General features: G+C 40.0%; 5 protein-coding genes, 1 long non-coding RNA gene and 3 other non-coding genes across 12 annotated transcripts; 5 read left to right on the top strand and 4 right to left on the bottom strand.

Moving 5' to 3' along the window:
* Positions 1–58,346: 58,346 nt before the first annotated feature.
* Positions 58,347–96,774, bottom strand: banp (BTG3 associated nuclear protein). The gene is made up of 13 exons (XM_072385568.1): positions 96,510–96,774; positions 93,945–94,023; positions 93,567–93,676; positions 93,263–93,462; positions 93,027–93,116; positions 92,672–92,844; positions 91,287–91,526; positions 89,023–89,181; positions 86,631–86,752; positions 85,865–85,936; positions 84,078–84,122; positions 70,008–70,148; positions 58,347–59,930 (listed from the first exon to the last, which is right to left on the bottom strand). The coding sequence occupies exons 2-13, from the start codon at positions 94,012–94,014 to the stop codon at positions 59,814–59,816; spliced, it is 1,539 nt and encodes a 512-aa protein (XP_072241669.1). The 5' UTR covers positions 94,015–94,023; positions 96,510–96,774; the 3' UTR covers positions 58,347–59,813.
* A 964-nt stretch (positions 96,775–97,738) lies between these two features.
* On the top strand, positions 97,739–97,811 carry trnar-acg (transfer RNA arginine (anticodon ACG)). The gene has a single exon. It is a non-coding gene; the product is annotated as a tRNA-Arg (tRNA).
* A 555-nt stretch (positions 97,812–98,366) lies between these two features.
* On the top strand, positions 98,367–104,236 carry fbxo31 (F-box protein 31). Of its 3 annotated transcripts, XM_072385567.1 has the most exons (10): positions 98,367–98,899; positions 100,445–100,516; positions 100,986–101,072; positions 101,458–101,534; positions 101,673–101,840; positions 101,994–102,068; positions 102,193–102,302; positions 102,440–102,593; positions 102,722–103,086; positions 103,426–104,236. In XM_072385567.1, exons 1-10 carry the CDS (start codon positions 98,479–98,481, stop codon positions 103,646–103,648), a joined length of 1,752 nt encoding a protein of 583 aa, XP_072241668.1. In that variant the 5' UTR covers positions 98,367–98,478; the 3' UTR covers positions 103,649–104,236. The 3 variants fall into 3 exon arrangements, with proteins under 3 accessions (XP_072241668.1, XP_072241667.1, XP_072241666.1); XM_072385565.1 differs by lacking the exon at positions 100,986–101,072 and having other exon boundaries at positions 98,369–98,899; XM_072385566.1 differs by lacking the exons at positions 100,445–100,516; positions 100,986–101,072 and having other exon boundaries at positions 98,368–98,899.
* A 927-nt stretch (positions 104,237–105,163) lies between these two features.
* Positions 105,164–109,812, bottom strand: ces2b (carboxylesterase 2b). The gene is made up of 13 exons (XM_072385564.1): positions 109,708–109,812; positions 108,416–108,608; positions 108,193–108,331; positions 107,825–107,958; positions 107,529–107,682; positions 107,331–107,435; positions 107,137–107,235; positions 106,881–107,024; positions 106,655–106,732; positions 106,421–106,568; positions 106,185–106,334; positions 106,021–106,093; positions 105,164–105,942 (listed from the first exon to the last, which is right to left on the bottom strand). The coding sequence occupies exons 1-13, from the start codon at positions 109,778–109,780 to the stop codon at positions 105,756–105,758; spliced, it is 1,677 nt and encodes a 558-aa protein (XP_072241665.1). The 5' UTR covers positions 109,781–109,812; the 3' UTR covers positions 105,164–105,755.
* A 2,700-nt stretch (positions 109,813–112,512) lies between these two features.
* On the bottom strand, positions 112,513–112,585 carry trnar-acg (transfer RNA arginine (anticodon ACG)). Its single transcript has one exon. It is a non-coding gene; the product is annotated as a tRNA-Arg (tRNA).
* Positions 112,586–113,274: 689 nt separating this feature from the next.
* Positions 113,275–123,327, top strand: fanci (FA complementation group I). Of its 2 annotated transcripts, XM_072385562.1 has the most exons (37): positions 113,275–113,367; positions 113,486–113,558; positions 113,739–113,869; positions 114,034–114,187; positions 114,309–114,366; positions 114,464–114,505; positions 114,691–114,814; positions 114,908–114,993; positions 115,080–115,212; positions 115,294–115,371; positions 115,459–115,595; positions 115,782–115,962; positions 116,074–116,161; positions 116,261–116,391; positions 116,472–116,542; positions 116,692–116,806; positions 116,939–117,061; positions 117,287–117,355; positions 117,435–117,536; positions 117,621–117,806; positions 118,175–118,296; positions 118,387–118,548; positions 118,840–119,019; positions 119,126–119,292; positions 119,373–119,443; positions 119,552–119,668; positions 119,756–119,807; positions 119,889–120,016; positions 120,671–120,736; positions 120,834–120,930; positions 121,026–121,210; positions 121,300–121,356; positions 121,445–121,504; positions 121,607–121,681; positions 121,868–121,963; positions 122,130–122,231; positions 122,462–123,327. In XM_072385562.1, the coding sequence occupies exons 1-37, from the start codon at positions 113,275–113,277 to the stop codon at positions 122,522–122,524; spliced, it is 3,975 nt and encodes a 1,324-aa protein (XP_072241663.1). In that variant the 3' UTR covers positions 122,525–123,327. The 2 variants fall into 2 exon arrangements, with proteins under 2 accessions (XP_072241663.1, XP_072241662.1); XM_072385561.1 differs by lacking the exon at positions 122,462–123,327 and having other exon boundaries at positions 122,130–122,388.
* Positions 121,741–130,761, bottom strand: polg (polymerase (DNA directed), gamma). Its single transcript, XM_072385563.1, has 23 exons — positions 130,490–130,761; positions 129,499–130,096; positions 129,150–129,345; positions 128,867–129,034; positions 128,610–128,756; positions 128,391–128,470; positions 128,078–128,260; positions 127,825–127,967; positions 127,594–127,717; positions 127,259–127,483; positions 126,734–126,851; positions 126,263–126,340; positions 126,027–126,140; positions 125,761–125,921; positions 125,605–125,658; positions 125,387–125,504; positions 125,128–125,263; positions 124,787–125,033; positions 124,560–124,682; positions 124,299–124,467; positions 123,660–123,868; positions 123,410–123,570; positions 121,741–122,702 (listed from the first exon to the last, which is right to left on the bottom strand). Exons 2-23 carry the CDS (start codon positions 130,071–130,073, stop codon positions 122,638–122,640), a joined length of 3,594 nt encoding a protein of 1,197 aa, XP_072241664.1. The 5' UTR covers positions 130,074–130,096; positions 130,490–130,761; the 3' UTR covers positions 121,741–122,637.
* Positions 130,762–131,006: 245 nt separating this feature from the next.
* trnar-ucg (transfer RNA arginine (anticodon UCG)) lies at positions 131,007–131,079 on the top strand. Its single transcript has one exon. It is a non-coding gene; the product is annotated as a tRNA-Arg (tRNA).
* A 2,437-nt stretch (positions 131,080–133,516) lies between these two features.
* On the top strand, positions 133,517–143,146 carry LOC140306923 (uncharacterized). Its single transcript, XR_011915790.1, has 4 exons — positions 133,517–133,666; positions 135,120–135,317; positions 136,998–137,289; positions 142,793–143,146. It is a non-coding gene; the product is annotated as an uncharacterized lncRNA (long non-coding RNA).
* Positions 143,147–144,179: the final 1,033 nt, after the last annotated feature.

The following is a 144,179-nucleotide window of genomic DNA, read 5'->3' as shown; positions in this document are numbered from 1 at the left end:
TACTACAATAACATCTGAGGAAGACTTGGAGAAAGAAACTGGGCGGTTTTGCTATGGTGGTGGATGATGTACTGAAATGCTGACAAGTGTCGATAGAATCCAGACAAAAAGGGGAACCATCTCTGTTTTTGACATTCTTCAAACAAAAGAAAAACAGGAACAAATATGATGACCAAACACTGCAGAGAAGCTAAGAAACACAATGGCTATCAGCCCAAACTGAGGGAAGACTATGTTCCATCCAGCAGAACAGAAAAAAGACAATATGAACAAAGTACCACTGTAGATCAGAGCTGTGTCCTTATCTACCCCAAACACTAGGCACTTGGTTCTTAAGATAACAGCAGATGTGCTTAAACGAATATGTGCACAACATACAGCTTCAGTTTTTGTACCATGTCATAGGCCAGTGACGTATTGATAGCAAAACATGTTCCACTGAGTCACTTTCCTCTTAGGAGTCCAGTATGATAAATCCACTGTGACCAATGAGCAATGACATAATTCAGAAATACAGAATTTAATTTGATGAACAGTTTGAAAAATGCCTGGTTTCCCAGATTCGAAGATTCTCTCCAAGTGCCATAAAATAGTATCTAAAAAATCATGCACCTAATAAACCAGAAGAGTGACACATACATCATTTCACAGCAGAAACTGTTTGGGTGAATGTGATGTTCCATCAGAAGGAATCACTAAAACCTACACAACCTTCCAGTGTTGGCAACCAGAAGAATTTGTATGTAGCAGAATGAATGGTGCACACTTACAGTAGGAATCATACAGCATGACATAAGTAAGATGCCAAGATGACTTTAAGGAATAGTCATGTTCAATTCAACTCAAGTCATGCTGAAGGGACACTCTGGGCAAAGAATGCATAATTATACCATGAAGGTAAGTCAGCTTGGGATAATATGAACATTGTTTTAGCAAGTATGTGTCAGAAAGCATGCCAAATTGGATTTTTATTGTATTTCGAGCATTTTTGTCACAAACATGAGAAGTTTTAGTTGGTCAGAGAAACTCTACTGTGACTAATTATAGATAATTGTTACAAAAGATGCCTCATACAGTACAGAATTGTGAGTTCAGTGTCGGACCACGTGCAGCACAGCATGCCTTGTTGCCAGACGTGTAGCCAGACTACCTCACTCACCAACAGCACAAACTAGTAATGTTTGCTTTTCATTTCTATAGGATGTCAGTCAATAAAGCAGCGGAGAAAGGGGGGAAAGCACTGCCATGTAGGATGAAACTTAAAAAATAAATCCCTTTTGGTGAGTCACCGGTTGACAGTTCCAGTCATATTAATGTCAAAATCAAGATGTAATGTAGGAAATGAATAACATGGTAAAACTAACTGATGTTCAAATCAAAGGACTGATTTTTTGTATGGTTTCAGCTTGAATGCAGTTCAGCATACAGCTGTTAAATGCTTTTGGGTGTTCTAGAGTTTTAAGATAAATATAAATTTGTGTTTAACTACATCTTAATAATGGTGGTTTTGCTACGGTAGATTAGGCATTTCATTGCTCAAAGTACGACCAAATATTTTGCTCTTGTATACCTGGCAGAATGTTAAAGGCTGGTAGTGTAATCTACATCCAAATATCAATCAAACAAGCCACAGATTGATCAAACTAAATTGAAAACACCCTCAGAAAAGAGCAATAAAGCAGGTGTGGGTTTATGAGCTGTTTTAATCACGTATGTAATTTTTTGTTGACAGCAATAGATTTTAGCAACATTTTTCTTTTTCCACTGTACGATTGACATTATAGTAGCAACTATAATGATTAATTGCTTCACCGTTAGAGGTGCAGTTTGTCTTTGTATTTCTTTTTAATGGCCTGTTTGATAGATGGCTCAGTCCTCTTTAAATATTTGCCACAAAAACTGAGGAGCAGAGGGTGGAGAAAAGGATCATAAAGAGATGAGTAGGAAGTAAACCCAGATGGAAGAAAACAAAATGAAGACAAGAAGAGGAAGCAGATATGGAAAAGTAACAGTAAAAAGTAATGGACAGCTGGAAAAGTGAGCTCCATTTCAAAGTGGATGCCACCAGTGTCAGCATGGTGGCACACGGCAGTCTGACCTGTTCCAACTGAGGGGAATACAGTCCAGAGTCAGAGGGGTCAGTCCAGGGGGGTAAATAGGGCTGCAAGAGTTCTCTCTAAACTCAGACTCAAATAAATAAAACACAAATAAGCCATTCATTTTTCTTCTGCTCCTCCAATGCTCTGGCCCACAGCCATTCAGTCAAGGAAATATTCAGTGACTGCTGTTTAAAGTGAAAATAGACATAGAACCAGTGTTGTACAATGTAGTGACCAAAGTGGTTGTCTTTAGGCAAAGGTCAGTTCAGTCAGTTGGGCGTAAGGCGGGGTTCAGTCCATCACAGGGCCACATAGAGACAAACAGCCACACACGCTCACACTCACTCCTAAGGAGGATTTAGAGTCACCAATTAACCTAACATGCATGTTTTTGGATGGTGGGAGGAAGCCGGAGTACCTGGAGAGAACCCACGCATACACGGGGAGAACATGCAAACTCCACACAGAGAGGCCCCAGGCAGGGATTGAATCTGGAATCCTCTTGCTGTGAGGTGAAGGTGCTAACCACCACACCTATGCACCATGCAGCCCCTTAAACCAACATCAATTAAGTATAATTAATTGCCACAACTAAAACACTGAACCTTTGTTTTACTGCAGCCTACTCCTGTATTTAATATTTTATGTCAGATGGTAAGTAAATTTTAATGATGGTAAATCATTTAAATTTCAATTCAGTTTACAATCTGGGATTAGTATTACACCCTCCTCATACATCCCAGATGCCAGAGAGACTTCCACAAAGGTTATACCGATGTATCCTTGTGTTTTTGCACCTCTGGCAAGCTTTCTCTTTTCCTGATACTTCTTTCTCTCTGTATGTTTTAGATATCCTTCAAAATATTTGGCAGTAAGCAATTTCTGGATCCGAGGCAGGCGGAGGAGATGAGGAGGCTGAAAGAGACTTGAGCTGGGGCAGAGGAAGGAAAACAGACACAAGTCATTCTGGGAGGACAATCGCAACAATAGAAAGCACACAGGAGCTGTGAGGAGTAAAAAATAGCGAACTATGAACTATATGAACTATACATGATCAAGGGATTAGGACCATACCTCACAATGTACAAACTTATCTAACTGAGGTGTCACTGTGTGCGATGCATTTCTTTTTTGTATCATTGTTGTGAGAAAGGTCATTTCCACTTAAGTTTCCCATACAGGAAGTCAGAAAATAACCATTCCAATTTTGATCTTCTTTAGTCTGGCTTACAAGCCTTCCACTCCACATACACATGAAGTGGTTATAAACCACACAGTGTACAGACAGTCATTTCACAAGTGTTAAGTGATGCTTGATATAGAATCCCCTAAAAAAACAGCCAAATTGACTTTTTTTAAGGGTACTGTGGTAACTTCAAGATTCTTATGGGCATAATCATAATTGATAAGTTAGACCATTTTCCAAAACCAAATCCTCATTTTCCGTAACTAAGCTACTTCTTCATACTTATCCACATTAGTATCATTTATGAATATGAATGAAAGCTTGTCAAAAAAATTCCATTTCACTCCATTTTCCGCACTGATTGTTGCTGCTGAAGCATTCCAGACGAGTGCATGTCATTATGTCTGCCTAATCCCACATTAGTCTCCATTACCGAGACATAGCTTAACAACACTACTATCTCCACAAGTTAGGCTACCGCTGTTTCTCTTTGTTTCTCTTGCACATGCACAGCAAACAAACTCACACATAATCACATGCATGTTCTGTTCTACCTCTCTCTTTAAGAACCCCCTCCCAAGACATTTAATGCTTGAGGGACTTTGCCTTGCCAGGAACGTATGGCTTACGATGCATGACTTAAAACAACAGCTACATGTGAGACACATTTCATTGGGTGATTTACTGGTTTACTGTTCCTGCTAAAGCTCATCTAGCATAAAAAGAAGGAATAAAATCTAAACATAAATCAGCTCATGGGGTCATTATGTAAGGCAAGACCCAAGTTAAGGGAATTGAGACTGTGCACCCTCATACAACAGCACACACACCCACCAAAAATACAATAAATATATCTCTGCTGTGATGAAGTATGAATATGCTGAAGAAAAGACGTGTCTTACCAGATATATTTTGGCTTTTACTACCGTTGCCCTTTACTTTTATGCACACAATATATCACTCAGCTGCCTCTCAGCTCACTGCACTACTAATCTAGAGCACCAGTGAACCACTGTCATGGTGAAAGTCCTGGATGTCATTGGAGGAGGGATCAACAGTCAGGGCAAAAAGAGTGCTGGATTTCAACTACAAAACTTTCTGAATGCTGCCTCAATATATGTGAGTGCAGAAAAATGCATACACAGTACTGCTTCAAGGACAACCAAATCTGATGCATGCCGAGTACCAAATACATCAAGAGCTGAGTATCCTTTTTGCATCAACTTCTAGGACTCCAACGAACAATTACCTTTGCTATAAATTTATCTTACCTTTGACTGATCAATTAATTATGTTTGGCCAGATTTCAAGGCTGGGCAAATTAAAGCAAGGCTTAAATCCATATAGATGGGAGTGACCAGCTTTGCAAGTCATCTGCTGAGAACCCATTGATCTTTGAACACGAATGCAGCCGGTTTATTTCAGCACCGGCTAATACAATCTAAAACAACAACAAAACAAGTAGACCTAATAGTAATTATGCAGTAGTAATCTACTAACAGCACAACATCGATTTTTAGATGTGCTTCATGCGACCGAATAACAAGCAGTAAGCACGAGGATGACTGTGCGGACTATATCTTAAGTTGTTAAAAAATATTTGACTGCTTAGTTCTGATCAAAAAATACCATTTATCTAGTTGTCTTCATTAAACAAACATTGTTACACAGGTCTAATGAGACATCAGCCTAAAGACTAATGAGCTTCAAGGTTCTAGATTATGAACAGTGCATGAAATTGAATGATAATTAAATCATCAATTCAGTGATTATTTAGCTATCAAAATCTTGCATTATGGATAAAAAGATTAAGAAATTCATTTTAAACCTACCCACAAGCCAAGAATCACTGCTACCTCAATTATTCCTTGCTGAAAAAGACCTGTTGCTCCAGAATGTAGTCATAGGAACATTTGGGAAACCTGTCATGACCTGAAAGTCTTTCCTGACTTTTTGGAAAGCCTCCTGGATATTTAGGAATGTTGTATACTTTCCTTTTCCAGGACAAGTGACAACACAGATGAAAATAGAGACTGTGAAATCCCATCAACAGAAGCCGCAGTACATGAAGAATAACCAGAAAACAAGAAAAGAGATGATGATGTTTTGGTGAAGCAGAATTTCCTTCTTTTCTGGATTCTCTCATTTGATCTTGTTTTATTTTTTTTCTGTTTCTTCAGCTTTCTATACAGCCCTGTCAGAGTTTTAAGATCATGATTATTGTTTGAAAAATGCGTTCATTTGTAAGTTGTATGGAGGCATTTTCCAAAGTCATAAAAGACTGGTGTGGTCCACATCATGTTAGTTAAAGTCATAGATATCAAACTACTGTATGGGGTTAATTTGCTGTGAACAAGAAGTTTTCAAGGCTTTGTAATGGCAGCAGCTGAATTCTGTCAGGTTACATTAAAATTGTGCATACTGACATACAGAAGAGCTCAGCAGTTACAGCTTTGAATAGAACCTGCCTTCTGTCCTCCAGTCACATCAGTATTTTAGATTGTTAGCTCATGAGATTAAGATTTGAATTAAAATGCTTTTAAGTACAACCCTTGAACCATCAGTCTCTTACTGCAAAATCCCAGTGAAAGATGGTCTAACTGCAACACATCTTCAACAGTGAAAGAATTTCTCTACTAAACTTGTCTGTAAACGCATTCTTGCAGGTGATAATAGTCAAACATCTGTTTAACAGAGAAAAGGTACCAGCATCAAACTGTTTTCTTCCCCACATTCCATAAGTTTGATAAACAAATAAGTATTATTAATATTAAATGTTTATACTAGTAAATAACCAGTACATTAAATATTTATACTAGTAAATAGATAACAAAATAGTCTAAACTGCCTAAATTTGGATTGAAATCAGAAAAAGAATCGAAGAGTAAGTAAACGACATCACAAAAATGACAGATGTCAGTTTTTTGTAGCTGCAGTATGCTGACAAATCAGACACATTTGGATCAGTACCAATAGGTACCCAGCCCAACATAAAACTTTACCAGTGCAGAACGTGAGTCTATAAATATACACATACGCATTAACACCACATTAACACCACTATAGCTCGTGCTCTGCAGCATATTTGGTCTCTCCACTGCAATACATAAAACAGATGTAAGCTCTTTATGCATGACAAAACCAGTTTAAATTCACATAGACCACAACACTAATTTATGTATTTGGACCAAGCAGGCATTACAACGCTGGTGAATGTTTGGAGACTCAGTGGCACATCCAGAGGGACAGCAGCTGACTGATCCCCAAAGGAAACTCGAGTCATTCAGCTAAGCAAATAGCTTAGTCTGGAGCTTCTGTGAGGATGAGCTCTGAGGTAACACATGCTATAACACTGTACAGGAGGCCAGGAATTTTCAACTAGTCAGAAAATCCCTAAATAATGACAAACATTGCATGTGCCACAATACAGTTTAACATCTAATGAAACAAACATGTGTAGTTGTTGGAAATTTACGATGTTAAGAGCAAGTAAGTAAAGGTTTCTAAAAAAAACATACCAGCACATGGAGAATCCGGAATGATGTATTTTAGTTGGAAAATTTAGACTTTGTCTAAAGAAAATAACCAATTCTCGCAATTGTTTTACTGTTATAGTTGAAATATACCTTTCTAAAGAAAAATGTTCTGGAGAAGTCAAGATGCGAAAAGACATGATGGTATTAGAAAATATATCATACCATCCCACTGAAAATTTCTTTTCCACAAACTTGCGCAACCCAGTTGCTTTCAGATATAAACTCTTTACAAACACAAAATCGTTCCTGTTGTTATCAGCATATATTGACTTAAATAACATGGTGTTAGCTACACACCACACAAAACTAACAAACTCATTTATTGTGTCACTGCAGTCTTATTTTGACTAGTTTGGCTGTTCTGGCATAAGTTAGACTGATGTCGGAGCTGGACCTTCCTCCTGTTGCTGCAAGGCAAAGTGGATTAGCTATAATTAAAAACATCATACTTTCCAGCTGAGAATTTAGTCACGGCCAAACACACGACACACTAAAATATGCTAAAACACTGTTCAATATCTGTGACACTGCTTCATAAAACACTATCCACTTATGAAAGTTCTGTCAACGCAACAGCTCCACTGAGCTTATGATGATTGCAGCTCTGCTCCCAAGCATCAGAATGGTGGTTCAGAGAACAATGGGCCATCAGTGACTTATTTGTGTGTGTCTGTGTGTGTGTGTGGGTGTGTTTACCATTGCTACTAGCATATAAATATCTGCTATGCCAAGTGGAATATCTAAATTGAACGGTGGAATGTTTTCCTTATTTAGTGAAAAATAATCCCACAAGGCTGTATGAGAAACAAAATCACTTGTTAGGGAGAGGTGTTTTTTGCAGTGTGGGCAGCCTTGATGGTAAAGTGAAAACAGCTGAGAAATGCCACAAGAAAATGATCACCAGGGCTGATCAGCAGGGAAAATCAGTCTAGAACTGTGATTTACAATTTAATATGGCCTTGTGGAAGGTTTGACTCTTACTGGAGAGGAGATATATGTTTTTATCCAATCAAAGACATTTCTTAAAGGTTTAAAGATTTAAGACAGGGCAGATTATTACAATTATAGGTTTACAATCAAAGACTGGAGGCTTTAGGCACGTAGAGTAGTGATGAAACCTCTGCTTAGAGATAAATTATGCCAGACACAAGAAAAGGGAAGAGAGCAGACTTAGTCCCGTAAGAAGTTTCAGAATCTCCAAGGTAGCAAATAAGCCATAAAATGTAGCAGCAAAAATCTCTGGCATTTGCTTTTCAAAAGGGCCATAGAGGAGTCTTGACTTTTTCTTAGTTACATAAACAATGGAGCTTTAAAGTCCAAATGCCTTTAACAGTAGAGCTACTGCTTGGTCGGTAAGACCGTTTCCTTTTCCTCTCTCTGAGCAACTCTAAAATAAAGGCTATGTTGACTGATTAAACCAGACAAAAGCATCAAGAACCAGAATCCCAAAAGGGTTTGTAGATACATGGTCAATAAATATTTTCATTATTAATTATGAACAATTATACGGTGTTGAATTTGTAATAACAAGCTCTGAAAAGGCTGCAAGAATCACTAAATTGCAAGAGAGGACAATTAAGGATACAAACAGACTTAATGCAAACAGAAAAAGCTAAATACGGATTTACAAGAAAATCAAATACAAAAGCAATCAAGGCAATAAGAGAGGAAGGACATTGTCATGCTCCTTTGAACATTCCCAGCATGAGAAAAGACAACACCAGCTCTCGTTAAATTTTGTTTACATCTTTCAAGCAATTTGTTGTTTTTAACGAGGCCAAGAACTTTGTCAAAAGCAGAAAAAATAAGCTTTGTATTTTTATGTGAGAGCAAAAGGGAATTTGAGCATTTCCCTCGATGTGAGCCAACAAGTATTTTATTCAAAGTGATAGTACATGTGTCTGTTTGTGTGTGGGTATGTGCGTGGGTGGGAGAGTGCCTGAGCGCGCGTGTGCATGTGAGTGTTTACACAGCTGGAAGTAAGGAGCGGAATCACTTCACCTGGCGGTGGTTCCTGGGCTGTCTGCTGTGATCCCATTAAAGGGCAGACAGGCTTTGGCACCCTTTCCAGCAAACAAGAGGACTTCACTTAGCAAAATACCCCTGCACTAGAGCCCAAAAAGCTGGCCAAATCCCTACAAACCCCTACTGAATTTACTTAGGGAGGCAAATGGCTCCCTCTCTAAACTCCTGATAGATTATTTCTCTGGCAGGGCTCAGGTGGATCTGCTGAGTGGCTTCCAGCCCAGTTTCCAATCCATTCAAGTTTCCACTCAGACCCAGACTTGTCTCCACACCTCCCTATCATCTCTCTTGCTCTCCCTTCACATCCTCCTCCTCATGCTCAGAGCCTAACGGCATTGACACTAATGCCAGATTTAGGGCTGCCTCCACAGGGGTTTAACCCCACTATCTGTTCACTGCTCTCTTTCCTGTGCTCCTCCCTTTCTCCTTCACACCGTCAACTTGTACCATGGCTGCCCCTGCTTGACATGACTCATTGATGAGGAGCTATAACTCTGAGCACAGTTGTGGTGGAGATCAAACCAAATTCAACAACCTCACTCCTTGGTTTATCCATCTCATTAATAGCTCTTCTGAGTCATGGACTGAGTTACGGGACAGAGAAGTCAAGCATTACACTATCAATCTACAGCCCACCTCAGCAGCACTACACTCCGCCTGCCTTTATGACTGTCTGTTTCCAAGAAAACAGAGGTCTTAACGGCCCCGCTGTGATACCAAGTGTTGGAGATTGACAAGCATCCAGGACTCACTCATTTTTTCTTTTTGTTTTCTTTGTCAAAAAAGGTTTTTTCACATTGCACACATTATTTGGCATAAATGCACACCTTTGGTCACGCAAAGCATAGAAACATTCACTGGTCCCTAAACTTCTGGTTATTGTTCTGCACTCTGTTGCAAAAAGCAGGCATAAAGTGGAAAGATGACCATAGGAATTAGCTGTGAGGGTGCAAATGGGGAGGCACTGATGAGACATCCTGTGCCCCAGTAGGGTCTGTAATGTGGGTCAGAGCAGAAAAAAGCATCATTAGTCTGCTGTTGGCTGCCTGCACCGAAAGCTGATTGCTTATCAATTGTGCATCATACAGACCAATAAAACACTGATCTATTAGCCATAGGTTCCTGCAGGGAGAAATAGCAGTGTGGCTCAAAGAGTAAAACAATCTTGCATGTAACTGGATAAAAAAGCTAAGCAATTAAAATGACAGCTTTCAAATCACAAAGTCAAGGAGGAAGATTATGGATTGAAATGATATCAATAACTGACAGCCAGACAGTCAGAGTGAGTTTTCCACGTCAGTTCATACCTGATTGGCCTTTGGTTTGGCAAATTAGCCGAGTCGAGGGTCAGAGCGTGGGCTGGGGAAACAAAAAGAGAATATGTTACACAGCTATAACCAGACATTATCAACGAGCCACTGTATGTTATTCTAAATCCATTTGCAGAAATCTACCGCAGTGATTTACAGCAGCTGTAAAATGAATTTTATGTCACCCCTTGGTAAAGTAAATGCAACATGAGTTGAAATCGAAATGTAGTTACAGTCACTTTGCCTTATGATTTGCAGAATGTGAATACCGGTCTCAGCAGTAGACTGCTCATTCTTTTATTTACAATGAGAACCATTAGTCCCCCTTCATTTCTTGCCCTTTTGCAACACAAGCACAGCAGAAAGTTTCATAATAACCAAGTATAAACATTTAACTGAACTTTGGAGCAGAGACAAAAATATTTAAAGAAGGCTTTCTTTATGTGTAAACTATGATGATTTAGTCGTTTTCTGTTCATATGGGCCGCTTGCTTTGACGTAGTAGTTGTAGACACACTAAATAAACAAAAAAATCAGCAGTGAACAAGTTCGATACCACTGGCGTGATATCATTAACATGATAGAAGTGAAGAGGCTTTCACAAATATCTTTTGTTTTAAGTGACAGTTCATTTCGAACATATTGTATTTTGAAAAATGTGTTCTCATTTTGACTTTGATGGAGACAGTTGGTTAAATAAAGCTGGGACATAACTTTCTTTTCCACTGTGTTTCATCACCTGAGAACACTTAACACTGCCAGTATTTGGGAACTGAGGAGACCAACTGCTTTACTTGTGACAGTGAAAGCTAAGATATAAAATCTTAGCTGATCAACAGCTCCAAGACCCCTTTGTCATATCAGGTCTGGACTGAGGACGGTTTTCTATCCAGACTCTCTCACAACAGATTTATGTTGTTGTAATACTGTATATGCAGAATGTGGTTTGGTATCATCATGCTGGAACAAGACATGGTCTGAAAAATACACTTAATAGATGGCAGCACACATTTATATGGTACAGCATTATAGCATTAGTGATGCTCTCACACGTGGAAGTTACACATGTCATGTGCACTAATGCGCTCCTACGCTATCAAGGAAGCCGTTTTGAGCTGCCGTTTACTTTTTCAGCCCTTTTTCTCAACTACAGAACATCCATGTAGCATCATGGTCTGCAATCCATTCCATTATCGTCCAGGCAACAAGATAATTTGGCATCAAGGACCATGTCACGTGGATCCAGTCCATCTACGTGCTGTAAAAATCCACTACACACAATTCTTGACTCATAATAACATTTTTGAAGTTTCAGTTGGCGAAAAGTTCATTGTTGTCATTAACTTGTATTTCTCTCTCTCGGCAGGTATCCCTGGTCTAGTGTTATGGTGTTTGTTGTCCCCTTTTTCCTGTCCTCTAAAACCCTAGCTGGTCGAGGCAGATGACCATCCTCCCTGAGTCTTGTTCTGTTAGAGGTTTCGTCCTGTTAAAAGAGAGTTTTTTCTTTCAGCAGTCACCTCGAGCATGCTAAGGATGGGAGTCTGGATCAAAGTGACATTTCCTTAGCTAGGCTACTTTTTTTAAATTGGCTCTGTATGTATGAATTGGACTAATTTGGAATCTAATTAATTGGATTATGATTGGATTACAATGAATTGAACTCTTATTGGCTCATTGGATAACTGCCAAATAATCTGAAGAGATTTGGTGAGAGCATTTATATCTGTTGCATCTGTGTATGCCCCTTTAGAGTACATTTGCAAATATGTGAGCAATAAATGAATGCTGTAGATCAGTGATCAATAATTTCAACTAATTTGCGATATTACACTGAAGTTAAGCTGATGTGCAAGATATGGCTCAAGCCACCTAATGTCACCACTTGTTGCTTCATTAGGTGATAGGTGTGTTGAAGTGAGTCAATGTGTAACTGACCCTTTTAGCTGCACTTAGAATACTCCACACCTGTTTTCTTTAATTTCCCCTTTGGAAGGGAAAAAACTCTTTCTATTTTCAATATTGAGCTCAAAAGTTTTCTTTCATTTTTTTTCATTTTCTTTTCATTCCCTAGTTAAAACAATAAAACCCTAAAGCATAAGTTATCCTGCTACTGAGCTACTTTGGAACTGCGTTTATTTCTGTTTGTTGCTGTGCTGACAAATAAATACTGGACAGTTTTGATGTTCTTTTGTCTTTCTTTCTGTCTATGTCCCTGTCTGCCAATGTCCTTTTCCCTTCCCTTCACTTCAAAGTGAAGGCAGATGGCTGTCCTCCCTGAGTTGGTTCTTCCTGTAGAGTTTTCCTTCCGACTGCCGCCAAGTGCTTGCTCAGATGGAATTGTTGGGTTTCTTTATGTAACAGGACTCCAGAGTACAACCAAAATTCTGTGGAGTGTAACTAAATTGTATCCTTGGTAGCACTGGTGCGCCTCACAATCTATGTGTTTGTGTGTGTGGTTTGGTTTTTTCCACTCTTTTTTTTCCGCATTTCAGTCCCACTCTCTGTGTTTTTTCCCCTAAACTGACAGTCATTGAAGAAGAATTTCCTGGTCAGAGCCAATCAAAGGCAGTCTTCACCTCTGACTGGCTCTTATCTAGAGATTCCTCTATGCTGATGCTACGCTATGCAACACTGGAAAAAATTAAAACAAGTGCTAGTTGCTGGTAAAATGTAACCACAAGCTAGCCACCGGTAATAATACAAGTTACTTAGAAAGAAGAGAGGTACTAGCAGATTTTTTTGGTAAAAATAATTGCATGCTACACATATCCCCGATCCTGGTTCTGACAGTTACTACCAAAACCTTTCGGTATCAGTGAAAGTAACTGTTAAACTCTGTTACTACTCATGGGTCCAAAGCATGATTATTAACAGTGCTTTTGCTGCTGTGTCAAAATTCAGTTAAAAGGCCAAACACCTGTGCTCCTTCCATTTCAACATGGTTTACGTAAAGTGTTTACAATACAGCACTGCACTGTAGAAATGGCAAACATGGCACGGGCCTAAATCTATGTTCAGCCAAATAGCACACATATACACTATACAGATAGATCAACAACATGAGCACATACACTGTTCAGACAGACCTTGTGCAGGCCTGTTTTGATACGCAAGGGGTTGAGTGTTGGAGGTGAGGCTTTGTGTGAAAGATTGGGCCCACTCAGAAGCTCCTATGCATGAAGCCTTGGAGCGCACACATGGAACATGTAATTGAATGAGAAACAGTCTCTTGCAGGATCAAGACATTTTTTTGGCACGGCAATAAAAATACAAGGTCGGTATAGGCTTTCATTTTTGCTGCCTTCATTCTGTTTGCAGAACTTTTATTTGGTTAGTCCCTTGAAGTGTTCACACTGCTTCCTCTCTGTGCCAAACCATGTACACTGTCATGAACCTGTGTTGTTCAATACTTCACAAGACATATAAATCAGTTTTAATAAAGAGTGGAAAAGACCTGTTTCCAGGACTGAGAGAGACAGAGAGATTGGCAGAAAAGTTGGCAGTGCTGCTGCTGCTGTTGCTAGTCTCCCTCTCCAGTGCCACAAGTCTCCTGCCAAGTTGGGAAAGTATTGTGATCCTGGTTTTAGAAGATTATCACAACTATACATCCACACACAGCCAGTCTTCTCTCTGCTTGGCTGCATAGCCAACACCCAGATGGCACTGCTACCATTTACTCTAACATAAACCAAAAAGGCAGGTATGAACACAGAGTCAGTGGCATGCTGGTATGTATCCCAATAATAATAGTACGAAAGCATAAATGAATTCTAATGCGTATACCAGACAAGGAATGACAAAGTCTGTGATTTACACTCCATGGCCACAGAGATAAAAACCACAAGTGTCAACAGGATACCAGTTTTACTTTTCACAAGCAGGCTGCCACAATCAACAGATCATATCTCATTTTACTGACTCACTGGGAAAGTTTTAATTATCTCTACAAGGAACCAATAGTTCATTTCTTAATATGTAAGGAGCTAATGTATTATGGAAGAGACAACTACCCTCTGATCTTTAATTGCATTTCACACTTTTTATGTTATTTGTTTAACTGGAAGGTCTGGAATTTGAATATCTTTGGTTCTTTGGTTGTTTATGTAGCAAGCACAATGGGGGAAGTTGGAAAATGTTTAGATATGATCTCTGATGTTTGATGAAGCCATTTAAAATGACATAATGACTGCAAAAGGATATATCACAGTCATAAACTTGTGTATATTGCACAAAAAAAGTAAAAATTACAAATGTCACTAAACTTGCAATTAAATTGAGAAAATAGTTTTAAAAAAACATACACATACAAAGACGTTCAATGTAGCTGTGCTATACACAAAACCAGCACTTTGTCACAAATAACTACAGTACTTAGACCTACCAACATCTTGCAGGTACATGTTTTTGTTTATATGTTTATATATGCAAAATGAACATGTAATTGGCTTAAAATTAGGGGTGTGACGAGATTAAACTCAAATCTGTCTCGCAAGATTTGTGAGCTATCCAAACTTCTATTTGTGACCTGTGGGGGCAGTAATGCACCTTTGCTAAGTCTAGCCTGCCAGAACCTAAAGAAGGAAAAGGAAAATAAGAAGAGGAGGAGTAGGAGGGGAAGCAGCAAGCAGCCAGATGACGTCAGAAAATGTCAGTATTACCATTGAAGATGCCCCTGCCACTTTCAAATCTTTTGTTTGGCAGCATTTTGGGTACCCGGCGGAAATGATAAATGGCAGTAGAGTGACTGATAAGACATGGACAATATGCAAGCATTGTATGAAAATAATGCCGTACACACTATACATGTAAAGAGTTATAATAAAACATTTCAAAATGCATGTGCAATTCGGTTAAATAAAAGTATTTTACCAGTCATGGTAGTTTTTTTAAAATCTCGTCTCATTTCGCCTCGTGAGCTGCTTGTATCGTCACACCCCTACTTAAAATCATTTGAAATCATTTACTTATTCTTAGTTATATAACATATCTTAAGGAAATGTGGTATTCTTTTCACATTGGCATCCAGTTCCCTATAAACTATATATAATGTGTTTATGAAATTAACTTTTGTTGTTTACTTATAGTTTCACTGTCTTTGCTGCTGATAATCTTTACCAGAAGGTTAATGATAGAAATCATGTGAAGTAGTTGTGGATCTTAAGACAAAAACTGGGATGTTTTCTGTGATGTCATTTTCCATTGCAAACTATGAGGACTGCAAATATGGAGATGTTTTTGATCTGGTTATGAGATGTCTAGGCAGACAAAGCTCACTTGCGTTGTAAAGAAATATTAGTTGTTCTAGCTTTTTTGGCAACAAACGTCCTACAACAACTACCTCTAAATCTAGTTCTTTTTAAAGCCTTTTGCAATCCCTCAAAACCAGGTCATTCAATTGCAGTCTGTCTTCCTTTATTTGTCTAAAGGAACTGCCAGGCTTTTTCTAGTTACATCACAGCCTTAGACGTTGAGTAGGGAGTTTTTGCACAGCTTGTGGAGCCACGTGTTGTTTGTATGGAAGATGTTTCCAGTCCATCTTAACTTGCAAATTCTCTGGCATTATGTGAACAGACCACACTGCTCCACATGGCGAAAATGTCAGTATTAGGAGTATTTCTAGATGGCTGCTGTTCTCAGTGCCAGTGGAGAACAACCAAGAATCTATTGATAACTTTAAAAAAGCAAAAACTAACTCTGGGAAAAAAATGTTGTATGAAGCTATGCATTACTGTTATGAGAAACTATTAGTCAATACAAGAATAGAGTGATATATTCCACAGTCATGATATTTTTTTTTTAATTTAAAGGTCCTACGTATCAGAGCATAATAAAAACTCATCTAGTCCTCAACAGGTCTTAAATCTAGGGAAGTACAATCCCCGCAGAACGACACATGACGTATAACACTGTGTCATTATCAATTTAACAAAAACTACACCAAAATATCAAAACGGTGTGTGAAAAATTACATAACTGGTCAAGTATACACATTAACCTATCCAAATTAGGTGTTACGGAATATATATCCAATTTATTTCATCTCATTAAAGCAAATGTGATACTATTGCGTTGCTGTACTGTAGGTCAGCCTTAATATGAGAGGTCTGCTCTGGATTTAAACAGCCTTTGGCTTCTCAGACAAAGACATAGTCCCAAAACATGAATTAATGTTAATGTGTTTCATAACCTAAGACCATACTCTGTATGAAAATAATTAATATTTGCTGGAGAGGAGATGGTTGGGATGGAGTTGACTGACATTATTTTTTTAACTAATGGTTTTGGCTTTGCATCTTAAAGCAGAAGAACCTAGACATTAATATGATTGTGGATTTAAGTCACAGCTTCATATAAAAACAAAGCAAGGTGATTGGACAGAGGGCAAAAAAAGCAGACCCTGGATAAACAAAAAAGTGCCGTTTTGTTTGCCACACCCAGATATCTTTACTACTGTTGCTGTCCCTTTCATGTACACACACATATTTGGCCTTTACACTCACATAAAATCCATCTAACAACAGCTTTTGAAACAATTATTACAGCTGGAATGACAAATACACTGGTAGTGTGTGAGTTTAAAATATCTTGCACTGTGGGCATAGCCTGAAACACTGTCTACACATCAGAGGCATTCAGTGGGTGGGTTTCAGCTTTGGGCACTATGAATCACTGTGGCAAGTACTTGTGAGGAGTGTCGGAGAGTCATGTGTAAATCAAATCTTCTTAAAGCGATTCTTTAGGTTGGACCTGTCAGTGACGGAGGTGTGGTAGGGAAGACCCAGATGCAGAACTCACAAAGCAAACAAGATTTATTTCAGGAAAAAAGGCAAAACAAAATAAGACTCAAAACGTGTCGTGACAGGACCAAGATGTAACCAGATAATTCAAGTCCTTTAACTTGCTTAAACTATGACTAAATTGGTACGACTTACTCCTGTTTCTTATTAATTCAAAATCCATCTTTTTCATCATAATTAATCTGAGTAACAAACCCTACAACCTGCACTAAGAACAATTGTTCCTCGCCCTGGTAGTGACCCACACATGTATAAAACTGCTTCATTGCACAACTAACCCTAAAATATGTATTTAAAGCGTACAAATATAATTGTAAACACATTGAAAACTCTGACTATGTAGACTCTGAAGTTTCCAATCGATAAGAAACAAACAAGCCCATTATATGTGCAAATGACAGTTTCACCTTGGGGTACAGGAAATTTCCACAAATATAATTCTGTCTGTGCTTTGCTACGGTATTGTCAAACCATTAGTGATCTGTCTCCCAGGCCAGGAGGCTATTTCACATGATTTGACATGGCTTATTAAACACTGCCTCTTCGGGATACAATTCTGATTTAAAGTTATGTGAAAACATGATTATCATCAGCCTATAGATAAACATCATGAGTAATTTTAGCCACAGAGGGAAGAAATACATGTAACACATATAATTGCAGTCTTAGTCTTCCCACACAGAGCTTCAAGGCATATGTATCTGATACTCAGTCCTTCAAGTACAGTCAGATTTATAAATCAAAGATGTATGTTAAAATATTTATCCAAATTTTAGATAAGAGATAGAAGTTTCAATAAAAGAAAACAGCATTGTCATGTACTGTTTATGTGTACAGTAAAACTGCAGGAAGCACCAGCATCTTGAATCAAGATCATGCTGTAATCTAAACCAATGTCCCACGTGCATGAAACCGGTAGTCTTGACAGCATAAGGTCAAATCATACTTAACCAAGAGCAAAAGTATTGCATAAGTCAGCACAGAAACACAAACACTGTCACTAACCACATCACAACCTGTCCTTCCACTGCTGGAACTAAAGAGCCCAGGCATATACATTAAATCACCGGGCCCTTGGCCAAATGAACGAGAGTACAGACACATACAACACTATTGTTAATACCCTCAGTACTACTACTAGTTGTGATTTTGTTGAGTTAAGGACATTCCAAACTAAAATACTCAGGAGCAATAATATAAACAAATAAATCACTTAGTTGTGATATAACAAAATGAGTCTCTCTTGTGGTCCAACTCAGCGATTTCATTGATTTATAGCTAGAAGAGCAGTATCATATTCTTATTAAACCACAACGATCTTTGGAAACAGAGATCACCGTTCAACCCACAGCAGCATGCACCCACGCACCCGACATCTCATACTAACCCCCTCCGCCCTCATCCTGGCTACTGGATATTACTTACCCCCACAAGTCAGAACTGCAGAAACTGCTTGTCAGGCACTGGAACATTATTTTTAGTTGCAACTGGTTCTGCCAAGAAATTAAATTTATGAGAGGGCTTGTCTACAATAACACATTAAAGCCATATGAGATGGGAATACCCATTTTCATTCTGCTTACAGGAGTAGTGAAAAGTAAAAGAGAGGAGTTGTTCTCATTGAAGTCAAATTGCACTGCAAATGTAGTCAAATGGGTATTTACAGTTGGAAGACCATGTCCTAGAACTGGACAAAAGCATAGACTGCATCTCCGAGAGCACAGAAGGCATTTGGTATAGTGGTCATGTTGGATCCAGAGCCAATGTGAAGAGTACGCTTCATTTATCAGACAATGCTTTTGAGTTAAAGCACATTGTTTGAGGTTAGGGCATGTGGCTAGCACACAGTGTGAACGCTACTGTCTATGCATCTCACGTTGGATCTCTTCACTCTCAAAAAAAAATAGCGGACCTGGTTTAAAGGTTAGAGAAGTGGCTTGGTTCCAGAAAGTCACCAGTTTGTTTCCCTGACAGGCTGGGAAGTGTGGATGGGACAGTGAATGTGAATGACAAAGAACACTCCTGCCTCACTTTTCAGGTGGCCTTGAGTAAGGCACCTACTTCCAACTATTACCCAGGCACTGCTCTGGGTTGTGTGTGTGTTCACTGTCTCAAAGGTGTGTTTGAATTATTCATTGCTCTCAGAGTGTGTTCATGACTTGCAGATTTCTTAAATGCAGAAGCCAAAAAAAAAAAGATGTTCTATGCTTGGGCACATTAGTTCTCAGTTTAAATCTTTAATGTGATTGACCCTGTGTTTTCTGATGAGGACGTAGGTATTATTTTAACTGCAGACACTCTGTGCTCTCTGATCACTTTTTTTAAATGGGTTGGTTTGTTCCCTTTATGAGCCTGCAACAAGACTGGTTGTGTTGTTACGGAGCTTTTTTAAGAGAGCAGTCTGTTCAAATTGTGCTTTTTATTACACTGTGATTAACTGCAACACATTGCTGGATATTACATCAAATGTATTTTTGTTTCATGCCATATGAAAGCCCAATGTGCATTCAGTACGGCAAGTACATACTGTATCGGTGTCTCATGGCCATGTATAATCAAGATATGGCAACATTTTAGTTAACACTTTCCCACACACAACCATGATTAGTGGCCATGGCTTATTCATGTCATTTTCATGCATCAGAAACCTGTGGCTAAAATACCTAATTCCCCTACCTTAGTATCTTGTGGCTATGCAACAGATTATTTTCTACAGATTTGACCAGATGAGCTCCCTTGTTGATCTGTTGGTCACAGATGTCAAAACAAAAAAATATGAAGTTGACATAGTTAACTATTGGATCATTAGTTTTGTTTATGTGCCATATAAAGCTCCCTCCAGCACTGAGGCAATTTTTTGTATGCAGGGACTCTGCATAGTAACCTTGATTAAAAATTGGGCAATAGCTACAATTTTCTCCCACAGTTCTCTACTATAATACAGTTCTGTCATGCTACTGATGACGTTTCCACTCCTGTCATGGTGTCACAACGTTGATGGTCAAAATGTTATGATGTCAACAGAGATATCAACGATGTTCCCTGCATTCCACGACCAAATTCAGGTAAAAAATCGAGTGCAGGTTAACCATTAAATTAGTAACGCTAAATGAATAGCCATGTTATGAGACTTGTGGGCTTCAGAGGCTAATTATCCGTATGTAACATTCAGTATGTGCAGCACTGAGGTGGGTCACACACACAGATACTGAAAAGATGCATCTTTCTATATATAAGACAGCTATCTGTTTTTTTAAAGAAATTAATAAAAGTTCATTCAAACTGATTTCACCGTCTATATCTATCAATGAAAGAGTAGCAATGTCCTGTTATTCAATTCAATTAAATTCAATTTTATTTATATAGCGCCAGATTACAACAATTGTCATCTCAAGGCACTTAAGTAATATAGTCCAATTTAAGATTCAATGTTCAATCAATTCAATGTAAGACATTTGGATTGCATTAAATCGAATACTTTGTTAATCCCATAGGGAAATTCCATTGTTGCTGTGTTAAAAATCTATAATTTACAAGAAGAAAAAGTTAAAAAAAATAATCTACTGTACAAACAAATAATAAGGCAGATCATGCATTTCATTTAAAAGGAGTCCCACCTCAACATTATAACCATCATAACAGGAGGAAATCAAAACGCATAATTAGATGCACAGCATTAAGTGGTGAATAGTAACTGTAGTAAATGTTCAAAAATTAATTGTTAGTGTTAGAAAACTACACATTGTCAGTTACTACATAGTTTAATACTCACCGCTTGCAGTTCTGTCATTTGATGCGATGTTGCCCTACACAATATAAACTACTACTAAAAAGCTTTCTTCTTATTCTAATTCTAATTCTGAAACTACTGTCTACTGGATATATCAGACAACACTTGATCATCATCTTATGAACCACTAAGGAGAAAAAGATGGATGTACCATAATAACTGCAAAATAATAGACCAACTGTACATTGCCTTGGATTTTAAAAAGCATGCGTTTTATGTTTGGTCTGAAGTGCAAAGACAAAATAAAGCTATCTGAAAGGTTAAACTGACCACCGAAGAATGTCAAATATATAACATGGGGACATGATGTATTGACGAGCTGTAGGCCAGAATCATGAGCTATCACAGCACATTACCAGTCGAGTGACATCACAACATTGTGAGCACCAACACGAGAGAGCCAGGAGAAACCAAAAAAAAGCTACTGTGTAGTAGAGTATAGTACTTAAATTGTTGCTGAGGCATACTGGTCATTCTTGATTCTGAGAGGATTAGTTAAATGCCACCTGTTTGGAAAAACAGTTCTGTCAAAGAAGTGTCATAAATCTAGAGAAACTGCATAATAAAATGTCAATTTTCAGCTTCAGTGGCAATTATGAGCCTCCACACAGGCATCGCCTGCAGTGAGGTTGGGGGCTTAGTGAAAGAAACTAGCAAAACAACATTTTCCAGTTATGCTAATTCGCATACTTTCACATCGCCTGGAATGCCACCTCTATCCCCAGAGGGGGCCTTCATCCTGCAGGCGTTTACTGGGTCAGGGGACCTTGATATGGATAAAAGCAAGGTAAGAGTGGCTTCTTTATGAATATACTTAGAGGGGGATGGTCTCTCACTCTTGGACACACATGTGGTATTTGGGTATGTTGGGGGATGCTGATATTTCTAGCAACGGCCTTTTGAGTCATTGGAGGTTGAAGGAGACTTTGGCTAAAATTTCTGTCATTTAGGGGCCTCTGCTGTCAGATAGCTGTCACGCCTCATGCACAGCGGGGGTCTATGGGGCAGGGGGACTGGTAGGGGAGTGAAGTAGGTTTGGGACAAAGTGGAGCCCTGTCTCTGCAGGGATGTTCATAGGGGCATGGGATTGATGGGGTGGTGTTGAAAGATGAAGATGTCAGGGAACAGACATCCATTGAGAGTGGGACCAGTAAGAGAGGCCTACTGGGGAACTTGGAGGCCCATCATTGCCTCCACCTTGGCCTAGGCTAAGGAGGAGAGACTGGGGGAGGGAAGAGTACAGAAAAAGGGGGGACTGTCTAGTAGGTTTCACACACTTCAAAACACTATGGGTTTATTATTCTAGAGTGTGACCTGAGCTAGCTGCCCCAGCATCTATAGAACCTACAGTATGCGTCCATGCAAGATGCTGTGTATTAGATTCTTCTCTGTGGTACCAAGAAAAAAAAGAAATCACATCCCAGCCTGCGTATGTATGTCATGCTGGTGGGTTGTTCAAAAAAATAACAAACCTTGCTGGTTTCCCTGTTTGAAAGGCATGACATTTTGGGTCATGGCTCCATTGCTTGGCCTCACAAGTATTTCTGAGACACAGAAATATGAGACTGATAAGAATCAGTCCACTAAGGTCATGCTAGGTTCCCCAAAAGGAGAATGTTTCCCTCATAATTCCAGTAGTTCAACTCACAGTATCTTCTGACACTAATTAGAAACTCAGTGCCAGTAGGCAATCGTTACTGCATTTAAAATCTGCTTATCTCACTGCAGGCAACTAACTGGAATCAATTTTATTTATTTTGCCTTTACTGACCGCAGAATATTGAAAGATAACAGGAAATTAGGACAGAGAGATAAGGGATGCATCAAACCAAGGTCCTCTGCAAACCATGGACCGTGTAGTTCATGGGTAGAGCTTTAAACTCTGGACCACAAGGGAACCCAATCATTTTGGTGCTTTTGATTTGTTTTGGTTTTTTTGCTCAGCCTTCATTCATCAACAAAGTCAATGCTGTCTCCAGTATTCATTTTGGCAAATCAGATCTATGATCTTTGATGTAAGGCTAAGGGTATAATATACCTCCACAAGTGGAAATTAATCGTTTAAACAATATTTTCTAAATAACTATTAATTAAGTTTCAAGTATTCATCTCTTTGTTATTCTAGTCATTCAATCCTAATTTTGCATGTAAGGCAATAAAGCAGTGTATATCTTTCCTTGAAAATATTATCATTAGAGGAGGGTTTTTCATTCCTCTCTCTGTCTGTTTCAACATACAGACAGTGAGATGTATGAATTGACTATTGTTTAGGGTACATGTGGCACATATGTCAAGGGACAGAGTAACCAGAGACAGACCCTCTCCACATCCCCCTGTGGGGAGCTGAGCCAGAGAAACTCTAGTCACGATCAAATAAATTCTTTCCTGTCCAAATTGACACCCTTCCGTTGCCATAGTGTGGCTTTGGTTCAGTTTACAGTAATCTGGAGTCTAGGTGGCACAGGAATGTGGCGAGGGACAGAGGCTTGTGGTGCACTTAAGATTACTAACATACTAAAAAGTGGTGGAATTCCGGCTCTTATCACTTTTCACATATACAGAAGACTAACCTGATTCGGGGAGGAATTCTTTAAACTGGTTAGATATAAAACAATAACAAAGCTAAATTCTTGCACTGCAGAAGATTAAATCCCTCTCAAAATTTAATTTTGACTTATGCCTTATGTTTCATATTTCTCTATGAATATCAACAGTCTGTGTTGGTTAAAAAAAAGCCTGAGGATGACTGTTTTATTCCTTTTCTTCTCTGACATCTTATATGGTACTACTGGACAAAGGAGATATGAAACTTTAAGGTTGGGTTAAGTGTAGGTGCAAACCCTAATGTTTAACATCCTACTTTGTGTCCAAAATCAAACAGATTCTATCTGAAGTTGCCCCGAAGCTCAGCCAAACCCAGTCATAGCCAATACATCTGCTGCTCATAAAACAGATAATCAACCTAACCTAACCAGAAACATTCAGCAGGGTATGTATAGTTTGTATCAGGTATATTGTAGACTGACTCACAGCTGGAGTGAAATTTCACATGCTTGAGAATGGTAATACTGGTAGACTCAGTTCTGCTCAATTTCAAACAATGATAGACCTACGTGTGGTGCAGTCTTCATTTTCAACAGGCATGATTTAATAAAAGTTCCTCATGTACGCAGGGAAGACAGACACATGGTGTTCATAAGTGAAATAAAGCTCTCCCGGCTGAAAGGTACTGGAATTCCCAAAGCACAAAAAAATTAAAAACACACACATGGAGCTATGCATCCACAGCCAGACAACCACTCTCTCACACTCACTGTCTCTGATACCCTGTCTTTTCTACACTCTTCACCTTTGATATCCTCATAATCTGAACTGTCAGCACTCTCTCTAAATTCCTGTCTTGATCTTAAGAGTTGCATTTGAATGAGAAAGAAGACCGGTCTGAAACAGAACTTTTTTTTACTCAGCATACATATGTCCCACGTGGATATTGACAGGAAAAGTAAGGATTAGCAGCATAGTATCCCTGCAAATTATATCCATACTCTCCATTATATACAGAGACAGACAGAAAGGTCTTATTAGAGGAAATAAGAAAAACGTTTGCCCTTCAGTAAGCTAAACAAATTCAAAACATTAACCAAGTCTTCCATTTGCTTTACCCAAACTGACAACTCATCTTTCATCTGTTACATGCCTTTACTCCATCTATAGTTGCAAACAGTACAAATCACAGTTTGCCAAATGGTATGCTGGGGAGATTGTGTCTGAATCTCACCAGAAATTGATAACTTTGAAACGATGTATAATTCATGGAGGAAAAAGGAGTGGTTGTACAGTCTTTCTGTGGTACTTTGACCAAAGCAGGTCCAAAACATTCATTAAGACCTCAGGAAAGAAAAGAGATTGCTGTAATCTGTCCCTCTTAAAATAATCATTATGGATGGGGCTGTTTTAAGTGTTTTAGTTATGCAATTCCAGGTTCATATTTTGCACATCACCCCTAGCTGCAAAAGCCCAATATGGCAATAGCTGAGTACTAAATCTGAGGCTTCAAAATGGTAGTCCACAAACCAGGGGGTACTGTCAGTTTTTGGAACTCAGCTCAGAAGCTGTTAGAAAAACACAAACCCCAGAAGTACAGAAGAGATATTATACTCTAAGCATTGGTATTTATAGTTGCCTAATGAAACCAGTTTTGTAGTACCATGTAGTCGTATGCTTTGCAATGCCATACAGAATTAAGGAGTCTGAGTGAGGTGTATGTTTCAACAGAACAAGTAAATGCCAACTCTCTCATTCTCCCATTAAACCCAAACCATTTCCAGACAGGCAAACTTTCAGTGGAACAGTGGTAATCTAGAGAACTTCAAGTCTACAGCTATCCTGCATCTCCAGCCACTGGAGTTACAATCATTTAATGATGGACTCAATGATATATCAGTGCTCATAAAGGAGGCCTATTATCAATTTTTCAATGTTATATTTCTATGTGTAACTGCCCTGGCCATGACCGTCTTCAACTTGATCACTACAATAAATTTCTACAGAAAAAATAAGCAGAGCAGTTAGCTTCTTTATTGCCACTGGTCCTTTTTCCAAGGCTGATCACCACAACGTAGAAAACATCAAATGTGCTGTGAATGCAAGGCCAGGACAGTTAATCTATATTTGAACTACAGAAAAACATCTCAATAAAGTCCCAGTCAATAAAACACTAAAATAATGAAGTGTAGAGTTCACAGGCTGCCAGTGGAACAATCTGGCTAAGCAGTATGGGACAACAAGGCCTGGTTAGGTCCATAACAGTTAACGTTGCTGATGGTGCATGAAGCAACGCTGGGTAATTCTAATATATGCCAGCAGAAAGAAATACAGAGTGCTGACTGGCTGCAGGGAGATGGAGTGTTGGAGGAACCAGGCTGTTGTTTTTGTGATGACAGTATTGAGGCAAACGAAGGGTATGTTCCAAACATGTGGAAACTTGCTGTAATATTTCACTCTTCTTCAGCGTCCTACTTACACAGCTTAATGTAAGCTGCATATCCAGGTGGAGACACACTGAAATTCCAAGATAGCGCCCTTAAATCAACTGTCAAGACATACATATCCATGAGGTGTTAAAAGTTCAAGTGAGAGAAAACTTCTGTTATGGTTTGTGTTACAAAGCTTGGTGGAAAACAAATAAAAGAACCTTCTATTTTATAATGCCTTTGATTAAATCCTAAAACTGAAACAAAAGCTTCCTTCCTTTGGTATCCATTCATTGGTATCCATCCCAGTCTTGGATTAGTGATTTTTTTACTTGAGTTGAAGGTGGGATAGCACTTGATGTAGTACTTGCCGATGTGTGGTACAATACACCATTGACCTTACTTTGGAAAGGATTCATAAATCTCTTGTCCTCCACTAATCTACTTCAAAATGTCATAAGACTGAGTCTGTGCAGGGAATATTGAACAGATTTGGATTTTGGCAAATGATTTGAGTTAATGACAGTGTGTGTTACATTTTGTATCATAAGCCATTGCTGGAGTCTTTTGTGATAGTGGGTGGGAGTGAAGGCCAGGCTCTATTGCTCCATGTAGGATCTGGCTCTGTTTACCTAGTCCTGATGGAGTCCAGATGGGCTTTCTATGATAGGCTGAGTCAAGCAGCCAATTTGAGCTAGGCAGATCATCTCTAAATGGGCAAGATACAGTTGATGACCCACCATAGCAAAGTTGAAGCAAAAGGTGAAGTCTCTCCAGGGATGGGAAGCTGGTATGTACAGGAAGTGAAACAAAGAACTGGGATACATTACTTTAAGGGTAATGATTCAAATTAGTTTTTTTTCACTCTGCAACATCTTCTCACAGACAGTAAAGAGGCATTCTCTTTTAAGACTACACATATTCTCTTGCCAGTCAAGTTTCACACTCTCCATGGTTAGCCTCAAAAGGAAACCAGGCCTTCCTCACCACCACAGAAAACACAGGGGGCTTCAGGGAAAAATAAGCCCAGGGCCTAATGTATAGATGGTCTCCACCCCCCTTTTTCTCTGTGGAAAAGCTCTCCTAAGCCCTCAGGGTAATTACTTCCATGTGCAGAGCTCCAATACTCAAAAGAAAACTGTAATAACAACATGGAAAAAGATTGATGTTATTCAATGGCATCTCATAATCTTCAGAGAATGACACTTCAGCCTGTCTTAAAGATGCTCATCTGTTGACTGCTGAGGCTATAATATTGTGCATGTTTATATAAGTCACTGAAAGCCCATCACCATGCGCTGTCACACCTAAGTACAGATACAAAGGAACAAACTTCCCAGTCTCAGGAGGAAAGCAGAGCACAGGGTTTATCCTACTATTATAATTTGGGAGCATTAGTGTGTCTGGCTACTCCTCAGTCCACATTCCAGTGAACCCAAGTTTGAATAGGGTGCTTGTTATTTGTGTGTTTCATCACATCATATTCTCAAATCATTGTTTAAACACCACATAAATATATAACAATATATCACTTTACTTTATTCTAAAATCTGGGCATTTATTTTGATCGTTGGAAGCAAAACCTTCTGTTTCATTCCCAGCAGTGAAGAAAAAAGACAGACATGGATACTGGCTGAGCTGGTTAGAAAAGTCAACAAAGAAATAAAAATCACTGTCAGCAAGTTGTAATGTAAAGCGCAAGTACTGCAATCCTTATTAATTACTATATACATCGAGGAAAAATTATTATCCATTAAATTATCATGAAAATCCATATTATTCTTTCATTTGTTGTTAGCATGTTAATGTTTACTAGCTACTTCTGCATTTCAGTTACTTTTTATTTATGTTTTGTAAGGTGTCTGTGATGCTTAAGTACCACATATCAGGCAGTGGATTGATGAGCAAAATACATAATCTAATATCTACATGGTATTAGATACTTTTTCTGTTTGTCTCTTGTCTTCACAAACATAAATATATGCAGCAGATGCACACTCAGGATGGTGAGATAAGACTTTCTGAAAAAAGTCTAACTTCTGTGCCACTTTCGGACGTTGAAACAAAAGGCAACCAACATTTAATGTGAGATTTAAGATGTTTTAGCTTACATAGCCAAAAACAAGTGTACATAATTTAAAACATAAGCTAAATTAGGTGAGGTACATTGTGTTGATCCCCATTTCATCAAAGGATTCTATTTTTTCACCCAACATTTATCTAAACTGTAAGCCAAGAAAACCAGCAGCAATAATAAACTGGGCACATGCACTAAAGTCAGTGAACACACACCAATAAGCAGCTGCCAGTTCAGTGCCAGGAGAGCAGTTGTGGATTTGGGAGTCTTGTTCAAAGTTATTTAAGTTCAGTTACTTCTGCTGGTCAGGGAAATAAACTAACAAGCCACTTCTAACATCTCTAAGTCACAACTACTTGAAAAAAAGAAGCTCACAGTGGATGGAGTCCTAATGACACATCTCAGGATATCTCTCCACAGCTAAAATAACTGAGTCACCTCACTTTTAACACACCACAACAAGTACCATGCAGACAGTAAGCCAGTATTCAAAGGTTTGAGCCAGGTCATTTAATGGAGCTGCCTCATACTGTAGTTTGTCAGTAGGGCTCTTAACAGTGCAGTTACGTTCCTTCCCTCTTTCACTGACAGCTGGAAAATTTTGTGACACTATTAAAAGTTAAATCTCTGGGTTTAACTTGGGCCTGTGATCATTTCCAACACAGAGCCATGAGAATGAAATGAAAGCCGTCGTCCTTTGGATCTGCATAATACAAGAGTAGGCAGACATATATCAAATATCTTGCGTGTGCTGACTATACACAAAATGTGTGCTGCAGAACTATTCTGACCCCTGAGTCTTCATGAGTAGGGCATTCATTTGTGACAAGACAAAGCTGACAGAAGATATTAGTTTACCTATTAAACCCAATTGGATAATAAACAACACTGGTGAACACTTGTACTTGTCTAAAAGACTAAATGTGAGTCAAAAGTGTTGTGAGGTGATATCTTGTGAGTGTGATGGAGGTAACATTACAGTTGGTTTGGTAATCTGACTGCTTGCATAATGACAAAGGAGACTTTGGAGTTGATGCCACTTTAATTTCATCAACAGATGATGTCAGAGAGTGAGATTGGAGCTCACTGTTCAGCCAAACCCACATCTGTGACAGAGTAAGAGAACCAACTCCAGTGTAGTTGTCTCCCTCATTACGTCTCTCCTCTGTTTCCCCCAAATCACTGGTCTCACCAGCTGCCTCCCCGACAAGTCATACAGCCAAACTGACAAACAGCCCTAACACAAGTCATGCCCAAGAGTAAAGGAATGAACAAAATGAATAACTGAAAATGGCATTTCAGTTTTATTGCAAACTGGGGCATTTATATGCATCAGCATTTAAGCCAGTTGGAGAGGGGAAGCAAGCAATGCTGAGTTAAATGACATTTTCCATTTTTCATTACTTAACCCCTTAACAACCATAAGCAGAGAAATGTATCCTAATTTATCCTCGTGACATTGGACAGCAGCAGAGACTTGTGCGGGTGCCCAAATCTTTATATGAAGAAATGGATATCCACTCTTAACGCTAAATGGTTACACAAGAAAACACACATTAATGTGCCCACTGAGTCCTCTTTCATCTGTGTTGGTCTCTCTTTTCTTTCCATTTACCTAGCTCTGCTTCATGTAAAAAAGTTCATCTGGCATGAATGAGCTCCAAATATTTCCCTCAGTGAAGTCAATCGTTATTCCAAATTCTGACAGATGACAAACATACTGCACTCACTCACCCAACCAACCTCAGTATAATGGCAGGAATATTTTTGCCCTGGCAGATATTGATCCCTAAAGGCTAACTCTACCCCTTACGTAACGCACTTATTGCTCCAGGAATATTTGCTAAAAATGCAGCAGGTCATTGGATTGTTGCCGCTGTGGAGTGAGTGTACACTCATCCAGGTGCACCCAGACCCTCTTCTGTCTTCAAGGACAACTTCATCACCATCGTTTTCCTAGATAACAATGGAATGATTGGATCTTCCTGAGCCACAAACCTGACTCCGAATTCCATCTGCAGGAGAATAGAGAAGGTATTGTTCCCTTAACACCCCAAAACAAACATAGTAGGCGATGTATACTCTGCAGTCTGCTCTCAAATATGTCTAGTATTTTGTCTGCAGATGGTCAATAACAGCTATTACTGATCATTGTGTTTATCATAGAGTGTGTCCAAAGGCTGCAGGCTACTTTCACTATTATGGAGTTACATTTTCTCCTACAGGCCAAGTCAGTCTATCTCTCTTGTCCTTTAAACGGTGCCCCACTCCCTTATATCTCCCCCTTCCTCTTTGCTCTCAAATAACATCAACTCAAAGAGCTTTAACACACCCCAGTCAAGGTCAACCAACACCCAGCATTCACTGGTGACCTTCACTGCAGCTGCAACTGAGAGCCTTTTAACAAACACTGTCAGGGTCAGAGATGAGCTGACTGTTTAACCCACACTATCACTGAAAAAGAGAATATATATTTACAGTTATGTATGCAAATAGACAAGCCATCTGTGTTGATCCAGCACTGGTAGACAAACAGTAGATCATCACGGACACAAAAGCGCAGCACAGCTTCCATCTCTGATAAATAAACACTCTATCACTCCTAACGTTTGACAGGTAGTACGATGTGAAGGTGAAAAAGCACTGTTTTCATACCTAACTGGCCTTGTGTTTTAAAAGAATCTTACAATGGGGACCTTGAATCAAAAGGCTGAATGAATTACGTGTGGCACTCATCCAGGTCCTCAGTTGTGTGAATCACTGGAGCATGATCTGGGAATTGAGTTCAGCAAGTTGAAACAAAAATAAAGACAGATTAGTTTGACAGTGATCAAGTAAACTCAGGCATGTATGGTACACTGCTACGCTTCCTTCTTCGGTTATACTGACACTTTCTTTATGGATATGAAATCCCCATATGTGGTACCTGGTAGCCGAAATTCCACAGTCTGTTTTTAAAGCAAGCACAAGCCACAAGGGATTTGTACGAGGCTAAATGAAATGATGTCATGAGAAAAGGTTCAAAGCAGGTCCCCTCTATTTGGATCGACACTAGATGGAAAATATGAAAATAAATACATAAGCATTATTCATTTTCACTTGTACTTCTGCAGCACCTTAATGGGGAATATACAGTTGAGAGCAGGTGTCCGTTTCCTTAGCCACTGTTTTTTAAGAGATTAAACAGAGCACCTTGACGTACTGGAAGAACTGCCCCTACTTTGAACCTAGAGTTTAACTTACTGTGAGCACATCCCTTCCAACACAAGCTTTAAACCTGCCAATATAAGCCAACAAATTTCCCTTGTGAGGCATCGTTGGAAAGTGAGACAACAGATTGACAAGGGGAGGACAATAGAAGAACTGTGGTTTAAGAAACAATAAGACAAAAATGTTTTGAGATCATACACAATGCAGCAACGTGACTGCAGGGGTGGGATGTGATCTTGGTGAAGGAAGAACTACTGGGAGGACAAAAGAAAGAGAAGCAGTGCAGTGCATCTGAATATGTTGGAGGAAGTGTGAGTGCTAGGCTGAAGGCAGGGTCTCGTAAATCTCTATTTACGGCACATTTAGAAGAGAAAGGCAAACCAGGTGTCCCAAGCCATTTGAGGATACACTGACACAACCAACAGACTATTATACGAAAGTCATTGAGATATAAAGGCATGTGAGCAACATATTCAAGAGTTTTAAAAAAAAAAAATATGTTGTCAATTAGAAAATAATGAGAATTTGTAAGAGACAATCCAAGTTTTTTTTGCATCACCTGACTGATCTTGCAGAATATATATATGGGGCTCAATATATATTATCTAAAGCGATTGTGCACATGCATGTCTGCTAAAACTCATCCATTCCCAAAACATCTATTTAAAAATTTGTTGCAGAACCAATATTCTCCAATGTTATGCAACTTAATTATGGGCTTATCAATGGACATAAAATCACAAAAATCATTAAGGACGTTGATGACTGAAAAACTCACGCTTGAATGAACAAAGTCAGTAAAGCAAAGGTACAAATACTGGATTTGAAACTCATTGTTGGGATCCCATGAAGTGTGATTAGTGCAAACCCCTTCTCTTAGTGATTGTTTTTCCCATCTTTATGAAGACATTGGTCACTTTCATGCACGTTTTTAAAAGCACAGTCTGCTTTTAGTTTAGGGAAGTACAGCAGATGGGAAAATAGCTAGATCACGACAGATCAGCTAGATCACGACAGATCAGTCATAAACGACAGATCAGTCATAAATCCTTCATGTCACATTGTTTTGAACTAAAGGACAGTCTGACGTAGTGAGGGGTATGACTGAAGAAGTACACCATTATTTTAAGGGATTATTTGTTAGTTTTTTAGACTGCCATTGTCCCCAGTCACTTGCTAAAATTGATCTAAGGCTATGACAGTGTAAAGCCTCATATCTGCCGAATGTCTACCCCCTTGTGGACAAAAGGCACATTGTTGAATTTTATACTGAATACCAAAAAGGAAAGGCTTTCTCACTTTTACACAGTACAAAAAAGAACCAAGTATTGCCCTAAAAGCTCAAATCTGTATGGTGAAAAATGAATATGAATTGGCAGAGACTGAGAGAAGAAGTTGTAGCAAAGTGTGAAGGTATGGGAATCTTTCAAACCTTACTTTTATCCTCACTGTTCCTATGAATACATCTGTCAGGTAAATTTCCATCAAAATGAGACAAACATGTGGTTTGGCTATTTATGCCAAACAGCAGTGAAAGGCTGTAGCTGCAGCCAGTTCCAGGCCCTACAGGCACTAGGCAAAGCTGCAATGTGCTAAAAACCTGACAAACATCAGCCAAAGAAAAATACCATTGACATCTTTGTCACCTTAATATGATGAGTTTACATATTCAGACATAAAAAAGAAAACTGATTTTACAGACCAAGAAAGCCTGTTAAAAGTGAGGGTTTTCTGAATCATTTTCACTAAAAATTGTCCACTGAAACTTATATTTCTAAGACCCTAAAGAAACTGTAAAAACTAAATTTAAAAGAAAGAGAGAATAAACCTTCCTTTTTAAATGTAAATTGTTGACTTGAACCTTATCTTGATTGATTTGAGAAAAAAAAACAAGTGATAAAAACTTGCACAAGAAAGACAGGTCTAATGCAGGGCTCATGTTGGTAAGCTCACAAAAGCAATTTCAGGTCTGAAAAAAGACTCACTCGTACAGTATGTTGCATATGATCTTAATAGGTTTAGCCTACTATTCTGGATAAACTTAAGCAGAAGCCCCCCATACTCTCATTTAATGCACAATGTTTACCTAATTTAACTCTCACTTCCTCTTTTCATCAGTCAAACAGAGAGAGGCTGGTACACAAAGCACCAGGGAGAAGGATTCTGGAAAGGAAATTTTTCTGAAACTGATACTGAACTCTGATAGGCTTTTCAACACAGACTGGGAAAGATTTGGTTTCTTAGAAGCATGACCGGAGACAGATATAGGTAACTTACATCCTAAGGTTCTGTATACCATAAAAGAGACAGTTTTTATTATGTTGACAAAGCTCAGATACTTATCCAGGAGCTTTTTCTTACACAGTGATTCTACTCAGAAATCTCTGTTTTTCTGCATAGAGAAAATATTACCTAAAACATCATCCGAGGCAAAAGTATTTAAACATTTGATACCGACATCATTTTGTTGACAGTACCAAATGTTACAAATTGCATCAATAATTACAACCAAGCATTTCCAGAAATTGTTGATCACTTCTGCATATCTCCTAGGAGAAATAGATGCTAATTCCTCTGTACAGAGCAGCTTGAGCTCTGTACAAAAACAAAGGTTTCCCAACAGGGGAACTACAGCTCTTTTTATAGGACTGAGATCAGAACTTTGTCTAGGCCATTTCAAAACACTGACTTTATTCTTCTTTAACCATTCTTTGTTAAAACTATTATGTATAGGGTCACTTTGATGCTTCATGAGTCACTCCAGATGCGGCAAAACAGCTCCGAACCATGACATCACAACCATCATTTTTCATAGACATTAAAAGGTCCTATGATGGAGTGTGGTGTTTTGTTTTGTTTTTCCAGATATAATGGTTCTCATTTAAACCAAAAATCTTTTCTCTTGGTCTTGTCTGTGCACAAAACTGGCTGAAAATGTGATCTTTCACAAACTGCAGACAGTGTTATTTTTTGACAGTAGTATGTTTCTTCTTTGAAATACTGCCATGTTCAGCGTACTCCTTATGGTGACTTGTGAAAATCGACATTAGCCAAGAGGCCTTTGGTACAATAGCTTTAGCTACTCTGTGTTTCTTTGGTAAAGGCAACACTGTTGACTTTGTTGCATCTCCCTGTTCTGCTTATAAGGCATTGAGGTGGAATGTATGGAAGGGAGGAGCAGTGTTGCAGAACACACTTCTGATCCACAAGCCAGCATGCTACTTCCTTGGTAGATAAAACATTAATGTTTTCACTTCTGTGAAAGATTTATGATGTTATAGGTCATATTTATGTGGAAGTAAAAACATGGTGGGCTCACAAACTTTCAAGCACCTATGCAAGTATTTGTACACTTAAGCTGCCTTCTCTGTGTTTGATCTGTTGACTGGCTGGTGTAGTGGTGCATACTCATAATGCAAAATAAGCACTGTGTTGCAAAACAATATTTTGTCTTTCAGCATCTTGATTTAATCAGACGAAGACAGATTCTATTCAGGGGCAATTAAAACCCTCTCTTAGAAACTAAATACGAGTGGTGCCATTCATCTCTCTCTCACACACAAAGAAAACACTGTCATTGTCTCTTGTCTGTGTGAACTCAGTTTGTTAAGTCATGTATACCAACAAATGCAAAATAGTCTGAATACGACTCGTGAAAGAAAATGCAAGCAAACAATAAATTTGGCCTAGCATTAACAATATTAAAGATTAAAGATATTTCCAATGATAATCATTGACAACTTAAGCAAAATAAACATGGGCATGTAGGTACAACATAATGCAAAGTGGATACCAACAGCAAACAACAGGATTGCTGAGGACTGTTGGTCCTGCAAACAGAATTTGTGTCACTGTCCCTATAACTGTATCTCTGCAGTCATGGTACTATGAATACATGATATCCTGGGCCAAGCCCATTTGGGAAGTCTTAGGGAGCCAATCCAGAACTCAAAGAAACTCAAAAAGCACAGCTAATAAATATCAACAAAAATTATGACAATCATAATCCACAGTTTTCAGATCATTCAAAAAACAATCATACCGAGCATGTTGAGGAAAACATGGGATCGTGCAATCTGGGAGCAAATTAAAACCAGCACTCTCTTTGCTGGGTAGGTCCCAGGGCCTTTGTTATCTGCCTTGGAACCAGTATAATTCATCAACAGAATTATGGATGTCATTATCTAATGTAGGAAAAGCACCTCTCATAACCCTAAAGTACAGCAGAAATACATGCCTTTACGGGCATTATGTTGCTCATTTCATTGTGGTGGGTGCTGATTAAGTCCTCATATTCACATTGTTAAACGGTTCCCATGTTAGCTATAAACTGATGAAGCTGCAGATCATACATCCCATTTCCCCACCAAACACACTAATCAGACACAAAGAATGCCACTTACTGTCAATCACTTTAATTGATCCGGTCTGTCATATCCCACAAACCCAATCATAAATTATTATGCACGTCTATAAAACCTGGTATTTACGCCGTCTAGACAGACTGGGGGGCTGGCAACCATGGGCATCTGAGGGGTATACAGCAGACTGTTAAACCACAGTTGAGTTCTTCACTGTCATCAAACAACACAAATAATCCTTCTCCGATAAACAGTGTTTGAAGACTAATGTGAAAACAATGTTTTTTTTTACCATAAAGCGTTCAGTGATATAATTCACTTTTGATTGAACACAATAACCTACTCAACTCTGGAGGCTAAACTGTGCTGTAAAAAAAATCATCCCACTGAGGCTACTTAAGTTTTCCTGTGCTGCTCTTCACCAGGCAACCATTGCACGAAGGTGAATAACTTTTCAGCATTTATCTGAGCACATAAGAATAGCTCTTGCTGTGGTTAAGCTTTCCTCTCTCCAAAATACAAATATTATTCCCCCTCTTTAACTGGCCAGGGACAGACAGAGACATGCTGTACTAGATCTCTTCTCAGTGTTTCCAGATGAAACCTCACTCAGACCTCAATTTAAAATGGCTTTCAGTGATGCCTGGAAAAAATTATACCCCCACGCATATTATCATATTAATTACCACAGTGTATTTTCACTTACCAAGAGGAGAAAGAATCACAAAATAAAGAATCATTAAAATGAAAATACTGTTGAACCAGAGGAATTTGTTTAAGAGGCAAAAAAGTAGAGATACAGCCCTAAACAGTACTTTTCAAGAACATCAGACTTCTTATACTAAATACAGGACTTCAACTGAATATGTGGGTCTCTACAGATGTAGATAAGAGCAATGAGAGGGAGAGTAACCTTCCATGCAGCTGTGACAAATCAACTAAACAGAGGGGCTGCTGGTGCTGTGATGTGGACCGATAATGTCAATCAATGTGGAGCATATCACTGGAAGGAAGTGGCCCTGCTATTGTTATGACTTCATTGGGTTTGGGTGGTCCACATATAGACAAACACACACAAAAAGAGCAAGAGAGAACCAGAGTGATGACAGACAGGCACACAAAAACGTATCTATGGAAAAATAGTTTGAAACAAGCTCTTTGAACACCTGCCATTTCCATCCTCATTGGACACCTCCCATCCTGGCCTGCACTGACCTTGAAGAGCAAGCAGGGCATTCTCCCAGACTTTTATATACAAAATGAATCTTTGGAATGTATTTTCCCTAGTACCCACTGCAAAGTGTTTACAATAACACATTTCCACAGGGAAGCTTATCCAGTGATGAGTTGTGTTCACTCACCATATCCTCTTAACAAAATATCCAAAAATTCATGCAAGCACATGCACATGGACAGTGATATGCAAATATAGTTTCCACGGTAGATTGTGAGTGAATGAAAGGTGATGCTGGCAGAGATTCATCATGGCTGGAGTACAGCATAGACAACGCCAAACAATGTGTTCAGCTTTGCCCCAAAAGACGCAAGATGAAGTTTATCCCCACAATGTTTGACATTATACAAGAACAAATCCAAAAAACACAAATGTGCTGCTAATCTTTGCATTTCTCAACTCACACTCACGCTTTTTTCAATCAAACTTTAGATCTAAAAACCAGTAGGGGAACGTAAGTGCGGTGGCATTTTAATTCTACACTCAAAGCTGTTAGATTTTGAGGTCATATTGCTCCATTTAAATTACAATCCATCTGCACCCAGCAGAGTGTAACATTACTGCATCCTCTTACCAGGAGTGAAACTCTAAACCTGGGCAGCCACAGGTTTCACACATGCTGACAGGAAAACAATCTACCACCTTTAGACAGACAGGGAGAAAGAAGCTTGCATTGGGCTTAAAAAAATCTTTCCAGCTGTCCTGCTCCTGCACTGTCATACTCACACATGTTACACACATACACAAAAACAGATACACACAGACAAATAGAGGCAATCAGTGAGTGGATGACAGCCTAAAGACAGGAACTGCTTCCAGCATTTGTAACACTGCTCATAAATCACTGCACACATTGAGGTAATGATCCATTAAGAAAGAGAGAGGTGAAGCTCACCTCAAAAGTACAGCCCTTTAAAGGACCTCACGACAGCAATTCCCCCACTGGCAATAGAGGTAACATGATTATCACTGTGTGCATCGCTATGACAAAACTTCAACACACAGAGGTGATGCAGCAGACTGGACAAAGGTTGTAATATGCGCAATGCTTCGGTCTTTGTTCCTCATTTTCCTAATTTATCAAGAATTAATTGTGATATTCTATTACTTTATGTTGCAAAAGTTTCATGCTAAAGCTATTACATATATCTTACCTATATAATCATATTGTGCTCTGTTCATAATGTATTTGTACTGCTTGGTGGGCCAGTGGTCAGAACCAAATACTTGGACAATAAAACCTGATTCGGATTTTTCTGATTCTGATGCTTTATTCTCCCATGGCAAAGCAAAGAGGAATATAGTGTATAGTGTAGCAATGCTGCCAAGTACTGTTGCTCTACTTAATGTAGATAAAATCTTTATTAAATGATCAAATTATTGTTGTTGCATTTGTAGCGTGATTAGAGTGCCTGGTGATTGAATGGTTCAGTTTGGCATTCCTTTCCTCTGATTAACTTGTCACTATGTAGTAATTATCCAAATAATAAGTATCTGCAGCACATTTTATGTAAAAAAAACTCCATTTCATTCTGTTCATGAACTTAATTATCTGTAATTTATTTTGGTAATGTGAGATATGCTGTATCTATATTCCAAAATGAAAGTCACTTGCATTTTTTCTGATGAGAAAATCTTGATGTGAGAAAATATCACAAGCTATATATTCACCTGAGTACGCTTGTAAAAAATGTGTTTGAAATGTGGATTGACTTTGGCCTGAGGGAAGTAGATATTAAAAGTGATCTGAAGCCAGGTGTTCCTATTTCTTGGATTTCCTAAATCAATCAGTTATGTTTTTACTTACAATCTGCAGATTATCTGTTTCTCAAAGGAGAAGAGGTGAACATCCTAACTGGTGGCAATTTAGAGATTCAGATTGCTTACACTGATTAGATAGATTGGAGCTAATCGTAAAATCTGACTCAAAAGAGCAGTTCAGCAAAGGGGAATTCTTTTTCTAGTAATCATTTGGAGCAAACCTACATCAGTATATCATCTTTTTTCTTAAAAAAAATGTGTTACAGCTACGACATACAACATTACCTTCAAATTGACAATAATTGCTTCAAGTTTATTTATACAAACCAGCACATCAAAACAACTATAACATTGCCTCCTAGTGGCTGGGCCTGGATCCACAAGCAGCTGCTGTGGTGTACACTTTGAATGACCAGCAATTATCTCCAACAGTGTTTCTGGACTTCTCCAGCTTCAGCTGCAGAGAACACTCAGGAGGGCTGTGAAGCTGTGCTGACACTATGTCAGGCTGCCTGCCGATAAAATCCAGTTTAATCTTCACAAAAATCCCCACAGCTCTTTTTGAACAATGTGAACTGCTCATGTTGCTCGTAATTTGGGCTCAGGAATGCAAGCTACAGTCTGCATTCCTGAGCCCAAATTATGAGCATTCAAAAGAAACAAGAGCAAGTACACAGTTAAAATAAGTACATCAAGGGTGATGGATTCTGACACTGGTTTCCTCTAAAGCTGCAGGTCTTTCATAAAATCTATTCCAAAGTTCTGATGAACAGATCTGTTGACAAGATCCGACACTTGAAGTTAATAGTATTATTTCCTCATAGTCTTTCTTAGTCATCATTGTTTTAACTGTTTAAGATGGATTGTGTTAATTTGATTAGTTATTTTTCATCTGAAGGAGATAAAATTATCTTGAAATGATATTCAATTCAATCTTATTGCATACTAACTGTATTAGGGCCCTTTACTGAACAATGATACTACTAATATGAGTCAAAGTACTAAAGCTGGTAACGACTGGTTGCAGCCCTGTCCAAAAATTAATTTTCCAAACAACAGTTTCTCCACAACATAGTTACTTTGTCTGTTTTGTGTTTTTGCATTCTCAAAGTTCTAAAGGTTTCCAAGATGTAGCAAATTTAGCCTATCATGAAATGACTGCAAAGAAGAAACTGAACATCATCGAAGGTAGAGACACAGACCATGCTGCGTGCGTGCGTTCAGAGGTCTATGGGTAGGTGCTTCACCTGCTAAAGACCTTCACAAACCAAAGACACTGTTTTTACTTGAAAGGCTTTCCTCAAAAATATGTGAATATTGAGGAACTGTTCAATTTTTGGGGTAATTAAATAAACTAGAAATAAACTTCAACGCCAATAAACATCCGAATCAGAAGGGGTTTTACTCATTCAAGTTAAATAGTATCTGTTGCGAAACTGCTTTGATATGAATTTGGCAGCAGAAAAATATCATTCCATGTTTTCTAATATTTTCAAATGCATTCTACTTAAAGTTTAGTACATATTCTAGTAATACACTATGGGACACCTTTGTCATGCTTTGCTACCAGTCTTTTCATGCAGAAGTAAAGTATGGTACGTGTGCAACAGACACTATAAGAACACAAACACAAAATACATGCTGTGCCAAATAGTTACTGTGATGTTTCTGTACTTACTGTCTGAGTTTCTGTTTCAGCTCTATGCCTTTCTGGAAATGGTCTCTTCTGCTGCGACACACCCTCCTGTAAGAGACAAGAGCAGAAAAAAAAGGTTTATTATTATAAACAGAAACTTCAAAGAAAATGACATCATTGCCTCACTAAAGATTGATTAATAAAGAAAAGATGGCAGTGCAGCAGGGTAGTGGAACAGGGATGCTCATAAGTCGTGATGAAATATGTAGAGGGTATCAAATATATCATCATTAAAACAGTCACAAATAGGATCAGAATAAAAGCAGCTCTTCAGAACCCTGAAATCTTTTCACTACTCCGTGAGAAAAACAAGCCATGAAACAGTAAGACTGCTCCAGTGCAAGTGCCTCTTGGATGCACTTTGAGAGTTAAATGCAAAATCTCTCTGGCAAAACAAACAGCAAAACTACAGTAATTAATCAAGAAAGTGACAACAGAACAGTCGAGCCCAGGCACTGCAGCAATAGGAAATGGAATGCCAAACATTGGAATTGCATCAGTTTTGATGAGACACACAAAAAGTTAATGTGTGCTACATGCACATGAACATCTAATGAAATAAATATGACTTCCATGTTCAACAGTAACATAAAAGCCACAGTCAGGAATGTTTTGGAACAGTGCATAAAGCAATGGCAACCAAAGGTTGTCAATCAAACTCAGGAGCTCCACAAAGTGTGAAGAAGCCAGTGAAAACACAGTGGCTTGAAGTGAGGACTTGCACTGTTTGTTCGCAATCTGCGCCAACTCTTAAGTGAAGGAGAGACATTTGCTCTTAAAACGTGCTCCAATCATTGTTTTAATTTACTTGTGGATTTAGTTCAAGACAACAATATATCCAGTAAAGCAATAAAAAGCAGTTTGGCAGAGGTGGCCAGCGTTTTACAGCTAGCTAAGAACAGGTCAATGTTTGGTAAAAGTACGCTCTCTTTAATAAGAGACAGAGGATTCTGAGACAGCACACTTCTTTGTGTGAGTATGCAAGGTCCTTTGAATTGGCTTAAGGTTGAAGATCCTCCCCTCATAGCCTCCAGCTTAGAGTGATGTATTAGTGGAAATGCTGACAATGACTCATTTTAGAGAACAGCTAGGCACCAAGTCTTAATTCCTGTTGAGCTCAGCTAAATTGGATAGAGGCAATCTGTGATTTATTCCTGTCTGAGTTTGACAAAAAGAGACAAAAACAAGAAAACTAATCATTCAAATAAAAAAAAAAAACGGAAAAAAATCCAATAGATTTTCAGGGGGGAATCTGAATCTCACACTGTGATATATAGTCATGTGAAAAACCAAGTACACCCTTTTTAAATTTCAGGGTTTTACATATTAGGGCATAGTGAAAAAAATCTTCTGGTCCTTACCAAGTCTTGAAATGAGGTAACTACAACATCAAATGAGTAACAACATATGGCATATTTCATTTGTGTTTTCTATTCAGCAAAAAACAAGAGTGGACGTCCCAGAAAGTTCACTCCAAGGTCAGGCCAAGTTCACAGAAGCTGCCAAAAACCCAAGAGCTACATCTCAGACTTTACCGGCCTCAGTTACCATGTTGAATATTAAAGTTCATGACAGTGCCATTAGAAGAAGACTAAACGAGTGTGGCTTGTTTGAAAGAGATGCCAGAAGAAAGCCTCTTCTGAACATAGCAACATGGCTTACATTTGCAATGTTACAAATGAACAAAAACTACTAGAACAATGTCCTTTGGACATTTGAGACCAAAGTAGAACTGTCTGGTCATAATGCACTGCACCACATTTAACAAAAACCGAACACAGGATATCAGCAAAAAGTTCTCATACACTAACAACTGCCAAACACAGTGTTGTCAGGGCAATGATTTGTGCTTATTTGCAGCCACAGAACCTGGGCATCTTGTAGTCATTGAGTCGACCATGAACTCCTTTGTATACCAAAGTATTTTAGAGTCAAATGTGAGGCCATCTGTCCGACAGCTAAAGCTTGGCTAAAACTAAAACTGCCATGCAACAGGACAATTATCCCAAGAACAGCAGCAAATCTACAACAGAATGGCTGAAAAAAGGTTATAATCCAGTCAATGTCCAGACCACAACCTGATTGAAATGCTGTGGATGCTGACAAATCTCAATTAACTGAAGCAACTTTGTAAAGAGGAGGGTGTTGAAATCCCTCCACATCGATGTGAGAGACATCATAACATCATACAGAAAATGATTACAACAAGTTATTGCCCCTGAAGGTGGTTCCACAAGCTAATGAATCATGAGTGTACTTGCACACAACTTCTGCACTTTGGAATTTTTTTTTTTTTTTTTTTTTTTCAAAGAATCATGACAACGTGCACTATGTCAAGTTTTGTAATTCATTCGAGGTTGTATTTACCTGATTTTAAAACATTTAGAGAAGGAACAAATATTTTCTTATCTGTTCGAGTATGTAAAACTTTAGAATTGATAGAGGGTGTACATTTTTTTAACATGTAGTAGTCTAATATGGATTCTTGTGGGACGTTGCTAAAGTGAATTCAGCCCTTATCTTTCAGCGGTGAGACCCAGCATACTCCATAACCATGAGCTGCACTTTGTTTGGGTCAACAAAATATGACAAAGTTAAAGATTAAAAACTCAAGGACAGTGATGGATAGTCAACGTAGCACAGACTTTACCACCAACTGAGAACAGTAAACATATCACTTCCTCTTCATAATATCATATTCTAGTTTTGAAGAGATGGATCCCACATGTGGACAAGCCATTTTTTAAATATTTGTGCAAAGAAACGTTTGTCAGAAGTGGAAGTCTAAGACATTGCAATTCACAAGCTGATTATCCCGAGGATAAAGCTACAGAGATGGAATACAATAGCCACATATGGAAGACATTGATGGAAATTACAGTACAGTAGTTAAGACACTTACACAAGCTATGCAATATGTACACAGGAAAAACCACAGTGAGCATTTAGGTCTGACAGAAGAGGGGTGTGTATAAATGCTGCCAAACAAAGGTTAGGGTAAAATGAGACACGTGAGACACATAAAACAGATCACTAACAGATGAAAAAGAGGAAACAATAAAGGCAGGCAAAATAAATTAGTTGTGGTGCAGATTTTTGGATTTTACTGACCTTACGTAGCAGTTCCTGAGAATGATTTGACTGATAAGCTCACTAACAGCAGAGCATCTGTGGTGGATGGAAAGCGTCAGGGTCAGAAAATAAATTCTTCTCAAATGTATTGTGTTTTGCATACACATATTCATGTAATGTCTTTAGCTGATTGTCCCCAACATGTCTATGCATTGAAACAATGAGTCATCACTGTGGCCTTACCATTTAAAATTCACAAAGGCAAATGTGTCCCCTCCATAATGACAAGACAACTGTACCACAAACAACAGTTATTTTCTAAAAATTAATTATCTTGTTTAATTCACATGGTTTGAATGAAGGTGGAATGGCTGTGCTCAGTGTTAGTGGGAAGCTTTTTGAGGTTCATATGCAACTCTGTGTTCCCCAGGCCAAACATAGGGCGGGTTCTTAAAAAAAAAAAAGACTGGCACAAACACAGGCAACACATGAGGATGCAATTTGTCCCTAACAAATCATTGAGAATATCTTTCTCAGGTTACTATGAACTGCATAGGCAGAACAACATACTCTAACCCAACCTTTCTTTTTTGCACCCCACACCCAAGAAATCTAACATCGCTACCCCCTTACGGTCATTTCAGGTAACAATGTTCACACGCTTGTCTTAGCTGGTTGGGTGATTGCTCAGCGCTGTTATCTGCAATTGGAGCTGTGCTCTCAGCAGTTTTGTCGGGACCCCAGTCAAGAATACATGATATTCCCAGGGTTAACTTTGCAACCTTACAAAATAGTAACAGATTCAACAGAAATGCTGTTCCAACAAATGTTCTGCATTATGTGAGAAGCAAATGACTATAACAAAGAAAGAACTGATTATGGTTTATAGCTGAGATGAGCAGTGTCTCTTTTGCACCTCTAAGACACATCCCATCTCCCCTGTGTAGAATTTATATGAGAAAGTTTCCAGCTGGCTCAGAGATCTGACTCACAGCAATCAGGATTTTTTTTGGAGAAAGCATTAGTCCCCTATCCAAAATGATGCCACAAATCCACAAATAGTGATTGAAATTCATTTCCCCAGGCCATGTCTTCTTCTTCTTAAGTTGGGGCTCTCCCTCACCACTGACGCCTCTGTCCTCCCACCACCAGCTAGCCAGGAAGACGAGTCGAATAAGCTGCCAAACTGTCTGTCATTTGATCAAACTGTTTTCAGTGGAAAATGGTGGTGCGCCTGCTTTTGTGTGTTCACGAACATCCACAGCTGTTTTCCCAATTTCTCCCATGCTTTTCCCAACACAGATCATTTAGGCAGATGGACACCCCACCTGGTGCAGAACTGACAACCAAAGCTCCCCAGTGTTTTTATGAATATGAAACATATCCTGTCTTTAAGGACTATCATATGTAAATGGCCTTTCTAAATTCTCTTGAACAACCTTATACCATCTAATACACCCTAATTGGTGAGTGATCCACTCTCCTCAGAAGCTAAACACAAATACATGCTCTATAAACAGGAAACACACAACCCACAATACTTTGAGTGTGTATGTGGTAAATTATGTGGTAAAGAGTACCACACAGACATGTGTTACTCTACCTGGAGGCATCTAATATTAGCACATATGAGTCAAATTTCTTTCATCAGTGCCAAACAAATCCTTGGATGTGTGTATCTAAATCTCCTTCAATCTTCAGTCTACCCAATATGTATTCTCCCCCAACAGTCCTCACATGGTCCTACCAACCCACCTCTTCAATAGCAAGCTTCTGTGTATCCTTGACTGATGAATCTACAGGGGCTCTATGACTGTCTAAGCTAATTTATATGGGTTTCTGAGCCCCTAACAACCACAGATGCTCCAGTCCTGTGTGGGCCTGAGCAGCCTGGGCCTGACATGTGGAAGCAATCATAGCAGACAAAAATTAAATGATTCAGATCTAACACATAGATGGATCAATAATGACCGAAATCTGATGTCTAATGAAAATATAGTCACTCAGCATAATAAGTAACTTTATAAGTGCAGGTTGATGTCTCATAATGGAGGTTCTGGTAAGTAATGACTAGGATCAGATGTCTTATAGGAGTAATTCCACAATACAGTAAATATTAGCCAAAACTGCTGCTCACTCAGAAACGTATTACCTCGATTATGCAATCTGGCTAACATAAAGTGAAAATACAAAACACTTGAAACTGATCAAATACAAATGACTAATTCCATAAAATGTTGCCTATTTGTCTCAAACACACATCTGCAGTACATTGGCTGCCTTGAGTGACTTCACTCATAGAAATATATATTTTTTTGGAACAAGTGCAACCCAAACCGCTTTACTGGGCAAAAAGCAAAAGCAAAGGGGCAAATGTTAAAATCTTAAAGCAATTGCAGAATAGCGATGAAAGCCAAAAAAAAATAAACAGTTAAAAGTTTACAATTAATGAGAACCCTTAGAATACAAATAACACGTCATTCCACAGATCCCAGCCTGCCTGCTGCGCTTAAATACAATGCATAGCATATGCTCACAGCCAGCTCACTGAATCTCAATATCATTTACCCTCCAGCGACAATTCAAACTAAGTGATAGTTAAAGAAATATCCATCAACACTCCTAGAACCAAGATGAAGTCGAATACCCCCCTTTACCTTCTTAATAATCAAGATTGTACTGAAAAGTCTGTCTCGAAAAAGGCTTTATCAGCAAATCCATGATAGAATCCACTTGAAAATCAACAATGCTAAACAAAAATTAAAAGCCCACAATCTACAGAGCTATAGCTAAAAACCCTGTGCAAGGTACTGGTGACTTCACTCTGCTTACCGACTAAACCGCACGTTAAGCAGCAAGAATACCGCAGCTGTGACAAACTCAAAGTTCAGTAACACTGTCTTCATTTGTTTCAAAAGATGAGAGGAGATGTGGACCTGCTAGATATTACCTGGATCAAATAGGGAAGCTGTAAACTTGGTTTTAAAAGCAGATAGGATGTCTGTGTCCTGTACTCAACTGGAAGCTGGAGGGAACCCCAAGTGAACCTGCACTCTGAGTAAAGAGCTTTCAGAGTGGTAGGAAACAATCAAAATGTGTCAACAAAACCCACAGGTCCATTCCAGCATCATCTTCAAAATGACATTTGCAGATTTTTGCATCAAATGCTCCAATTACACATAATTAGACATAAGTACACAGGAATGAATCATGATAACAAGTTCCCCTTTTGACAATCTCTGTCAGTCATTGCAATATCTTCAATGCCTTTAACTGGAAATCCATGCTTTCTATAATGTGCTAAGAAATTAATCAATAAAGTTTCAAATAAAATGCATCATGCATGAACTTCCAAACAATGTCTCAACTAATAAACCATTAAATCTAAATGAAAATCAGGAATCCATTAGTCTGCGGTGGGAGAGGCAGACACAGTCATGCATCAGAGCAAACCAACCACCCCCACCTGTTTTACTTCTACATAATCAGTGCCTTTATATATGTTCCAAATTACACATTGTGTGCACTTGTTAACTTCTGCATGCATAGATAAACAGTACCTATGCATGCCGGGTTATCAACATTGAGCCAACCCAGACAAGTAACTTTGGGGGAACAAACTTGGTTGTCAAAAAAGAAAGTGTTTTCCTGCCTCACATCATGCATGGTGTACACTACCCTGGTCAAAAATGGTCTTCTTCAAAAAAGACAACAGACAGAAAAGATTAAAATGTACACGCTAATGTGTAATAACTAGACAGATGAATAAAACAAAGTAGTGAAAAAATACACATGACAAATATATCGGAGGTATGAAAGGTAAACAAGAACATGCCTTATGATAATCTTAACCAACCATATCAGACGAGAGAGCGAGATCAAAAAGCACTGCTGCAGATTCGGGTATTGTGAGACTGTTCAAGATAACATAGTATTGTAGTAATTTAATTTTTGGAAGATCAAAACAAAATTCTTTAAAAACCGTTGAACCACAATGTTTAGATTTTGTTCTTAAACATTCGTTACTGATTTAGAAATTGCTCAAATGACCAATAATTGAAGGATGAGGATTATCCATTGAAATTATCTCCATTGTCCTGTTAGTTAGTTGTGCCTTGATATGACATTTGTTGTGATTTGGCACTATGTGAATAAAAGTGAATTGAATTGATTTGATTTGATTTGAAATGAGTCATTCATAAATGACAATTATACAACAAGGAGTTCCAACCAAGCAATCTGATTGGTCAAGAAGAAATTTCGAATATTGCTTAAATATCCTTCCTTTAATCCTCCAATTTTTAAGTAGGAAGAGGGGACCAAGTTTGAATGCTGTATTTGAAAATTGTTACTATAGTAACCAATATGCTCGAACAAAGCTGCTATCATGAACATTGGCCTTACAGTTATTTTAAAATGTGTTCAAATGTATTTTTAAAATTGACAGGTGGTTGTATGTATGCATGTTGGCCCCTTTTTTCCAATGATACAATACTTCCAAATGTAGAATCACTAAAACCCAGAAAATATGGACCAAATCTCCAATCTCACAGTGCCCACACAGTAAAGTGGATACACGCACACACATTCTCAAGAATCCAGTGTCATGTTTCTGTCAATATATCTTCAGGTAGCACTTTCTTCCTTATAAACTTGGAATGTGTTTGAGCCAAAAGACAACGAGAGAGAATCGGCTCAGTAATCTTCACTTCTCATTCATCTCCAGCTCACATCTGCTATCATCTGTCTGACAGCAGTCGATCCATACAGAGCATCAATAACAGCTTTGTGACCTATTTTTTTTTTACAAATGAGCTCAGAAATTACAACCTTGCTGAAGAATTTACCACCTTCTGATTCCACCTCAGGGTGTATGTATCATAACTTTAATGGGAGGCTGTTAATCACTAAAGTTTATGTGCACACAGAAGTATGTATTCTGTTGTTGGGGAAGACAGCATGAGCGATTAAAGTCAGATAGGCTCTATGTGGTTCCACAATCTGAAATGATTTAATAAACACTAAAGTGATCTGAGACCTTAATTAATTTCTTAAGATCAAAGTGTCTCCTAAGTGGGTTGAAAGAATTACTGTTGAATATCTTAGACATCATGAATAAGCATGACTCAGAAAACATCTGCACCATGTTGTGGAAAAATTCACTTTAATTTTGTGCATTTCAAACAAGTTTTACAATTTAACAAAAGCCTGAAAATGAGTGAAAGGGATTTTTCAAGTCAAGAAAGGAGAAAGTTATTCAAACAAAAAAGTTTTAAAAAGGGGAAGCACAGAAAACAAGGTTTGCTTGTTTTCAAGTGTGGTTAGAACATAACTTAAAACAGGACATTTAATTGTAACCTTGAAGATTTTGTGTACTTGTATTACTCATAAATCTGTTGAAATAGTCACACTGTGGGCAGCCACTTCATTTTTGGGGACAAGACTAGTCTTCAAAATCTTTAAATTTTAGTTTGAAGACTTGGTTAAAGGCTATAGAAGGGTTAAATTTAGGTTACAGTTAGGGTTACATTTACAAAACCAGTGGTTATGGTTAAAGTGAAACACCAGGAAATGCACATAAGTCAATGTAATAGTCTGTGAAGTGATGGAAACTTGACTGAGTGTGTGCGTGTGTGTGTGCTGTAACCAAGCCCCTTTACCCACTGATCACGTGGTCAAGAAGAGCTGAACCAGATGGTGGACAATTAGTCACAAAAATGAACAAACTCTCTCTTGACATCAACATGCAAACACACACACACACACAAATCATCTTCAGATGCAGATCTATAAATAAAGTCCATGGCCATTATGCCCATTATTTTGTCAGGAACACATGAAACTGACTCAGACTAACTTTTGTCCTTGCAACACACTGGCTGACTGATATTGGGTGTAAATTTTGTGAGTTCCTTCAGCACATGATCTTGAGTTTTGTTAATCCTTCAAAATTACATGTGATTTCTCAATGGGCCTTCCAAGAGCAACTGCCAGTTACACTCACTTCATCATATAACTCAGCAGTGACTACATGGCCTGTGGGTGTTTCTTGATCTTATCTCAAACTCTTTAATTGTGTTAAAGTGTCGTTCTGCCAAGATGCAGCTCTGTAGAACAACATTCACCTAATTTTCTGGGTTGAGTACAGCTGAGCTTAGTGGTGCATTCTTGTAATGAAAAGGCTCAGCACTGATTGTAGACATAATCATCTGAGTTGGAAAGCAGTAGAGCGGCCTCTTTTCAACTCTCCCCCACTATACCTGTCTCCACTTACCACATAATTATGCAAAACTCCAAACCACTGTCTACCTAACAGTATTGAACCACAACTGGTGACGAGCAGATTCAAAAGACAGCTCGAACCGAAAGGCTCATATCCCATCCTCTTCTCAGGTTTTATAGATAAAAAACATGTTTTGCCAGTTTTGCCACAAAGTTCCCAGAAGCAATTAAAGAAAACAAAGACCTAAGGACATGAGGCCACAGAGGAGGACTGGAGGTATTGAGAAATTATCAGTGTGTGTGCTGGAGACGATCAATAAGTGAAAGAAATAGGCTCCGGGATCATAAAGTTAAGTAATCCCCCTAAACAAAGCCATGTGTACAACTCTTAGTTTTGGCCTAATCGAGAAACTGAAAAATTTGCTTTCCGATTTGTCAAAAGCTACTGAAAACCCTGTCATCACAGCAGGGCAAAGAAAAAAAGGTTAGCACTGACTGTGAAAAGATGTCTGTAAATACGTCTAAAAAGAAAAAAACAGCTGCTTGCATCTTGCATCACTCATCAAACAATTGGCAAAACATAAAGGCAGGATTTTTCGAAAATCATCTTTAGACCTTTTCAAAAACAGACCTAAAAAGCATTCCAGTTGAAGTCTGACTCACAAGATGGAGACTGTGGGTATACTGCTGCATTCATTGTACCTCAGATGTGGGAAGTCAGACTTTGAAATTACATCATTTTGCAAGTTCTTTGCACAAAGCAGAACAACATGATTTGCTGTCTTGCTTTTTTTTATACAATGGGGTTGATCTAAATTGAGAGAGACAAGAGCTGCAAAGACAATGAAGGAGTCAAGACTGAAGAACATTAAAAAAGCTAAGGTGGCGGAAATTCAACTTTTGGTGGCATTTTTTCAGGTTTTTCCCAATCGAGGAGCAGATGTTTGGAGTTTCCAGTGCTCATGGAATGCAGCATAAGCCTGCTGTTGACAGCTTTTTCATGCAGAATTCTCCTCCCTTCCCACAGTCTGCAATTCACCATTTTCAGTAGAGGAAACAACAGCCTCCGAGTTATCAATCTACATGCTGAGAGTGACGAAGACTGGTTGTTAAGAGCTACAGTGAACATCCTCACAAAATTTGCTACATAACAGGAACATGCTTTGTGTGTGTCAATTTATAGAAATAAACAGGTCACAAGTTACAGTAAATGCTGCCAGACAATCATTCTCCAGCAAGTCCAGCTGTAATTGAGAACAGAAGTTGTCACATACATCATTCATCTTTGCAAAGAATTAATGACAATTAGAACTACTTCATGTCACACAGGAGCACCATCGACTTAGACCAAACAGAACCAAAACCAAAGCAAGTCAAAATGTAGTCCCTCCATTTCAGAAATCGTTATTAATGTCTTTCTGAGGCCATTTCAGCTGAAGACACAAGGAAAATCCAAAAGGTCGCATTGTGGTGTGGGAAGTAGGTTTTCAACACAGGAAGAGAAATCGGTTTAACACGCTCTAACACGTATGTGTGAATGAACAGGCTACCGACACATAAGGACTCAGGTTACAAGACATACATAAGGAGGGTTTTTTCCTATCTGCTGAGCATCCGATTACTTCTTACAGAGGAGTAGTTTGCTGATATAACGTTGTCAAAATGTTTTTAAAATGATGTTCCGGTGTGTGTTTGTTTGTTTCTTTAGTCTTTTTTTCTCTTGTTTCCAGGAAACCTACGGTGTAGACTAGCTTTTCTGTTTGAACTCCTTTGGTACAATATGCAAAGACAATGTTTTGTTCAGGAAAATGGATGCAGGTAAAATGATCTCTTACAGCATTTTTTACTGGCTGTCAAGGACTCTTTACAATCATCGTTAGTGAAAGTAGTCTCACCTGTGATATCCCTCAATAACCACATCAAATGTCTGCAACGAATCGGGCTGAGGACTGTGGCTTCATTTCTTAAATTCTGAACGAACTTGGGTTTTCTATGATAAAAACTTTTTAAACTTAGACATATTAAAATGTACTTACTCCACTGTTAGTGGCACAGGGACTTTGTTCAAGAAAAATTCTCTTGAAGTGACCTTTGAGCTCACCATTTCCCTACTAAATACCCCATGGCAAGTTAATGAAAGTCAGTGTCAAGCCAATTTCTGCAGTAGAGATGCCATGACTCTTGAGCCACTTCCTTGCTGGTAGCGAATCACATAACAGAACCCTACAAATAACTGACAGCGAAGTTAACTCCTGAGAGCTGTCAAGAAGACGTCAACTCAGAATTAGGAACTTTACACTGAAGTTAGCTTGTACCTTTTGGCATCAGGGACAGAATAGGAAAAAGAAGGCCTTACCTGATGAGCTGCCAGACAGGATTTAAACAAGTTCATATTTGGTTTCGCTCCATTTGGTTTAAAGCACTGTGATCCCATAACAGTTGGTCCATAGGTTGTATTTTCTGGAAAATGTCTGCTTAAGAATTTCTACACTATAATGAATTATTAAGTAATATTGGAGCATAACATTGTTGTCTATGAGAGCATGTTGATATTACTGAACAACTTGTAGTAGTTGTCACTGGATAGTGCATTTAGAGTCACAGTGGAGGTTAGTAACAAGAAATTAGATTTTTGAGTGAACATACTTTAAAGTACTGATTTAGTGCAGTTATGAAGTATTTGTCATACAGAAATAACAACAGCAGTACCTGCAACCCAAATGAAAAACAAACAAATAGAGACTGACTCTGATAAATGTGATTTATTACTGTATCATTCATTTCCAGTTACTGTGCTCTTACATCAATTTAACAGTGATGTTGATATATGATAAATTATTAAGAAGAAAACTGAACATTAACGTGACTTGTTAAATTACTAAATTCATGAATGCATACAGCACAAAATGATCTAGAGCTGCATCTACTACTCTGGACTGTGCAGCGCAGAAACAACAGCACCAGGAGAAGAAACTCCTGTTTGTCGTTTCTGAAGTTAGGTTGAGAAGGAAGGAGCAGGTGGACACCATCACTTGCACAAAGGTACACTTCACCTACAGCGACAAAGACCGCTTTTATCTGCACCATGTCAAACATTAATTTGCTTTATTAGGTTTTTTTAAACATCTGAAAGTGTTCTTCCTGTTAGTCACTTCTTCCTGGGTAGTATGCATCGCATCAAGATGTTGGTTTTAAAAACAGCCAAACTCATCCTGTGTAAGAAATGATGACAATGCAGAAATGCAATACCACCAGTAGCAGCTATGTCCGAATCATCTCTGGTTCCAGAAGACTAAAAAAAACTGTCAACTTCTCTAATGACATGCAAAGTTAATAAATTCTTTCCTCATGTCATTATGATGTCATCAGCTAGAATAATTAATTCTGACTTGTGTGCTGGTGGCAATTTTGAAAAATTATACACACAGTAATCAGAGTGACATAAGACCTCAAAGATACATATCTTTGTCAGGTTTCTCATTTCCTACTCTATTTCCAATGTCTTGTCCAAATTTGGAAACTCTGGCACCAAAAAGACCAAGGTGGCAACAGCCAAATGAAGAAGTCAGAGCTTCAACAAATAGCAGTTTACAATCTAATGGGTGACATCACAGTCCCTACATCCATCTCTTTTATACTCAATATTAATGGAAAAACGTTGACTGTCTTGATAGATTACTGTTCAAAGCATTTAGAGAAAAACACTTTTGTTTTAAGCCACTTCAATACAGTAGATGAGAAATGCAGTCGAATCATTTCAATCTATCACGCCCACTCTCCCTCACATACTAGAAAGACATATGAATGCTAATATGTTTGATCATCCAGGGAAACAAAAATCCATCCATCCATTTTCTATACCCGCTTAATCCGTTGCTCGGGTCGCGGAGGGGCTGGAGCCTATCCCAGCGGTCATCGGGCGAGAGGTGGGGTACACCCTGGACAGGTCGCCAGTAAAACAAAAATCCCAACAGTGAATTGTAAATTAATGTATGAAATATTAATTAGCTGACAATGGCTACCCACAGAGATTTGTAATGTTTGACTGGTTGTTACAAAAGTATGTATCTGCTAAACCCCTGCCAACTTTTTATTAAACATCTGCCATGGCTGGTTTTCTGACTTCGTTTACTCTTACTCTGAACCAAAATATATTAGCTTTAGCTGTTCCTTGTCTCACTTCATGAATTCTTTTACATGATAAAAACTTTGTCTTAATCCTTTCCTTGTTACGACATTCCCGTGATGATTCCACAAACCACTTCTGTATCAAAAAAAGACCTTCAGCTCTTCTTCTCACTAGAGTTAGACTTGTTGAAACAGACCAAACATGTCGGTCGCTCCTTTTTCTTTATAAAAATGTGAAAATGGATTATGGACTGCTCTTACTCTATGCCTTGTCTAGCCTGAGACATGTTGGACAACTAAGCAAGGTCTCACTGTTTCTTGTCCTTTTGAGACTTTGATGGCATGCTGCCTAGGGCAGACGGGAATTAGATGAGCCAGCAAATTACTTAGCCTCTAGGTCTGTGCTTTGCCATAGCGCAGTGCACATCCCCCAAGTCACAAAAGGGAACTTTCGAGGTCTATGCTAACATTTTCTATATGCTAATAGGAAGGTGCATAGCATGATCCCTAATAAACACTCAGAAGTACGCAGTAAAATATAGCATTTGAGACTCTCTACTGCATGCACACAAAAACTATGTAAAATAAAATGACCCATTTACCAGCATTTACTTACTCACACAGAGTGAAACTGTGGGAATCTTGATGAGTTAATGGGTGAATATAACCAGAGGTGGTGGGATGCTGTGTCAGACACTAGTGCTCAACAGCTCCAGAAACATCCAAATCCCTGTTTTCCTGGGCTGACCTCCTGGTACGGTCGAACCGGAGGAAAACATGCTCTGAGATATCAGCCATTTTTGGCTCTGGACAAAACCTTATACAGCATGCCACATCTGGCATAATCATATTTGGAACCATTACAACGATAAGAGGAGCTAAATCAAACACAGTCTCTCTCAAAGTACTTGCACGTTTTAATGAAAAGCATATTTTTTGAGTTTCCTTTCATCACGTCAGAGTTTGCTGGCGTTAACAAACAAGCAGTCTTTCTCCCATGGAATCAAGAACTGGACTCTATCCAAACTGTGGATGACCTCCCTAAGTCCCTAATGTCTCTGCAAACAAAGGACCATTCTGGCTTGTTAGCGTGAACTTTACTATACTGCGGGATGCAGTCATTTCCATCTATGACCTATCTTTGCCCCTCAAGGATATATTATGGTTAACCTGATCACATAAGATATCAGCGTGGATTTTTCAATAACTTATTATCTATAAACAAGCAATCTTAGTGTACTGGCTTGAAATTTAGCACTCGTTTCCAAATTCACAAAAACATTGTATGGTATGAGGTTCTTTCCATGAATCTTGTTACATGGATGGCAGCCCCTTATTTATCTGATATTATGAAATGTGCTCATATTGGAATGCAGTGCTCATAAAGTACAGCAACTTGCTTAAACAGACCACAGAGCTCATTGAATAAATGCCCCCAGTTGTGACACTTAATATCAACCAGTAAGATCTGATATTTGTAGCTCTGTGGCTCATGATACAGGCCTCCCAATAATTTGAGACATGATTTCTTACGAACCACCCACTCATATTAACACCACATCGCACATACCGAAACACTTCATTTTTCTCTTCAAGGAATAATTGCAATTCTAATTCGTATGTCATAGAATAAATCAAAACGACTTAACCTGAAAATGGTGGACAGGTAGTGAGCCACCTTCACGAACAATATATCTGAGCAAAACACTAATTTTGAATGACTGTCTGCGACTCATTTCCCATAACATTTTGGGTTTGATACTGTGAGCTAAAACACTTTAAAAACCCTCCCCTGCGCTTGTTTTGTTTAAAGAAATTGTGAAAAGGTGTCCCTGACATGGTCCACCTGCTTCGTGCATCACGTTTGGTAACGATCAGGTGAAGTGAAAAACCATAACATGTTGGTCTCCTGTCAGACAGAAGTAAACACCATAACAGCACATCAGAAATCACATCGCAGCGCAGCCAGTAAAAGCGGTTACTTCCTTTCGTCATCACGTGAGGAGGTTCAAACTCAGGACGACACCGACCGAATGAATGCATCAGTTAACCCTACAGACAATCGGCCAAAGCATATTCTACTCACCCCAGACATACAATCAAACGTATATTAGAGAAAGTCCGAGCCGTCCACTTGCACTTTGTTTTGGGAAACTCGTTGACCAGGAAGGATTTTGAAGCCGTTGTCTGGAGAACTGTACCCCTCCTCTCTCACACATCTGGTCCCTAAACTGAAGGAGTACCTCCCATTCAGGCAGCCTCAGCTGGACTCTGTGCACCCTCCTCTGAGTTTTACTACTTTTCACGAGGCGAGGGATTCCCTCCGCTGTCTCTATGAATTATCATCCGTGTCTTTGAAGCTTCAGTTAAGACGAGCTATACAAGCAAACCATAAGTGCATATTGTTTTTCTTTAGTGAGCTGTTTCCCGGTGTCCCATGGTCATTTTAGTGAAAGACATCAAGAGCCGATGAGAAGAGAAATGCGCTGTGGAATTACATGAACATTTATTGAACATGGCAGGATGCAGACAATATTAGAATCAAGGAGTTTCACAAAAACAGCTTAAAGACGGTTCAGATGAATCATAACACAGCATTTACATGTGATCATAAAACGCATAAAACACCTCAACCCCAATCCTTAAAGTGAGGGGCATTTTAGAGGCCTGGTTTGGCTCCACATGTCCTCTTGAGGAAGAATCACTGCAAATTAAACCAATTTCCTCTGATCAACTATTTCTCCCACAATGGCAGTGCCTTTTTTTTAGGGCACAGCAGGTCACTGAGTGGGCAACTGATTGAAAATCATGAGAATAATTATCTACACTCATTCCTGTCTCCAGATTTCCCCACACTGCTGAACAGCAATGGGAAACAAACTTTCTTCACAACATCCATCCATCCATCCATTTTCTATATGTCAATCCATCAGTTGGGTGGCGGGTGGGGGCCTATCCCAGCAGTCGTTGGGCGAAAGGCGGGGTACACCCTGGACAGGTCGCCAGTCCATCACAGGGCCACATTGAGACAAATAACCACACACACTCACACTCCCTCCTAAGGACAATTTAGAGTCACCAATTAACCTGACATGCATGTTTTTGGATGGTGGGAGGAAGCCGGAGTACCCGGAGAGATTCTTGACAACATAAGTGTGGGAAATCATTGAAAAGAATAGTTTTAATTCCTCCAGTTGACTTGTTAAATTATCACTGACGGGCAGTTCTGGTACTGTCCAACACCTTGTTAGTTTTTTTTTTTTAACTTATCACTCAACTGTAGCAGCGATTAAGCTGTGAGGATAACCAGTAAAGCAAGTAGCTTTGTGTCAATTCATACTTCTGTGCTTTTATCCAATATAATGGCATCGTGAGAAAATCACACTTACATACAATTGTGAGATGTGCTCAAAAAAAAAAAAAAAAAACTTGGGAGATTATGATCTTGAAATACTGAAAAATGCATGTAGGTTTTTTCAAATTATATCTGGGCTCCTGAAAAGAGGGCTTGATGTATCAGTCCCCAAACCGTCCTCCAATTTTGACTCAAATATCCTCAAATTAGAGCAAATAGTCTGCATTTTAGCCTTTAACTTCAACATGCTTTGGTAAACAGCTAAACTCACAAGACCGTGCTGTTTTCAGATCAGCTGATATCTTTTTTCCATAAAGAGCTTTGGTTTCTATGGTATAATGTGTGCTGTTGTGAGTTCAGACGTTTCCCACTCTGGCTGTAAGCAATCACTTCTTTTTCTACAACTTGTCATCTTTTATTTCAGCAAAGAGCTGTTAAATTCCAGGATATAGTGAAGCTAAACTTTTTAGATTTCATCAAATTTGAACCAACTGATGCATGTACAATACCAACAGCTCATGTAGCCAAGCCTTTGATCCAACGCTGTTGCTCTGTCATTTGATTATAAAAACAGCCACATATACATGCAGAACACCCATAATTCATTGTCTACAAATGTTTAGTACTCTGTTTACAACAGAAACACAACAAAGTGTCTGGGATGTATGTAGGGCTGAGATTTCATGCCTTACTTAGGGAGACACGTCTACTGCAAAACCGTTACAATGGTGGAAACCATCTGTTGACCTGAAACACATAAATATTGGCTCTGGGGAGGATTGTTTCCCCAAGAATAACAGTATCTGATTTATGACTCCAGGCACAAATTGTGTTTGGATATATTTGCTCATCCTAAGATAACTCCTCCAAGCATGTTAAAAGTTTGAGCAGGGTGTAGTTTGCAGATGAAGTCGAGTTGAGGAGGTTTGTACCTGTATGTTGCACAAGATGCAACATACAGGTTCTTCTCTGCAGGAGATCTTCAGAGAAGGCTAGGAAGAGGAATGAGAGGAATGATACCTCGATTAGTCTCAGTCCATCAATCCGCTCCTTCTCTCCAAACATGCATTATGCTTCCAAACCATCTCATCTCTCTCAATATCCTTCACTCCTGTTTTCAACAGGTTATCTTAGAGGCAGCCAGAGAGAGGGTCTGTTACTATGGGAACCACTCTTGCTCCTGGATGGGGCCCAAGGTTGTAAAACTCTTCCAAGTTCAAGATTTAATAGAGGGCTCACTGGCAGGATGACAACATTTGAACTCAGATATGGCAAGGGATGGACCCAGTGGACTATCCCATTAAATTTTAGCTTGGCTTTGTGTATATTTTCAAAGAGGAGTAAATAGACTTTTACATGGTTTCCAATGAAAAAAAGAGAGAAAACACAAGTTCAGTGCGAGAGGAGGAAAACATAAGAGAGGCAGCAAGGGGAAAATGTAAGATGAAGAAGCAGTTTAAAAGCAGTCAGAGACAGCAATGACAGACTCAAAGGAAACAAGAGGAAGCAGCCAAGACCATGGATGTTGTTTTATCAAGTTCATTTTGTCGCGTAGCTCCTATCCCCACTCCAAAATACACTATTACATCACACCGAGCATGGGAAACATACCCCAACCGACACATTTAGTCTGAGAGTGTCTTGCTTATCTCTTTTCTGTCTGGCTGCAAAGAGATTTATCATAAGTGGAGCATCACTCTAACACAGCACATCCTCTGTCTTTAAAACAAAGAAAAAACATACAATGGGCACAAAATGGGTTTTGAAGAAACACAATTACAATTCATGAACAGTGAGGACTACATATAAAATCACAGCCTCAACAAAACACCCTGCTAAACTCATTTCTTTACGGTCTGTTTTCTGAGGACAGCTGACAGTACAGTAGCTCAGTCTTATGGTTTCTGAAGTCAACATAATACATAGTTACTTTAAAAACAGTGAATAAATTAACTCAACATGTAACCCATAAGACCTCAAACCCAAACTGTCATTTCAGGCTCATCATTTCTCTTACTGTAGTGGAAGAAAAAACAAAGTCAAAACTTTGAAGCCAAATTGATGACAGAGTTTGATGGAAATTAAGGGGGCATACAGAAAGAAAACCAAATAAAAGCACACTTTTATGGCAGCCACAAACATGTTTTATTCACATGAGTGGATGTGACACACAGACAACTGGGGGAAACAAATACGTTCAAGGTTTCCCTGGCAGTCTACAAGCAACTTGTTCTGTCCCCTACTGGTACCATCTCTTCTATTCATGGTCTTGTGCCTCTGAAATGAAAGCTTCAAGAATTTTTTCCACATGTTGCAATTAAATAACTGAAAAAAAAAGAAGAAAAAAACTGAACTGGCTCCCAAAGGAAGGTAGAAGTAGAGGAAGGTGGGACTCACAGCTGAGACACAAAGTATGGGATTGAATTGAATGGTGAGTGAAAAGAAAACGAATTACGGTGATTACAACCAGGAGTCGCTGTCCTTCTAAATCCACTTTCCACTGCTGTGCGCCGTCTCAAGAAGTAACGAGACAGAGCACAATGCTCTTTGTCTGAGATGGGATTTGGGAGGGTTTTTGCAAATCCTCACAGGGATTTCAGGTGTTTGCCATGCAGCTCAAGTCCAAATATCTCTTTGATTTTCTAAAGCTGATGAACACGGCTTTGAGCTGATGAAGTGTATTCAGCAGTGGGCCAGGTCCCTCTGGTGATAAAAACACCAGAGGGAGCAATGTTAATTGTGGCGCATCATAGTCTTTTTAAGCTCTAGGAGAACTTTTCCCCACTGTGCCATCTGGTTGGCCATGAATTTGCAAGAAAAAAAAACAATTAAAAAATGAAAAAGGTTTCCTTCCTCTTTCTCATCAATGACCTGTAATACTTCTTCAGAGACTTTCTAATCTAACTGCTTTTCAGAATGTTCAGACATTTTAGGCCATGCTGAATGGCAGACTTCAGGTTTGTTTTGAACCCGATTGGCTCTCAAGTGGCCACAGAGGTGACAATTTGGACAACCTCTCCATTTTCTCCATGGATGGCACCCTGGATGGCCTCTTTCACCTCCATTTCGGCCTGCAGTGCTGGGGCCAATTCAGCTGCCTGTAAAGGAGGTAAAGGGAGAAAGTGAAGAGTGGGAACACATTGAAATCTTACTGGTGAAACAGTCACAACTTATGTAGGACTTTGCTGAAACACAGAATCAGAAATAGTTACAAAGGACCTCTCTGAAAGGAAATGAAGTTCAACCACAAATGATATTCATTCTCATATTTTTTTGCTATTTGGCAATTGTTTTAGATTGTTTTGGATATACTGGCAGTGGATATGTCAGTTTTCCCTTGAATATAACTGAGAGGATGGCACTTTGTCATGTGGGGGAAAAAAAATTAAAGGAAACACAACAAAAATATGTTTGTCCAGATGTACAAAGGTGCGTACGTCCTTTTTCACGTCAACGATCAGATGTATCAAGAGCGAAATGACCGTGGAAATGTGCGGTGCCTCACGCCAACTTCAGGGCTGGCGTACGCACTTTTCTACAGCTGTCGATTCTTTGGCGACACTTAGAGGTGATGTTGGGAAACTGTTATAATAAATAAATGTGAACACAATTTGTCCTCAGACTGAGTGATGTGCACTTTTGAGACACATAAACAATTAACACTGATGAACAATTAACTCATGTGTCTGCAATTACACTAGTGGATATAAAAGCATGCGCAAAGTGTTGCAGTGCATACCATTAAAAACAATGGCTGCTTTAGCGGTATTGGAAGACATTGTAAATGGTTTAATTGGAAGAAAGCGTGTGTTCAGAGACTGACAGGATTTGCTAGCAAATGATGACAACTGGCTCATCAGCCGTTTTGAGGGCAATCCTCCTGGAACTGTGCGCAAAGCTGCGGCCGGTGTTGGAGCGCAACACAGCAAGGAGCCATGCGCTGCTTGTGCTACAGGTGATGTGCACACTGGGGTTTAAGCAACCAGGGCACTCCAGAGGGAGCTGGCCAACCGATTTGAACTGTGCCAGTCGACCCTGAGCCGAGCCATGCCAGCCGAGTGGGACGGAATTATCTGCATCTCAGCAGGTATATGAAATTCCCACAATGTAGTTGAACAGGCCAACATTGAAGCCGGTTTTCCTAATGTAATCAGAGCTATCAACTGCACACACAGTGCTATGAAAGCGCCATCACATGATGAATTTGTATATCAACAGGAAACAATTTCATTCCATCAATGTCCAGATCGTTTGTGATGCGCAAATGCGTTGCGGGGGTGGCCTGGTTCAACACACGATTCATACATTCAGTAACAGAATTGTTGGGAACAGACTACAAGCTGGCACTGTGCGCAATGGGTGGCTTCTTTGTGAGTAACTTTATCCGTATAATTGTCTTAATATTATTCCCCCAATTGCTATCCCCTCTTCACAGCATCATAGTTGGTGGTTGAAGTTAGTAACTTGCTGTTTTTTGCTGGTTAAGACACAAATATAGGTATTTACCTTGGGGGTAATCAGAGTCACCCACACTCCCACACCCACCACCCCTGAGAGAGCAGTGTCACCCACTTCACTTCAGAAAGTAGCACCTCCATCTTGCTTTCCGTTAAGTTATTCTTTTTCCTGTCTCACTCATTCTTTTTTCTTTATTTTCTGATCATGCAGAGAGAGGAATCGCAGGTGCAGGGCTCATTTACATATGATTTGCATATTTAAGTAGGGGTGTGGAAAGGGAGGAGTCAGGTACTCCGACATGTGCGCTCAATTCCACGTCGATTGGGATGTACAAACGAAATGTCCTTGGATTCATGCGTGTGCACACATTGATACATCTGGATATTTTTGTACTTTGGAGGGCATTTTGGTTTGAGCGTACGCCATGTATCAGTAGTAAATCAACGCAAGTCTTTGTACATGAGGCCCCTGGTCACTACCATTGCACAGAAGTGCTCCAGGAGCATTGATACATGCGTCTCTAACCTTCCATCAAAGATAACCACGTCATCACCGTGTACATTTATGTTTGACAAAGCTAAAAGAAACCCTAACATCTACAGTGCTGTGCGTGAGTTTGACATGAGTTGAGTAGAAGGTTGAAACACTGCCACATGCAGATGACAGCATTGCCTTTCTGCTGTTCGCATTCATGATCTTTCTGCTCTGAAATGTATGACGTATATATGTCCAATGGCTGCGTGTGAGTGTTACCTGTTTGCCAATTTAGATTTTGTGCTCTAAACCTCTGAGCTTCTGTCTGGTGCTTGATTTTCTTTCATCAACTATGTTGACAGCCAGACAAAGCTCCCATATAACAAGCATAAATATATTCACATCCTGTAGGAATAATACACATGGATGCAGATAAATCCAAACGATATCCCCCCCATACTCATAAAAGTAATTTGAGAAAGCTCCAACACATTAAGATTTCTTCCTGTGAGATATTAAATGGAATGAAGCCATTGTCCAGCCCCTGTGTGACTGTGGGAGACAGCCACAGCAACTGGACTGAATACAGGGGAGCTGAGGAATGATCACGTTACAGTCGATGACAGGATTTAGACAAGACGCAAAGTGGCAGGTAGAGAGGGGCTGACAAGAAACAAGCCATTCTCATGTCAATGCTTTCTGACTATCTCCATGGTCGATGTCAAACAGAGCGAGGTTGAGTTTGTGTAAAAACCCCTAAAAAGATGAGTGGTCCATGACTCAGTCCTGGACAATAACCATGAAGAGTGACTCATTCCTTCCTCGAACACACGCCAAAGGTTCCCTCAAAGACACCTGCAGCATTTAATCCTCCCTACAGCCCAGCATGCTGTCACTACACAACAGCTTCGACTGGAGCACAGCTGCACCACAACACACTGTGAGCCTAACACATTGGAAGCATCAGCTTTAAAGAGGCCAGGTAAAAGACTTTTCCACTAAGAACTGACATTCTGGACACGTTAAAATGTCAGTGTGGGGATCTTGCTCTTAATTTACTACTGATGAATAATAATCGGTCAAATTCATAACAAATGATATGAAACACACTATGACAGCTTACCAACTATGCTGCTTCGTCATGCACGCGCAAGTACATGCCCTCAAATTAGTGCAAGTTGCCTTGTGTGCCTGGTTTATTATAGTAGGTAACCCGGTGTGAAAAAACAATCATATTTGTGTCTACTGTGACTGTCTGAGATGTTAGACTTTTTGCCTTGGTTAAAAAGTCAGCTGCATTTGCCTGGTTAGTAAAGATCAGTTGGCTTGACAATCAGTGTGTTCAGTGTACAGAAAATACAGATTTTTTTTCCCCCCAAAATTCAAAACCTATTCTAGTATAATTTGATGTATACATCCGTCTTTATACGTCTTATGTTCTTCATATGTATTCCAATTTTTCTGAGTAAAGCTGATGATAAACTACTTGACAGAAATTAGCCAGATAATATCTTCAGCTTGCAGAAAAGTCTGATGAAATGCAAAAATATTCTGTGCGTTCACCCATTCTTCATCTGTGAAATGGAAACAATTAAATAAAGAGAGAAGAAAATGCCGAGACAAATAAATACAGACCGGGTAATTTTTCAGTAAGTTGTATAAATGCTACCACATGTGTTGGAATGTGAGACAGTCTCTTAATTCAACATTTCTCAGAATTGGTTAAAAAAAAAAAAAAAATGAAAAGAATAAAATAAACAGCACTAAACTTTCTCTTGACTTAGACCAGCAAATTTTGTTCGGTTGACAGACACCTCGTTGCTACAGAGTGCTGTTATCCTGTCATCAAGCCCATCCACGTGGCCTAAACCCTGGCTACACTTGACTAAACAGTGATGAGTGATCGAATCCGTGTCAGCTTTGTTGATTTCTAACAAGATCGTAGTAGAATCAAACATCAGGAAAAAAATTGGGGTTTTTTTTGTTTGTTTTTTTACCCAAAAGTTCATTCAAACAAATCAGCTGAGTAAACAAACAAGTTAGATTGCTAGCTGCATCAAACAACATGGAGCACAGATCTTGGAAGCGAGTTCATGGGGTGGGGATTATTGTGAATACACAATTAAATAGTATTTCAAGGTTATCAGTTTATGTGTGATCCACATCCAAAAAACTTCATTGATATAACTATACTCCTGATCACACAGGCAAAAAAAACAACAGTTACCTAGGAAACTGTGGACAACAAAAGGACAACAATATGGGATCATACTGAGTGGGCAACATGGGAAATCCCTAAATGTGCATGCTGGTCAATGCTGGCCAGTGCATTTGTTGTCTGTATGTCTAACAGGCAGGTGAATACTCCAAGGTCTGTTCGGAGAGCCTTATCAGAACAGTAATGACATTTAAAGCAATCATAAATCATCTGAAATTTTGACATTTATGTATATTATAACAAAACAACAAAGGCTTGACTCGCGTCAGAGCTAAAGGACGCCCAGTGTAGCATGCATTCAAGGGAAAGGGGCAGTGAGGAGAAAATGAAATGTGATATTCAACATATTTGTGAGAACAAAAGAAAGAACAATTGGAAGGGGGGATGCTCATGTTTTAAATCCCTTGCAGAGTTTAAATGACTACTTCAAAGACCAATCAGCCTGCACACCATCCTGATTCAACATGTGGCGCAATCATCAAGGGATTTTAGGCATTTCTACTAATTACTACTCGTCTCCTTGTAACACTCCATCTCCTGAACTGTTTTATGTTCAGTTACCATTTGTCCAAACACCTGCAATGATGACTGAAAAGTAAGTTTATTTTCTATTCTAAGCAGTAGTATGATGTCATGAGAATAGGAGTTCACTTACTTTTTTCCAGACATCAAAGGTATCAACGGTACAACAACAACTGTGTTACTACATAACGCTGTTACATGCTCATTTTTTTCTTGTAGCAAGCATAACAACAAAAATAGTCAAAAGTCGATCTTGAACTTGTTGAAACTGAATCACTGAAAACATTTGTGGCCACTTCTTTACATGACGGTGCAATCTTTAACTCTGCAGAAAATTGATTCACCACAGCGCAACAAATCACTTTTCTCTTAAATGCTGTCTGTCAAAAAGATTTAAGCGTAGGGAACTGCGTAGGTTTTTAATGGTGATAACAAAGATGTCAAAAGTTAATTGTAGGCAGTGTTGAGCTTATTATAGGAATAAAAAAATAAATAAAGAAGACAGCCGGCTATTTCTGAAAGATGTAAAAGAAACATCTTCGTACAGCAGAAAACTAGAAGAGAACATCTGTAAAGAAAATTGATGCTTCAAGATAAACACAAGAAACTTGTGCTAAAGATCAGTGAATAATTCCCTATAATCCCTATATAGACCAGTGAGCAGTGCTGACCAACATGTCATTGGGGTCATCAGGTGGGAACCTCCTTTCATCAGTGTTTCGTCTAGTTGGGCCCACGACACCTCCAGGAGGCTACAGTGATCACTGGCGTCCAAGAGTCACTCCCCTAATGCCAGTCATTACTGCTCCTCACACAACAACCATCTTTTTTTCCACAACCAAAAGCTACCCAAGCCTCTCACCAACTGCACACCAGTCATAGCGGGGTGGGGATACAAACCCTGGTTCGGGTAGGGGGTAAAGAAAGGATAGACGGTGCCAGAGGTGGAGGCAGGACAAGACACACTAGGAGATTCAGCAGTCAAACTCACCTAAAAAGTCCCACAATCACTAAAAATTCGAGCAAAAACAAGGCCATACAGACCAATTCACCTAAAAAGGCCACCTGGTTTCAAAAGGCTCACGCAGGCCACACCCTCCACTTAAATACATTTTTTATTTATTCCTTGCTTCTTCCAAGAATCTGTTTACCCTAAGTGCTCCCACTGCTAGGCCCCAGCTACTATTGCTTCTTCTTCTCCAAATCCACTGACTGGACTTAACTGCCTCATCTGACATTTCTGTCACTATTTTCCTCACACTCTGTCCACTTACACCCAACTCCCTCAACTATGAGACAACAGACTTTGCAACAAATCTTCTACATCCTACTTCCACTGGACATATCCCAACTTTCCATCTTCGCTGCTCTGCTTCTGCCCCCAAGTCCACATACCTAAGCTTTTTCCTTTCATATCCTTCTGCTACTCATTGCTCCCAAGGAACAGTCAGCTCTATGAAATAGACTCTAATTCTACTCCTTGACCACAAGACTATATCAGGCCTTAGACTTGTAGAGGCTATTTCCTGGGGAACAGCAAGCTTTCCTCCTAAGTCTACCTGCATCTCCCAATCACAAGCATCCTCTAAGCTGCCTTGCCTCCTTATTGTCTTATTTTTATTGTCTTTCTCCCCCTCTTGAACAAATTGAATTGCCACACTCTCTTCACCTTAGACCCTCCTATTTTCACCTGCCTTTGTTTATCTTCAATACCTGCAGCTAAGCTTCTTAATACTTGGTTATGTCACCACATATACCAGACTTGTGACAGACTAACCTAACCAAAATATGTCTTAGAGTTGCAGTACCTGAACATAACGGACATAGCGAGTCACCACTTACCCAGAGTTTTAGGTTCTGGGGAGTTGGCAATACCTCATATGTTGCCCCTATCTAAAATCTAATACTCATTTCTTGGATTCCATTTCCTCCCCTTGGTTGGGTTTGGAACCACCTTACTAACTACCACATCTTTACTCCCAGCTAACAGGAGCTCTGTCCTAACTTTATTACATTTAAACTTCTCTACTAGACTAGATACTGGGAGCTGGAGTATGCCTTTACCATACAGTGCCACAGTACTTAAGCATCTAGGAACCCCTAGCCACTTCCTAATGTAAAAGCTAACTAATCTTTCCATTTTTTTCAGCGACTGATAATGGAATCTCATACACAGACAGTGGCCACATCAACGTAGGAAACAATCCAAATTGCAGACACCACAGCTTTAACTTTCCTGGAAGCCCTGATTTATCTATTCTATCCAGTCCCTCAGAAACATCTTTCCGAAACTGCTATCTATTGTAATCTATTACAAACTTTCTATTGCTTAATTTCCCTCTACTTATTGAGATACTTCTAGACTTAGTAGGTTTGATTTTCATTCCAGCCCACCTTAGATTTTTATTAAGTCTCTCAAGTATTCTCTTCATACATGTTATACACTGTTGTAGTCACCAACGTCATATCATCCATGTAGGCCCTAATTGGTGTAAGGCGCATGCCATCCTGAAGTCTCTCTCCACCTACAACCCAATTGGAAGCTCTAATAATTATCTCCATCACCATACTAATGGAGAAATCGTACACCCTGCCATAATAATTGCTAACCTCTGCCAACCTGTCGTGAAACCTGCTGTACCTAGGCACAGTCTAATATCCTGAAAATATGCTCTTACTAAGTTAACAACTACTACAAGCACTCTAAAATAATCAAACGCTTTCAAAATAAGACTATGTGGCACTGAACCAAATGCATTTGCTAGATCTAGAAATATAACACACAAGTCTTTTTTCTCAAATCGTGCTAGTATGCTCTAAACACCCTGCGAAACCTGGTATTCCTGCCTTCTGCACAGTAGTATCTATTAAGCTATTCTTTTCTAAATAACTAGCTAATCTCTGTGCAACCACACTAAAGAAAATCTTCCCCTCTACATTTAGGAGAGAGATCATACGGAACTGACTCAGGTCCGAAGACTCTTTCTCCTTTGGAATAAGAACGCCTCCTGCCCTACGCCATGCTCTAGGAATAAAGTGTTTCTCTTAATTGCCTCCACAAAAACTTTAGGATATCAGGTGCACTTTTATAAACCTGGTAGGAGACTCCATTTGGCCCTGGGGCCAACGAAGCCTTTGCACGCCTGACTACCTCCTCAACCTCATTCCACCACAGTGGTCTAACATTCATCTTATGAGCTATCTCTCATAATGGTGGCATGTTATTTGGAAGACCTACTACTCTACACTGCTCGAGATCTGAATATGTATTTCTTAGAGACTCTTCCACCTCTGACTTTGTTGCCTTAACCTGCCCTCCCTTTTCCTGGTTAAACAACTATTTAATAAACTTGAACGGGTCCCTGTAAAATGCAGTCCTTACATATTCTTTCTTCTTTCTCTTTTTCTTAAGATATTCAGCCCTTCTGAGTATTGCTAGCCTGCTTCTCAATTTTTCCTGCAAACATTAATTCCCTCCCCTCTTCTTCTGTAGCTCTTTTCCATTGCTTTCCTAAGTTCCTTCTTTTCTTAACCAATTTCACCATCTCCCTTAGCTGTCTAGACTTAACTAAATATATTCTTTCTATCTTGCACCCCAAATCTTTCTACACCATAGGAGTAAATTATGTCTCCCATCTTCTCTAGCCTATCACTTGCATTTCCTCCTAACCTACTTAATAGTATTGACAAATCTTTATTGACTGCCTCACATTCTTTGTTGCTATTTGCCCTAGGCCACTTAACTCTAGATTTCTGCTCCATATTTCTCTCTCTAACTGGCCTATTCCCCTCAGTATAATCTGCATCCCTTCTTTGAACCTCCACCTCCACCTCCGTAGCTGTGTTATTGATATCCTTCGGACTGTGGTTTTCTATCTGCCGTTGGACTTCATTCGACTCTCTTTCTTCCCTGAGAATTTTAAGGCCTCTAACTGATGTTACTTTCTGCCAGCCACAAACACAAACCTGGAGCTTATTTCCCTCTAGCCTACAACTTTTATTTTCTCCAGCTACACTCTCTTTGCTCTGAGAACTATTCTGCCCAGTTCTAGCCCGAGAGAATAGGTCTGTGCCCCTATCCTTCAATGAGTCACATCTCCACCTCATAGTCATGTTCGTTCCAGTATCAGTTGCCATGTAGTCTGCCTGTGAGTCATCTTCCGCCCCTGCTCTCGTTGACCCTAGGGGTATTCTCTTTACTGTACTTGTAGCTTATGCTGGTTTTAACAAAGCTGCCAGTCCTCGCTACTGCTACCATGGATTGCTAGCCCATGGCAGCACCTTTGGGGTCTTTGCCTCCTGGTCAGCTGTCTTTCCAATCTGTCACATGGTCTTTCCCTTGCTGTCAGATGCCCTATTCGCAGCAGTCACTAGCTTGGTTAGATTTGGATTCAAGGTATACACAAGAAACTTGTGCTAAAGAACCTTGATTTTAACCTTGGCATTCATAACTGCGTGTTCGCCAATTCTGTCCTTACCTGTGTCACGCTCCCACATAAGATTTTGTCACACAGCTGCTGGCCTGTATTCTGACTTTCTTTTGACATTTTGCTGTGACTGATTTTTCTGAGGTTGTATTTCTTTCACATGCTGCTGAAGTGACCTTAATTGTTCATGCTAATGGAAACTGTGAGACAGAAGAGTTTGTCACTGCATCTCTGCTGGCTAATGCTCTTACATCAGTGTGTTGAGTTGCAGATTGTAGGACAAGAGAAAAGAGAAAGAAAGGCTGCAGGCTGAATAGTGAGTTTTATATTTGAATGCATAGTGATGAGCAAGGCCCACTTTGGCAACCTGACTAAAATGATTTGAGCTCCTCATTAAATGATCACAATAATGACTGTGACAGGGCTCAAATGCAAATGTTAAACCTGATCAAATGAAGTAGGCTATGAATAAAAAAAATCCTTTTTTTAAATAACAGTTTGGCTTTGAATATCTTGATAGCTAGTAATAGAACATATAGATGCAGAAAGCTGCACGTATCTGCTCCAATATAACTGCTCAGATGGCCATGGTGTCCATGTTCAACAACTTCATAGCAACCCGGAACACAATGCTAAATATAAATCACATAAAATGTGACAAAACAATGAGAAGTAGTTAGTTTTGAACTAAGTTTTTCAAATAGTGATGAACAGAAATATGAGCAGAAACTTAATCTAAACTTTGAACTAGTTCTTGTGAAGTGTGAACTTGACACAGCACTTTGTCAAGGATAGTTAATCAAGTTCGATCAAGTCTCATTTACATTCAAATCCCATTTTTCATGCCTTCAGGTGATGTGGTCTCATTTGCTGTTGCTGTCTGTTTGGAATGACAAGGTAATTTGAATTGGCTTCAAAGGTAATTTTTTCTCTTTTTTTGGATTTGACGTGATCCTTGTATTTACTTCCACTTGATGTGTCACTGGAAAAGTTTCAGCAAAGCTGAACAATCAGTGTACATGTCTATAAGATCCTATAATGGTCTGTTGTGTTGCGTGTGTTGTTTTTTTTTTCACCTGAACGGCTGCTGTGTGATCTGCAACGGGAGCTAGTTGGACATACTGCACTTGGATGTCAGGTGGGAGAGAGGATCCCTCCACTGCAGTGGCTCCTCCATCAGCTGATGCGACAGCTATCAGCTGAGCTCCACGCAGCACCTTGGGCAGTGAGAGAGCAAGAGAGAGCAGAGCAGAATGATCAACCCTTCCAGAAGAAGGCCATTTATCAGCATCATCTTTAGTCAGTTACTCTCTTCTGAAAATTTAATAAATCTAAATGAGGCACACCCAGTATGTTGCCTGTGGCAATTTAAATCAGTTAAATTTAATTTGCAAGTGCATTCAACTTGAAATAGGAATGTAACAAAACAGTCACCAAATATCTCATTAAGCACAAGCACAATGAAACAAATGTAATAAGACATATTAAAGTGACGAAAGCACCTTGTGGTGTGACACAAACATTTCAGCCCTTCTGTTCTCACTCCTCCGCATTCAGTCCTCTGTGTATACATCAAACTGAAGAGGAGCTCTATCATCCATTCAATTTAATTAAGTTTTGTTTTCCAGGGTTCCATAACATGATATGCCATTTCATTTTAATTTGACTTCACTGCAGTGAAGTAATATCAAACAAATAAATAGATTGAATTGGGAGATGGTTTGTGAGATGTTGTGGGGGGATCTTAATCTTCCACTGTGTTGAAAGCCAGCAAGGCAGCATTTGATTCTTGTGGTATTGATGCACTAACTACAGTGCAGTGTCTTGCAGAGTATTCCAATAATTTCTTCAGGGTACTATCATAGATAAACTGCCATCACCAGCATATAGATGCATGTGCACACTTGCACAAATTCTCTTTCAAACATGCACACACAGACGCTCTTAGATTAGCAGTGTATTGCTGTAAATTTGAAAAACATAACCCCCATGTGACCACAGACTTACAAATTGACATGCAATCATCCTGTCAACGCAAAAACACTGACAGACAGCAGAAGGAAAAGTTGGAGAGATTGAAATATTTACTCAGCTTTTGCTCGTGCATTTTCATTGTAATCAGACAGAGGCCAGAGACAAAGAAGACAACCCTCCAGAATGGCCCAAAGTTTCTCAGAGAGAAATGATAACCCTTGTAAAGTTGGGCATTCTCACATGAGGTGACAGCATGGTCTCATTTATTTTCTTTCCTTGTTCTGCGGCTTTGAATTGAACTTTCCTAACATCCCAAGTCTTGAAGGTCTCATATGTATTTTGTTATGTGAGGTCTCTGCTCAGGCTCGTTCCAGCTGTGCTTGATGCTGGAACTGACTAAGAAATGCCTTACAGACAGAAAAGAAAAAAAATTAAAGATGAATATGTAACCCTGCAGATAAACCCAAACCTCAATTGGAGATAATGTCCCACACTGCCACACAACCCCTTGTCCCACTGTTTCTTTGAAGTTCTGAGGTGGTGATGGGTTTCAAAGGTTCAGCCTGAATCCACCAAGAAGACACTTTGCCAGCTTTACCACGAATTCGCCTGCCTCATCTCCAAAATGTGCCAGGCCCACTCAGCCCGATGGAAGTCATTAGCATGAGAGGTCTGCCTGACTCATCTGATCACACAACAATAAAACTTCATGAACAGAGTGGTTGGGAACTGACTGGGTTAGGCTCTTGATATAGTCGGGGACTGTCGCAGCTGGATCCAATGAATCACAGCGTTTGGTGACCCATAAAACACAATCATTTGGAGCATTACCCTGAAGGGTTGGTGTAAACAGTAATCTTACAGTTAACAAATAATTCAAGTTGTTGAGAAACACTCTTATACTCCTGTCAAGAGTTAGAAGAGAATATCAGTTCCGCTTGTGAGTGCCAGCAGCCACTTAGTTTAGCATTCACAAAAACACAGCTGGACAGAGATAGTCTGGATATGCCCCCTGTTTTAAACTGACAGTTTCTTGGCTTCAGCAAAATGCAAATCTAGAAAACAATAATGAACGGTATTGATGCATCTCTCAACAAATAGGTACCATCCCTTTGAGACTTAAGTCATGCAGTGCACAAACAGCTAATTTGGAAGAGTGGGAAACCAAATGCAAAACCAGCTGCTTAAGTGTTTCTTCATGGGAGACATGCATGCATCTTTATCCCCACTCTGTCACAATCCTTTATTAGGCAACAAAAGCAGCCTCTGCCAAGTGTTTGTCTCTCTACAATCTGAGTGTATGAGTGCAACCTCAAGGATGATGATGATATTTCAGTACAATACAACTGGTGTATCTAAGTGTACAATTACCGGGGTTTAAGGGATGCTATGGTTGACATTTGAGATCGTAAACACTTGTCTCACTCAATTAGAGATTTAACCTCCATTTGAGAGCAGTTTGCATTCTCAGCTGTGAGGAGCAGCACACAAAGGCTCACAAAAGCATTTCCAGAGTTGGAATGGTGTGTGAGATCGCTGCAGCGATCACACAGGAACTTCTCGGCTTCACATCCTGTCCCACGACTTTCTTTGACAAAACAAGTTTCCTCCTCTCTTTGGGTGTAATGCTTGGCCTTAAAGTATGAGTCAGTTGACAGCAATCACAAAGTGAATGTAAAATCAAAAGATATACCAAAAAAACAAGCAAAACAAATACATATATTGCCTATAATTACCTCAGGGCTGAAAGTTCATATCAAAGGCAGCTGAGCCTAATAAAGCAATTCAGTGAGTACTGATGGTAATTACATCCCACTCCGCTAATTGGACATAATCATCATTAGCTAGTTGGCAATAATGCAAAAATAATTACAATGTTGTATAAAGAAAAGGTTTAATGAGGCAAAAACGATTGCACTTGTACATTAGGTTTCATCAACATCAAATTGTTACTGAAACAAATGCGTCGAACGGCCAGTTGAGAAATGTTTAGGAGCCTTTTGTGGAGCATATAAATCTTACTTTGATTACATAATGTCATTACGTTTCACTTAAAATTCAGAATTATCTAATGTGGTTTTGATGCACTGATGTCAATTAGTCAAAAAGACAGGCTATCAGCAGCTCCTAAATGCATCATTGTTGATCTAATGTTTTTAAGGATTGCCTTCATGCAATAGGGCCAAAGAGCCAATCAAACAGGCAAGACTGCCTCAGCTTCACAGCTGAAGAGAAGAGCACTGAAAAAGAGCATCTTAAATCCTCTGCAGGCTCTGTTAGCAGCCATCGCCTGTGTGTGTGCGTGTCTGTGAGGGGGGGGGGGGGGGGGGTGCGACAACATAAATCTTTTGCTGATGCTGTAATGTTCTCAATAACGATCCAGGGCACCAAAGAAATACAGCAATGGGAAAAGGAAAGACACAAAGACGAAAAACAACACCAGCATAATGCAAAAAACATTCTAGATTCAAAGAGTGGAAAAGGAAAATAACCCGCAGGATAAGTAAGGCTTCTCCATCTCAACGTGTCAGAGAAGCTTAAAATGCTTTCACTCTACATGAAAGTAGTAAAGTTGAAAAATGGGGGTTTTAAGTATGTTGTCCAGGAACAAAACTACGTTTTCCTGCCATTGCGGACACACAATCTCTGATTAACACAGCAGTCAAAAATCAGCCTCCCAGATGCACAAAACGGTGCAAGGTAACACCAACTTGAGGGTTTATAGGAGTTCTCAGTTAAACTCTGCTGTTCTTTGATTAGTGTGCCTTTTTGTTTTTTCACCATTTTGTTGTTTCTGCCAAAAGTACACTGGAACCTGATCTTCTAAATAAATCCATGGACACGTTATGTTTCAAGAAAAGAGACCCACACAAATCTGGTTCCTATCATTCCCAAAGGAATGATAGGAACCAGCAAAACAAACAAAAAAAAAGCTTGAACCAAAACAGGGAAATGAAAAAAGAAACATTTGGACTTTGGAGTGCCTGAAACTTCCTCTCAGCTTAACAGCCGTCAAAAACATCTGTGATTGCCAACCCCAGACAGATGTCCATGCAGGAACATTAGCTCCGGGTGGGTAGGTGGGGTCCAAGTGGAGGGAGTGGGGAGACCTGGCTGCAACTTTGCTGTGAAGATGCACTTTAACGCTGCAACCATCAAACAGCTTTTTTGTAAGAAATTAACACACCGTTTTAAATACTTTCTTCGTTAACTGTGCCTATCATTTGACATCTGGGTCTGTGGGTTGTACTGACTTTAGCTGGGCCTCAGCATGTAATGCTCAATGACTAAATGTAAAATTTGTGATGGTAATCAACAAGAGTTGAAACAGAAGCCAGACAATACTGTTTTCTTCCTCTGCTATGTGGGAATTATTTTGCTTACTTGCAGAAACATGCTAAATGTGCTGTGTATTTGTGCATCCATCTCCTATTTACATTTGATTCTGTGATATACATTCTAATTTGGAATGTTACAAATGAACTTGTGACCTGAGAGTGCCACCCACACCCTGACACTGTTTCTACACCAAAGCTCAACACCTGCAACCAATCAAACACTCCCTTGCATCCTTTGCTCTGCAACTCCCATCGAGGAAAGGCTCAGCAAGGTTTTAAGACAAAACCAGCTTCACTTGATGACAAAAATAACAGCCACGTTTTTTTTTTTTTTTTTTTTTTTTAAAATCATGCCACCGAAAAACAAAAAAAAGAACAGAATGCCATTGAAGGCTTTCTCTGTTCTCTAAGACAAACACAAACTTGGCGTGCCAAATGAATGGAGGCATTTTTACAATGTCAGTAAATTTCTTGATTTAAGATGTTGACTTTATCGTGTTTCCAATTATCCTGTTTGATTCAGTGGAGCCAGAGGAGATGATATATACTGGTTGTAAAACTCAACTGACAAAATAACACATCACGCAAAACACCCGTCAAAATAAGTCATTTTATCTAAAATCGAGTCAGAATATACCAGTGTACATTGAAGGAGGCCTTTCTTAAATCCAACATCTCCTTCCTTAAACTGATACATTTTCTTCAGCTGTCAGCTCTGGCAATTCCCTTTGAAGATCAATAAATTGGAGAAGTGCATTGGAAAATGGAATTGAATAGAGAACATGACCAAATGACTTGAGACTCACTGACCTACACACAAATCTCCAGAGAGTGGCTCTTGAAGTGAGCTCCAAAGCACTGAGTGGCTTTGAGTCTCAGCAGCCAAGTACTCAACAGTTCTGGATCAGATTTTAGTTCAGCTGTGGATGGTATCCATCCTCTAACCCAGCTTGTGGGGCCGTATTCTGTAACTCATCAAAACAACATAATTATCAGGTACGTTCACTTTTACTGTTGCCAGTACACATTCTAGCATTTGTACTCCCATCTCCACTTATCTTGCCCTTTCTCTCAGTTTAATTATCCAATAAAATTCAGAAAGACAGGTAAATGGCAGCGATTCTACCTTAAACTGATAATAACCAACCAAGAGTCTTAGATACTCGCGTCGCACTGAAACTGATAATGGAGTTCTGTATTGTGACTTGTAAGCAAGGGTTGCAACAGGCCTGTGATGATGTTGACTCATACTGAAATATATCTAAAACATCTGGTCCTTCCTACTGACAGAGCCAACAACACTGACTTTGCCTGCAAGGACAAAAGAAAATGCAAGTGGGGGTACCCTCCTCTGCATTAGCTCTGAAATGCTGACACACCAATATATGCACCCAAATACACATTCAGAACAAAAAAAAAAAGACTCCCCTAGCGTTGGCCCTTTATCTCCAGGCCATAATGCCAACAGGACACAAAACAGACTACTACTCCTTTGAAACATGATCCCCTTTAAGGCCTCTAAATCCTTGAAGGTTTAGGTACATCCATTTATACTGAAGATTGGTCGTAAAACATCCCGCTTGTTACTTTTAATTTTTATCCTCCCTGAAAACTGTGAATCACAGACATCATAACAAATGCTTACACTTTAGAAACAACATTCTTAAGCAGAAAAAGTGAGCAACTCAGGCCATGGGCCAGCAGTCCGACTCCACCACGTATTCCACCCTGATTCTGTGAGGTTACGCCGACACACTGCATCTGCTTTGTGTTTATAATGGACAGATTGGTTCATACAAGACTGTCTTTACATGCCAGAGCTGTGTCAGTGGAGCTAGTGCCTCTGGCTGTTGTCACACAAACGCAATAACATCAACACTTCAAGCCCAACATGAGGTCAAACACCGCAATCCATCTGTTATCTCTTCAGCTCCATTATAAACACTTCATTTTCTCTCTTAAAGGCATCCTCTTATTAAGTCTTTATTCGCTCTCTTTCATCTCACTCTAACACAAAACGCATTGTATTCTTCCAGGTGCTGTGCTTACATGTCCTGGCAGAAAGGCTGAGGGACCGGTGCCGAGCTGGACTCGTTCTCTGACCCAGTTCCCACACTGACCATTAACAGCGTCACTTGGAATGGTCCAACAGATGCACAGACACATGTGCTGACTGGGAAGGATGGCAGAGGTTCAACCACAGGGAGGAAATGAAGAGGAGGCCATGGTGTTCAGACATTAGAGAAACACATCCAAAGCCCTCGATGACCAACATTTAAGTACATCGTCGATAAACGATGCAGGCCGATGACAGGATCAGTGAATTTGGTAAAGCCTTATAGCTCTCTTGAGACGTTCCGGATTTCTCGGATGGACGTGGCATGGGTTCATCACATCTGATAGGGAAAAGTCCTCTAAAAACAACTGGCTCACTGTACACAACAGTGGATTTGCTGCTCTTCTGTAGGTTTTATTGGATCAACTATAGATTTGCGCCCAAATTTCCACACTCAATAGGCCAGATTTGCTAAAAGTTTTAGCCAGCCCAGACTCTTAAATGTTAAATATCTAATGAAAGAATTTACTGAAGAGTTGTCACTATAAGTTAGATATGTAGCACAATAGAAATGTTTCTTTTTTGGAGCACAGAACAAGATTTAACTAAGTTCATGGTTGTCAGTTCATTAGCAATGATGCCATTTCCACAGAAAAAAAATTGCCATAGCAGCCATTTCAAGTCACTTTACACATGACATGGGTACTGTGTTTGCTACGAAGAGGAGGCCTGACAGCTAACAGAGAGAGAGGAAAGTGGGGCAGAAAGGAATGCGGTAAATAATTAGCTCCCTCTTTAAGTGTTAAAAGAAATATAAGATTAGAACCTTCTACTATGATAATTAAGATTAATGATAACAATCTTTGTATTCGTTTTTTCTAAACATTGTGTCAAAGTGCATTACAGAAACAAATAAAAGGTAGACAATAGGTCAAAAGACACGAGCACAACACCTGCCAAAGCACAACTTCTTGAAACTCTTGTTTTTTTTAAAAAAACCACACCATAGCTTCTGTAACCTTTTTGTCCCATATTTTTACCTTCATTATCCCCACCCTTTAGCTCTGGAAAGAGGTCATTTATATAGCATTTTTTAAAAGACAGGAGGCTCTTCAAGAAGTCAAGCAGAGGTTTCAGGCCATAGCTAATTTCCCACATGTTGATCATGGGCCTCTTTTTCTGGAATCAGAAGCCTTTTCCAAAAATTACAGGATGGAAAATAAGATGATGTCTGGCTGTTACGTAAGCTCAAAAGCTTTTCCTCGTTCTCCTTTTAACACAGCCAAAGAGCCCAACTCTAGTATTTTCAACAACTTAAGGAGAGGTAAACCTGCTCATAGTATGCTTGCCATCTCACATGTGAGCAGCCACAACTGTGCCATTAGTGGATTAGTATATTCCTCACCTGGTTTTAATTTTAAATCTACAAGAAGAAGTTTGGACAACAAAGACTCCTCCTAAAATTGGCCAGCTTGCAAAATTGTAACCATGCAAAACAGGCCTTGGTCAGGGAAGTGACCAAGAACCTGACTGCCACTCTAACAGAGTGCCAGAACGCCACTGCAGGGATGGAGGCACTCCATCAATTAGGCAGGAATGACAGAGTCTGTACACAACTAATTCTTTAGTTTAAGGCATGACGGCCCACTTGGAGATGCTAGATGGCATTGAAAGAACTCTAAGAGCATGAGGAAATATGTTCTTTGGAATGATGAGGGAAAAAAAACTATGGGAAGAACCCTAAATATCACATCTGGCAAACATCACATACTTGTTATTACCTTGCTAAAACCATCCCTGCAGTGTTGCTGTGGCAGCACATCACTATGGCACTACTGATTCAGCCTCATACACATGAGTAGAGTTGCTTAAACAGAGCGTCCGATGGTCCTTGAAGAATGGGGCAAACTGCCAAAACTGACTACGTGATAAAAGCCCAAAAGTGGAATCAAAATGTTGTCAATTAATAAATAATCTGCAAGGCATTGACTAAGTTTTGGGGTTTTCATTTATTCAGCATATAGTTTATCAAAATTCAAAAGCTGAAGGAAATAGCTCTCTAAAAAGACTGTAAGCTTTAGCTGTTGTCTAAAGGACTTCTCCAGAGTAGTTATTATGTATTATGGAATATTATTGTAAATAATATATATATATATATATATATATATATATATATATATAAATAAATCAACATTTAAAACAAAATTCTATACTTTTAATTAATTCAACATGAAAATGTAGAAATGGGCTCTGAACACCTATTGAACTCACTGTATTAACGATGTGATTGTAAAGACTGCTAAGGTCATGTGAGGCCATTGTTTGAGCCAGGCAATGCTCCAGCAGACAGAACAGTCCTCCTCAGTGTTTTTAGTTGCTCCTAGTGCCATGTGTTTGTATTACAGCTGTTTTTGTGTAATTTGCAGATCAGCTGGTGCTCATTTTTAGTCATAAATGGGACAAAACTTGTCCACCAGACAGTCCCTCTTTTTTTCCCTTTCCTCTCCCCATTACCCCCCCCCCCTCCCCCCTCCCCTCCCCCCTCCTCATCAGTCACTCCTTTCATCTTCCAATCCCCCCATTTGGTCTGCATCAGCACAGGCTAAGATCACAGCACAAAGAAAGGAGCGCACAAGATAAGAGGCTATGAAAGACAGAGAGTGCAGTAAAAGACTAGCTATTTTATAGTTTCATGGGTCTGCCTTCTCTTTTCTGTCTGCATTAGAGGGTCTTTATAGGGAACTTTGGATCCCTTTCCACTGCTTTCACTCCGACTTTCAACTGGCACAGATTCATTAAGTTCAGAGCTCAATAGGCACCAAGTGACACGGAAACATACACAGACTTCTGAAGCCATATTACAAAAATGAATTGTCGACACCAGCAGTTAGACAAACACACAACTCTGTTCATTGCATGTAGACAGTCTCCAGTGGCAATACAGAGGATGACAGCTGGGACACAGTATATACACAGAGGTAAGTCCGCAGCCCTGTCAACATTTTAAGATCTTTACCTCCCCTCAACAACAAGAAACATCCAACTCCTCCGAATGGTTTAGCCTCTTTTTCCTCTAAAAAGGTCTCAAATTTCAATCACTTATCCTGTTTGTGAAAGAACATTCTCAAAATTTGCTCTGGAACATTAAGAGGAGTAAATAATTTCTGCTTCGCACTAGTTTACTCTGTATATAGCCTGATTTACTTTAACACAGATAGTGTTACAGACAAAAGCAAGACAGTGAATGCAACACTTTCTCAGCATGTCTAATAGAAAATATAGCAGTTTCATGACTAATTATTTATATACATTTATCTGAACATACAGCCTTGCCTATACAGATAGCTCTTAATGACAATGCAAGACAATGCATTTGCATATTTTCCATATGCATATTGCATATTTTGCAGCTTTAGCCACATTTTATTGGCAAGTCAGAAATGTGACTCGCGGACAGAAAATTGCACTCCTGATTACAGAAATGATGCATCTCAAAGACAGTGTGGAACTGGCCCATGCAGAATTAGAATTAAACTGAGAAAATAGTGGCGTTATAAGCTCCTAAAAAGAGGGGGAAACTCATAGCAAATAATTACCAATAAAAACACCAATATAATGTATGAACAGTGACAACAGAACAATAGCTTTGAGGGGAACGGACAACATGTGCTATTTGTTTAAAAATAACAACAATAATAATAATAAGGCCATAAAACTGACCTGACACCCAAAAAATATGAATGTTAACAAGAAACCATCTACAGTGATGAGAAAGGGATGAAATCAGCAGAGATAATTAACAATCATGCTTACAACACGCAAGACCCTGAAGGAGACTAACAGCACAAATGTATGTGTGAAGCTAGCCTAAGCATGCGACAATTATTTCAGGCAGTGGATTCAAATGCAGCCAAGATTTGAGCTGAGAGTTTATGCACCAAATAAAGGAGCTTTTTATTGGACTAGGCTCTCTTGAGACTGCCATGGAATATAGGCCCGCAGTTTTTAGTTCTCATACCCAGGAATATGTTGGTGTCTGTTTAACAAAGGACTAAGACCAACAAACATTAGAAACTGCAGCTTCAAACTGTGTTCATTTGTTAATGTACGTTGTCCAGGTCAAAGTACGGACCACACGAGAGACGCTAAAACCTGACAGAGTCAATGGAAATCTACAAGAGTAGTTCATGAACTTAAATAAATAACTGCTCAAAATGCGTGTTGTGGCACAAGATCTTCACAATACTCAGGCCAAAGCTTGTTTAAGATCATAAGAGAGACACAGAGGAATTCTGCTGTCAGGCTCAGCAAGCAGGTCATCTGAGGACATGAACAAGCATGTGTGTTTGAGCGTGTGAGAGAGAGAGGATGAGGATGTGTGGCGACTACCTCAAGCAATTGAAAACACACACAAAGCTTAACAGGCAATAAACGATACAAACAACAACAAAAAACCCTCACAAACTCAAAGCCTAAGTATCTGATAATTTTTTCAGGCAGTATATGGCAAATGCATTCACACTTTTTAAATGTGTAGACTCAAAGATAGCCAATTGCATCTTGAACTTATAAGGCAACTTAATCACTGAGATCTTAATCAGACTATAAAAACGAAGAACTGAGCAGCAGAGAGCACATGGCTGCAATTGGTGGGTGGTTTGTAACTCCTCTCAAACCCAGATTTTTACGTATTGTCGGGAGGGAGGAATGATCCTCTTTGTTTTTAAGTCCAGCATTGGAGGTCCACTAATTCCTTAGAAAGTAATGTTACAAAAAGCCACTTCAATACTTAACCAAATAAAAAGAATAAGATGAAAAAAAAGAAAAGAATCAATAAAAACACAAATTTACTAACTGGATCAATAGGCTGTTACTTCCATTACATCATTAAGCCTCTTAGGTCTCCTTGTTGGCATATCTAAAGAAAAATCCCTTATTTCTTATTGAACTTGCGGCTGTAAAAACTTTGGCAGTTAGTAGTAATATGATCTTATGTTGCCTTCAAACACAAAAGGCAGTGTTTGTACAAGATACTGCAAAGACATTGAAATACGATCCAATAAGGGTAATCTGAGTAATAATGTAGCTCTGAAAAGTGCCATCATTTTACACTATGCAAACAATGGTTGTGGATTTTGATGAGTAAATAGTCTGTAAACTGAACTGCTTGTCTTCCCAACCAAACTTATGACACAGCATCTGCATCCAAACTGAACCTCTATCTCTTGCTCCATCAAAGGTAGTTAGAAACTTCATGACTGATGACCAACTAACCTTTAAAGATCAAGTTGCCTCCATCGCTTGATCGTGCCGCTTCGCATTGCTAAACATAAGAAAGATCCGTCCGTACCTAACCCAACACGCCACCCAGCTCCTGGTGCAGTCTCCTGGTCATCTCCCGCCTTGACTACTGCAATGCTCTCCTAACTGGTCTCCCAGCCTGTGCTGTAAAACCTCTGCACATGGTTCAGAACGCTGCAGCGCGTCTGGTCTTCGATCAGCCTAAAAGAGCACATGTCACCCCCCGTCACGTCATGCCACCCGCATCAAATTCAAGGAAAAAAAAGAAAGAAAGAAAATTCAAGACACTGATGATGTTAGCCTACAAAAACCTTAATGGAACGGCTCCGATCTACTTGAATGCTCTTGCTCTTACACAACTCGGTCACTCCGCTCGTCAAAGGATTGTCTAGCAGTACCTACACCACGCTCAAGACAATCTAGACTCTTTTCATGTTCCACAATCGTTGAATGACCTACCAAGTGCTGCAAAAACAGGGGTATCTCTGTCTATCTTCAAGAAACTCTTGAAGAGCCAGCTCTTCAGAGAGCATCTCCCACCCTAGCACTTACCCTGTATTTCCCTACCCCCTCTACTGCACTTTCTCTACCTGTGCTTCCCTCTCTGCCTGCACTCCATCTCTACACTGTCACCCCTGTCACCTCTGACAGAGCCTGACTAGTGGTTTCCTTCTATGTACCTTATTGTGAGCTTTGATGTTAGCTGTAATGTTATATCCTCATTTGTAAGTCGCTTTGGATAAAAGCGTCTGCTAAATGCATAAACATAAATGTAACAACGAGCAACTTACTATGAGTAGGAAAATATGTGTCACCTCATTCGTGATAAAAGACCCTCTACAGCTGTTACATAAAACACCTGTTTTGTTGTTCCAAACCGAATGAATGGCATAGCCAGCAGACAGTGAGTGTTAGACAGAACTTCCTTCCCTAAATCCTTGCTCCTAGACAAACAGGATCAGATGATGAATGAGAAACTTTTGCTGTCTACAGGCACCCATATGTAGTCTGCAAGGATCGTAGACAGACCAGCTCTGCTTTGATCGAGACTCACTTGGATCTCAGAGGATAGAACAGGGAAACAGGAAGGGCCTCCAGTGAGAAGACAAAACCGAGGAGGGAAGAGAGGTGAACAAAAAATCACAGACACATGAGGAACACAACAACCATAGCTGGGCAGTGTGTATGTGTGTGTTTGGGGGGGGGGCTGTTGGTTGTACGTTATTGATTTGTTTTTAGTAATGTGTTGAATAAAGTAAAAAACTAATTATATCCTTTGATTCAACAGCTCGTTGAAACCACTTTCGCTGCAATCATTGTCTTCTGTATGATATTTGGGCCACGCTTCTTACAGCGTTGCTTCCATTCATTGAGGTTTTTGGCCCTTAGTTTATGCATGCTGCTCTCGGTTCCACCACTGCTTTTCAATCAGGTTGAGGTCTGGCCTTTGACTGTGCCATTGCAACACCTCTATTATCTTCTTTCAGTCATCCTGTGGGAGATTTACTGGTGTGTTTTTAATCATTGTTTTGTTGCATCATTCAGTTTTGGCTGTCTGAGGCCTGTAGAGTCCTTGATGTAACTCATGGGTTGTTGTTTTTTTTACAGTTTCTCAGTGCATTGCACGGTCTGACCTCAGGGTGAACTTGCTGGGAGGTTCACTCCTGAGAAGATTGGAAACTGTCTTGAATATTTCCTACTCGTGAATAATCTATCTCATGCAGAATAATAGACTCCAAATACTTTGGAAATGGGCCTTATAACCCTTCCCAGATTGATGGGGTGTTGCTGCCCATCAGTCTGGGAAGGCTTTTCTTCAAGATCATTGCAAAATTATTCATCCATGAGCATTTCTGAAGTCTTCTCTACATACCACTGTGTCAATGCCAAAGTGGTCACACTTTCTGACGACCAACTAAGCATTAGGCTGCAATTACCTTTCTATTATTCATATGGAAGAAGTATGGGTGTTCGGATTGTCTTCCACACACACTGCTTCCGTATTTTGGTTAGTTTTTTGCTGAACATATAATGACATGATGTGATATGTTATGTGTTGTTGCTCATCTGAATTCGAATGCACCTAAGTTTATGTTCAGATGCATAAAACGTTAGAACTGAAAGAAGGCGTACTTTCTTTTTTAAATGACTGTATAATCGGAACATCAAAGGGAATAGTGGGCTCTGCTAAGATGTACAGTGGCAAAATGCACCTGACAATATACTAGATTACATTCATGGCACATTCTAATAAGGTGCTGTAACAAGATGAAACAACTTCTCATATATTTATTACTGGTTGCTCCATCATCTAACCTCCATTTTGATTGTTCCATATGGCAGCTTTGACACTTACAGCAATGCAGCTCAACTGCAGCCTTTGTTTTAAGCAGTGATACTTTGTACATCATCATTTAACTTCTGGATTAATGAGTGTTTTATAGTATCAGTTTGTTTTACAACACATGTATTCTTACCTGCCCGTCCTGACCAACATGCACCTGGTGAATCTGGAGGTTTCCCTACAATGGAGAAATTACACGTGAGTCTACTAAATGATGCAACATCATAAATGTACGACTTTAATCTGCAAATTTAAAACCATATAAATACAAAGTTTAAAAAAGCATCTTTCTGTTTGCCTTGACTAATGTGGTAGGTTAAGAACCTTGTCACACTGGGATTCAAGTCATTAAACAGAGGTAAGCTGATCTCCTCTTATCAAGGCTATGCCGAAAGCCAGTGTCAACATCTGAGAAGTGTCAGATCTGTTTGTTTCTGTCAATCCCTGCATGCTCAGACAGTACTCAGTAATTGAGCATGTAGAAGTTGGCAGAACTAAATGACATGCACTTGTATTCATATTGGAATAATTTTTGGCACACTAATAATCTACTTACAATGGAGTGCACATTCTAAAACTTTTGGAAGTCTGCAGTGATGTTCGCAAAACCTTGTGAGAAAGGATATTATACAAGCCAGTCACCAGCCTCAGCTGTTTTCTGTTGCTAATTGTATTTCATGTATGGAATGCTGTCTGATCTTTCATATGGCCAGAGAGCAGTGCAATCTCTGAAACGGCTAATTTCCTTTCCGAGCATGTTAAAACACAACGTCTTTGATGAAAACGCCCCATTCCCAATGAAAACATATTCTGCGAGTGGCAGTTGGCAGATTTGGGATTTTGTTGCTAAGCTTTGAACTCCCCCAAAATAACAAATATCATGAAATAGGAAGAGGAGAGGAGAAAAAAAATCTGGGCTCAGACACAAAGAGCAGGAAAAGCTTTAGAGGTTTCCTGCCTCCAATTTACTCTGACTCTCTGACTCAGCTGTGCATTTCTTCCTGAAAGGTCCCTTAAAACTGGAACTGAATGGGAAATGAGAAATACACTCGGTTAAGGTGTCAATTGCTTATGCACAAATGTCAAGTTGTCACGCATGTATGACATGCATGATCTACAGTATTTGATTACACGTAGGACTGTGTATACAGACTGGCGTCTTGAAATATACTGTTCTCCCACATCCTTGAAATATCATTAACAATGATGCTGATGCAGAAATTCCTCCAGTTTGTTTAGTTTGGTTTGGAGTTAAAGTCTGATTTGTAAAACGGGCTGGCTGTGTGAGCATGCAGTGATGCCCGATGGGTACATGAGTCACCTGAGCATTATGTGGACACATAAAACTCTGCATATGCTGTCAGATTCAACAAAAGCATGCAGTGCTCAAAAAGCACTTAAGAATCCCTTTCAATGATTTTAATTAAACTTATGTGACTAATAAAACTGACTCATTCGATCATCTTAAAAGTGTGATTTAAAAATGTATGAAACTCAATGACCACTTGGAAATGACCAAAGTTAAATAATGAGGCCAATCGTTCCCTTGTGAAAAAATGCTTTATCATTCTGTAGGTGACTATCTGAGTAAAGTGCTGGTCAGTGCTTGTCTCAGTAAAAAAGCACTTCTACTGACCTAAATTACTAATAGGAAGCTTTTCTCTTTTCCCATGTCTGTCACATTTGACAGATCATTCAAAGGTTTACATCTTTGAGCATGTATTTGTTCCATCACAGTGTAAACATCATTCATTCCCTTGCCTGCAAACTGTATGAACTGTAACAATTATGTTCTATTTTGGAAACCTTCTGCAAAGCGAGGTATTTGTTTGAAAAATTCAATACTCCACGGAGACTGACTCAAGTAAATAGGTTAGCTGTTTCTCAACCTCCTTCACATATGCACAAAAACACACTTGCCTCACTGTCCTGTGTGATCTGCACCTCCTCTCCTTGGGGTACCTGGGCAATGTGCAACTGCCCCTGTGGAATCTGCAAAACACATGAAGAAAAGGCAACAAACAATTACACAACTGTGAAGCAATGTGAACCCATCAAAAAAATGTGTGAAGGCACCATTTTCTGAAATCTACACATAATTACAGTACAGTTATATAATGTGGCTACAAACAGGTAGAAAATTCTGGCTATGACTTTTTAAGGCACCCACCTGTGTTTTGTAACTCTCAAATCATATTCATTTTTGGGTTCATATTCACAAAAAATGAGGACTGAGGTTTTTGTCTCTCCTCATTTGCGCCAAAATCTCTTTAGGTAGGAATATTCTAAAAACCAGTATGACTAGCAGAAATCATGCAGCAAACAAACAGAGTATGCACACCAATGCTTGAGCATTGCTTTAAAAAAGACTTTAGAAAATGTGAAACTTTGATAAGCTCGGTGCTAGAAAATATTTAACTCAGCTTCCCTAATGCGGGGTAAGTAGCATCATTTGGCTATGACAACTTGCCAAAATTATAAAAAACATCTTTTATAATTGAAATTACGTTCTTCTCCGCTGGCAATGCTGACTTCGGAGTCCATTCACTTACAAAAAGGTACAACAAGGAAAACAAAGTCCAAGTTGACTCAATAGAAACCAATCACTGACAAACAGTACGTCAGAGTTTGGGGGGAAAGAATCCTAACTAAGAGCTTTAGATGTATCAAATGGTCTGGCACTCACCACCTGAACTTGGCCATCTTCACCGATGCGGTGGAACTGGACCTGCTGATTGGCCAGCGTGTAGTGCAAGGTCTGCTGGGTGGCAGTCTCAATGTGGGCTGCCTCCTCCGAGATGCCTTCCTCTGTATGGGAAGACAAGCAGTCTGGTCAGTACAGTGTACAATGTACAGTGGAAATTAGGTAAGGTAGGTAACACAAATGATTCCAGCACAAAAAAATCAAATAAAGAGGTCTTTTAAACACAGACGGCCATGAGAAACACCGTTATAGGAATAAGCCAGAGCTATTTGTTCTGCTGCTGGATGATGTCTTGTTCGTATCTTCACTTAAATAGACAACAAGGACTTTCCAGACAGCCATCCAACCACAGTCATGGACTAGAAGCCCAACTTAAACCCCAGTGTTCAGTCTCAACAGCCACCAACCCAAGTTCAATGGACCTTTCATCAACCTCAAAAGATTCCCGTAAACCTCAAGAAGATCTTCTATCAGGTAAGACATCTGCAACAGGTCACACTTTTTCTTTGGCTTCTTTGTCAAAAATACAACAAAATAATAAAAAGTTTAGGATAAATAAATTAACATTACTGACAAAAACGGCCCGTCTATCTTTTAGCACGGCCACAGAATATAGTTTTCATTAGTATAAAACTTAAAAGAGCACATTGCATACATTGCTCTTTCTGCCCATGCCTGTCATTGTCACAGCTGTGTTCGGTACTGTGTAAACACATTTCTGTACTTCATGTACAGGATGAAGAAGAAAGTCTCAGGTGGTTTGTGGGGGCTAATGAGTTAGTTTCTGTTCTACGGGGGTTATTTGTTAATCAATTAGGATTTAAAAAATACATAAAAATCGTCTCTCCCGAATCCATAGTCATGTAATCTCATTAGGAATAGAATGGCTGCTTGGTGTGTGCTGCATGCTGGTGGATGAGCCATCTGAACAAGTATTTGTGTTGTACACTCTGGGGTGTGCATGGCCTGATAAAAAAAAAAAAAAAAAAAAGGCAGGGCCTGACAATCCACCCCGAGTGTGTGCTCACAGGATATTTGGGTTTCCCCACAGTCAAACTTTTCCCTGGTCAGAGGTGAGAGGTGATAGCTCATAGGGACGGAAGGACAGCAGGCATTGTGTGTAGATCCCAAACATCTGCAGCAACACACTCTACAACTGCACTTTGGGTTCAGATCCTGGAATAGCTTCAATGTAGATAAAATAAGAGGCATCTGACTTCACTGCCTGTGACTGTGTTGACAGTTTGCACGGGCTGGTGGTCGTGCAGAAAAATAATAGGAGCTGTATTATCTAATATTGATTTTGAGGCAAAGCAGACAGTCCCTATGAAAACAGGGTGAGAGTAAACTGCAACATAAAGTTCTCATGATGCTGAAACTGACCAACCAAGACTATGCACCAAATGTAGTCTCTCCTGTGTAAAACAAACTAACAAACAGCCTCTATGTGGACTAAACAATAAAACTTTATAAATATGACTAATCGTTGGCAGCTAGCCGCCGTCTTCTTTGGACACAACCACAACAAAGCGCTAAATGTTATAACAATAAAGTTAAGAGGCATACAGAACTTCCTCCAAGTTTAGAAAAAAAAAAAAGAAAATACATCATCTCCACGGCTTTGATATCAGTTCAGGATCAGCTCAAAGATGAATTAATCAGACTTGATTTTGCTGACAGCACAAGATTAATGGGGTTCAAAACCGTAAATCGCATTCCGCTCCACTGAAAGTGAAAAAAAAAGTCAATGGTGTTGTGGCCAGCATGTAAGCAATGCAAAGAGCAGAAGGTGTTTCTTTCTCAGGGGTCTGCGTTTGATTTTGATTAGAAATCTAATAAAGTTTCCAAAGTGATTCAGACATATTATAGTGTGTTTTGATTTTCTAAAAAGTTAACATCGTTTATGTTTATGTATTTAGCAGACGCTTTTATCCAAAGCAACTTACAAATGAAGATATAACAAGCTATATAAAAAGCTAACAATAAACTACATAGAAGGAACCCACTCGTCCGACTCTGTCAGAGGCGACAGAGTAGAGATAGGGTGCAGGCATAGAAGGAAGTGAGAAAGATAAAGTGCAGAGATAGAGGGGGTAGGGAAGTACAAGGTAAGAGCTGGGATAGGAGATGCTCTCTGAAGAGCTGGGTTTTCAAGAGCTTCTTGAAGATAGACAGAGATACCCCTGTTCTGGTAGCGCTCGTGAGTCAAAAGTGATCTATTATTATTAAATTTGTTATTTAGCGTGCTGTACTTTCTTATGGTTCATCCGTGTTTACTGTTGTTTCATAAATATGTGGCTTCTTGACCTTAAGCCATGGTCTTGATACAATATTTTATAGATCTAAAAACCCCCGATGACAGTCTCTACTTTACCTGTAGCTGAATTGCGTGGTGTGCGTTTGGAGAAGCTCTTCACTGCCAGACTCTGGCCACGCTGCTTGCGTCTCCACGCAGTGCGACACTTTGAATCGATGCTTTGTTTGATCCGGTACCAGTCTGATTCAGTGATGCCGAATTTGTGGAACAAGTGGCCTGAGGGGACATGGAGAGGTTTCATGGAGTGAGAGGTAAGGTTGACAAATCATATCTAAAAATAAAATTTGAGGCTTTTACATAGAAAATAAATAGTAAAAAACAGTTGCGAGTGAAGGACTTGTTCGTAGGCTGAAGCAAACTATTCAGAATCTCAGCATCTTAGACAGTGTTGTGGCTTTCATCATCTCTGCGGAAGTAGTACTTTGTATTAACACTTGCAAAATGCCTAAATTAAAAATGCACTTAATGCAAACTTTGAACTAGAAGAGAGATAGCTCAGATATAAAGCTAACTGGAAATAGGAAAAGGTATTTTTAATAGAGCTGCTTCATCTGTAACCAAAACACAAATTTATTTGTAAAAAAAAAAAAAAAAAGATGAATGTAAGCACTGTTCAGGCTCCGTTTACTTCTCCACACCTATTGGCAAGTTAACACAGGTTGGACTGTCCCTCAACCTCTCCCTGGAGATACGTGCAGGTGTATTAAGTAGCTGTCTACCCCATATTATAAAGTGTTTAGAGGGGGAGAGTCGCTTGACAGCTCATTCCTATGTAAGTTAGCAACACCGCAACACTTTTTAACCTGGGGATAGAAAGTGAGAGGGGGGAGCTGAGAGATATGTGATAGCACTTGGATGACAGCATACAGACACTCTTTGCACTTGACTGGTCATGCAGAGGCAAGCAAGGCAGGTGCTCCTTCATTACTTTTCAATTTTTAAGACACGCAGAATAAAGTCATACAAAAATAATACAGCCCTGCTTCAGCCTCTGCCCTGACACATGCCTGTGTCAGGGCAAATCTGCAAGTAACTACACATATAAATTGTCAAGTGGAAATATAGGTAGCTGGGAGTGCAAACTATTCAGTTTATAGTTAAAAAAGCAGGCTGAAACTTTGAGGGGAAAGTCATGATTGCTTTTGTGTGCTGCTGGGATTTTGTTCCAAAAAGGGGACAAAGGAGAGTATTTTCTCAAATTCTCCCCAAGCAGACATTCAGTGTTGCTCTCGAGTACTTAAACAAACATCACTGATAACTGTGTTACAAAAAGAGGAGCATTAGAAAGAAGAAGTACAATGCCTGACTTCTCTTTCACCTCAGCACAGCTGGCCAAGAGGGGTGAAGTGGGTGTGAAAGCCAGATGATTTTTTTTTTTCCAGACTTACAGCAAATGGTCAACACTGACACCCCCTGTCCAAAGTTGAAAGGTGTGGAAGAAGGGGATATGCAGCACGATTCAACCATGTGACATGCAGTTCCGGCAGAGCTTTAATCCTGCCTTATGTTCACATATGCCATAGGGAAATTTTTTTTTTTTAAAAACGTTTCCGGGGAGCTTAAACTGAACTCTACGTGATGCGTAACATCTGACAAAGCCTCTTATAACACTGTAATATAAACCATATAAATACACAGTATGAGGCCAAAGGACTTGACTACAGATCAATCTGTCTACCATTTAAGCCATGACGCTGCTTAATTAGGAATCAAAGAGTTCATTGAATTGAGGGTGACTCCATTAAGATCTTTCTAACAGACATGTGCATGTCATTTGGAGTCTAGTATGTACTTAAATGTGTTGCATATTAACGTGTGCGCGCAATGATGAATGCATGTTGTTATAAGCCACCTTGGGAATACATACTGTGGTCTATTTCTGTGTTCTATTCAGAGCTGCTTCAAGAATGAGGATCAAATGTGGGAAGGTCTCGGATAGTTTATTTATTACGATAAGTGGGAAAGGTTTTAAACATCTGCAGATGAAATATTTATGAGAAACAGACACTGACATGGCAGCTACTAAAGGGTCATTTTACCAATTTAGCCATCACAAACTGTCAAGTTTCTAACAGCTCAAATCCAGTCATGAACGCTGTGACTGCTCCTACATAGATACTTAATAATTAATTATAATAAGCTTAATTATATTCATTATATATATTATATAATTATATTTCTGTATCACTAATGCTTGGCGAAGTCTGTCTGTACTCACAACTTGAAAATAAAAAACAACTGCATTGGAATAATGTTTTGCTCCAGGTCGACTTCAGCTCGAAGAAGAGTGAAAGTAGCGGAGAGTTGGTTTCAATACTCACAACGAATGCCATAGATCATGAGTGGGTCTAGTTGCTTCTTTCCGTGTTTGCCCTGCCCAGAGAGATTAGACATGGCCTGGACCTCTCGGTGGAACAGGTAGTCCAACAGCGTCAGCGCCATTTTCTCTGCCGTGCGGCAGTTTGTGCTGATATGAAGCATGTCAGCTGGAGACACCGGACAGCGAACTCGCATCTCTGGGTTGGTCTCATCTCCCAACCAGGTGCCAGTGGGATAATCATCTACAAAACAGAAGAGGAAGAGCTCTTGTTAAAACGTAAGCTATACAAAGCTCACCTTTGGTAAATTTGCAGTTTGTAAAATCTACTTGGTCTGCTTTGACTGAAAAAAGTAGATTATATCTATTTTATGAAAGGTATGATTAAAAAAACATCACAGGTACAAGCCTCCGAGTAAGTTGGTGTAATACAACAGCACCCCCATGTGGCTGCACAAAAGAAGTGAGCATATTATGGGCAAAAGTGCTTTTTTGGTTATTTGGTCACAGCTGATAGCTGTTAAGTATTACCACAGAAACATTGCATGAGACCAATAGTACCATCTCGCTAATGTTGACTACCACAATAATATCATCGAGTTGCAAATAAATTAATTCCCTTTGAGGATAACCAAGAACTTCCTCTCTGCAACAAATCTAAAAACAGTATGGATTTCATTAGGGTTAGGCCAGAGAGAGTAAAGAAAGCTACTAAAAACATGAAAAATCAATCAGAGCTTGCATCAAAACAGTCTAAGCTAGAAAAACAGGAACTTCAGCACATCAGATCAGCTTGCTTTACATTATATATGCAGATCAGCACAAAAGTCATGTAATCCACATTAAAAAATGAGCAACCCAAAAAAATTCATATATAAGCAGATTTAGGTAGTAATCCACAACATCTGCCTTGTGCATGGGAGATTTGACACAAAGGATACTGATGCTTGTTGTGATACTGATGCTTGTTGTATTTCATGTTCATTGATGTTTTTCTCTCTTTTTTTGTTTGTTTTTACATGGATGATGTGACCCCACTGGTATTGAAAAAAAAAAAACCCAGCAAAAACTGGAAGTTATCTGATAAAGCAAAGAAAGACACTTCCATGTAAATGTAACATGTTTAGACTAAATGTTTTGCTTCTTTGTCTCACTGGAGACAGCAAGTCAAAAGGTGTTTAACCGTTCATTTAACTTGAAAGAAATAAGATTCTGACAACAGTAATCCTGAGGCTTTTCTTGCAGCAGCAGTTGTGTTTAAACAAAAATCAACCAATCTTCCTCATAGCGAATGTGTTCATTTACACCCACAGACAATCTTAAATAGAAACAAAAGAGCGACACTCGTTTGTCAATTCATGTTTCTGCATATGCAGTGTGAAGACATACCCTCTGAATTCAATGTGATGAGTGTGACATTTTGGCCATTTTGTGCGCTGCTTGACTGGCCACCATTAGAAACAGAGTCACTGGCCTCTGAGCCGCTGTCCTGCTCCTCCTGACTCTCATCAGGGCCGGGCACCTTTACCAGGATAGTATTCTGACGCTTCCTGGTCACAGTGCTGCAAACACAAATACTGTCTATAAAGCACTGACAGACTCAATTGTTGTTACATCTGAAAACAGCAGGGTCTATGTATCAAAAACTGGGGTAAGAGGCCAAGCCAGATATACTATGATTACATTGTTTTTCATCATTAGGACTGATTTGTGTTGTACAGTACTCTGTGAAAGTGTCACTAACTTGCTGAGCAGGTTCTCTAGTGGAGTGTCTTCCGGACTTGAACCCTTTGGGTGTTCCCTGTTCACTATTACATTTGTCTGTGGCACAACACTGAAAGAAAAGACAAAAAAAACTCATTTGGTTTCCGTACAGGGGTACTTTGTACATTATTATCAAAAATTAGAGGAGTGACTCTGTACAACCGCTAAACGTTTTTCAACCTGTTTGACTGATTGATGAAAGGGGTTCGAACTTACCATCGCACTTTATTCCAAGTTTGAGTAGCACCCTGTGGTGATCCTGCAATCATAGGAACCTGGATAGGACTCTTGGCAGAGGGTACCATGCCTTCAAGTTTGCGTCCAAGGGCTTTACATGTGGCGTCCAGGGACTGTAGTTTTGCTTCAATTCCTTCCAGGCGCTGGCTGATTGATCCAGTGAATGAAACCAAAAGGTTCTGGAAGCACAAATAATAAAGCAAGTCATTTATCCTGAATTAGAAAATAATAATAATAAATCCTAAGAGCTTTGCACAGCTCCTTTTATACACTGCGCTGGTACCTTAATATAAGATAGGTCTTGATTGTTGTTGATAGTCTCCTGGTTGCTGCTTAATTTCCTCTTTTTCTTCTGTGGCCTTTCTTCATCATCGTCATGATTGTCTAGCATGTCTGGCATGAATCAAGTAAAGAGACACGGTCAAAACAACACACGAAAGTCTTCTAGTTAGATTTCACTTATTGTTGATCAGACTGATGGTGCGTCCCTGCTCCAATAAGCAAGAATGCCAAATATATGCTGCATCCCAGCAACTATGAAGGTTAAACTTTTTAATTTAAACTAAACTTCTGTTTGATGGGGTTGCAGAAAACCTGACTTCAACCATCATCATTCTACCCCAATTATAATATAAAAATAAGTAATAGCAAGAAATCTTACCAGTCCGACCTTCCTGGTCAAAGTCCTCCACTGTTATTTGCACAATTTCTTCCAAGTCTTGTTCAGACATTGTTCACAACTGAAAAAATATAGTAGGACAATATTCAGAAACTCAAGTGTTTCTATAAGGCTGAGTATCTTTACGTTGTTGTCCAGGCATGACTCGGACTTCTCATCAAGAACAACAACGTTTTGGATCAGCGCACCATTGAAATTGAGAGCCTGCTCTAATTTTGTGAAGTTTTAAATGATTGAAATTGAGAGAAAACAAAAATAAACTCTAAAGAACATTGTCACACTGTGTGGGGCAGAGAAGAGATGCAACTACTTGTAACCATCCTTTAAAACACATCTACAGCTGTGACTTCAGGAAGATTTAAGACATGAAACGGTCTTTGCTAAATGCATTTCAAAGCAGCTTTCTGTTGCCTTCTTCCAGAGCATCTGACTGGAAAGAAAGACTTCTGCTTCAACCAGCACAGCTGTAAGGGTATTTTCACTCACTGTTTTTTTATGTATAACCACAACCCAGGGTATGCTTTTAGCTTCAAGTCTATTTTCTTCCATTTACACGTGTAACACCCTAGTAGTCTGTGGATGGAGGTTGTGCAGTGGACAGAGGCAGTGATGGTGGGTTTAAGATGGAGCTGCTGGCAGTGCTTTTACTAGTGCCTGAGAAAAGGGTCTTACTACGACCTTTTGAGTGACGGGAAAACAGTTGTTATGCTTACTGAGAGAACAGAAGTGCAACAAAACTCTGAAGATTAACTTAAGGACGATAATGTAATATGTCTATATCAGCAACAGTGAAACCCATTTAATCTCTTGTAGCAATGAAGATGCAAAAAAAATGACTATTTTGAATCCTTTCCTGATCACACACACAGAGATACTGCCCCTAAGTTCCTTTCCTTAGTATCTAAAGAATTGGAATAGTTTTTGATCACAGCTTCCTCTCAGATACTTAAGAGTTACTTCACTCAGCTGGGAACATTTTCTGAAGTAAAAAAAAGAAAGAATAATTATTCATATTATTATTTTTGAATAATAAAAACAAGAATAACTGAAGACTAAAGGACCCGAGCCAGGACTCAAACCCTGCATTCCTAAACCAACAACTCTCCGCTACTTGGATGGATCTCTGCTACTATGAAAGGATGGATCCTAAAAGTAGCAACCAATTTTGGTATCCTGATGACACGATACATAGAGAGCTGCAACTTCCTAACGACGCAACTATGAACAACCCTTTTTCAGAGTTTTAAAACAAATCAAAAAAGCAGGATGGTCATTATATTCACATGTTAATTACATATTACTTTGCAACGTTGAGTTATGCAGGTGAATTGTTGGTTAAATAAAAATGGATGAATGAACAAAAGACCTTTTTCTTTTACAAATAGTCACTTTCCCCACTGACCATTTGTTTTTGGAAAAAAACAAGCCAGGCATACAAGCTTACCTGGGCCCTGACAATGAAAGAATTACTTATTACTCAGACACTGTCAAGATCCAACCATCGTTGTAAAGCAACCATATAAAATGTGCGTGATAGGCCTTTGTAGCATTTGTCTCTGTACTTATCTAAGAAACTGAAAACTTGCAAATAAAATGGCTACAAAAAAATAACTGACATATAAATACCAATATCAATGTATTCCTTTATATCATATTAGTATATTAGATGTAAGGCTGATTCTTAAGTTCACTCGTTTAAATTTAAAGTGTTTAGAAGAATGGATTTGCTCTAATTTCATGGTGTACATATAACACACAGGGGAATAGTTTATGTGTATATGACAAACACATCTACAGTTCTATAATCTATATAATATAAGTATAGTATCTCTATAATCAGAGTCAGCCTTATGTACTTTTACATTCGTGAACGCTAGACTGATTTCTTGATGATGATGATGATGATGATGTGTGACAACTGTCCTGAATTTGAAAGCTGCTAACGTCTTTATAACTGGCGGTTAGCATCTATTAGCTCACGAAGCTGTTTGGACAATTTCAGAGTTTGTAAAATCCACAGTAATTATAACAAAACAAGATCAATAAACAAATAAAAGCAAACTTAAAAGACATTATTAGACTAGCAAGGGACGTTTAGATAAAAGCACCAGATAATACGGGTAATTAACTGGGCGGGGGTCTCACTACGAAGTTAAGTAAAAATGGTCTTTGCTGGTTATGTCTTATGTAATGTAACTGCATGTATCCTATTTTTGTTTGTAATTTGGTGTATTTTGACCAGAGCTCATTCTGCATCCAATATTCAGCCTCTAGAAGAACAAGTAGCTCGTGGCTAATGTTAGCTGAGGCTGCACAATCCGATTTGTGAGCTTGCGTGCTAACGTCAAAGCTAAAGCACAGTAGCCTAAATGAAACGCTATTTAGGCTAGCTTGGTAGTTAGCATGCTAGTTGGGCCTAAAGGCCGCTGAAACGCAATGCAAGATTCGTTGAAAGTTGAAAAGAACAATTAAATGTTATTTTGACTCCGCTTCTTTGCCCATTGCTCGCACACGACACATGAACCGCTTTAGATTGGGTTATATTACCGTGTGAATGACGAATTCTCGTGTTGTTTGTAGAGATTCCGATAACGGCGCCGTTCCTCGCGAGAGATGGGCCCGTGCCTTCGTGCGCTCCTCACTTCAGGGTTTCTCATTCAACCCAGGTTCAACAGCAGACTGTAGAGGCCGCACATAAACTCTCCAACGTCCTAACGTGTAGAGAGGACGGAGAGCATTTCGTTTTAACTTTCTCATTTTAACGGGAGCAAAGTATTTCATATTGTTGAGCTGGTTGTTTCATGACCCATAATCACTGACCGTAAGGATGTTGTATAACTTGTCATGGCGTGCAGTCAAAGTTTATTCATCTTAAACATTACAGCTAATTTTGAACACACAGACGTAAGTGTCAGAATTAGATTTATTCCATGCCTCAAATTCTTGGGTTGTCAAATTCCGCCTCGAATTGTTTTTATGCGTCTTTTCTGACGTTTGAACAAATTTGTCCAATTAAAAAGCAGTCGTCACGATAGTAGATCCTTTATTATCGTCGTATATTCCTATTTAAATGTACTGAATAACTAAACAAAAGTATAGTGATTAAATCAGTGCAGTTTGAGTATTTTTGCATATAGTACACATGCTAATAAATGACAAACAATGTATCATAATAAAATACAAATTCATATAGAACAGATTAAGAGAATGTGATACAAGTGCCCACAGCTGCCACCTTTTTTTGTATCACATTTTCAGACTTTAGAAACAAGTCAACGACCAGCAGATGGCAGAAGGAGTCATGATTTTTTTTGTGTTCTCTACTCCCTTAACGAAGACATCAGCTGCTGTTGCATTCACAGCGTTTACCTTTTCTCCTAACTGTAAAAGGGATTTGCACACTCTGGTCCACGATAACGGGAGGCCTTGCTATCTTCCATGTTATTTCCACCTTGAACTACCGATTAGATAATGTCACCTTGGTGTTACATCAGAGTCGTTGTTAAACCAACCTGGCTCTAATCAAATTATTTCTAATTTAAGCAATAAGTCGTTCGTTAGAACATGAAGTCAGTAATGTGTATGTTCAAATTTCATAATCAGCCTGTTGTAACGACTTCAGGTAAACTATATTATTTCGTGGATTTAAGCTTGTTTTACTTTTGCATATGTATTATGTTAAAGATATATAAGACAATAAAACCGCTTAAGTGAAGGTGATGCATCATGGACTTTTTCAGTTTAATACACTCACGTCAGGCTATTTGATTTCGTGCGGGCCAGTGGCGCAATGGATAACGCGTCTGACTACGGATCAGAAGATTCTAGGTTCGACTCCTGGCTGGCTCGTCTTTTATTCTTCTTTTAATGAAGTTTATCAAAAAGGTACATATTTTAACGTCTCTCAACACTGCCTTTTTGTTTGATAAACACACTTTTTGTCAGGAATTCCTGTGATTGATTGCTTAATGCTTTTTCTGGTATGGTAAATGTCAGAAGGGGAGTCCTACAGACAAACTATGCCATTTTGATAAAGTATGCAAATGTCCTGACTCCAGATATAAAAGCACCAAAATAAGCAAAAGTTTCTCGGCATGTGGATTCGTTTCATTGTGTGGTTACAGTTTGACTACAATAATAACAAGTAATGATTGTCTCTACTTTTTGCTTATCCATCTATTCTGATAACTAACATTTTGCAGCAACATGTGCGTAATATCCCTTTTGAAGCCCATTTAATGGAGCAGACTGCATGTGATGGACTGCAGTGGCTTTTTTGTTGTTTTGTTTGTTTTTAATTCTCCAGCTGTAAAACGTCGGTCCTCTTTCTAACATTGGTTCATATATACAACATACTGTACACAAGACAGTAAGGGAATAAAGAAGTGGCACGTTATTTACGTGAACAGTGTGACGTCAGAAGAAATGCCTCTGCCTGTGCTCGCGAGGAGTCGAACCAGACTGCGGTTGATAGATGTATTGTAGTGATGTAATGTTGCCTGTTTGGTGACTACGAATGGCTGTTTGTGCCAGGCTCTGCGGAGTGGGGCAGTCTCGGAGGTGCCGGAGGCGACAGCGGAACAACCAGCCGGATCAAGGCAGCGACTCGGACATGGACGAGGAAGACGGGGAGCGGATCGTGGGCCAGAGGAGAGGCGACGCAGGTAGCTGTGGAGGCCCTGAACGCGTCGTCGCCACTGCAGGGCCGAGTGACGCTTGTGAATATGGCAGCGGTCATGTCAACAGAGGAGGCTGCCGGGATCGCACAAGCAGGGGACCTCCGCACCCCCAGTCGTTATTGGAATTACCGCCAGAGCTTTTAGTGGAGATATTCTCCTTGCTACCCGGAACAGTTCTACCAAATGTTGCCCTTGTCTGCAAGAAATTCAGACAAATCCTTAACACGGAAACGATCTGGAGAAGGCGATGTGTGGAAGGTAAAACCAAGACCATTTAGACTTTGATAACAGAAGTAAATAGAGCGTCGAGCCACATCTTAATATTGGGTGCGTTTGCAAGACTAATGAATCCTCACTGTCGTCAGGTCAGGGGAATGTGGGCAAAGCATTCCGGTTGATCTGTGCGGACATATTAAGAGAACGATCCCAGTGACAGTAGCTGGATCGTGTAGATTCTTAAAAAACAGAGCATTGATGATGATTGGCATGATTGGTACACCTTAATAATTTTCTTTTTCAGTCATTCTGTTGTAGATTCACTTCTGTGTTTGGGATCAGTGCCCTGTCACATGGCCCTATTTTAGCCAAGCTGTAGCCCGTCATATCTGTGCAAGAAACGCTGTTCCATAAATTCTGTGGTGGAGTCTGATGCAGCTTTTCAAACACAAGCTGTACTGGCTTTCTCCTGCAAACCTTCCAAACAAGCTACACTTGTTCAGTCATTAACATTAACATTTCACATGCTAACTGAGGCCAGGAAATGGTGTTGGAGGTTTCTTTTTGTGTGTAATGTCTTTAGGATGACCCTGCTGTGAACTCCACTCCTGGGAAGATTCACAACTGTCTTGAAATTTGAATGACTTTATAAGCCTTCCCAGGCTCTCCCTTTTTCACGTAAATCTGCATCCCTGATCCCATTATTCAACCCTTTATGAAATCATTGATCAAGTAAAAACTTGTGTAACAGTCGTTTATATTTCAGTCACTGTCGTTTTATAAATGCCTGGTTGATTTTTAAGTTGGTGGAATAATTACTAATGAAGGTAAACTTCCCATGCAGTGCGAGGGTTGTATTTCAGAAAACAATCCGTGTCAGCTGTGGAATATGTGGAATAATGGGAGACACCTGAGGAATGTAGTGAAAAGTTGCATAACAAGTTGACTTCCAGGCATTTCCAATGAGCGAGGAATCCATTTTAATGTTTTGTGGAAGACGACAGTTAAGTGCAATGAAAATCCTCAAAAGATAAGATAACAACTTCTGTATCTAAATTTCCTTAATTAAGTTTGGGAAGTATTTCAAAGGAAAAGCTCATTTTTAAATGCAGGGTCCATTGTTTTATACTACACAATGCATTGATGTGAAGAAGATTAGAATACCTATTTTACCAATTATGGCGAGTGGCAAATTAATCCATTCCATTAAAAATAAGTGTGCAGACTCCAAAAGAGTTACTATTCTAACTTTCAGTTTTTCATTGCTTTGTTTGCTTTGAAGCCACAAACGGTTTACTTTGAACGATGTAGTTGTTGAATCTTGATTATATAGATAGTTTGCCTTGATTTAGAAGTTGTGACAGGTTTAACCTTGGATTGTCCATCTCCTTGGCTGCTCTACAACTTCCTTGTTCAGCCGAGCTCCTTTTAAAGTTAGAGCATCACTTAGACAAGATTTGGGTTTTGTAGCAGCACTAATCGAGTGTTTTGAAAAATCTTGACTCACTGCATTCAAGTGAATGCTTCTTTTTATTAGTAGCAAATCTTTTTTTTGATGTCAGTCTTTCTCCTGTTTCTGCTCTGCAGAGTTTGGCATGAAGGAGGATCTGAGGAAGATGGAAGCAGGAGGAGTGTGCAGCCAGGACCTCTACGTTAAACGTCAGTCTCACAGCTTTCATACCACTCAATATTATTTTCCGTGAGGTCACTTGTTTGTTCCTATTCATTTGGACCATTTTGGTTTTGCCCATATTGTTTGGTTATTCAGAAAGAAGAAATGTTGGCTGTAATTTACAGCACATGGAAAGCTGTCCAAATGGGGTTTTTTTGTTTGTTTTCTTTTTTCCAATTAAACTTGGACTGCTGCTGGTATATTTTAAGAAAAAAAAAGATTTGCAGTGTTGTCTGCCTTATCTTTTTTGTTATTTATCCCAAGAGATTTTGAGAATATTTTTGCTTTTTGGAATGCCAACTTCCACATAACTTATCCAGCAAAGTGGTGGCAGCAACTGTTGGCTTTTTGACCGAGCTATTTTGGCACATTCATGCATACAGCACAGCACTGCATTGGGCTGAGCTGGCCTTGGTCCTCGGCTGCTCTACACATCCCTGTGTTGTGCCCGTGCAGGTGTCAACCCACGAGTGAAGTCTGGGCGCTTTATGAAGCTCCTCCCGGACTACGAGCACATGGACTATAGAGATGTGTACACACACTGTATGTACATGGGCCTCAAAGTGGATGGCTACAGCATGGCGGGTTGTTTGTAGGGGACTTTTATTGGTTAAATTAGTAAGCAAACAGTTGTAGAGGTATAGTGCACCCATTTGTTAGTGATTCTACACAGCGCTGTTTGCTTGCATATTAACCATGACACGGGAGGCCAGATAATTTGGTGTGCTGTGTGTTGCTAAGAAACTTGGCTGACAGAAACATGGTCAGTTAATGTTTTCTTCCCTTTTGGATTTATATCTCATCTCATTTGGTTGGTTTTAACATCTCCTACAGTTTCTAACTATGCACAATGAACTCATGGTAAACCAGGAGTCCAGTAATGTTGAAATTGATTAGTGTGGTTTGCTGTTGTGCTCTTTTGTTGCAGTGCTCTACCCTTATAGGCACATCTTGGGGCTTTGGCAGCCTGACATTGGCCCTTATGGTGGATTGCTCAATGTTGTGGTATGTGTGTTTCATAATACATTTGTAGTAAGATGAGGAAGTGTCTGCAGCTAAGATTTTGTTGACCCCGTTTGCAAGGTCTGTCAATAATTTTCCAGAATTTGACAGGGTAAATCATTTAAACATTTTTCCACACAGGTGGATGGACTGTTTATCATCGGCTGGATGTATCTGCCACCTCATGACCCCCGTGTGGAGGATCCCATGAGAAGACGGCCACTCTTCCGCATCCACTTGTGGGAGAGCAAAAAGGCCACTGTGGAGTGTATGTATGGACACAAAGGTCCTCACAAAGGGGACATACAGGTGAGGGCAGTGGAAAAAAATTCATCTTTACATTCAAGAAATAAACTCTACAGAATGTGGAAGATGTTCTTCTGCACAGAGAACTGAACCAACCCACCAGCATGCCTTTGGAAGAAAGTTATTATCTGATATGTGTCATATTGTCATTTTTAGACTGTAAAGAAGGATGAATTTTCAACAAAATGTAACCAGACTGATCATCATCGGATGCCAGGAGGCAGACAGGAGGTGCGTTAAACTGTTACTACTGTAAACCTGCAAATGGCCTGTTTAAATTATTAACCTTTTAAAGTGCATGAACTGCAATACTTTACTTCCAAGCACTTTAAACTCTGTGCATGTGTTTGTGTAGGAATTCAGGACTTGGTTGGAGGAAGAATGGGGTCGAACACTGGAAGAAATCTTCCATGAACACATGCAGGAACTCATCCTTATGAAGTTCATTTACACCAGTCAATATGAGTATGTCTGTTCCCACAAATGCTTTCTATTTACTTTAAACCATGTATAACTGCACTTAATTCTCAGAGTAGCTTGTATCTTGCAAGTTTGACAAAAAGTCACTTAACTGGTGTCTGTCTTGTGCTTTCCTATGACAGTAACTGCTTGACATACCGGAGGATCTACCTGCCTCCTACGATGCCCTCAGACTTGCTGCAGCCGGGCTTATTCAAAGGCACCTATGGCAGTCATGGCTTGGAGATCGTCATGTTCAGTTTCCATGGGACTTCTGCAAGAGCTACCAAACTCACTGTAAGTTTGCTTTTCTTGACTGACTACATCATCCTTGTGATTTAAATGAATCACACCTTGTTAAGAAGTCTGCGTTCTTGCAACTCAACCTTTCAATCAAAACCCACACATCGTGCTCTTTACCCCAGGGGGACCCCAATGTTCCTGCAGGCCAGCTCACACTGGACGTTGACCTGAGTCGGCCTGTGGTCCTGCCAGAGCTGGAGCAACAGCGCAACATTGACGAGCTGTCACGACTAGTACTGGGGATACACGAGGTGGTACAGAGAGAGGCAGAACAGCAGGCAGGTGGCGCTTCTGCCACAGTCGGACACACAGCAGAGGGAGCCTGTGGCGGGGCAACAGCAATGGAAGCAGACCATGATGCCTGCTCAGACAGCTGTCTGCCTGGCCCAAGCACCAGCAGCAACAATCCCTCTGAAACCCAGCCCTTTGTCCTGCCTCTCGGGGTCATGGCTCGCAATGAGGTGTACCCTCGCACCTGCAGGAAATGGTAAGGACTCAGTTAAGTGGAGGCAGAAAAACCACAGTAATAAATACTGGTATTTATTAGTGTAGTCTTTGCTAAAATACCCATTTCAACAATAAATTGTCTTAAACATTGATTTATGTTAAACAGTGAGTGGAATAGAATAGATGTTAGGGCAAAATTTGGTCTGGTGCATCACACTTTGGTTTAATGCACCAGGGCAAGCTGCTTGAAAGGTAAAATACAACAGTCATAACAGTCACTTCTCATTTATGAACTTTAGGTTTGGTAGTCCACAAACCACTGAAATTGATATCCATGAAAATATTGATGAATTATTTATGTTCTGTGTCTCTGTTTCAGCTTCTATGGGACAGGCCTGATTGCAGGGCATGGCTTTACAAGTCCAGAACGCACCCCGGGACTCTTTGTTCTGTTTGATGACGACCGTTTTGGTTTCATCTGGCTGGAGTTGAAGTCTTTCAGTCTGTACAGTCGCCTGACGGACCACCTAGCTCATGCTCATGCCCCGAATTTGGAGCGATTCGAGGCCATGCTGCGCAACATGCAGTCGTGGACGTCCTGATGCACCAAGCTTTAAGTCTGCTCCCACATTACAAGGCAAAATAACCATTATACATGAATCGGCTCTGCTTATATATTACTATCCTTATAGCTGATGACATTAACTTTCCAGGTTCTGTCTATACTGTTTCATACTGGATTTTACTGTCTGGCTTTAGCTGCTTATATCACCCTGACCTAGCGCACTTAGGTATGTTCACAAACATGTACTCTGAGGGGCCTCCCAAGTCACCATTATCACCTTACCTGGGTTTGACCTTAATCCTCCAGTACAGCGTGATAACGGGTCACTTAAAAGTTTAGTTTTTTTCATTTTATTTTCATACCCTGCAGTAAAAGGAAAGAAGAATGATACCACTTATTAAGGATCAAACTGTATGTGCCTGTGATTCTAAAGACATGTCTGTACTCGGTAGCGCTTGAAGCAGATAAAGGTGTCCAATGTATTCTACCATATGACAGCATTATACCGATTTTCTTGCCCAACATATTTATGTGCATGTTGCATTTATTTAGATCTAATCTCATTGCACTCATAACCACTTTTAGAATGTGTTTTGTTTTCATAAAGCAGCATGATTTGCTTACATGTTGTTTTTGGTTGTTTGCTCTAGAGACCGCAGAACTTCAAATGTACAACCTCTCAGGTGTTTCTCTTGGCCACAGTGAAATCAGGACAAAAGTATGTGTATAAAAAAAAAAGTGTTGAGTTACATTCAATAAATGAACTTATCTAATAGAAATGGAGTAAATTTTACAACTGGGCAATCGTCTAACTGTTGACCCACCAAATTATCAAACACTTTAAGGTACATCAAACAGTTTTGGACTGACTGATATGTTTTTGCCCTTTGAACTGAAGATTTATCTTTTCAACGATATGCTTTGGCTCGTGGTCGTACATCATGCTTAAAGTCACCACACCCAACATGTTAGCCTGTTGTGTAAGCTGGAAAGAAATACTACAATAGGAAAAAACCCATACAAAAGCTGGAATTAATCATAGTTATACTGTATGTGTGCTTCTGTAATAATGCTCTGAAACCATTCAAATGTAGTGGATTTGTTGTTTGCTTTAATGGCTGACACAGTGTTTGCCTGGCTTTACAGTATACCTTGAAAGTTATTCCCTCCAGTTCTCCCATTCAAAACCAACTTGAGACAAGGCCAGCTGATCATTATTCAAAGTAATCATCTGAAAGTACAACATAAGTGTCTGTACTCTCATTACGGCCTGATGGTGGTGCCCGGTAGCTTTCCTACTCCAAGTGCACTTTTCTGGGCAGTTAAGTGGATGACTCAAAAACCAATGGCCAGCACTTTTATATCAGACTGCAGCTTTACTAACATTTTCCAAAAAAAAAAGAAGTCTTTTCAAGCCGCCTTGGTTGATCAGATTTTCTTTTTTTTATTTTATTATTATATCAGTATATTGCTCTGTCTGTAAACTCAACTGTTTGAATGATTTGACTTTGAAATGTGTTGCTTTGTACCATTATCAATATCACACGCCTAATTTTTGAAAATTTTAAGTTTGTCCTATTGAACTCCTCACATCAGACTTCAGGGAGCTTATCAGCTTAAGCGCTCTTCTCAATAATAAAAGGAAAAAAAAACTCTTTGACACATGGGTTTATTTTCACACCGGTTTAATTCTGCTGCACATTAGAATACAATTTTTTGAAAGTTAAAAACATTTTTATTTTTTCAAAGTTGTTTTATTTCAGTGCCATATTCAGAATGTTATTATAATGTCATAAAATATGGAGTAATTTATCAGGTATGCAAACAAACAGCTGTCATCAGTATTTATGATTATCATAAATTCCCATTGTTAATCTTTCACACCAAAAAAAAACTTGTTAAAAGCATCATGGCTATTCAGGTCTTATTTTAAACCACATCGACCCTTTCATAGTTTTTGTTCAAATTTAGTATGACATGAAAGAATATCTGATTAAAGACTGAACAGTAGAACCTAAATCATTGAGGAGATACCAAATATGGCTACAAAAACGGCATTGTCTGATGATAAATGCCCACACAAAGATGTAAATGTACGCAATGATTACAGATGTATTCAGTCCTCATCTATAGACACGGCAGCTCTACAGCTCGCTGTGCTCTGTATTCTCCTTATGCTGTCGGATCTTCTCTGGCAGGATCTGAGTTAACAAGACAAACTTGTCCTTCTTCAGGTTCTTACCAGTTACCTGCTCCTTTAAATCTAAGGCCAGGTACTCTTCATCTTTGCCATATTTTGGCCAGTGTGCAAGGCCTTCCCCATTGGGAGATCTAACACACAAAAGCAATTAATGACTTTCTGATTTTACCCTGTGTGTACTATCACTGAGAAGGAGCAGTAATACCTACCCTGTGCGAGCAAAGTTGGCCCAGTAGCTCATTATGGTTCTGCTAAACTCTTCCTCTTCTTCAGAGCACGGTTCTTAAATGAACAAGAAGTGAAACACTTTACACTTTACAAAACAAAAACACAAGCCACATATCTTAGGGGCTATAAAGTTACCTTTACTTACCAGACAGTTTTACATGGGAAGTTGTGAAGCAAAGTCCCAGCACTGTGAAGATTTCATCGCTATGATCACACTTTACAAAGCTCGGCCTTTTTTTCTGCAGGAACTTCGGAGGATACCGGTACTCATACAAGTATACAGGAGCGCCTGCATCTGGTAGTACACAAATGGGTTGTTGAAACCGTTGGTATTAAATAGTGGCTCTTAGACTGAATTGTATAATCTTGTACAAAAGTTACCTCTGTGAGCGTTTACAGTTTTAATGGCTGGAATGGTAAACAACAAATCTCCAAACATCTCAGAGTATCCATCTCTGTTTCTCACACGGTCTTCGCCAGTTCCAATATATTCATTTATTACCAAATCTCTGAAGACTGCATCTTTGGGCTTCAGGCAAGAAGAAACAGCTGTCAAAGAAGCTCAATCACACTGAGGAAAAGTATCATCAAAATGTCAGGCAGCGAGTGTCTTACATCAGGGAAGAACATGGACAGTGTGTTCTCAACGTGCTCCCGATCCATTCCTTCTGTCCAGTTTGGAGGAGCCAAGGCCTAATGGAAGAATGCCCAACTGAATAAGTTTATCAGATATACACAAAAAAAAATAAAAACAAATCCAGGTTTAACAGGATTATCTGGAATGAGTCAAATTTGTACAGCTCTTGCTTCAAACAAATATCAGTAACCATTCACTACTTACATAAGCCAACATCCATCCTGCTTCATGATTATTAATGCCGGTCATGAACGGCACAGTGAGGAGTTCGTGTTTTTGGAACACCTCATCCACAGGTTTTGTCAGGAAGTGTCCATCAACATTTACAACAATTCTTATACTTGGATCCTTGAGAGAATAAAATGTGAAATAGTAAAAGTGGAGACAGCAGTAAAAGAGACAAATATTTTGCAGAAGACAGCTACCACTGTCTATATCAGTTTTTCACATAATGTCTCACTTTCGCAAATGTCAGTATGGTATCAATATCCAGGTTTCTCATGCATTCAGCAATCTTCTTTGTGCTTTCGAGGCTACAGCCAGATGCGTTTGCAACCACCTGAGGACAGATTCATTTACAGTGAAAACTACAGCCTCTGATATTAGAAAAATTCCAAGATGAGCCATTCCAAATAAAAATCACTGATAACCAACCTGCATTGTTGGTACTGGATCATTCACCACAAGCATATCCATTGCAGCCGTACCGCTTTCAGCAATGCTACGGTGGAGCAGGCCATCAGACAATGGTGAGAGAAGCTGTTGATTCAAGTAGCAGAAAAAGTAAAAAAAGGTTCTTGTTTGAGTGAAAAATGTCAGAGAAAGGAACTTTATCTCCAGATTAATCCTTACCAGGAGGGATGTGCTCACTCCACCAGCAGACTCCCCAAACACAGTGACCAAATCTGGGTTTCCACCAAAATTGTGAATGTGCTCCTTGATCCACCTCAGGGCCTGTATCTGGTCCAGCAGGCCAAAGTTCCCCGACACATGCTCATCTCCGGTACTGGATACAACACAGTGAAGTCTCATTGATGTGTGGCACAAACCAGATTTGTGCTGCTCATCTGTGATGTGATGTACAGCGTTTTGCTTCTGGAAGACTATAACCAGTTTGTTCTAAGTGTTCTAACTAGTAATCCAGCTACCTGAGAAAGCCCAGAAGTCCCAGTCGGTACTGGATTAGAACCACAACCACATCCTGGTAGGCAGCCAGGACAGAACCATCATACACTGAAGCAGACCCCAGAGCAAATCCACCACCATGGATCCACACCATGACCTGGAAGCAAATGAAAGACCACTCAAAAGTCACAGATATTAAACTAAAGAAAAACAACTGAAATCATCAAACCGAACAAATGGTGACAAAAACCAAGTCGCCCTTCTGGGTTTTGAGGTCATCTAGTTTCAAATGAGACTATCGCTATTCGTATTGCCATTACGAATTCTTCAAAAGCATTAAAAATGAGCTCCTCCAACAACTTAACACTTTTTAGACAACAAGGGTTCTTACCGGAATCTTGGCATCATGAGGTCTGTTAGCAGGAGTGTAAATGTTGAGATAAAGACAGTCTTCTGAAACATCTGGCACCTCTGCCATATAACCAAGTTTCTTGAGCAGATCCACAGCAATCTCTGCATTTTGAATGCACCTGCAAATAAGATATTTTAATCAATAACTACAAAACAGAGTTATGTGAATGACGTGCAATAAAACTGGAGCACACTTATCTTACATGTAAGGCTGCTTGGTGGCGTCTCTCACTCCTTCCCATCCCTCTGCAGGCTGAGGCGCAGCCAGCCTCAGAGAGGGGCCGACGGGTGGCTTGGCAAATGGAACACCCAGGTAGGCGTGGACTTTGGTTTCCTTCCCCTTTACACTCACATACTCACCTCTCAGGCTCCCGAGTTTGGTGTGGACTTGTGGTGCTGTCAGAATATGAGACATCAGCATCAAAATGTAACACATTTATAATCCTTTACCCCAGAGGATATAAAAATCCTATATTCGCTAAGACAAAGGCATAATTCCTGTAAAACTGCAACATTAAGTCGTTAGTCTTTGATTACGCAGGCAAAGGTGAGTGAAGTTGACTGGTAGATAAACTGACAACTGTTAGTGCACCAGCTTTGGATCTGAATAATTACATCTAACCATGTGAAAGACAGTTTACTGTCTTCAGTGCTTTTAAATGCCCTTTCTACAACTCATTCAAGCACATGCAAGTCGCTAAAAGTAACTGTTCATTAGTTTTTGAATAACAAATTCATCAACAATGTAAGTGATATAATGTGGTATTTATGAGGAATTATTTTGCCTCATTATGGAACAATTAACTCCTGTGTGGACAGAACAAGCAGTATAAATATGTCCCCTCTGGCCTCTTGGATATAATAATATCTTAAATATGGACATTTCAGCTGTGAATCAAAGAAATTCTTGCCCAAGACTATGTGATGCAAGTGTGTAGTGGGAAACACTCATTTTGCCCTCTCACCTATCTAGACTGGTTCTGTGTTGCTCAGGTTACACACCTTAGTCTAAATCAGTGCACTAACGCAGAAAATAATAACATTCTGCTTGTGTCAACATCTGTTTTTGAAAATTTGACAAGGCTGAGTAGTTATTGAAATCAACTTTATTTCCCCTGTTGCTCTGCTGAAAAAAGTATTGTATTTAACATCTACATTTCAGTAGAGATGCATGCATGTATCTACTTATATAGACCACCCATTAATTCACATTATCCATTACCAGCTAAAGTAAAGCTCAAATCACCTCTCACCTGTCAACAGAGTATCTAACTCAAAGGTAATCAAGATTAACTTCTACAAAATGAGACAAAAACTCATTTCTCAACACATTCAGCTGCATTTCAGACACATTAAAGACTTAAAACAAAATTCTTATGTTTAGTGCAATTGGATCTGCCTCTTGTCTAATATACGGGGCTGGCATAAATGGTAAAAAAATAATAAAGAGTTGTTCACGTCATTGTGAGGGGAAAAATAAGTCGGTCATACTCACCGTTCAGATCTGCATTAACACCGACAAATAAAACTGATATAAGAAAGAAAGTTTGCTTCGCGCGAGACTCCATGATCGTTGTCTGAAAGTGGACAGCGACACTGTTGGACTTTGAAAAACTACCCACAGGAAGTCCAAAGAGAGACGTAGCCGCCTCCGCCGATGAACTTACTGTCAGTGTGCGCGACACTTTGAGCCAGATTCTCAGGCAAGTGATTTAAAACATTCTTGCCCATCATTGCAAGCAGTAGGCTACAATTTAACATATGCTTCTCTCCTCTTGGAGGTCCGATGACAACACGGAGTCAACTTTAATTTTTTTAAGTTTGTTTGCACTAAATCTCCCTTCAACTACACTGTCATACCAACCTTTGTTGCAGCTAATTCAGTTTGAACTGCCCCTCTTAGATTCAGGTAGCCTTTCTCAGAGAAGGAAAACAGTTTTTTCTTTCATTTTATTTTGATGAACGTGGTGGAAGTTGAAGGATGTTCTTTTTTCAGTCATTGTACTTTAGCTTCACATTCAGATTTGAAATTGATAAAGTATGGAATGATTGACCAACTACAGACAGACAGAACGCACTTTTCAGTATTTAGGAAGCTTCAGTCCCCATCGTTCATCTTTAAAACCAAAGTTTTGAAAAGTTTGAAAAGCCTGACCGAAAGCATCAGGGTTTTTCCAGGTGTTTTTGACAACCAGACTCGTGTAAATCAGTGTGTGACGGTTGAAATAACAATGTGCTCGGTTTGGGTATTTTATCATGAGAGCTCTGCAGCACACCCAAGTCACACAACTTTTATGAGTGATCAATAAAAGAGTGGTTACATGAAAATGCAAAGTCATTCCAAGTCATAAAGCTAGATAATATGCTTAAATGTCATTGCTCAAGAATACCTGGTAACATCTGGAAGAATAATCTGTATCTAGGTTACAGTGAGAACACGTGTCCCTTACTGGAATACCCTGTGTCACTCAGGTCATACTTCAACATTAGAGGAATAGTAGAATTACTGATTAAATGTATTTATAATGATTCTCCCCAACACAGTGTCAACCCATTAATATACATGCAATGTACCACTGAATAAGTGACTCAGGTATGCAAACTATTGAGCAAAATTTAGTTTTTTCAAATCTACATAACTAAAGGTATACCAAATATGCCTGCAAAAACAGCACTGTCTGATGATAAATAACTTCATAATGATGTAAATGTACACAGTGTATACAGACATTTTCAGTTTCCATCTATAGATAAGACTACTCTACAGCTAACTGTTCTCCGTCCTCTCCTTATTTACAGTATTAAAACTGTAAAAGTTCACAGAGGTGACTTATACAAGATTATACTGGAATGGTAAAAAAAAAACAGATCTCCAAACATCTTAATTTTGTTGTACGTCTCCGTGATGACAATAAAAGCTTTTCATTCTATTCAGCTTACTCAGAGAATCCATCTCTGTTCCTCACATAGTCTTCGACTGCATCTTTTGGGAGGAAGCAACGGCTGTCAAAGAAGCTTGATCGTACTGTGGAAAAGTATCATCAAAATATCGGTAAGTGAGTGTCTTAAGTCATGGACAGTGTTCTCACAATGTGCTCAGACCGATCCATTCCTTCTGTCCAGTTTAAGAGCTCAGAACTAAGGGAGGAAGGCCCATTACAAAAAATACATGTATGATCTGAGGTCCAGATGGATAGAATCAGAGCTGATCTTTGGGGGCCCACCTGGCAAACACAGTTGAAGCATGGCTTATTTTAGCCAAATTTTTCATGGAGGCCCCGTGTGTCAAACAAGAAATCCTTTGGAGAACCAACAGCTTAAACAATCTGCTAACCTCTCTTATACTCTCTGTATATTCAGCGACATACTTTGCAATGATGATAGGAACTTTTAGAGCAGGGCTTGCAGCTACCAACTTGTCCCATATAAGTCAGTATGCCAACCCAAAGAACGGGAAAAATCTAAACATAAAAACCATGGATCATGACAGTTGACGCCATCGTTTTTGCCAGGGATTGTATTAGTCTACAGCTACAAAAGATAAGTGATTAAACGTGTGTTAGAATCCCTCGAATACAATTTTAGAGTTATCTTTCTGTTGACTAGGGCTTTCTTATTGTCTAAGCTACACAATGTTCAACGTGTACACACTATGGATTTCAAATAAAGAATAGTTGAAATCCTCTCATCTTGTCTCTCTTGAATCTAGGACACCGAGCTTGAGGTGTCATGGGATTGTTGTTGGGAGGATTTAATCTTACTGTTGGGAATTATGTCTTCCAGGTACGCAGAGGTTTGCCAAATGAATGGAAATGTTAGGTTTGATGGTCTGTCTGTGTAAAATCAGCTAAAACCGCCAGTAAAATTAACATATACCGTCAGATGTTTGTTATAACTAGATTACTATAAGCCTTTATAAACAGTATTTTTGAACATATTAGCTTATAGAATGGCCTTCAACCTTTCAACCTAGCCCCACATACTAATAAATGTTTGGAGCCAGTTAATCTTGGAAAATTTTGGCTAAGCTGTTCTTAGATATTTACTTTTTGTCTTTACGAAAGAACGACAGGCTTTGGATTGTCACGTCAACCAGTTTGCAATGGTCTATAATAGCGCCGAAAACCGAAAGCGGTGGTCAGTTGATTAACATTTGAGCACAACTGTCTGATCTTATTCACTAGCCTCAAGAGTTTTTTGACAAGAGACGTGTAAAAAGGAAGACTTTAATTGTAAACACAATTAAGTTAAACTCAAGCTGGCCCAGTCAAACTAGGATCTATGAAGGAAAAAATATTTCCGAGCCAGCCAGGAGTCGAACCTAGAATCTTCTGATCCGTAGTCAGACGCGTTATCCATTGCGCCACTGGCCCGAAGTACGTGCCCAGTAGCCTATAACAGTATTTGACACGTTCATTTAAAGTGATTTGTTAGCTGTGCTGTGATTTTAACATTAATCGTGACAATAGTGATAGATAACGAAGAAAAACATTGGAGAACAGACTATAAATATGAATGCAAATGTTTATACGTATATTTAACGGATTGGGCAACCCGGCAAAAACCTATCCAATCGAAATACCCGTGCCCACCAGGAAAAGCGGCTGACAGGTCTGAAAAAATTAAGTATATTCACACTATAGCTAACAAATATAAGGTCTCATTTGGTAGTTTAACTGACTTAACCTTATGTTGTCAAGCTGTTACTAAATATGTTAAAAACTAGATACGATTATAGTAACTTATTTTGTGTTTTAATGAATGCAGCTTGAATTTTTAAATTCAGCGATTAAGGGGCACGTAAACGTGAACATGGCAACCACGAAGAAAAACAGGAAGTGTCCGCTGGCGGGAAGTTCGCTAAATGTTATGAAAGCTCTACCAAAGACAGAGAAATACGTGCCTGTTACAAACTTAGTTATTTTGCTCATTTTGACTGAATGACTAATTTTAACTGTACTTAAGCGACCAACGGGTAGATAAGTGTGTGAGGTTTATGACAGACTGAACTGATTTTTAGCTTATTACACTATTTGTGGCCCTTGTCTCTATTCAATTGGACATGATGGCTGAAATGGAAAAAATTGTCTCCCTGTCAGATGGAGACAGTACCGCTGAACTTCAGAAGTATTTGTCCTCTCTGACAAATGATCAAGTAAGTCATTGTAGCAGCTGAAGCAGAAACATTAGAGACACTAAGTCTCTGCAGTAAGTGCCTCAAGATCGTATCTCATTGCTTTTCACCGCTTTATTCTCTGTTATCTGCTTTTTAGCTTATTACTGTGATAACCAGTAGCGCGCTTAAGGGCAAGAAGGTCAGTACCATGATTAAAGGAATATTAAAAGGTAAGTAGTTGTTTTGTTTCCAACACCATAACGCATCTAATCGTGTGGTTCTCGTTTAATTCAATCTTGCTATAATGTAGCCTGTTAGAATGAAAATACAAATGTATGAGCATCTGCTTGATTTTGTGATGACAAGCAGGGAGTGCTGTAAGTGAAGCCTATGCTCCTCCTTTTCTTTAGGGTCTCCACCTAATTCCACTGAAGGGTCAAACCGCAGGCTGCTTGTATATAAACACTGCATCCCTCTGTGTGAGTCCGGGGACCTTCAGACAGAGGTGGCTTCTGATATCATTGGACTGCTGATGCTTGAGGTTGCTATGCTTTTTGTAGTTTCCATAATTGACATGTAGATGGTTGTTTTTGTTTGGGATCCCTGATTCGTGTTGGTATTGTCTCCTTCCTTGGTCACATGGACAGATGCAAATCAGATGACTTCTGTTTAATTTCAGTTTTGCTTTTTCAACATTATAACCAGAGTCACGCACTGCCCGGGCCGTCTCTTGCACAACTGGCATCTCTATTTGTTGACGCCATTAAAGTGGGGAAAATGGGCAGCGGGAAATCCCTGGAGCTGCTTCCTACTATCCTCACTGCCCTTGCTGCCTGTGAAGCCTTGTCATATGGGAAGGGTAAATGCAAACTTACTTTCATCTCTAAAGTTGCGTCAGCTACAGTCCAATGTAATGAAATGTGGACGGTGACGTCCTCGAGGTGCACATTTTAAAAGATGATGGGTTGTTTTAATTTCAGGGGAACTCAGTGGTGAGGAATACAAGAAACAGCTGATTAACAGCCTCTGCTCAAGCAGGTGAAGACAGCATTTAGACTACACATAGATTCACATTTTTGAACACGCATTGCAAATAAGAATACTGATATTAACTTATTTCTCTTTTTTCATGCAGATGGGATCCACAGTGTGTCATCCACTTGACAACAATGTTCAGGTAACAGCTTTCAGTACAAAGTCATCACATGTTTTCACATGTTAAGTTTCCCTCGTATTGATAAGAGTGTATTACAATGTCTTTGTCTTTTACTTTTTTGTGGCTTGTACGGTGTTTGGTGTGTTTTTCTTGTCTCTCAAAAATATTTCAGTGCCCCAGTTAAATTTGTGTGTGCCTCGTTTCAGGGATGTGCCCTTGTCATCAGAGGAGATGCAGTTTCTGGTGGAGAAAGTGTTGAGGATGTTCACTAAACTGGATCTACAGGAGATCCCACCACTGGTTTACCAGTTGCTGCTTTTATCTGCTAAGGTATGCATGCACAGCATCGTGTTCATTCATCGTGTGAATCATGTACCATTCCCTCTCAATTATCTAAATGTGCGTCCTGTATCTTTGTGTTAGGGTTGTAAGAAACAGATCCTGGATGGAATCATCGGCTACTTTAAAGAGCAAGACATTCACCAGAAAGAAGAGCAGAAACATGGAGAGTGAGTGACTTGTATTCTTCAAGTAGCAAACCTTACTGTACACCTTTCGGTTACGCACTGTTAGCTTATTATTCCCTCTCTCTCAGGAGCTTGGATCTCGAGGTTCAGTCTATTCCACAGGACCAGCTGAGACATGTGGAGGGCACTGTTATCCTTCATATAGTCTTTGCTATACGCCTGGACCACGAGCTTGGAAGAGAGTTCCTTAAAAGTATCAAGGTTATTTGCAATACAACCTCTTTTCTTTTTTTTAAATTTAGATTAAAGTTTATTTATAAATCCCATGTTGCTTTTCTGCAGCTATCCTATGGAGATTTGTGTCCTTTCAGTGTTGCCCTGTTGCTCTCAGTTGCACGTATTCAGCGTTATGAAGAGCAGGTGAGAACGTTTTACTTTTCTCTCCTGGGCTTGTTTGACGCCTCCTTCATATTAACTTCCCCTTTGCCAATTTTCTCCTTTGGATAGGTGTTTGACATTTTGAAAGGGGCGGTTATCAAGAGCTTCAAGGATGAGCAGCTGCAGCAAGGGTCAAAGTTCCTTCAGGACCTCCTGCCGGGACACTTTAGTGTGGCCCAGATGATACTGGACACAGTCAAGAACAGGTTAGCCTAATAACATTTCAACTTAGGTGCAACACAAGTTGATGGGCTTAAGAAAATCATTTTTTACCATTATCAAAAAAGAAATGGACTTCACGAAAAGATAAATGATGCATTGTGTTTTAAGGCTAACACAATATTAGTCTTTAATCTTCTTATGTGGGTTCTACTACTTCTCCTCCTCTGCAGTGTGTTTGGATGGGATCATGTCATTCAGGGTTTGGTGCAACTGGGCTTCTTCCTCATGGACACATTTGGACCCAAACCTGGACCATTTGGCAAGAGCGCAGAGGGGCCTGTTAATGTGGCACGGACCCCTGCACAGCAGGCATGTAAGCTGGGAGGACAGGTGCTCCTGCAGGGCTTTAAGGTAACATTTGGTTTTCATGTGATGCAATTGTCAAAGTGTAAATGCTCAGTTAGTGTCAACCACATGTTCATGTCATACTTTCTCACTGAAGCGTGTGTCTGTCTACAACAGATGCACGAGCACATCAGAGGTGAGATACTGGAGCAGGTGTTGAATCGACTGGTCACAAAGACCGCCTCACCCGTCAGTCATTACTTAGGTAATACAAGGTTCAGATAGTTGTCAGCTTTTCGATTTGCTGTTGTGCCTAATCGGTGAAATAACAGCACTTTGTGCTTTTATTTCTGTGTTTCATCAGATCTTTTCTCTGATATTGTGGTCTCTGCCCCAATGATCCTCCTGGAGTCGTCCTCCAAGGTCACAGAGACATTTGACCACTTGTCATACCTGCCTTTGGCAACCGTTCAGGGTCTTCTGAAAGCTGTTCAGGTACTGAAACAGATAGAGGGATACACCGGTACACTGTCGAGGTTTCTCTTGTTTAATCATTTCCTATGTCTAATTTCCAGCCCCTTCTCAAAGTCAGTATGTCTTTAAAAGATGCTTTAATTCTGGTTCTGCGCAAGGCCATGTTTTCCAGGTATGTACTACCATGATTACTTTAATGTGAATGAGTCATGTTTAGTCAAACCATGTGAAAGCTCAATGAGAAAGAAAACATTTTTACATCTCATATAAAAATAAAGTCAATTATTCACACTTTTTCTACTCTTTAATTGACTCCACCAGCCAGCTGGATGGCAGGAAGTCTGCTGTGACTGGCTTTTTGTTGTTGCTGAAGAACTTCAAGGTGTTGGGCAGCTTGGCCTCAAGTCAGTGTAGCCAGGCAGTCTCCTCCAGCCAGGTATTATGCCAGCTGATCTCTGCACATTTACGTTCATGCACTTGCAACAAGCGAGCTGAAGCATCTGCAGCTGACAGATCGTGTCAAACCTTGTCTGACAGATAGTAACTGCTATTCTCAACTCCTTCATAGATCCAAGTGGATGTTCATTCTCGTTACAACTCGGCTGCCAATGAAGCGTTCTGCCTGGAGATCCTCAGCAGTCTGCGCCGCTGCCTTGGCCAGCAGGCTGATGTGCGCCTGATGCTCTATGAGGTCTGATGACCCTTTTTTCAGTTCCATGTTCATGAGATGATTTTAAGGTTCCTGGTATTAACAGTATTAATAACGTGGAAACAATTTATTTTACTTTACCTTCAGAGTCTTTTGATCATTTGAAATTTAACTAAGGACTAGGCTTGAAAATGGTATAATTCTTTGAATATGTAGTGATTGTTAGACATGTTTAAGACTACAGAAGCAAACTGTTGCCTTTTTCAGGGTTTCTATGATGTTCTCCGTCGCAACTCTCAACTTGCAAGCTCCATCATGCAGACCCTCCTCTCACAGGTATGCGGGTGCACTTAGTGCGTAGTGTTTTATGCATGTGGTTTGCACTTAGAGACATGTCAAGTCTTTGCATCTTTAGCTGAGGCGATACTACGAACCTGAACAAGACCTCCTGCCTCCGGTGAAGCTGGAGCCATGCATCACTGCCCACGGAGACCAAGTCTACCTCCAGGAGCCACTGGTACTCTGTCTGCTCTGTGGAATTTTTGCAGCAGTTCTTTGCCATTTCTGACCTTTGCTACAAGCAGTGTTTGTTCTGTTTCAGGCACATCTGCTGAGCTGCACTGTCCAATGCCTGCTGTGGCTGCAGAACATGCGGCAGGCAGCCAACCCCAATGGTGATGACAGTGACGAAGAGGAGGAGGAGGAGGGATATCAGGCTGATCTGCAGGCAATCCTAGAGAGCACAACACGGCGCATGATCAAGTGTGAACTGGAGGACTTTGAACTGGTACAGTAAACTGAGCTCAGTCTGAAAGTTATCCCAGAGCAGAGGCTGCTTTTTCCTGAACAGCATCAATTCAATTTTACCACTAGAAAGTTAACCTTTGTTAAAACTGTTCAATAGGAACATTTGACAATCTACTATTTAACTCAAATAAGTCATCTGTGGAAGGAAACTAAATGGGTCATTTAAGATTTACACGTTTGAACCAAAGATGCAAACATTCATTAAAACTAAAAATATTTACTTGTAGTGTTGTAGATCCAGTGTTTTTCCTCACTTTTCTACTCATCTCTACCTTTGTTAGATTTTGATAATTTGGTAGTGGACTGAATGTGTCATTTTAAGCCTCGCCCTGTCCTCATTTTGAATAGGACAAGTCAGCAGAGTTCTCCATGGGATCCAGTGTAGGAGTGAAGAATAACATCTATGCTGTGCTGGTGATGGGAGTGTATGAGGTCCTAATGGAGTATAACTTCATCAAAGCCAGCTACAAGTAACAACGCTCTTTGTTTAGAGCATTGTACAGCAGTGTTACAGTGGTGATGATTTTGAAAAATGCATTCACTTCCCTTTTGTCTCGCAGTAAAAGTCGCTTTGAAGAGCTTCTGGAGCTGTTCAGCCACTACAACAAGATGTCTGAGATCTTGAAGGACAAATCTGGAAAGGGCAGAGTGCCTTCACACAAGACCCCCCGCAGTTTGCTCTCTATGGGCTTCATATCAAATCTTATCACTGTGCTCTTCAGGTAAAGGCTCTCTGCAGCTGCAGCTGCAGCTACAGTTTGGTCAGATCAAGTGGTTTTGGGGGCCGATTCTGTTTGAAAAAAACCCATCTGTGTAATGAGTTGAATATGTGTTTAACAGTTTGTTCTGTTTAGTTCTGTTCAATGTCAGTACTACCTATTGATAATTAAAGTTACAGTTACGATGCAAACATAAAAAGCTGAAACGTTATTAACTGCAAATGTGATTTTTCTCTTAAATTCTATGGCAATTATTAACTAGGTTAAAAAAAAAGAATCATTTTCCTCTTCCAGAGACAATAGTCAAAGCAGAGAAGAAGCTTTATCGGTGCTCCGCTCAAGTGGAGATTTTGTGCGTTATGCACTAAGTGTAGTTGTACAGAAGATCCAGCAGCTGGAGGAAACTGGACACACGGACGGTCCAGATGGACAGAATGCAGACAGGACTTTCCGCTTCCTCTGTGACATGACGAGGTTGAAAAACAAAACAAAAATATCTTTAGTTTGACTGTGAGTGGGTTATTTTGTTCTCTGGGAAATCTGGAGAAAGCAAATAATTTTTTTCTAAATGTCTTTCCAGTGTGTTGATGTGGCGTTACACGAACATCCCCAGTGTGGTGGAGGAAGCGGGGAAGAGAGAGAAGCGCTCCAGTTTGTCCCAGCTATGTTTGGAGGGTCTGCTCAGGATCTTCACAACCTGCCAGCAACGCTTCCCAGACAAGATGGTCCATCTCCTCTCTGCCATGGGTCCGACATGCACTGTCAAAGCTGCAAAGTTTCCAACTGAGCAATAGGCAGGAGTCCATCATATTTTGTGTTTCTTACAGACGACGCAGAAGAAGGTGCAGAGCGGGACGACGTTACAGAGACTAACTACTTTTACATCCGACAGTTTCAGGTACAAGCATGAATATTCCACCTGTATTAACCACCTGGAGCCACCATCAGATCAGTTTTAAACGCTGTGACAGTGCACTAAAATTCAATGGGGTTTCCTTGTCAACAGAGGGCGCTGTTCACACAGTTAAGTGGAGGGGAGGATGAATTCAACAGCAGAGAAGCTCAGCTGCTGGTCAGCATTTTGAGTGTGCTTTCTCGCCAGCTAAAGCCCTCCTCCAATCAGGTAGGATTTAAAGAAAAAAAAATGACGTGGACTTCTTGAAGCAGTGTGAAGGGTATCAATTGGAACTCTTCTTTTTTTAATTAACAGTTTGTTCAGATGATCACATGGACTGTGAAAATCTGCAAGGAGACCAGTTTTGGTGAGCGACAGGTTATCTCTCTGCCCTTGCTAAATGTCAGAAGGTTTGTCCTGATTCTGAAGCACATCTCTGTGTTTTTAGAGGATTCTGCGTTCTCCAAAGGGCTGCTCTCCCTCCTCTTCAACCTGCACGTTCTCTACAAGAGTCCTGTGAGCTTATTGCTGGAGCTTTGCCAAGACATCCACAGCCAGCTTGGAGATATTGATCAGGTAAGCAGAGTCAGTGTTCAGAGCACAAGCAATGCAGCTTTGTATCTTTGAAATAGAGTTTCCAATGGTACCTGGTTCTCTCTTTTCTTTTTTTTCTTTTTTTGTATTATAATTTCTTATCAGTTTCTGTTTAGAATAGAGCTTTGATTCCCAGCCTGATGGACCACATACAAGAGGTGGATGTGACCCAGTGTTTTTTTAAATGCCATTTTGAAGCGTAAAGTTTGAGATTTGACCATTGCCATCATGGCCTTGAAGCAGAATATCTATTTAACGGTGTAGTTATTTCCTAAATAATCAGAAGTGAGTCTTGCTATTGACATCATCAGTGATGTCAAAAGCAATAGCATCAGAAAATATCGATTTTTATAGCTCACTAAAGAAGATGACACTTATTTGGATATCATACCATTCTAAATACTGTGGATATTAGTATTTTATTAGAATAATTCCAGTTAAAATAAAACAACGGTGTTCTCTAACTTTGCTCAAATATTAACACACTTTTTTTTTCAAGTCAGCCTCAATTTCTTTTCCTTTAATACATTCATGGTAGAAATGTATTGACTATTATCTCAAAAACAATGCAGCAAACGTGGGTGCTTTTATTTGGAGACACTTCTTTCATATGGGCCTCTCTTTCTTGATAATCAGGATGTGGAGGTGGAAAAGCAGTCTCATTTTGCCATTGTCAACATGAAAACTGCTACGACGGCAGCAGTAAGTGTTCTTCTAGCTGGAGGCTTTCAGTTTAATGTGATATTATTCCCAGAATAAGTTTACTGGTTCTCTTTCCCACTTAAATTTCTTGTCCCAGCTGCTGATCCTGTCTCAAGTTGACAGAGTGCTTGATGAAGTGGACTGGCTTATTGCCAGAAAGAAAAGCCAGACTATCTTTGATAAACCTGGCTCAGGTAAAAAGCTTTTATATGGATGCATCAATCGGATCAATCAGTGGAGCTGGGGGGGGTACTAAAAACCTGTGCTGGTAATGTTTTTTGATGTGTAGACGAGGCCACCCAGGCCGCAAACCATCAGGATCCAGTTGAGAAAGCGGTGACGCTGCAGCTCGGAACTCTCCTGACAGCATTAAATGAGCTGGTCCAGACGGCCCTCCTGCCAGGAACCTGCACCATCACACTGCTACGAGTGCTGAGTCGTACCTACACCATCCTCACTACCCTTGTCAAATACGTATGTATCTGTCCAATCAATGATCTCGTGAGAAAGTTGCTGCCATTTGCCGAGTGTGACATTTTCTTTCCTTCTTCACCTTGTGTTAGTACATCCAGGTGTGTGTCAGTCAGCACAGCACTCTGCCAGCCCGCTTTGAAAAGCTGGTAGGTCTGAAGAATTGTCACTTTGTTTGAATTTTAAGATAATTTCTGATGTTGTGCTGATTTCATCTTTCATCTTTCTTCTATGCAGGTCAAACTATCTGGTTCCCACCTGACACCGCAGTGCTACTCCTTTATCACATACGCACAGGTACAGCCAGCTTCAGCTCAGCGATCCGAGTTGTGTTGTTATGGAAACAACAAGCAAGCTGAGGAGTATTGTGGTTTTACGAGCCTTTTCTTTTTTGGTTAGTGCGGAGAATCCAGTGGCGGAGGTGCAGATGAGAAGAAGAAAAAGAGAAGGAATGAAGTGAACGCTGCTGCCTCAGTAAGGATGTTAAACTCCTATAAATGCAGTAGTTATGTTGATTAATTATAAGACCAATGTTTTCAGTTTTTACCTTTTTATTTTTTAGCAACAAAATTATATATAACCCACAACTTTGAACAAATGTGTGTGAATCGCATTGAGAATTGCACTTTTTCTCGACTCGGCCTTCTTTCCTGTTGGTAGGCAAAGCTTCTGCGTGAGACGACGGCCATCCCTAACCTGATCTTCGGCATTGAACAGTACGAGAAGTATCTCATCACACTCTCAAAGAAGTCAAAGGTATCTGTAAGCTGAATTCTATGAGATGATTTACAAAAAAATATTACAAAAATTGTATAAGAGTTTGGCAAAATGTACAGTAGAGTCCTCTGAACACTGGGTTGACTTTCAAATGACTGAAAAAAGAAAACAGCATCTCACCGAGATCTGTACAACTGTTTTCCAGGTAAATCTGATGCAGTACATGAAGCTGAGCACTTCGAGAGATTTCCGCATCAATGCTGCGACTCTAGACGCAGCCCTGCAGGAGCAGGACAACAGTCAGGAGGTCAGTGTGTGCTTGTCAGGAGCAACAGTTTCATTGCTTCTCCCTTTCTGCTTGATTACATCTGTGGATAAAGCTGGCTCAAAATCCAGACTGAGATGTTCCTCGTGGTGGTGCGTGTGGCTAAAGCATTAATCCTCAGCTTGGTTTTTTTGCTCGAGCAGAGTTGATCGTGCACATGCAGACTGAGCTGTGTGATTCTTAATTTCCCTTCGCTCTATCACATCTTCCAGACCACTGAATCGCAGGAGACGGAGGAGACGCAGGAACCCAAACAGAAGAAGAAAAAACAGTGAGCTGATATGGGGCTCGTCTGCGGGATCCCAGATTTCCATCAGTCTTTGTGAAGAGTGTCCCAGCAGTGGTGCGTTTGAACTTCTGTTTGGAAAGTAGCCCGATTCATAAACGGCTATCTTCCTTTGCTCAGAGAGCCCTTCGTAATGTTGATGATTTGGTAAATGTCCAAGGCCTCACCTGTGGAAAGTTGGCACACATTGTTTACCAATCTGATAGTTTTATGCCTTAAATGCATTTCTACACAAGCGCATGCAGTTTTACTTGGATTAAAACTGTTACTTCTGTCTTACAACATTTGAAGATTTGTCAGGAACTATTTTCATCAAGACGAACAAGCTGCTCTGATAAAGTTCAAACTGTTTAGAACAAGTTTTATTTTAAAACTTTACTTTAGAAGAATGTATGGTTTCGTCTGGTTGGACATGCATCCTGGAGAGATGTACAGCCACGCTTTGTGAGGTGGTTTTTTGTTAAATATACTTTCCTTCCAAACCTGCTCGTATGTGCTGTACATACAATACATTTGTCTGAGCCTGGAGGATATCAGGAGTGAAATGGCTGAGAATTACAAAGTTGTGTAAAGAAACCAGTTCACATGTTAATTCAGAATATTTACAGGTCAAACAAGTGGCAGAACAAAAAAAAAGAAAGGCCACTGACAATATAAAAAAGATTATTGTGCTTGATGTGGTTTGTTTTTGTTGAACGTAGCTGGAAAATTGTTCTTTTTAAACTGATACCAGCAGTTATTTCACTTCCTGTTTACTCTGTATACTGTATGTATTAAAATTATTTACAATGCGTTTTAAGACGCCTGAAATGGAACAAAAATATGAATATTTGATTGGAGAAATTGGTAAGCAATGGTAGCATCCAGAACTCACCTTGTGGGATGCCGTATCTTCGTTCCAGACCTGTAGGGTTGGAGGGAGTTTCACAGTCCATGGTGACCTCCTTCCTCAGACACTGGTCAATATCCACTGCACTGAAAAATGCTACTGACTGGGGAAGGTCCTGCATGCCTAGAGCATGGGCAAACATACTCCTGCAGGAAAACACACCAAATGGCTCATTTAAGCAACGTTCCAACAGTAGGTGTTTTGACAGAGAGCATGCACGGGGATGTCAGCAGACCTTGTGAGCAGGTTTGTGATTTGAAGGGCCAACGCTGCTCGGTAGCGGTCTTCACTGCGGACGAGGTACCGCACCTCATCGTGGATGCTGATGCAGAAGCGGCCATCGATGTTATGCTCTTCAAAGAGCCACTTCATGGCCACCAGCATCAGATGCAGGTAGTCCACAGCAGAGCTCTGGACCACCCAGTTCACTCTGCTGGTAATAAACTGGAAAAGAATTTAAAAAAACAAAAAACATAAGAAATATGGTAACATCTCATCTGTGGGGCAAAGCAGTTCTTCTCTGCTTTAGAGCCTAAAATATCAGAGAATTAATCTCATCCTGTTTGGCGAATATATTCAATATCTAATTCAGTTCAGTTTTATTTATATAGCACCAAATTGCAACAAATGTTATGAAACTTCTCTCTTTCATTAAATCCATCATATATGTACATATAATACATTAAAAAATGAGCAGGAGAAAAGCTAGTGAAAGATCACTTAGACCCTTCGTTTATTGGCAAAGTGGGTTACTGATTAAACACGGTAAAATAATTAAAGTCAATGTCACCATTTATGTTAGTTTTATACCGTAAGCTTGAAGATGAGCTGGATATCTGGAGTTTATCTGTTCCTTTAATCAGCGCTGGCTCACCTCATCTTTTACTGCCGTGGGCTCCAGTGCTCTACTAATTCTGCAGCCTAGAACAGGAGTGGCTGGCTGGGCTGAATGAGCTATACACTCCAGCTTGTTGAACATGTCCGACTCTGTACCTCCAGCCCAGATACGCTTGCCAACAACATCCCACCTCTTTCGTCGAGAGCTGACAAGATGCAAAGAACAAAGAGGGGAAACACGTAAGGGCCTGAACAAGTATTTACAGATGTTTGTGTTGAGTTTCACTTGCTCTTGTACCATTGTGAGGCCAGCCTAGAGATCCTCCTCAATTCCTGCAGACAGATGCTTCCATCCTCTTCCCTCTCCACATCTATACCAAGTTCTTTAACCAGCCACTCACCCTCTTCAGACAGATTGTATCTGACAAAAAACAAACAGAAACAGAAAAGTGGAGGACTAGAGCTCAACTTCCCATCAAACTGAAAATAAAACCTTGACTTAAACTGTGAAATTCTTGAGTTTACCTGCGTATGCCCTTTGTTAAGGCATACATCTGCCTAGCCTTACTGGACGCTTCTGTCTGATTGAGGCGGTGATTGAACTGCATCAGCAGCCTCTCAGCAAAGGGCTGTCCTGCACCATATATGCGTCCATAATTGAACACCTTTGCATGCTCTCGGCTGATGCCCACAGTGTCAGCAGTGCGGCTGTGCAGGTCGGTACCCTGACTCTTCTTTCCCTGAAGGGTCATCCAGCCAAACGCCGTACAACCTGAACCACAGACAATAAACATTAGATGCTGCAAAGTACAACTACAGCAGAGAAACTATAAATAATACTATGTTTTCAAAGGGACTAATTCTACCATGCATGCCAGTGAAGTGAGCTTCTCCAAGTATTGCAGCTATCCATAACTCCTGAGAGTCGACGTCTGCTCCCACCAGATGATATCCGGGTGGTACCTGTACCATAGCCTTTAGCTCACTGCCTACCCGATCCCGCTGTGGAGAAGAAACAGAAATACAAGCCATATAAACTAAATTCCTCCAATGTCTAAAAATAACAATTCTGTCTACTTTGGCAGTTTAATCAGTAATTTTCAGCGTTGTTTCATTGCCTCCTACCCGAGCATTACTGGCAGTCAGCCATGTTGGCTCCACAGCCCTCCGTGTTACCGTCCCAGCAGTGACTACCTGAGGTAATATGGCACCATACTGGCCCTCCTCATCAAAGTCTTTGTGTCTTTGGGAGAGACACAGAATTTGTTACACACAGAAAGCACTTTTCTCCACTATATGAATAAAAGACAAATACAGGATTTCTGATGACGCGCCACACAAACCTGCTGACATTACGAGGAAGCTCTCCCTTTCTGTGCCACAGCACCATCTGAGAGCTAAAAGTGATCAAGATGTCCAATTCAAACATTCATTTATCATTTTATGCATTAATAAAGCCGACTGTGATCAGAATAACTTCAGGGGCAACCGATGGGTACCTTATACGTTTGTGGGCATTCCTCCAGAAGGACATCATTTTGTTAATCTCCAGAGCTCGTGTTGCATTAGTTCCACCTCTTCCTGCTCTAAGAGTACCATCCTCCATCTTAGTCAAAAAGTCCTTAGAAAAAGGACTGCCAACATTGTTGTGATTACCATCCTGTGAACCACATTCTTCAGTGAGATGGGAGAAAATAGCTAAATGGAGCATCATTGTGTGAGTGCTAGTTATTCAGATCAGTCCAGGTCAACCATGGAACTTCACCTTATGGGGCAGTTTAAAAAACCAGCAACCTGGAATATCTACATCGTTGTAGGGGCCGTTTCCATGGTGATAATGACACTGACTCTCCCCTTGTGCATAATGTGGATCCTGGAACTTATAATAAAAATACAACAAATCACAAACGTGCACGACAAGGCAGTGATATCCAAGAGTTTACATATTAACTGAATAATTAAATACTGTGTAAAATGTTTGGGATATGAAGTAATACTCACTCCCTTTTTCGACTCGTTTTTCACCATTTTGATGCCATTTTCCTCTGACAGACTTTCCAAGGAACCCAACTCCTCCACCTTGAAATCACACAAAAGTGTAACATAATATAATGTAATATGAAGCAGCTGAAGGCAGATATGGGTCAAACAATTACATAAATGTCACATTTTGGTGAAACTGTAATTAAGGAAATCTAACCACGTAAAAAACTACCGATTACTAGCTGCTTACGTTTAAAAGCAGCTACAATTATAGTATATGTTTGACTGTCATCAGGTAGATTTGAAGTTGTAATTCCAAGCAGCTGTTCAGTCCTTGTGGAAATTATGGGAAAAACATTTTACTGAAGAAAATACATTGCTCAAGTTCTAAGAGTATGCGTTTGAACTCTGCTTGTATTTGGTTTGTCTGAGATATTACTCTGTAAAGAAGTGCCAATTGCATTTGAGCCGTGTTGTAAGTTTATGTACCTTTGCCCAGACTGTGCTGTCAGTCCACATGAGGTCATCTGACAGGCTGGAGTCCAGATACTCAGTCTGCACCTTGCTGTTTTGCTCACAGTACTCTTTGTAAACACTTTCTATAACTCTGTGGAACATAGCAAGACTTCAATACATACAAATGCCTTTAAATCTGAGGTTAATCAGTGAACAGGATTCACAAGCTGTGTAATAGCCACTCCCACACATGAAAACCAGGGAACGTTCAGAGAATGAAGCGCTGACTTTGACTGTGGTTTCCTTATTTACACGTGCACCTGACAGCAGGTACTGACACATAACTGGAAAGACCTCAGCACTTCAAGAATGGCAAAAAGGCTCATTGCTTACTAAAATGTATTTTTGCAATGATATCTAAAGTAAAAGCATACAGATTAGCAATGAAGACAAATAGGTCAAATTACAGCGCATGCATTAAAATGGCTTATCCTGCACAACTGAAGTTTTGTCCAGAAAGCACTTTTTTTTTTACTTCAAGAGCAGCCAGCCGTGTACCTGTGTGGGCAGACAGGTCCCATGTTTTCCTCCAGAGAATCTAGATTATCCCTACGTCCAGGTACCAGATAGCCCCACCCATGTTTCTCTGTGTAATGCAGAGGGAAACCATCCCATGTCAGACCCATCAGCTTGGGCGTCAGTCTCATTTGGAGACTGATGAGGCTGGTTCCTGGTGACCAGCTGTCATCCTCAGACATCTTCTCACACAGTTTACGATACCATCTGAAGGACAGCAAAAGGACAGAGCAAGATCGACTCGACAGCAAACGAAGGAGGAAAGTGAAAGACGGTAAAATGTCAGACGGCTTTGTGGTGCTTTAGAATGATCTTACCCTGGATGTCCAGGCAGATGTTGCCTTCTCTTAGGAAGGCGATTCACTGTTTCCTTTAGTTTCTCAACAGCCAGCCTGGTAGGGCAAGGGCCTGCCATCTCCTCCTCAGATGGTGGCCCTGGGTCTAACACCACAACAACTCAGGTGATCAACCTAACTTTTTAATTTACTAACACGTTTCTTTAGAAAAAATGTTGTTTAAAAATAATTTTTCATGGTCTGATTTCGTACCATCCTCCCAATCAGGAACAGAGGTGGCCATTTGTGTTTCAGCTGATTTTTTGGCTTGCTTCTTCTTACTGGTTGCCACTTTCTTTTGTTTAAACTCCTGCACATCCCAATCAAGATCCCAAAGCCAGGGGTCCTCTTTGTATCTTAAAACAGAAATGACATAGTCACATATTATGTATAATAACATCCAAATGTTTATCCTAACCCACACTAACAGCCATAAAAATTATGACTTTACAAGTGGTCATCTCACTTGTCATCCTGCAGCAGCTGGCAGGCATCGTCCGCTAGAGTCATCAGAGACTTCTTCATCTCTCTCTGGAGCTCTTCGTAAACATCCTGAGAATCTTCCAGGTATCGACCCCAGTTTTGGTTGACAGGGAGGTAGCTCACACCCATCTCCAGCATCCCTGCAAACGTCACTGGATGAGGGCACCTTATAAAACACAAAAGATGAGAAGAAGTTTGTGGCAACGTGAACAATGAAATATTGAATTACTAGCTAGAATTTCAATATAACTTTGGAGAAAAATTGGGAACATATCAATGGGCTGGGATTTACCAACCTCTCCATGAAAAGGGGTAGCTGTTCTGTGAAGACCTGATGAGTGGCTTGAACATCTAGAGCGCAATACTGCATTAACTCCTGTAGGTGGAGGCAAAAGCAAATTCATGTTAGATAACTACCTCATGAGGAGTACGGGTCATCTTGAAGATCTGATGATACAAATAAGTTTAACTTATTTACAGACAATCTTACACACGTTTTGCAATAAAGTTCAAACCTGGAAGTTGTTCCTGACATCCATCATGCTTCCCTTCACAAAAATCTCTCTGGCCTCTTTCTGCAGCGGCGGCCCTCCGACATACAGAGCGTGGACATCAGCCAGATTGTTAATGCTGCTAATATTCACCCAGTCCCAAGAGCCAATCTATGCACAACACATTATGGCACACTTAGAGTTTGCCTATGCCTTGAAAACTAAACGTATAAGGCATATGAGTAAATTATAGAGAAAAAAAAAAAAAGAGGGACACAAACCATTTGGCCTTGCTTTTTCTGCCCGGCTTTCTTGATATGTTCCTTGACCTCCTGAAGACCCCGTTTCTTACCCAGCTTGTTGGCCATCCACAGTGTACGCTGGAACCCTGTCAGTCCCGAGATGGCCATGTGAAGACTCATAGTGTCCATGAAGCGTACCTTTGAACCCTTCAAAGAAAAGTATATTTAGTTACCTGGATTACACTAAAAAGGCACAACGCAGAGATGCTGTAAAAGTAACGCAGTAGAGGGCCATAGAGCACATGACCTTCTAAATACGAACCTTTAGAAGGTACTGCTCCTTAATGTAAGATCTATCAAAACTGACATTGTGGCCCACTATGAGCCTCTCCTTCCACTGACCACCTGGAGGACGGGCAGAGTTGAGTGTTGTCTCAAGTGCAATCAGGTCAGCAAGAGTCAGATGGTTTGACCAGGAGTATCGCTCCTCAATTAGACGCTTACTGCACCAGGAGTACCTGACAAAAGAGAGCATTATGAACACACTGCTCCACCTGTGCATCCACATCCCATTTTGTAGGTTATTAACATAGTCAGAAAACAGAAACCCATTACACTAAGCAAATAACCATAATGATTTCCCCACTTTACAATCCTGGCCCATTTCTCACCAGTTGGTTGGAGACAGAGCGACGGCCATGGTAGGGCATTTTCCCTCGGTTATGCACACCTCCACATCAAACACCAATGCACACTCTTCTGGGAAATCAACTTTCTGACTCTCCCCATTGGGCCCATAGCGTGTCCAACCAACCGCCCAGCTCCACGCCTGAGGCATGGGCGGTAGTTCAGCCTGAAGCAGCTCGGTGGCAACTTCAAGGTAGGGAAGGCTCTGCTTCTCGGCCAAAATACGAAAGTGCTCATCAATGTTTCTGCCGTACATTTGGGGAAGTTTAAGTTCAACATTGGGCAATAGTGAAGTTTCCTTCCCCCACAGCTTGTGTTTCTGCAAGTGCTTTATGCTGCGCTCCACAGCTTCCTCAGTGTACTCTGACTCCACACCATGAAAGATCTGCTCGTGAAGATTTTTGGACAGCATCTGGATGTTAAGGGGGTTCAGGCGGACCTCTGTGGAGGAGTCCTCGCCCTGGAGCGAGTAAGGCTTGGTGGAGTAGAACAACCGTGGATACCTCCATCGAAGAGAGAAAATCGTCCTCTGCAGAGGACCACGCAACAAATGCAGCATCTCTTCAAGTGGACTCACCACAGCTGGAAGACAATGACAGAACAACAGAGTGACATGAGAATGCTGTCTTAGTTTAAATTGTCACCGTACACGAACAGTAATGGGGGACAGGGGACGGGACGGGGGGACACTTCACTCTTGCATCATTGGTAAGTGTCTTCATTGTACTTTACAACTGAATTTCATCTGAGTAGTTAGTGAACCTTTAACGTTACCTGCTTAAAATCTTGTATTACAGACTTCATCAGTCATCCTTCATGGGGTGTTTGCCATTTCATTCAGATAACATTATTCAAAAAGTTATTACTCAGCTTTAGCATCATGTACAATACCGAAAGCAATAACAGTAATAGAAATTAGCAACTATAACTGAAGTATACACGAAACGGCGGAGTAACACATAGAAAAATACCTACCTTACTTCTCAACAATGTCATTGCTCTTACTTCACCGACCCCCGCGTGTTTACAAACACTTCACTCACATGCTAACTTGTGAGCAACGTAACAAATCTTTTTCATTCTTACACCATCTAAGTATGTATGCGATACTATCTATAAAGATATAAAACAGCCTGACGACCTGTGCTATGAGCTAGCTTTAACGCTACAAAATATATAAACACAGTACACCTATAACTAAAAACAAATCAGCAACTGAGATGCTTTAGCATTTCTACGCACGGCGTTGTAAGACCAAAGCAACGAGACAAAGCTTCAGCGACCCCATGCGGCTCGGATGAATATTCCGTTTTGAAGTGTTCGGAATAAATCATAAAATAAACGTGCAGTTATACAGGTACGGCTTTGTTGCATTACCACAATTTAGGACGAGCATCTGTCCGTTTCAATGTACCATTGACAACCATTGATAGACTGATTTTGTTGTGAATTAACTAAATTGCTATGTAAGACAATGTGGGACAATGTATCAGGCCGCGTGGCCTAATGGATAAGGCGTCTGACTTCGGATCAGAAGATTGCAGGTTCGAGTCCTGCCGCGGTCGACTTTTTAATGTTCTCTATTACTTCGCACTTACAGTGTTAAATTCTAATTCCTCCAGGTTATCAGAAAACACTGCGACAGGTTTATTTTGTTGAACATAGCAAGTCAGTTACACAGAGAATATATCAAGCCAACTAAAGGCTTAGTGTTCAGGAATCATTGCTAGAGTAGACATTTCAGTCACTGGATTTGAATCTCACAGAATATGGAAGCAGCATGGCAGTAAAAATGAATATAATGAACTGGAAGTGTTTACGTGAGTAACAAAGAAGCTAAGAAATAAGAAGAGACAAACAGGTGACTGTTGACTATGTGCTTGGCTTTTGTTTTATTCTGTTATATCTTCATGTCTTTTTGCTTTCTGTGGCCATGATTTCTCACCCTATGCTTCTGGTTTTAGACACCTTGGCCTCTTGTCTTCCACTTGTTCTTCCGGGTGGTTGTCATTGTCATCATTCTGCTGTCTCTTGACTTTCAGTCTGTCAAGGCAGGAAGTATTTACTGCTTCCACTTTATAGTTCTTTCCCTTTTGTGCACCTCAAAATGATCATAATCTTTCTCATGATGATCAGGCACAGTTGTGTTGTTTCAGAATGCGGACTGGCTGTCTGCCACTGCTGGTTTCAGACTGACGAAGTGGAGTTCGGATAAGGAGTTAAGGATAGTTTGGCTGGGCCTAATAATCTGTCCTGTCATTTGGATATTCTTCTTCTTTGCCTGCCTCTTCTCCCTTAGTATCAAATGTTACTCATAGACATCCTCTCCATATGGAACATTATAGAATCTCCCTCTCAAATGCTTCTATCTGTCTTCCACAGTCAATAGTGATTGCAATTATTTTCCTCCAATTGGTTAACCTCTCTGGTAATCTACACTGTAAGGCTGGGGGACGGGAGGGCCAGCCTCCAGACAAGCGCTCTATTACGGGACAGCACCTCCTTCATCATTGAGCGAGTCCTGTTGTCCTGCTGATATTTCAGGGAACATTAAAACCATATATTTTTCTCTCTCAGCCAGACATCATATTTTGATTAGTGCAAAGGTTACCTGCTGAGCGTGCACAGCTGCTCCACCGTGTCTGTGTGTGATGAAGGGAGATATAGCCTGTAAACGTTAAATCAACCCCCTAAAGATTTAATTTATTCCCTTGTCCATCATACAATTAGATACAGAAACCCTCTGTTCTGGACATGTAGTAAACTTTTTATTACATGAGCATTTAGCAATATTGCTCTTGTATTTTAAGTACTGATGCCAAGCCTTGTTTATTATTATCATTCTAACTGTTTTTCTGATCTTCTTACTGTTTCATGTAGTTAACAATATCTTCTTTCTTTCTTTCTTTCTTTCTTTCTTTCTTTCTTTCTTTCTTTCTTTCTTTCTTTCTTTCTTTCTTTCTTTCTTTCTTTCTTTCTTTCTTTCTTTCTTTCTTTCGATTAAAAAAACTGACTAACCTCTGACTACCCGCAGATTTGGAGGGAACAGTTCATGCTAGTCCTGGGCATGGCCCCTAACGATAATTCTCGCAATTGCCACAAAACACTCAGATGTCAAAGATCCTTTATTTGGCAAGAGAACTCACACTTCATCCGCGCCTGAACTTGATTTATAACACTCTCTGGTAGACTTATATGCAGTTGAGAGGACAGAAAAACTCCAATGAGAAGTTTAATAAAAAATGAGCCACAAAAAGCAGGTTGTAGCCTGTGCTCATCAGACGTGTTTTATGCAGGAAAACACCGTGTCACTGATCCCATTGGAAATTACCTCCTGTCACCAGTTAAAATGGTTTAATACCCAACCACATACGTGTGCAAGAGGAACTAATAACTGAGAAAATGTTGATGAAGCGCAGTAACGTGAGGGGAATTATGTGAGAGTAAAACTGATTTTATCGTGGGATTTAGAGGGGTTTTTTTTTAAAAAGCTTTATTTTTCCAATATTTTTAGTCACTTGTTTTATTCCACCCTCTGGAAACAATAGTTTACATTTTGATATTTACTCGGCCAAGATAAAAATAAAAAGTATCAATGTCATCATAATGACATTAGCACGCATGTCTTTGTCTAGTATTTGGACATGCACCATCTTAACAAGACAAACTGCATCTGATGATGATGTGGTATGAGAAAAAGGGTCAAAATACATTTTAAAAAAGACAGATCTGGAAATTAAAACGTGTTTTTGGTGAGTTGGTGAAGACAAGATTTATCTTTCCACTGTTTGGTTATAGCCTACCTACGGCTATAACTTTTTTCTGACAATGCTTGATAAAGTAAAAAAAAAATGCGAGTGAGGCGTCTTACTTGATTCTTACAATCTTTGGAACCAGTGGACTCTGTGATTGGCCAATTCGCCGTCCTGGTCCTGGCATGACGTCAGTGCGGGAGCTAGTTGTCAGACAGTAGAGGAAGCGCGCAGGCTGGAGGAGAGACAGAAGCTGGTGAACTGATGATGGAGCCGGACTCATGTGTCTTCAACTATGTACAAGGGCCCGATGTAAACGCAGAAAAATCCATCTGGAACATTCAGCACGACCTGAAGTTGAGGACATCTGCTTCCAGAGTTTGCTCTGCTTCTGAAGCAGGTAAGAAACGCCCCTGAAGGTGGACGCACACATCCTCAGATTAGTTTATTTTCTAAAGCAATGTCCATTTATTTTATGCATAAAATGCGGTGACACTGGTAATAAATGTATAGTTGATCTATTCAAAGGCTTGAAATGCCCCAATTGTTTCATATATATAAATGAGGCGAAAACATATGTATGGTCTTTAAACGGGTAAAAACCTTTTATTATACCTTTTATTGTACAATTTCCCAGAGTGTTAAAGGCTTATGCGAGTGCTCGGCTTCTATTATGATGATGAACAAATTGCTTTTTGTAATAGCTTGCGCGGATTAATCCCCGTGATGTGAAATAGTCTATTTTTTTTTTAAGAAGAGGAAGTAGGCCAATCACAGCTCTCATTAAAAGTAGGGATTCTTTTCCCCTGAGGAGCTCCAAAGAGCCAAGAGCAAATTAAAGCATCGTCAGACCCGAGTCAATTAACATTTTGAGGATTTTCATATTGTCTTTTCTTTAAGAGGTCATCTGTTGATCGTGGGGCATCACTTCAACCTGCTGCACCAAACAAGCACTTCCTCACCTAACGCGATGTCAGGTTCACGGTCACAGTTTGGACACACGTGAAACAAAACTGCGTGTCGTCAAAACTAATATGATCCACCTTTAGCCTACATGGAGATAGACGGTTAAAACCGTCTTTATGATGTCAAAGCAAAAAATTTCAAGTTAGTGTAACACACCACCAGTCATTGGTTAGTTGTGCTTAAACGCAATAAACTACACTGTTCAATCCCATGTCAAGTTAACAAATAATCCGCCACATTACCCTGAAAATATCTTGTTCCAAAGGCAAGTGCAACGCGTTAGAAGAGGCCTATCCTAGCAATTAGCTGACGTGGATTATCTAAAGTGGTAACTATATTGCAGTACAGACGGATATTTTAAATTGAAACAAGCACGCAAAGTGATATTTAAATGGCAGATCAGACTGGATTTTTACCGTAAAAAACAAAAAAACCAAAACAGTAACACTTGTAATTGTGCCCATTTTGAGCAATGTAATATGTGATGCAGGAGATGCTATTAGAAGCAAAGTGTAGGCTATGGCTCCCGTTTTGGTACGTATTAATACAACAATAATACTTATTTGTTTTCTAGCTACAGTAGACACATCGTCCACGATGTGTATCTACTTGAAATTTTCATACATTTAGGATATAATTTCGTTAGCAGGCCCACGTCAGACACGATCCTATCGTAGAAATATTGATGCTAAAATTTGCAAGTTAAACCAGCAAAATTACATGACCAGTTGACCCATATTCTCTTTTCTTTTTTTTTCTTTGCATTTAGTGCCACACATCTGCATTTTCTCCTATAACCTCAGCTGTTTAGCTTCAAGAGAGTCAAATGAGCCGGAGAAGTGTCTAAGTACAACAGGCCCTCTAATGCGTGTTTTGGTTCCTTGTAGATCACGCCAGCGTCATTTCGGGCTACAGCGTGCGGTTATGTGACAGAGGAGGAGGGGAGGGGGGTCTGTTTTTGTCTTTGGTTATCTAGCTGTATGAGTGTTAAATACCTGTCATAAAGCTAGATAACCGAAAGTAGAAATGACCTCCATATCGCTGTGTTCATTCACGGCTCCGCAGATGGATCTTCACAAAAAAAGGTAAGAAAAAGTTCTACTGATAATGGAGCAAATAATACCAAGTTTAATGACAAGTTTAAAATGCAGACTGACACGTGTAAAACGCAGATTTTTTTTAACATGGTCTTTTTTTCTTTCATATAAGTACATAAACTTACCTGCTTTTGGTGTTTTTCAGTGCAGAACCTTGATGTCTGTTATATTGTGGAGTTGTTTTTTCTAAGGAGATCAAAAGTACTTTCACCAATGATGCTGTTGGTTTTTGTTCACCTCTTAGACATATACTCCCCTCCCCTGAATATCTTTGCTTTTCTTAATCTCACTCAGAGATTTTTTCTGAGAATTTATATTAGTATTATGAATTGACTGAAGGTCCATGATAAAAAACAAAGGCTGTCCATGCAGGTTGTTCAGCAGCATGGCGATGAATATTAAACAGGTTGTCCAGTGGCAGAAAGGGACCAGTATAGACTTCCAGAAGTACTCCCATGCTTCCTAAATTTCAAGGGCCCCTAACGAGATAAGCATGTAGGGATTTCACAAGAGAAATGTTGTTGTTTTTTGTGGAGTGAACATCTAAAAATTTGACCTGTAGGACGAGCACAGTCGAACAGTAAGCCTTGCCTAGTCCGTTGCTTACACCCGGGCTTTTCCCACTGCTACATAACTTGATGACTTCAGTTGAAAGACGTCTATTAAAGCCCATTGTTTGATTTAATGTTGGTAACATTTAGAAAGTGAAATAACAGTCTCTCAAAGACCCCCTGGAGCTGAATCTGCTCAAGGACACTTTAGTATGTTGCCCTTCCAGTCTAGTCTCTATTCAGATGCTCATGATTGATGTTTTCTGTTATTAATTAAAAAAAGAGAAAAACACGTTCCACTTGTGACATTTAGATGAAAGAAAGCGGAAGCAAAAGTTTTCTTAAGGACCTACAGAAGCTCTAACACTGCAGTTGAGTGGTGCAGCACAGGGTTGAAAAAAAAACAAACACTTGTCATCTGTATTTAAAGCTGTTGCAAATCTTGAGGCCTTTGGGTTATATTGTGTCTCAGCTCAATGAGAAGGCCAGAGCCATCCGGTAGACAGAAGCTGAACTTTTCAACTTGGTACTTCAGTGCTATACGGTGCAGACGCTCAGCCCAGAGAATGCCACTAAAGCTTAGAGAGCACCACCATGAGATGAGTTTTCATTCATTCTCTTAACTACCCATTGCAGTAGAGCTTGCTGTCAACCCGGGCTAATTGCTTCGTTTCACAGTCAGATATTGGATATCTGAAAAGGCTGTGTTCCAAGTCTTTTCCAGAGCTTCCCCTGCTATATGTAGCGGGTGAACCTGGTATGCTTCCTTAACGAATGAGAATAAAAACTCTTGAGGTGTTATGAGGTCGTCTGAAGGCATCCTTGATTCAACCTTTGTACCTTTATAATGTGAGGGTTTCTTTTTTAAGCTCTTTCATAGCTGCAGAATACACACTCATGTCTTTAAAAACACTCGCACCCGTATTGCTCTTTGTATAAACTGGTGAGCGCTCTAAACATTTTGATGGTGTGCTGATTTATAACCATAGTTCAGTACTGTTGCCTTTAAAAAAAAAAAAATTAAATAATAGTCCATGATCAAAATGCTGTAATTATACTCTGGAATGTTTAACATGGTGTGATTTCCTCTGTTTTCTCTATTCTGCCTTTACTACAGCCTTTCTATTAACACTGAAAGATCTGGGATGCCCGAACAGAGCCGTCGTTAAGCAAAAATTAGATATGGGGGGGCCTGGGGGGCAGTCTGTCCGGATTTGCCGCCTCCTCCCACCCCCTTTCGTTTTACCCAAGAGCTCCTGATGCCATCTGCACTGCCAACTGAGAAACTTTGCCTGTGCCAAGAAGCGGACAAAGACCCTCCCCAGATCCCTGGAGTATGGGCGCGCTCGGAGGAGCCATCTTGGGAGATGTTTGCCGCGACAACTAAAATGGCTGGGCTGGCACTCGAGGTGAGCTGCATCATGGTTTTCTGTTGGGTGCCAGTGGTGTTGGTGATGGCCAGAGGGTGAGGGGTTTGGCGGGGAGTGTGCGAATGTGTGCAATGGGGGAAGGGATCTTGAGGAAAGGAAAGAAGAAGAGTTTTCCATTTCCTCCAGTCACACATGGCCTCTCTCTTTTCTTCTGTGATCCGCTGCTGCTAATTAGCAGTTAAGGGGTGAGGTGTGTGTGTGTGATGGTGGTTGGTGGTGGTACGGGTGGGGGTGGGGGGCTGGGTAGCAAACAAAATTAATGAGCTGGCACCGGTTGAAGGAAACCTGCTATCCTTTCTTATCATGGTGCTACTTTACTCCCTGATGCACACCAGGCAGTGGTGTGCCGCACGTTTCCACATGACGAAACCTCATTGATTAATTCACACTAAACTGCCTTTGTCATGAAATCATGATTATTATTACAGCATCTATAAGGATGTTAATAATCGGAAAATTTCAGGTGCCGAGGAAGGAATGATAGGGTGATGCCAGAATATATATATTTAAAGTGTTTAATTTACTTTATGTCAAAACATATTTTTGTTTGCAAAATAATTCCTTGTGTATAAATTTGGCATTTCATTACTTATATTTCAGTCCATTCTGCAGCACACATCAGTGTGTGCGTGTCTAGCTAATCAGAAGTGCCACAGTGAAGGGGAATTTGTACAATTGTTAAAGCAACTTAGCACAAATAACATGGACTAATTTTCTAGTTGAGCTAATATGATTTTAAGCATTTGGTCCGAGCATTTTAATGTTCGTTACTGCTCTCTGCCTTGTAATTTTTCTGATTACTTTAGCCAAAATGCACATTAAAAATGTCACACATCCCAAACAAAATCGGGAAAAAAAGACACTAATAAGTACCAATCCCCCCAAATCTTTACCAGCAAGATACCTGGAACCTTACACAGACACACACACACACGCACGCACACTAAACTCTCCTTATCGTGTCATAAAGCTGCCCTGTACCCCCCATGACTGGCAGCAACCTGAGGCAGAAAAGCAAGACACGTGAGCATGTGTGTCCAGGTCCGACATGTGCAGCTGCGGTGCTGTGTGTTAATGAACATCGCTGTGCGTTTTCAAATTATCATTCAGCCCCGTACCCTCTCTCTCTAACCCCCCTCAATAGCTGCCTGCCCGGCAACACCCCCCCCCCCATCCACCCTTTCCCTTAAAAAAAAAGCCTGCTTTCCCACTATTGTGGGAACTGGTGGTGCAGTGGGCCTGTGCTGGGGGGCAGGGTGGGAAAGGCCCTCTAGACTAGACATGAGCAGATGCCTGAGACATTAGACTGTCGTGCGGATCACCGGGGTCGGGCGAGCCACTGAGTTTTAATGTGTGGGCAAGTGTATGTGTGTTTGATATGTGTGCAATGTGGGGGGGTAGGGGGTGTAGTCCAGGCCCTGGAGTGCCACCTGACTGTTCATTAGTCTATTCAAGCTTCTCTGCATGTCTGAAAAACATGGAGATGCTACATTTTCTGCTAAATGAGAGGGTTTTCCCAGGCTTTAGATATGCGTTCATACATGATATGCATGCAAAGCTGTATGCTAAGACCTACACGCTTTGTCATACTAAATCACAGGTTTTTACTGCATTGTATCAGAAGTGCAATGCAATGATATATTCACATTTTCTAATGAAAATGTGCCAACTAGTCATGTTTTGGATCTCAGTTTACTATAAGGTTGCTTATGAATGCAAACAATATCCACAGTGTAAAAAAGAGAGCCGACATTAAAAACTCCACAAGACAATTGGTGGCACACCATATCACCGTGAATGACTCAGCTAAGGCAATGGGTGCGCCCTGAGAATATGAGTGATGTAACCTGCGGATAATGATTATTAATGGGCCTCATACTGTAAATGTGCTTCCACAAGATGTGTAAGGCATGCATAGCCCACATGTCAAAGGATTATTCCCTCTCTTTATTCATATAAAAGACTCAAAGCTGTCTCTATAATTGCATTTGTGCTGCTCATCTGTGATGTACAGCGTATTGCTTCAGGCGGATTTGACAGAAGCAAGAAAGCAAGTCAAGAAATTAATGTTGGGGGTACTTAAGTTTTCTCCATGCTATGTCGCGTACGTTAGGGAAAACAGAGGAGCAGAAGGTTGAATTTGAAAGGTAAAACAAAAGACTGGATAATCAAGAAAGGGTTAAAGATGGAAAAGCCAAATGTGTATGAAAAGGAGGCAGCAGGTGCAGCACATGGGCGGCCATGTTTGAGCTGTGAGTGTTTGGCTATCTGCTGATGAAGTCAGCTTGTGCTAGCTTGTGTTGTGCCATGCTAGAGAGATCCGCATCTGCGAGGAGCAGGGCATGGAAGACTGGTGTGTGCGTGTATGTTCAGAGATCGCTTTGCAACTGAAGCTGCGGCAATCGACACAGACAGCATGGTCAAAGAGAGAGGCAGTGACTGAAGCACATTTGTCAGGAAAATGTATTCATCTTTAAGATGTCTGCAAGACGAGCATTCACATTTGTTTGGAGGGCGTAGAAATGACTGACAAGCACAAATGCTCACAGATTGCTTTAACTAATGATGACGCAGAGCTAAAATCCTTCCTAAATGCAATACAGGGAGGAAATAACGAGAAAAAAAAATAACACGTTTGATTTTGACAACCTGCTGTGTCTCAAAACACTCTGTGAAACTGCTTAACGGTCTGGTTTTTAATCTGCTCTGAAACAAAGACTCTTCAATCAAGATCGCCTGAAACTAGAGCAGCTCGAGAGTGAGGTCAGCTGCTTTGACACCAAGTCAGGAGGATTTAGGACCTGAATGACCCTGAATATTCCTTTGCACACTGCAGCCTCTGTTACTTAAGTATTCATTCCTCACTATTGACTCCCTCTGCTCTTACGTAACTTTACATTTGACAGAAAAATGTATTTTCCCTGAAGAAAATGGCATAGAGGGAGATGATTACCTTTCCACTCTTTCTTCTTCCTTACGTCTGTTATTCATTATTATCTATGTATTGCTTTAGCTATGTGGGATTTTCAGTGCTGGGGAATTATAATGTGTGACATGATGAAGTGACAGTAGTCAGTTCTCACTTCCCATTCTGCGTGGGTGCAGTGGCGTAGCTATAGTAGCGATAAAATGTTAATACCACATAGCTCCTGGGTTACCTCCTCGCTATGTGTGGACACTATTAATGTTTTAACGGCTCTACAGAGATATATAACGCCCAGCTCATGGGTCGCCAGTAGTCTTGGATGAGGTCCAATGTGGGTCAAATGAGGCTCATTGGTGCTCTTTAATGCAACTTTGGCTGAGACTAATCTCAGACAAAGCCCAATGTTAAGTATCTTAGAGGAAGATGGAGAGAAGTTTCTACATCCCAGGCTTTTCAGATTACATCTCTTGGCTGTTGCATCCCTGAGTAGGGGTCCTGTATGCACCAATGAAAGAAGAATTAGGTGACTGAGCCTTTAATACAGTGACCCTTTGTAATCATAGCAGGAGATGAGGTTGTAGGGTGAAGGGAATACTGTGGAATCCTTGATGTGACCTCTTCTGTGTGTATGCGCAATTTTCTTTCTGTGCAACTGTATATGAGTTGGATACCAGGCTCAGAAAGTCTCTCCTTTTTATTTCTACCCTACAAAGTTGTGTTTAAGATTGAGAAAATGTGTCAGAAATCAAATCAAGTTCAAGTTCATGGGTGCAGACAGTCAGGGAGTTTGGAGTGTCTGTGGCCACCCTGGAGTACAAGAAGAAGAGGAGGAGGTGGCGGTGGGGTGGTGGGTGGATGAGGAGTACATAGCCTTTGACCTGTGTTAGGGTTGCTAAGGGAAAGACGCCGGTCGGTTCAGTAATGTAAGAATGAAAAGGCCAAATTGTCAGAGCTGTCCTGCAGACGTCAACCCCCACCTACAACACACACAGACACACACAAACTCCAGCCCATTCACACATACTCACAGATGGCACGGGCCAGCTTGGGAATGTTAGCTGCTTTTATGTTCATCAGACACTGCTATAATTCATCCAGAGTTACACTGTCTGCACCTCTTCCTCAGTGCATTCTGTTGGACCGCTTGTGTCTCGGTTTTCAGCCTCGTCCTACACACCCTAACACCTATTGTGTGTGTGTGTGTTTGCATGCCACTCAGTGTATAATAACTATAGTAAAACAGAGAGGGAGAGAAAATCCTGTGTTGCAAGTAAACAAGCTTGTCAAATGAATTTAGTTTCCTTCCAAAAACACAACTCAGGTCTTTGTTCAATGTCGTCAGGCGAAGTTTTTCCACTAGAAGGAGTCTTGATATTATTACAGTGAAATAGCAAAGCAAACATTTCCTCCTCAGTGAGACCAAAGTAGTTTTTATTGCTAATAGGATATGTGATGGATCACATGCATGTAAAGACATTCAACCAGTTGTTAAATCCAGCCTCACATGAGCTCTTACACCATTATGAGAAAAACTATTATACGTGCAGTTTAAATGTGAACCAGCATCATCAAGCACAGGTATTACATTGCAGTTTCTTTTTTAATCAACTATGACAAGCCTGTAATGGCGGTCATGTGTGTTCTGATTATAATGTGGCTAAATAGGTAGGTAGAATAAGCTGTTGCATCAATCAACCATATATATTTCTGTGTTTACTCATTCTCACTGCTCAGCGTTTGATGTTTGACTGACTGTGTGTCAGAGTGGGCATTCAAATTGTAGTATGTGCATGTTCCGTGGCCCCTCTGTAAACGTGTCCAAGTGTGGCCTCATTTAAGGCTGCATTCATTCAGGGGAGGGGTCTGGCGAATGAAAGAACACGTATTTGCATACGCTGCATGCTGTCTGCGTAGAGGGAGCAGTCGAAAAAAGATATCAGAGGTGGACAAAGAGAATGAGGACAAATCCTTCATTGTGGGGTTGGTGGGAGAAAGGGCTCATCTGAATTGGGGAGTGGGTGAAAATTGACAGAGAAAGAGTTTGAGCTGGTTCCCTGTGGGGATAAAAGCCTTAAGATCCCTCCATGCATACAGCCTGAAACTGGAGGAGAAGAACAACATGCAGAGCACAGGGGCTTTTTAAAAATTTTTTTTATCGTGCATGAAAAGGAAGCCTGTTTTGCTAGAACACTTCCTCCAACGTCTGATGTGCGAGATGAAAAATCACACACAACCACAAAATGACCAGTGTCATAACAAACTCATCAACATTTGGATAAACCAAATATGTCAGGACTCTAGACTCTTTTTTTTTTTACCCAAAATGCCCTCTTTTTTTGCTTTGATTTTCATTTTATTGCAGGTGTTTTGTCTGAAAATGCTTTACTTTCATAAAGCTTTTAAGTACTCAATACAGTTCGTCACTAAAGACAAGTCTTACAATCTTTTTTTTTTCTTTTTCCACTTCCCAAAAATTACTCCCATGTTGAGTGGATGACTTGACAAAGCTAAGTTTGATTCTCATGCTAATGACTCCCTTCGTCTTCTTTTATTCAGAGGCGGGACAGGAGCTGGCACATCGAGGACCAGATTCAAGGAAATGTCGTGAACTGGCTGGCTGGACTCCCGGCAGAGCATGCAATCAAGAAATTATGAGATCATTGTGTCTAAATAGTGTACAACTCAAAATGTGTTTGTCAGACACTCTTGTAACAATGAATCATGTGATGAAACAACTTTAGACAAAAGATTGCAAGTAAAAAGACTTGGATATTCCCAATTACTTCACACTCACCAATCCATGTGCATTTCTGAAAACATGTGAATGTTTTGATATATTTTCAAGTTAAAGTTTACTCACTCGCTCAACTCATGTTTCATCTTTGTGTTGCAAATATATTATTGATGTTTGCTTGGAATAATGAAATAAAAATACTGAAAATGATACACATGTGTTAAAAGTCCTCCTTCTCAGAGATCCATATACAATACATAAGCCCTACCCATGATCATTACATGGTTTACATGTTGAAAGTAGGCTAAGGTTACATTGAAATAACCTTACACTTAATAGAGTCTCGCTTTCATTTTAAGAGTTAAAATTAGACAGATGCGGCTGTGTTTAGTAGTCAGGACGTCTCTCTCTTTTTGGTGGGAGATTCACTTGGTAATGTGCGTGAAGCTGGTGTGAGAAGGCGTTGGAGTGACCCCTCATTAAGTTTTAATTAGGAGGAGCAGACAGAGTAACGTGCGCTGCATCGTTGAGGCGAGGGGAAAAATGTATCTGCCGCAAAAGTCGGTGGACCAAATAACTCTGCGTGCATTTAAAACACAATATGAATAGATTCGTCCTCACTCTTTATGTTTTATTCATGTGAGAAATGTAAACGATTGTTTTTAATATACAGTCTGCACGCAGTTTATATATTTATTTCCTGTTCTTGGACAGGAGTCAGATAAAAAACAAACGCCCTTAATTATATAAATATGAATTTCTAAAAAATAAGGATCAAAATGTGTTGCGTTCACTTTGATGTTTACTTTGACCCGTTTAATGTGACGCTGCACGGCAGAGCCAAATTTCGACGATTAATTTCGGGATTACAGGCCTTCCTGGTGTCGGTCTGACCTCAGTCAGTGTCCGTCTGATCTGTGTCCGGAGTCAAACAACAGATGGACACGCGCGCGGGGTCAACGGGGGATTACTTGCGTGTCTTTGTGTAGAAACAAGCAAAACGCCCCGAAATGACAAAAAAGACAGTCACATGGGTTTCTTCAGACTCAAATTTCCTCTTCTTGGAAAAAAATACCCCGAGTGTTTTATTTGTAGATGATAAATTATTTTAATTATTCTTTGTTGAAGTGTCATGTTTAACAGGACTTATTTTTTCAAAAATGTCAAGGGGGGGAAAAGCCAAAATGGAGTTGCCCGATGCAGAGTCGT

This window comes from Leuresthes tenuis, unplaced genomic scaffold (genome assembly GCF_036924035.1).
Source record: "Leuresthes tenuis unplaced genomic scaffold, fLeuTen1.0.hap1 SCAF_5, whole genome shotgun sequence".
NCBI classification, from domain to species: Eukaryota; Metazoa; Chordata; class Actinopteri; order Atheriniformes; family Atherinopsidae; genus Leuresthes; species Leuresthes tenuis.
Note: the sequence above shows the minus strand (reverse complement) of the source record. Positions and strands in the feature narration are given on the sequence as shown.

Bases quoted from the DNA above. Each gene is read 5' to 3' on its own strand.
- polg (XM_072385563.1), bottom strand. From the start codon at position 130,073: ATGCTGCATTTGTTGCGTGGTCCTCTGCAGAGGACGATTTTCTCTCTT. The intron at 125,922-126,026 runs GTGAAGTTCCAT...TGTGGTTCACAG, and splicing joins TTTTTAAACTGCCCCATAAG to GATGGTAATCACAACAATGT. The intron at 125,505-125,604 runs GTTTGTGTGGCG...TCTCTCCCAAAG, and splicing joins CTTCCTCGTAATGTCAGCAG to ACACAAAGACTTTGATGAGG.
- fbxo31 (XM_072385567.1), top strand. From the start codon at position 98,479: ATGGCTGTTTGTGCCAGGCTCTGCGGAGTGGGGCAGTCTCGGAGGTGC. The intron at 98,900-100,444 runs GTAAAACCAAGA...TCTGCTCTGCAG, and splicing joins GAGAAGGCGATGTGTGGAAG to AGTTTGGCATGAAGGAGGAT. The intron at 102,303-102,439 runs GTATGTCTGTTC...TTCCTATGACAG, and splicing joins ATTTACACCAGTCAATATGA to TAACTGCTTGACATACCGGA.
- fanci (XM_072385561.1), top strand. From the start codon at position 113,275: ATGATGGCTGAAATGGAAAAAATTGTCTCCCTGTCAGATGGAGACAGT. The intron at 114,815-114,907 runs GTATGCATGCAC...TCTTTGTGTTAG, and splicing joins TGCTGCTTTTATCTGCTAAG to GGTTGTAAGAAACAGATCCT. The intron at 117,807-118,174 runs GTACAGTAAACT...CATTTTGAATAG, and splicing joins AACTGGAGGACTTTGAACTG to GACAAGTCAGCAGAGTTCTC.
- banp (XM_072385568.1), bottom strand. From the start codon at position 94,014: ATGTCTGAACAAGACTTGGAAGAAATTGTGCAAATAACAGTGGAGGAC. The intron at 70,149-84,077 runs GTAAGAATACAT...TCACTGCCCAAG, and splicing joins ATGTTGGTCAGGACGGGCAG to GTGCTGCGTGGAGCTCAGCT. The intron at 59,931-70,007 runs GTGAAAAAAAAA...CCTCCTTTACAG, and splicing joins ATCACACAGCAGCCGTTCAG to GCAGCTGAATTGGCCCCAGC.
- ces2b (XM_072385564.1), bottom strand. From the start codon at position 109,780: ATGGAGTCTCGCGCGAAGCAAACTTTCTTTCTTATATCAGTTTTATTT. The intron at 106,569-106,654 runs GTAAGACACTCG...TCTTGCCTGAAG, and splicing joins TGTCCATGTTCTTCCCTGAT to CCCAAAGATGCAGTCTTCAG. The intron at 105,943-106,020 runs GTAGGTATTACT...TTTGTGTGTTAG, and splicing joins GCCAACTTTGCTCGCACAGG to ATCTCCCAATGGGGAAGGCC.